The sequence below is a fragment of the Elephas maximus genome, chromosome 2, assembly GCF_024166365.1.
Source record: "Elephas maximus indicus isolate mEleMax1 chromosome 2, mEleMax1 primary haplotype, whole genome shotgun sequence".
NCBI classification, from domain to species: domain Eukaryota; kingdom Metazoa; phylum Chordata; class Mammalia; order Proboscidea; family Elephantidae; genus Elephas; species Elephas maximus.
In genome coordinates this window covers 148833532-148963775 of record NC_064820.1, presented here as the reverse complement: position 1 = coordinate 148963775, position 130244 = coordinate 148833532, and the positions used below count along the sequence as shown (strand labels likewise).

At 41.9% G+C, this 130244-nt stretch overlaps 2 protein-coding genes across 3 annotated transcripts; one reads left to right on the top strand and one right to left on the bottom strand.

The window, feature by feature from the left end:
• Window positions 1–10788: 10788 nt before the first annotated feature.
• SMIM32 (small integral membrane protein 32) lies at window positions 10789–11406 on the top strand. The gene has a single exon (XM_049873705.1). The coding sequence runs from the start codon at window positions 10799–10801 to the stop codon at window positions 11108–11110; it is 312 nt and encodes a 103-aa protein (XP_049729662.1). The 5' UTR covers window positions 10789–10798; the 3' UTR covers window positions 11111–11406.
• Window positions 11407–19773: 8367 nt separating this feature from the next.
• On the bottom strand, window positions 19774–81045 carry SMAD5 (SMAD family member 5). 2 transcript variants are annotated; one of them, XM_049873701.1, is made up of 7 exons: window positions 80924–81045; window positions 45720–46290; window positions 37515–37766; window positions 35560–35679; window positions 30862–31083; window positions 28359–28615; window positions 19776–26716 (listed from the first exon to the last, which is right to left on the bottom strand). In XM_049873701.1, the coding sequence occupies exons 2-7, from the start codon at window positions 46120–46122 to the stop codon at window positions 26573–26575; spliced, it is 1398 nt and encodes a 465-aa protein (XP_049729658.1). In that variant the 5' UTR covers window positions 46123–46290; window positions 80924–81045; the 3' UTR covers window positions 19776–26572. The 2 variants fall into 2 exon arrangements, with proteins under 2 accessions (XP_049729659.1, XP_049729658.1); XM_049873702.1 differs by lacking the exons at window positions 35560–35679; window positions 80924–81045 and having other exon boundaries at window positions 19774–26716; window positions 45720–46131.
• Between the last annotated feature and the right edge of the window lie 49199 nt (window positions 81046–130244).

Here is a 130244-nt window from a genome sequence, read left to right as displayed (position 1 = left end):
TGGTATCAAGAGGCATCAGTCCCTGGAGAAGGACATCATGCTTGGTAAAGTCCCAAGAGGAAGACCCTCAATGAGAAGGATTGACACAGTGGCTACAACAATGGGCTCAAGCATAACAACAATCATGAGAATGGTGCAGGACCAGGCAGTGTTTCATTCATAGGGTCACTATGAGTCACAACCGACTCAACAATAGCCCCTAACAACAACAACATGATGTTAATGAGGCAGGATTAGAAGCAGTTATGTTAATGAGGCAGGACTCAATCTACGGGATTAGGTTGTATCTTAATCCAGATCTCTTTTGAGATATACAAGAGAGAAGCGAGCAAAGAAGGGAAGGGCCTCATTATACCACCAAGAAGTGCCAGGAGAGCCTCATACCACCAAGAAAGCAGAGTCGGGAGCAGAGAGCATCCTTTGGACCCGGGGTCACTGTGCTGAGAAGTTCCTCGACCAGAGTAAGATTGATGACATGGACCTTCCCCCAGACCCAAAAAACAGAGAAAGCCTTCCCTTGGCATTCACACCCTGAATTCGGACTTCTAGTCTCCTGGATTATGATAGAAAAAGTTTCTCTTTGTTCAGGCCATCCACTTGTGGTATCTCTGTTACAGCAGCAGATAACTAAGGCAGGCTGGATAGTGGATTATCATATCCTTGAAACATCCTCAACACTCCCAAGCATCCTCTTGTTTTCTCTTTTGGTTCCAGCTGAGATGCTGAAAAAAATCTGCTCACTGGTGAGACCAGCACTATTTCTGGGGGAGCGTCACATTAAAGGCTTTCTCTAAGAAGGGCCAGATGACTCCAAGGAGTCACTAAGCCCACTTCTCCCTTCCCCCATACACAAACCCACATGCAGGGAGCCCTCCTTGCATAAGGGGTGGGAGAAGCCCCTTCCCCAGTGGTAGTGCAGTGCAGGTGATGTGTGTCTTCCTGGAAGAAAACTTTCATCGTGGAGCCCACCTAACTTCTGACCTGAGAGGCCAAGGGGAGGAGCAGGTCAAATTTCTATTGCCTTAGCATAAAATAGCAATGCTAATGTAGTTTCCAATTTAGGTTTTAAAATGCCACCTAAAGGACAGCTTCAGTTCTCTCACTTAAAACTTTTTTAAAAAATTATCACATTTCATCATGAATCAGACCATGGGCATATTTGTCCTTCACTCCTCGTCAAGGACTGACAGAGCAAAAAAAAGATATTCTTTTTCAGATTTTTTGGTGGTCAATATGCTACCTCTTTGGTCGAGAGGGCTCTCTCAGCCCATACCCTACAACCACAGATCCTTCTGAGCTGGGGGCCTCTGGGCACCTAATGAAGACCCACCCTGCCATTCTTCTGTGGGAGAAGAGAATGCTGCCAAATGGCAGAGGTGCAAGAAGGACCAGTAAAGAAATGAGAGCTGTCCCCTAGACAGTTCCCAAGGAGAAAGTTTTGGAGCAGAAGGTGATTGGTGGAAAGGAGAGACTTATCCAAAAATAATAGAATTGGTATCCTTATGAGTTTTATGGAGCCCTGGTGGAGTAGTGGTTAAGATCTATGGCTACTAACCAAAAGGTCGGCAGTTAGAATCCACCAAGCTGCTCCTCGGAAACATATGGGGCAGTTCTACTCCATCCTATAGGGTCACTATGAGTCAGAATCAACTCGACGGCAAAGGTGTTAGTTTTATAGGGAAGAAATCAAGTTTTTTTGTTTTTTTAAACTTTGGGAGAAAAAGAAAATGTAATTTCAAGCCCTAAAGGAATATGGCCCCAAATTTTGTAAATTTGGACTTCCCTTCTCTTTCTAGTCAGGGGTGGAAATCCTTCCCTATATTTTAAGTGAGTGGGGATGGGAGATGGGGAAACATGAAGCAAGAATGTTGTCAGATGGGTCTCTCTGCTACCTCCCGTCCCACTGACTTGGCTGGTGACCTTGAGATTTGTACCCAGGAAGCCAGCATCTGCAGAAAGCAGGACCAGGCACCAGGGACTCCATAGAGAGGGAAGACTCTTCTCTAGAGAACAGATTTGTAAGCTCAGCCTAGTCTTTGGGGAGGGAAGGGAGGTGCCTGTCCTTGCAAGGCCAGGACTAATCTCCTAAAAGGGAAGACAGGCGTCTAATTACCCGCCCAGGACCCCAGCTCAGGAGCAGAATTGGGAGGCAGAGAGCTCAAACATATACCTGCTGCAGCTCCCCAACCTGCCACAGCTCCCTACAGTCTGGCCCAAAGTGCTGACACTGGGGGCCCGCAGAGAGAAGGACGTACTGATGGACACCCCTTCCTGAAGGTCTCCAATCCTAGAGCTTCTTGCTGACTTGGACCAAGGCTTTCTGGTTGGTGCTGCCCCCAGCATAGGTGGGATTACAGGTCGACTGGGCCATTCCTTTACCTCCAGGCAGGCCTGCTCCTGAACCCTAAGAAGGTTGAGCCAACTGGCCCTTCCCAGCCCTTTCTTTGTGCAAGTTTCCTGTCCCCCCTATTCTCCACACCTCAGACATCAGGCATTCCTGACAGAGGCTGAAGCAGGAACAAGCCCTCAGCTAGTCTGTTCTTGGAACCCTCAGGCCCTTTGCAGAGGAAGGAAAGGACATCTTCCCACCATCTCAAACTTGCTGGAGCCAAGACCAGCATCTCACTTTTAAAGATCCCCAACTGTGTCCTGTTTACTGATCAGGCCCCCATTTGAGTCATAAAGGACTCTTGGTAAGAACAATATTGGGGGCTGACAATCAGGAACATTCTGGAATAACCAGCCAGACTGAAGGGAGGAACATAAGGTAAGTCCATGTGCTGGTTTCTAGAAATTCAAAGCTTTCTGCCTTAACATAACGTCAAATCCCTAGCAGCGAATGGGGGAAAAGGGGAATTCTAAATTGTTACTGCTTGCTCACAGGGTTTACTTCATATTGATCGCGATTTTCTTCTTTACCTATGTCTATATTTTCCCAGCTTTCCATAATGACCAAATATTCCTCTTATAACCAGGATAAAAATCAGGGGGAAATTATTTTTATTTTAAGAGGTCAGTAGAAAGCCATTGAAAGTTGTTGACTCAGGCAGTAACCTAAAGATAATGGTGGCTCACTCTGGCAGGAGAACATGGCCGGGATGCATGGAGGTGGCTTTACCAGGAAGCTAACGAAGCGTAAGCTTCAGGACCCCAGCTCACGTTCACATGCTCATGCATTTTTGTAGAATTTACAAAAGTAGGATATTTTAACCATAAGCATATCTGTGTGTGTGTGTGTGTGTGTGTGTGTACTTTAGGCAAAGGTTTACAGAGCAAATCAGTTTCCCATTCAGTAATTTATATACAAATTGTTCCATGACACTAGTTGCACTCCCCACAAGGTGTCAGCACTCTTCCCATTACCACCCTGAGTTCCCCATATCCATTCATCCAGTTTTCCTGCCCCTGCCTTCTCATCTTTGTTTTTGGGCTGATGTTACCCTTTTGGCCTCACGTAGATGATTGTTCTAAGGAGCACTTTCCTCACGGGTGTTATCGCTTATTTATAGGCCTGTCTATTATTCGGCTGAAAAGCGGTCTCCAGGAGTGGCTTCAGTTCCAAGTTAGAAGGGTGTCTAAGAGCCATAGTCTTGGAGGTTCCTCCGGTCTCTCTCAGACCAGTAAGTCTGGTCTTTTGAAACTACTATCCCTTCCACTACAACTTCCCCCATGCCATAGTTTTCCATACGTGCTGAAGAGGCAGCAGGCATTGTGGGGATCCAGCTGAGGAGAAGTAGAGCTGTAGATGCAATAGTTTGACTGCCAGTGGATGTAACTATGTGGCTTTCAGGTACTTATGCCTGAGGTACTGCTGGCCATCCAAATGTGGCTTCCAGTGATACTCCTGCTGCCCGCTAAGTCAGCTCACTGGCATCAAGACTCAAAGGTTCAGGGTCAGAGAGGGGACCCGATATGAAGGTGTCCTCAAACACCTGGCACCAAAGGAATGTGAGTACAGAAGGGAGATGAGGTTTGAAATATATGGAGCCAGAAGCCAATCTGCATTATTTTTCTGTATTTTAGATCTTTCAGCTTTTTAAAATGTGTGATTTATTTTGATTCTATTTCTCATTCTAAATAAATATTTACTTTAAAACCTAAGCTTGTGGTCTTATTCTCAGAAATGGCCGCTAAAATGTAAGCTTCAGGCTCCATAACACCTGGATCTACCTCTGAGGATGGACCTCAGGGGAGAAAAAAAACACAGGAAAAGACAGGGCAGGAGGCTGCTATATTCTCAGAGTCTGCCAATGAGGTTCTGGGCCTGGGCAATAGCAGTCCTTGTGCAAATACTGTTGGCACGGAAAGAGAGGTCCAGCCAGGATATGTAGCCCAGTACACATGTGGACTTACACCTCCAACCACAGAAATGAGGCATGATAGGAAGAGTGGTCTGGATGAGATCCTGAGCTCTGGCCTTAGTCCCAGACCCAGAGGCCAAAACCCAAGTAATAAGGGCATGAGTTCCACCCTTAAAGGAACCTGAATCAGAGGCACATTGTCAAAACCAGTGGTTAACAGCTGGAGACCACCTGGCTCTTGCCCTCCCTAGGAGAAAGGCCAGAAAAGGATGGTAAGCTGAGGGCAGGGGGTGGAGAAGGGGGTTTCTGAGGAGGGGTGAGTCTTGCTGGGACTTCAACCTCTGGCACCTGCCCCTTTCTCCAGGACTCAACAGGCCCTGAGCAAAGGGCTGCCAGTCCCACCCTTGGCAGAGGAAAGATTACTCTTGACCACCACGGCCAGCACTGCCACCAGCTTCATACACCCTGTCTGGCAGGGGACTCTTCTAACAGGAAACTTTTGCTCAAGACTCTCCAACAGCCTAACAGACTTTTTTACTTTGAGCCTCTTCCTACAAGTCCTGCCTTCCTCTCTCCTTTCACAGGGGTCAGACCTGCATTGTTGCTGAAGGGTCTCCCAGTCAAGTCCTGGTCCCTCACCCTTTACCCATTACAAGTGTTTCCCCCCAATAAATTTCTTGCATGTGTTTCTCAGAGGACGTGAACTCACCCAGCATCAAATTGGGTTTTTCTTCTTGCCATGATCAGAATAATTAAAAGATATAAAGAAGCAGTAACTTTCTCTCTGTGTGATTCAATGACAGTTAATGCCATATCTATGCACCACCTGGAGTCATGGCATCCCACTTGAGGTATGCACACCAGATTTCAGGAAATACAATACAAGAGAAAAACAAATTCTTCCTGGAAGAGTTATTTAGCTCCCCGACCTCACTGCCAAGTCCCAGACATTGCAATGAAGTAGTTCTCCGTCAGTGGCCCAAATGGGTTTGGGTGGAGGGGCTCTTAATTGATTGAGCATACTGCCCCCTTGCCTTGCTACCTGTCTCCATTTCTGGGACTGAAGTACTCTCCCTGACTTCCAGTCTCCCTCCAGCTGTAACTCCACAGACCAGGCACCCCTCCCCTGGAAGGTGCACGGACAGGGAACAAAGGACCCCAGCCAGGTACCATGGAGCCTAGCTACTGATCCCAAATAAACAGCACTGTTCCAAGTTCTTCTGGTTCTTTTTGGCATACGCTGGCTCTATCCCAGCTTCAACCCCCTTCCCATTTCTTGGCCATAGAGGTAGTCTGCTCCCAAGCACGCAGTGACTCCACTTATGACTCCGCTCCAACACTGCTGGTCAAGCCAAGCAGCAGGAGGAGTACAGTTTTGCCACCGTGCACACCTCTGTCCTTCCCAAAGAAGGCTAGGCTGTCTAGCCCAGGGAGTGACAATCAATCTACTAATAGTCACAGCATCCTGAAAGCCTTGTGTTGACGTGGTCCGTTTGGCTACAGGACATACAGCTAAAAGGTAGGCGAGGTCAGATGTCATTGTGACCAAAGAGAAGGATGCTGAGGCACTACCTAGTGAGTGGTGAGATTTTGTCCAAGAAATGGCACACCCAAAGTCATATTATCACCATCAGCCAACACCGATGGCACTCAGATCCAGGTTTGTACCTTTATCAGGTACTTCCCTTTCCAAATCCAGGAAGCCCATGAATCACGAGACTGACTCTCTCTATCCCACCATCTGATCCAGGCAAGAGATCCACCCACTAAAACCCACTGCCATCGAGTCAATTCCTACTCATAGTGACCCTATAGTAGAACTGCCCCATAGAGTTTCGGAGGAGCGCCTGGCGGATTCAAACTGCTGACCTCTTGGTTAGTGGCCATAACACTTAGCCACTACGCCACCAGGGTTTCCTCCCAAGAGAGCCACAGGCCCACGAAATCAGAGGACAAAGCCAGGAGATGCCCTTTCTGGAACAAGAGACGAAGCTCTCTGAGCTCTTTCCGTACAGAAAATTCTCTCCCTCACATCCCCATCCTTTCTCCAGTTCTCCCACTCCACAAACCAGACTACAACCACCTTGAAATGTTGTGGCATGACTGTTCTTGAAGCCTAAACCAACTCAAAGTTGTCTTTGAGTTGACTTCAACTCATGGCAATCCCATGTGTGTCAGAGTAGAACTGTGCTCCACAGGGTTTTCAGCGGCTTATTTTTCAGAAGTACATCCTCAGGCCTTTCTTCCAAGGTACCTCTGGATGGACTTGAACCTCCAATGTCTCAGTTAGCAGCTGAGTGCGTTAACCATCTGCACCACCAAGGGATTCCTCTTGGAGTCTACTGCTGCCTTATTCCCATTTGAAAAATGGTTTAATTTCAGAAACTGGGCTTGTCCCCCTTGCTATTTAGTTCTAAAAATGGACGTTCTAAAACGCAACCTTAAATCACCAATCACTATGGTTGCTAAAGACATTACATTTAAAAAGAAAAAAAAAAAAAAAAACCAGATGTAGTGGCAAAAAATAAGTTCTGCAATAAAAGGCTTTTTTTGGTCCGCATTCAAAGAAGCAGCAGACTAATGCTCCCCCTCCCCTTGATACACAGGTAAAACTCATTCCAGGAGCAACAAACTTCAGCCTTCCCAGAGAGTTTTTCACCCTTGATCTTCAACCCCAGCCTGTGTGTGAGGCTGAGCGGTTTAATAATAATTCCTCTAGTGCATGGGAGAAACAAAAAGCCTCAGCAAGTTCCATAGGCCACCGCAGCAGTTTATGAAATCGTGGGGCTCTAATGCTCCCAGTCTCCCAAATTACCATTAAACAGATGCCAAATGACTCTTGCGGCAGGAAAGGCACCCTCACCTCTCTCCATCTCTCCATAGATAGACCCATGGACAGGGAACTGTGTCACTCAACAACGATGTAATGGGAAAGAGGTCCCTCTCGGGTCTCAGCCTTGTGACCTCTGCCTGTCAAAGCCAACCTCCGGGCCCCTTTTTACAATCCTTTCCAAGGACTTAAATGTATGAGTACACAGAGCTCCATTAATGGAAAAGCGCTCTCACTTGTATAAAAAGCTGTGTAAACTTCATCTCCACATTTACTCAGTACCAGTCGTGTTTAACTTCCTGCCGGCGGCGTTCAGGGAACGTGATCACCGTTTGGGGGCTCTGAATATCTTTTGAAAAAAAAACAGTGCCTCCCCTCAGGCCCAGAGGACCCCTAAGAAGGACAAGGTACCTCCTCAGGCTTTTACCAAAAGGGAAGGCAGTTTAGCCACAAGATCTTTGTTCAGTTTCTCCGTAGAAAAAAGGGCTTAAGACTGAGTGGAGGAGCACAGGCTGCAGAGATTGAGGCCCAGGTGCACCATGAACCAGCTGAGTGACCCTGGCAAGTCACACCACTACTCTGGGTTCCAGTTTCTTCCTTGGGATGATAGCAGTGCCCGTGGCACAAGTTGCTGTGAGGAGAAAGGAGGTAATGCTGAAGCCCCAGCCCTGTGCTCGGCTTGTGGAAAGAGCTCCATGGATAGGGTCTTCTAGGACAGCTCTCTCATTGGAGGCACCTTACTATAGTGGTTAAGTGGTTAAGCATGGGCTCTGGAACCTGGCTACCCAGGTTCAAGTCCCAGCTCCTCCATTCACAGGCTGTGGGACCTTTCATGTGTTACTTAACTTCTGTAAAATGTAATACGATGATTAAAAGCAGCATCTGTGGAGAAGGAATGAGCAGTGCCAGGGACTTCAGGTTCAACAGTGGAGCGAAAGGGACTCTCTCCATCGACACCAAATCCTTTCCTTTGTAGGCTTCCCTCCTCCAGGCCCGTTTCCTGGGTGGGTCACAGCACGTTTCCAGAGCAGGACCAGAGATCACTGACAGTAACCTCTCATTTTACAACCCAAAGTGCTGGGACTCGCCCCAAATTCCACTTAGGACTTCCCAACTGTGCCTGAGTGGAGCTGAGAGGAGATGGAAAAGCAGGGCCATGTTGCTCCCCACACAGACCCAAAAGGGAAATTCCAAGCCAAACCCCAAACTGAGCTGTTCAAGCCTGCATTCAAGTCCCAGGGACCCAGGAAGTGAGTGACAACAGGGGCATCACCTGGATAAAACCTGCTCCATCCGAACCAGGTGCTAAACATGGCTGAAGAACCGGTAGGGGGCCTATTCTGGCTTCACATAATATCCCCTAGGAGCCTGCTGGCTGCGCATTTTCCTGTCCACAATAGGTCAGGCCTACAGAGTAAGGAACTCCCTGCCCCTCGGCTGCCCATCTCACTGTCATTGCTGCTGCTGCATCGCTGCTAAGTGGTGGCTGTCCTGTGCTAACATGGAGAAGCCCTCACCCCTCTCTGAGCCAGCTTTCCCATCTGGAAAGAAGGTGTTAGCCTAAGCAGCTGACTAGCTTAAGGGCCAGGGTCCTGTGCCCCTTAGAGCTCAGTAGGCAGCTGCTCAGAGGCTAAGGCAGAGTCTGTTTAGAGTGACTGTATAGACAGGGCAGCGCTGAGTCCTGCAGGTCCTGCCCTCTCCACCTCATGCCTGCATGTGCAGCCTCCTCCTGGCCCAGGGAGGTCCCCCATAGGCCTATCGATGGGACTAAGGAAAACACTGAAGAGGGCCTGCCTGAGCATTTTTGCCCCTCACTCAGCAGTCGCTCTGCAAAGTCAGGACTTGGAACCACAATTTCAAGTCAGACACCGAGCTCACAGAGGTGTTTCTGCTGGGCTGGGTAGGGATTTGTGGGCATGAGCTCTGGCCAAGATAAGCCTTGTATACTTTGGCTGTTCGTGTTATGTTGGAGGTCAGGTATGTGGCGTTCATTGACCAGTTCATTCAGTCAGTGCTTACCAAGCTCTCACATGCACTGCACCCTACGATGGGGAAATGAGGAAAGGAGAGAGACACAGATGTGAACCTGGCTGACCCTGTGGGGGTCTCAGATAAGTGACCAGGCCACAGAGCCAGGACTAGGGTAAGGAATGAAGAACCTATGGTGCAAAATTGAAGGAGGCACTCACTCCTGACCCTGCACTTGCAGCAGCCCGAGAGCAAGTGTTTCCTTCAAGTTTGCATTGTAGGTGTCTCACTTATCTCACCCTAGTTCTGGCCCTGCCAGGCAATGACAGTCAAGGATGGGAAGTGCTTCTTGAGGGCAAGTGCAAGGGCTGTGGGTGCCCAGAGCAGTAGTTCCTATTCTAGCCTGGGGATGTGGGTGAGGGTGAGGGAGGACTGGGGGGCTTGGAAGACTTCTCAGAGGAGGTCAGGAGTTTGGACTTCTGGAAAAAAGGACCCCCCCCCTTCAGTCCAGATGACTGCCCACCTCTGTCCTGGTCACCAAGCCTTTGTTTTGCCAGAGCTGCCAGGAGCACGTGGGGCATTGCCAGCATCATGGTCTGCTCTTGCACTCTGAGCCCAAGCAGAACAGGCTGGGAGACTACAATCCTTCCCGACTATGGCTACAGGGAGGTGGCTGTTGAAAAGCTGAAGTGTGTCGAAGAGAATGACGGACTTCGCAGCTTAGGTGGTCTCGAGTCAGTTTGCTGTCCACAACTGTCTGTTTTGCCAGTGTCTCCGTTCATAGGTCTCTAGCTCTGTCTCTCTTTTGTCAGTCTTTCTGTGACCCTTTGCTGCTCTCTCTCTTCCCCTCTCCCTCCCTCCCTCTGTCCCTGTCTCTCTCCTCCTCCCTTCCTCTCTCCCTCTGTCCGTGGGTGATGCGCGGTCGGCTGGGGACAGTCGCGGCCCTGTCTTCCCTCGCCCTCATTGGTTTACAGCAGCTCCCCCGGGGGGGCAGGGTAGGAAGACGTCGCCAGCCCCGCCCCCTCGACCCCCCCCCGCCCCCGTCCAGTACCTGATCGCACTCGGAGCAGCCTCAGAGTTCAGACTCCTTCTTAAAAGACAGGAGCTCAGCAGCCAGAGCTAGTGGCGACAGTCTTGCGGCGCACCGGGTGTCTCGACAGCGACCCGAGGCTGCAGGACTGCATGAGGCTAGGCAGTAGCTGCAGCCGTGAAGGACGCGGAGGACTCCGGGCCACCTGCCCTCGTGGACTTTGCGTCTAAGCAGGGACCCCAAGCTGCTCCCGCACTCACCAAGCACCTCTCGCAGCCGTCGCCGCAGCCCAGAGGCACCCCAAAACCTGGAGCTCACCGGTGCTGGGAATCCGAGCTGAGAGGGCGGCTGTAAAACTGCGGAAGCGGTCAGTGATTCGTACCTCGGGTGGCGACAGCTAGAAACGGGGAAAACACGAGGGACGCGAGCGGGGAGCCGTACAGCTTCGAGCCCTGGGATCCGCCGCCCCGCGGAGAAGGCAGCTGAGCGAGGGGGCAAGTGAGCAGACGCGTTGCAGGGTCTCTGCGCCTTTGGCTGACCAGAAGGCACCGACTCGCGGTGAGTTGAGCGCAGTAGACAGGAGGGGCGCGCAATGGAGGTGCCAAGCGGCGCCAGCCCGCGCAAGGCGAAGTGAGGCGGTCTGGCCGGGGTCAGCAGGACCTGTGGGCCATGTACGGCGACGTGTTCAACGCCACAGGCGGCCCGGAGGTGGCAGTAGGCGGTGTGCTGGCCCCTGGAGCCACGGTCAAGGCAGAGGGTGCTTTGCCGCTGGAGCTGGCCACGGCGCGCGGGATGCGGGACGGACCGGCCACAAAGCCCGACCTGCCTACCTACCTGCTGCTATTCTTCCTGCTGCTGCTCTCCGTGGCGCTCGTCGTCCTCTTCATCGGCTGCCAGCTGCGCCACTCGGCCTTTGCCGCGCTGCCCCACGATCGCTCGCTGCGCGAAGCCCGCGCGCCCTGGAAAACGCGGCCGGTGTAGCGGCTGACTAAGCCGGGGCCGCCAGGCGCCCTGTTCAGGTGTGAGCGGGGCAAGGCGGGCCTGACGCTGGGGGGCGCTGGCCGCCCCGACCCAAAGACCCTTCCAGACCTCAAGCGGCGCCCCGGGAGCAAATGGAAACGGAGCCGTTGGGAGGCAGCGTGGGTCCCGATTCCAGTACCCGGGGATACCAAGGCTCTGATCCCCTGGCCGAATCTTTCTTCCCCTGGACAGTGAGTCCAGCCGAGGAGGAGGACTTCCTGAAAGACGATGCGTCCGCGGGAGCGCAGAAGCTTTCCGTGCCACCTTCCGACTTTCTCACTTCGCACGCGGAAGGAGGAGGTATGGCGAGCGCACTAGTCTGGAGCTGCCAGTTTAGACTCCCTGACCCTGTAGGCCGTCTCCCCGCGGCTGCTACCTCACCTCTCACTCTGTGGCCCTGAAAACCCCATTAGGACCCGAGGGTGAACTCGGCTGGACTATGAAATGATGGTCCTCGAGCGCTGCGTCCCGCCGGGAAGTGACAGAACGCGCGTTTACAGTGCGTCCCGCCACGGTCCTAGGACCCAGTTTCCTCTGCGAGCACGGGCGGAGGGGCGGGAGAGAGCGGTGGAGGGGCGCAAGGTCGTACCTGCAGCGCCAGGGAGTCAGAGAACCTGGCCCCGTATCTCCAGGGGCCGCGTTTCTACAATAAAATCTCATTAGGCCCAGTGCTGAGAATGTTCTGGTCATTGGTTGCGCCACATCGGAAGAAGAGGTAAGGGCAGGGCGATCCTGAGCAAGCAGAGGCCGCAGCTCGACCTGCCTCCCCGCCCCCCGCCCCCCCCCCCAAATCTCCTCACCCCCGCACTGTGGTCCGGGTAGGTTTGATAATAGATTTTTCCTCCTCTTCGGCTTTTCCCCAACTGTCAAGTTCCATGCTCTGGGAAGTTTTCCTCAGGGCGGTCTCAAGGGGGAACTGCTGCCTGACCTGCTGATGACACCCCTGGTAACAGGGCTCCACTGAGACCCGCCCATCGGTCAGTTCCTTCCACCCGGGGTCCTCCCCTTTGCTCTCAGAGCCTCCCTGGAGCTGAAGACTCAGAAGAGCCAATGCTTGACCAGAAGCATCTGGTCAAGGAAGGGGCTGAGGATCTGCCTCTCAGCACTTCTCAGGTTAGGCTGAGGGCCAGATTTGGAGAACCCAGCAGGAAAGAAATGGATAAATAAACCCAAGTGGGGGAGAGGGTTTTAAAGATCCCCAAGGGGGAATAGGAAAGTTTGTGATAACCTTGAGAATTTTCAGAGTCAACCTAGTTCTAGAGTCTTCCTTTGACTGTTTAAAATAGTTTCAGAAGTCACCTGGCTTAGTGGGGCACTAGATCTTAAAGAAAAACCAAAAAAAACCAACCTGTTGAGGTTGAATCAATTCTGACTCATAGCCACCCTAGAGGACAGACAGAACTGCCCCACAGGGTTTCCAAGGAGAGGTTGGTGGATTCGAAATGCTGACCTTTTGCTTAGCAGCCAAGCTCTTAACCATCAAACCACCAGGGTTTAGACTAAAAAAGATTTTGCAGGTTATCTAGTCATTTTAAACCATGGGGTGGGGGTGGGGGGGTTGTCACTCGATCATCTCGATTAGAGACTCTCGCCCCTGGCAAAATGCAGACAGGCATGCAGTTCTGCAAACCATTTGTTGGGGTTGTCAGATGCTCTGCAACCTAAGGGCTCCAGAGGCCCGTGCTCAGTCTGGAGATGTGCCAGGGTTCCAGAGTTTCAGCGCAGGCCTCCCACCACCACCCACTTCTCAGCCACTGCCCAAGATGCCCTCCTGGCTCCTATCCCTGAAGCAGTGGAGACATGGAGTAAACAGCTTTTCACCCTGGGAGCTGGCCCTGGGCTTGATTAACCATGCCTTCCAAAGTTAACACCAGTGAGGCCCCAATGGTGCGAACTCTGAAAACTTCACGGAACATTTTAGCTTGGTCTTTGGAAATGCAGTCAAACTCCTCCCGCCGGCACAGTAACTCAGCTAACCACAATGCTCCTTGGTTACAAAGAGGGCTAGATGGGAATTAGAGTGAGGCACTATGCCCCTGACTGGCACACTACTGATGTGGAGACCCCTTCATACTTGGTCTGGGGCATGTGAGGGGTAGGAGGCACATGTAGACGGTTGTATTCATCCATCACATCTTCCGATGGCCTGATCTGAAGGCAGGTCGCAGAGCGGTCAGAAGCAGAAGCTCTGAAGTCCTGGCTCCACTCCTCCCAAGTTGTGTGACCCAGCTCAAATTAATCTATCTGAGCCTATTTCCTCATCTGTAAAATGGGAATTAGATCACCTAGTGTACAGGGTTGAATGTAAGACAATATGACCAATGTAACATGCTCATTTCTGAATTACCTGATAGCCTCAGCTTCCTCATGTGTAAAATGGAGACACAACAAGCACACTAATGTTAGCTACTACAAGCAGTCCCTGCATAATGAATGAGTTCCGTTCCTAAAACTGTCTTTAAGTTGAATTTGTACATAAGTTGGAACAGATTGTTTGTATCTAATATCAGTCAAATGTTTGTCTTAGTATACATAGTATATATAGTGTACCTTTTTATGCATAAAACACATTAAAGAAACACTTCCAGATACATTAGTCAAATGTTTTTCTTAGTAGTGTACCTTTTTATGCATAAATTGAAGAAACACTTCTAAAACATCTTTAACATAATACAGTAACAGTCATAATGTTTTGATGTGCATCCCAAAGTAGCCCTTGCTCGCTACTATGAACCACTGTACGCACCTCAAATTTTTAATATAATAGACTTTATGGTGTTGGTTCGTAACTACAGGCTGTACGTAAATCGAATCTTCGTAATCTGGGGACTGCCTGTATACCTGAGCTATAGGCTTGAGGCACCATCTGTGGGTCTCTAATAAGAGCCATGGCTGATAGAAGAAGGTACTCCACAAATAGGATGTGCTCTCACTAGGGCCCACTGTATTCTGTGACCACAAACAAATCCAAGGGCTGGTCCCTGCAGAGAAGAACACAAGTGGATGACTAGCAGAGAGGTCACGTGAAGTCTCTGAGCCAGAGCCAGCTACAGCCAAATTGATCCAGGAGGCTCTTCAGGGACCTTTAGTAAAATACTAGGCCAAGGCATCAAGGGGCTAAAGCCAAAAAGTGCTGAGACAGAGACAACTTAGCATCTCTCCGATGTCTCAACAGGGGTGCGGTAGCCTCAGCCACTTAGGCCAAAGGCTTGGCCACTTCAAATGAACACCTATTTCTGAAACAAACTCCGGGCAATTGGGTCTGCAGAGCTGGAATCTAGAAACCAGGTACAGTTAAGAGTAAACACACCAGCATTCAGCTGTCTGTCAGCACTGTGACCCTGAACGATTTTGTTCCCTTTTTGTTTTCTTGTTAGGTGCCATCGAGTTGGTTCCATCTTATAGCGAACCTATGTACAACAGAAAGGAACACTGCCTGCCCTGTATCATCCTCACAATCGTTGCTGTGTTTGAGGCCATTGTTGCAGCCACTGTATCAATCCATCTTGTTGAGGGTCTTCCTCTTTTTCGCTGACCCTTTAATTTACCAAGCATGGTGTCCTTTTCCAGGGACTGGTCCCTCCTAATAACATGTCCAAAGTACATGAGACAGTCTCGCCATCCTCGCTTCTAAGGAGCATTCTGGCTGTGCTCCTTCCAAGGCAGATTTGTCACTTGTTCTTCTGGCAGTCCAGGGTATTTTCAATATTCTTAGCTAACACCATAATTCAAAGGCATCAATTCTTTGGTTATCCTTCTTCATTGTCCAGCTTTCGCATGTGTATGAGGCAACTGAAAACACCATGGCTTAGGTCAGGTGTGCCTTAGTCCTAAAAGTGACATCTTTGCTTTTTACCACTTTAAAGAGGTCTTTCGCAGATTTTTGCAGTGCAACACGTCTTTTGATTTCTTGACTGCTACTTCCATGGGTATTGATTGTGGATCCAAGTAAAATGAAATTCTTGACAACTCCAATCTTTCTCCATGTATCATGATGTTGCTTATTGGTCTACTTGTGAGGATTTTTGTTTTCTTTACACTTAGGTGTAATCCACACTGAAGATTGTGGTCTTTGATCAGTAAGTGCTTCAAGTCCTCCTCACTTTCAGCAAGCAAGGTTGTATCATCTGCATATCACAGATTGTTAATGAGTCTTCCTTCAATCCTGAAGCCCCGTTCTTCTTTACATAGTCCAGTTTCTGGGATTTGCTCAGCGTGCGGATTGAGTGAGTATGATGAAAGGATACAACCTTGATGCACACCTTTGCTGATTTTAAACAACACAGTATCCCCTTGTTCTGTTTGAATGATTGCCTCTTGATCACAAGTATTCTGGAATTCCCATTCTTCGCAATGTTAACCTGAGCAGTGTTGGGTTGCTTCCCCTTTTAGATCCAACCCCAAATTCTCCTCTTAACAGCGGGGATGTGGCTGAGTTCATGTCTACCTTTTAATATCCAAGGTAAATGAATATTGGATGGCCATGAGGGAAGTCGGTCTGTACACACATGCCCTCCTGCCCTTTGCTAACCCATCCATCCCATGATGCCTTGCAACCATCTTTGAAAGGCTGGGCATTGGGTGCTAAAAACAGCAAGAGTCCAGTAATAGATGTTTGGGATACTCTGCCATGACCAGACAGTGGGAGCTAGAAAGAGGACTGAGGAAAAGACATTTTTGATTAGCGTGTTAAGTTGGGCAGGTGGTTGCAGATGCTAGGAACCAGGGAAAAGCAGCATAGTGTAGTGACCAAGAGCCCGAGTCCTGGAGCCAGGAGACTATCCACTGTATGCCTTGATCATGTTTCTGAATTTCTGATAGCCTCAGCTTCCTCATCTGTAAAATGGAAATAATAAGAGTACCTGCCTAATAGGACTTTCAACAGTGAAGATACTGTAGGTAAACATATGCTAAACCCTTTACCTACAGTATCTCTGCAACCACCTGCCCAGGACTGAGAACAGAACTAGCCTTGGCCTACAAGGGCCAGCATGATGTGGTCCCCACCAACCTCTCCAGTTTATCTCCTCACACTCCTCTTCTATTGCATACTCCAGTCACAGTGGTCTTTCACTTCCTAAGGTCCCTCTGCCTAAGCTGTTTGCCTCTCCTCTTTTGTCTGGCTGATGCCTTCTCATCCTTCAAGTCTCAACTTAAAGACAGAGCTAGAGATTAAGGCGAATTTGCTTGTGCTTTCTTCATCTGAACACTTCACCTTTGATTTTCCACTTTAAACTTGTATCAGATGGTGTCTTAGTTATCTAGTGCTGCTGTTAACAGTAATACCACAAGTGGATGACTTGAACAAATTTATTTTCTCATGGTTTAGAGGCTAGAAGTGTGAATTCAGGGTGTCAGCTCTAGGGGAAGTCTTTCTCTGTCAGCTCTGGAAGAAGGTCCTTGTCTCTTCTGAGCTTCTGCTCCTGGGCAAGCTTCATGTGACTTAGCACCTCTCTTCCCCCATCTCTGCTTGCTACCTTGCGCTTCATCTCTTTTACAGCTCAAGAGATTGATTCAAAATATACCCGACACTAATCCTGTTTCATTAGCAAAGACAACCCATTCCCAAATAGGATAACCACAGGCATAGAGGTTAGGATTTACAACATCTATTTTGGGGGACACAATTCAATCCATAACAGATGGAATACTGAGTGGAACTCTCCTTCTTGATCCTCCAAGTGGCCAGTTTTCTTGGAGTGGTAATCCACTAAACTGTTAGCAACTGGCATTTCCTGTCCTCATCTGTGTAACACCTTGGTTATTATTTTATCTCCTGCAGAGACTGAAGAACATGCAATTTAAGTTTGTAGCTTTAGCTATTTTTGCTTGGATTATTCCTTTTCCTGCAGGGAAGCCCAGATCTCATACGCCTTCTGAATCGCCTAAATCACTACCTTCACATCCTTTCTCTCCTCTTGGGGGATTTTGATCAAAGATTACCTTCTCAGTGAGAACTCCCCTGGCTGCTCGATTGAACATTGCACCCCCTCCACTTCCCCTAACATCCCCAGATGTTTCAAATCTTCGTTTCTTGCTGTTTCTCCTGAGCACTTGCCATTAAACACACTATATATTTTACTTACCTTGTTTTGTATCTCCATCAACCAGAATGAAGATTCCTGAGGGGAAGACTTGTTTTGTTCACTGTTTACCCTCAGCCTGACATCTAGTAGACTTCAAATATTAGTTGAACAAATGAATTAACAAATTTAACAAAATACCGCTCAGGGCCTGAAAAAAAATACAGATATTCAGAAAAACAGGAGCAGGCCATTTTTTAAAGTCCCTTTCATTCTTCTTTCCTGCTCCTTCTCTACCCTCCAAAACTGGTCAGATAAATCTAACCATGTAGAGACTGAATACACTGAACTATACCACTTCACCTTCCACGAGGACAGGAACTATGGCTCCCCTGCTACAGCTCTACTGCCTCGCATAATGCTTGATGAGCAGCAAGCACTGAGTTAAGGGTTTAGGAGAGTGACTCAATGAGGCAGTAAAAGGTAGGTTACAATTTAAGCTGTTACAACAAAGAATATCCTTCAGCCCCAAAAGTTTCCTTTTTCCATAATCCTCCATAAGTACCATAGCTGTCATCCTCATCCTTTGGCTTCCATGTCCAGGTCAAGGTGAATGCTCTAGATCCTGCCATCATATCTGCATTCTAGCCAACAGGAAGGGGAAAGGAACAAGGAGAGCATTCCTCTTTGGAGCACAACTCGGAAGTGGCACGTATCACATCTGTTTGTACCCTATTGATCATAACTTAGTCACATGACCGTATCTAGCTGAAAAGGAAGCCAGAGAACATGGTATCCAGCTGGGCATAGGTGTTCTACAAGAAGGGAAGAATGGCTATTGGCAAATCTCCAGCTGTTTATTAAACACACAATAAAAGAACCTCTTTTCATATGAAGACCAAATCTGCAGCCTTAATATTTACACATTATTAGTTTGGGTTTGCATTTCTCATCTTCACCATGACTGCCATCATTAACTTGGCCTGAACAATTCTAAGTTAACAAAAACCACATTTCACAGAATTTCATGTTAAAGAAGAGAGAATCAGGGATTGTTTACTATTAATTAAGCTTCTGAACTATGTTGGCCAAACTACGAGGTGGGCAAAATCTGTCTTAGCTCTCCAAACCCCCATGTTTTTTTCTTCCTGAGTTTCTTCTCCTGCCTCACTGACACACACTCTTCATCTCATCTTTTATCCTTAAATACAAATGCCGGTTATGTTCTGCTCTCAAAATTACTGTTTTTAGTGCCCCACCTGAGCACAATGAAAGGTCTGTCCCCCCAGCAGTTGAGGCAGGGTCTTTTGGGGTCCAGGCCAGGGCTATAAAATCAAGCTACGGGGTTCTTAACATCCCTACCTCTGAAATAAAAAGCACACCATATCAAGTTATTTTCTATTGTCAAATAGATCAAGGAAACCGTGCCCTTGGTACTTTCCCTGGGAAAATATTAAATGTCAACAGGCTAAAGCTCCAACTTGACTATTAATTTTGTAGGTTCTCTAAGCAACAATTCCAGGAACATGATAACTTTGTTGCAAAGGTTGAAAATCTCAAAAAGAAAAAACAGACGTGAGTGTTCTAATTCTCAGTTGTTTCTCTTCAGAGACATGCAAGAAAGATCTAATAGCTTAAGTGCTGAGCTAGAATACATCCAACTAAGAATTACATTATTTAAAAGTCTTTTATTAAAAACAAAAATCACACTTAGCTGCAGTATCTCAATTATTCAACAAATATTTGAGTGCTTACAATATATTAAGAACTGCTTTAGGAGTACCTCTACTCATGAAGCTCACATTCCCATAAAAGAGTCAATAAACACAGTAAAGAAGTAAAATATGTAGAATGTTGGATCATGATAAATACTATGGAGTAAATGTTCTTTTCTTTCTCCTTAATTTCCATGATCTTATTCTCCTTTCTTAAAAGTCTTGCCAGGTTAACCCCAACTGGATTTTTCTAGTTTCTTCAGGAACTTCAAATATCCTTAATAACCTTAAAATATCCAGATAGCTAGGTTTGATGTTATACATTTTGTAAAGGTCTGTTTAACAAAATAAGAGTGAAGAAAGGACAATACCCTCTTGGGTATAAAGAATTCAAGAAACGCTTTGGAACCAAACCTATTTCACTGAGAACCCGTTCCAAAGAAGAAGCTGTAACTCCATCCATAATCAGCTAATTTTTTCGTTTGTCAAAGAAAGGAAAGGACTGATATAGTGTGACTACCAGGTTAGAAAGGTACACACATAAACACTTACTGGTTAGCTACTGGGTTTTGGTTTTTAGTTTATACTGTTCCATACTGTTAAAATTCTCAGCATTTACCTCAGATAAAACGTATCATTCAAAATGAAATATGAGTGACATTTTTATAGGCTGGGGAAGGCGGCAGGAGATTAGGATGAAACATAAAGAACCTTTCAAAATTCACCCCCCCCCCCCAAACATCAAAAGCCTCCTCAGGAAACTTCTTTCGTTAGAAGTACACATATACCCACTTAATACAATATGGATAATAAGTCTTTACCCCCAGGCCTAACCCCCCTTCCCACCTCCCATCCAACATGCTTTAATAAGGTGGAGATGTTTAAGCAATCTGCCAACAAATCTTTAAATTTTCTCCATAGCCCCACTCTCCTTTTTTGGGTCGGGGGAAGTGATTTAAAAGGAAAGAACACAATTTCTTTTTTATAAGTCAGTTTATTAAGGACGGCCTTACAACAAATTCAACAAAAACACACAGTAATATTTAAAAATGTTAAATGGGAACGAAAAAAACATTTTTTAATGCTTCCTTTCAACTATATATATATATATGTTACCAGTTGCCTCTGAGTTGATTCTGACTCAGGGCGACCCCATGTGCTGCAGAATAGAACTGTGCCCCAAAGAGTTTTAAAAGCTGTGACCTTTTGGAAGCAGATTGCCAGCACTTTCTTCCAAGGTGGCTCTGGGTGGGCTCAAACCGCCCTCTCAGTTAGTAGTTGAGCGCTTAACCATTTGCACTACTCAGGGACTCCATGTATATACTACAGAGCCCTAAGTACTTTGTTGAAAGTACTGCCTCAGCCTGCCGACAGCCTTCTTATATCTGTAAAATATAAAGTGCAGCAAAGCTGCTATAATATGGAATAGCATTAGCCACTGAGTATTCTGTCTGAAAGTAAACTGAAGCAGGTATCACGACTGATCCCCTCACCACCTAAACTATTTCAGCTATAGCAATTTGAAAACTATCGGAAGTCGGAGAAAAGCGAAAAACTCTCACTCCTCACTGAAATCCTTTGCTAGGACACATACGTGTTCTTAAAGATACGCTTCTAAAACAGCCAGTAAAACTGCTACAAAATACCTTACTAAATGCCTGACTTCAAATAAAAAGGCATCTGAAGGAACTTATTTGCAGAATTGGATCCTTTTGAGGAAGTCTTTTCCTAAAGAGAATAAGAGCTTTCATATTTATTCTTTTAGAATATTTCCTTTGAGTTTTTCTACTTATTCTAGCTGGGGCACATGAATTTTCACCACCCCTTCCTAATTAGATAAGACTGTATTTCTTGTATATACAACACAGAGGGTAGTGAAAGTATGCACCATGGTGGGGATGATACAGCCAGTATGTGATTTAAGATTTAAACAAACAAACAGACATCAGAAAATAAGAAAAACAAGACTAATTCGAAAAATTAAGATAAACATTGATCTACCAAGGTCAAGCAGTATCAGGAATAATTCTGAGTCAAAGAACTAGAAGAAATTTAACAGATAACAACAAAAAATGTATGTTTTCTGTACCGCACACAATTCTTCACACTTTATTTGCATTATTTAATCTTCCCCCAACTCCTATGAAGTAGACTTTTACAGATGACAAAACTGAGGCGCTGAATGGTTAAGCGACTCCGAAGTCTAGCACTCAAGTACAGATAGCCAGCTCTCCTATTCTGCCTCCCAATCATCCAATCAAATCCTCTCAGTTATAGCTACTGAGATTCAGAGAAGGGAAACAGCTGGTTAAAATTAAAAAAAAAAAAAAACCCAGCCTCTAGGCCCAAATCACTTTTTAAAACAAAACCACACCAACTTCCTTGCAAGCAGAATGCAAAAAGACTGATCACTCTGAGCAAAACTTATTATAATGAGTGGAAAGCCATGGCACGTTCTTTTTCTGTCACCCGTGCACAAACAGGTAACACAGCAGGTCGCAGCAACCGACAATAGGGTTAAACTCCACTCAGTGGAACACGTGAAGTAAAAAAAAAAAAAAGACATGTTAAGCAGGTTTTGAGGTTTATTAAAATAAAGTATTAGCAAACAATATGCAAAAACAAAGTGTTTTAAGAGTTATGGCTTTGAAAAGCACAATATGGTAAAACCTAATATATTTTTATAGGTATTGAAAAGGTATCGGAATTGAAGCATGTTGTTAGAATTTCATTTTCTACAACATAAACAGAAGCAGAGCAAGTACAAATAAGAAGCAGACCCACAGTGCAGCCCGTGGTTTGGTCTTGACCATCTGCATACGAAATACCTTTTTAGGAGAACTTGGGCACACACATACAAACATTCAGTATTCATGATTACAAATCATATCCAATTTTAGTAAGTGAATCTCAAAATGCAACTTAAACCAACCATGTTAAAAAGAAAATCACTTGCCCAACCATTATCTTCAAGAGTTCCTACAGTTAAAAGTCATTTAATCAGAGACTTTACGAATAAATCAAAGCAGTATCATCTCCAATGGTATTAGAAAGAAAAATCTGACTCTGAAAGACTATTTTCCTTTGCAATGAACTTGGCCTCACTGGAGTTCTGTCAGTTAATACCAGCTAGTGTTAAGATTAAGATGGCACCATGCTCAAACAAATCCTTAAAGAACAATGGTTTATAATTATTTTAAGAATTTTAAATGCTGAATTATTTGAATAAGAACCACACAAACCTTTTTTCACTCTGTCATGAATGATACACGAATTCTCTTCTAGGACTGGATATTTTCAACAAAACAATTCACCACGTGTTTTACATCAATTGTTACCAGTGAATATTAAAAATGTACTCTACTAAAATTAGAGGGAAAAAAAAACTGATGTGTGAAATCCCTTGTACTAGTTTTGGTAAAACATCCAATTTCAGGGTGTCATGTTAATGGTAAGTTGTATTTTAGGAGATAACTCTCTGTAATGAACAATCCAGTATGATAAAGGCTTGCTAAATACTATCACTTCCTGTAAGAAGGACCTGCTACACTGCAATCCGGCAAACTCCAAAGAACTGTCCAAAGTTTCTGTCCAGGCGGTAGAATTCTTTGTTTATGCAGAAGAAATGCCTTGATTATAACTTTCCATACATGCATTCTTTTTGAGAAGCAAAACTCCCAAGAATCCCACCTGTACCAGTGAGGAAAATGCTGCTGCTCTGGAGGAAGGAGGCATCAAACCTAAGATTATGCCCCCCAAACTGCCTTAGTTAATATCTGAGATTACCTATAAACCACCACACTCAGGAAAACTCCCTCCCGGAAAAATCACCAAACACTTTTAAAAATCACCAGGCTATCTACTATCATAAGAACAAAATCCTTATTTAGCTGATGAGTATGAAGAGAAACACTCCTATCTGAGAAATTAAGCGAGGCTTTAACAGGGCAAAGAAGGGCTCTGACCCTCGAAAGAGTAGGTCCAGAACAGAAGTCATCACTGGAGGTTGAATACAATAATCAAAAGGTTCTTCCTTCCTAAGGAAGTACAAAAGAGATGTACTATATATTTCAAATGAAAAAGGGATACTGATTCAAAGTCCTATTAAGCAAAATATTAAAAAAAGTATAAAGAAACAGCCCTAAACGAACATGTTCTCCACTGCAGAAGTACAGCACTTTCATAGGCACTATTGAATTTTAGGGTTCTCTGCTATTGATAGGGTTTATTTATTAATAGGCACTATCGAATTTTAGTATTCTCTGCTATTGACAGGGTTTATTTGCTCATTTATTTCCTGTAAACCTTCTCTTCCAACAGAACACTATTACAAGAGAACAGTTTCCTGGAGGCACCCTCAGGTAATACATAGGGTTTTACAGTAAAACCTGCAAAAGCCGGAACCTGTGTAAGGTGGAAACCTGTCAGACAAAGAAAATCCAAATATTTTCCACCAACAGAAAGCAACAGAAAAGTGATCAGACTGTACCTTGTCAAAGGTGGAAAACTTGCATGACCCAGGAAAACAAGGCAGTCCCATCAAGTCTGGGCTCTCACAGGTTTCACTATAATGTGAGCCCCAGTTCTTAATTTGACAATAGACTTCAGAGTCGAATACTTATTATTTTACATCCTAAAAGGATGTGTTACTCTCAAATGCTAGGAAAAGTATAAAATAGCTACATCCTTTTTCTGTACTATTAAGTGTGGCTTATAGAATGCCTATCCTAGTTATTTACTCTGGATTTCACTTCAAAAACCTGGCCAATTCTATTATAGTTTTCTTATATAACAATGAAATGGAAAAAAATTATTTATGTTCTGATGCATGTATGTGGCATTTCTGATTGATGTCTTTCTTATATTTTCTCTAAGAGAAAAGGTGTTTTTAGCTTCAGTAGATCAGTAACATACCCTCTACTTTATATTCCAGAACTTTGGCCAGACAATAACAGTATTACTATGTAGAGATTTTAGTCAAATCTACCTTTCAATCTTGCTTTTTTCCAATCAACATCTTTTCTGTTGCTTTAATTCATTACTGAAATACATTATGATTCTATTTCCCTTTTTCTGTTTACCAAATGGGCTACAATTTTATTATTCTCAAATTCTGTCTTTCCAGTTGGCACATATTAATATGTTGGACATGCTATACAATGTGATTATTTTAGCGATGCCAATGTTTTCATAAATTTGACTATCAACCATTCTGGAGATTAAATAAAAACTTAAAACTTTTCTGAAATGGCTTTAGAGGCGCTTTCTTTTCATTGGGCGGCATTTTACTTAGCTTTTTATCCCACTGACACTTTTTATTTCCCATCCATGGATATATGGGGATCCTAAGGGATTACAAAAGCAACTGGATTGAAAGAAGTTTTTATTTAAAATCCAGGGGTGTGGAGTTGACAACTTTTTTGGGAAATACAACAGGCTTATACTTTTCCACGAAACATTTAATAGTAATAGCTTCAATACTCATTCATGAGACACAATTCCTTAGAGAAAACAAAAGGCCAATCACAGAAAATCTTGCTTACTCTAAAGACTGTGACCTGAATATTGACTCCAAATAGAAACGATTTTTAATTAACTCAATTGGAAACATCAATAAAGGCAATTCAACTGTTTCCACCAGTTGAAGCCCACTGAAGTTGATTACATGTATCTGCCATTCAATTTGGGTGACTTTTTCTAAATATCTGTTCCAAAGAGTTTGCCATGAAGCCTGGTGAGTAAAACAATGAAAACAGCTGTTCTATCACTAAGCAAACAATCTTCTTTCATGTGGCCAACACAACTCTGAAAGGCTGAGAATGCAGCGTCATGTTAACAGTTATGTTTACGGCTCAGTGACTGGGAGAAATTATTCCTTTTCCCCAGCAAAGGACTGTGAACTGAAACACATATGGCACTTTATCAAAAAGAATTAACCATCCATTGGCTGCACTTTGTAAAAGCAATAAATAATATCACAGAAAACAAAAGGCATCGCGTTCTCCTTTCCTCAAAAATGCACTTTTCTTCTCATAAAAAGGCAAAGTATACAGTCAAACCAAACCAAACAGAAGACTGACAGGGCTCCATATACTTTCAAAAGGCACCAAAAAATAAAGCTTCTTCTGATAAGGAAATCAGTTCATTTTCTCGAAATAATGTCTCCGTGCTCATGCCTTAACTACGTATCCATCTGACTGCTCCTCAGAAAAAGTGGTTAAGAGTCCTTTATCCAAAGCCTTTAAGCACAACTGATGAAATGGGCATTTCAGAGCTGTCATGTCTTTCAGGATTGTGTTCTGGGAGACTAGCATCCACGCTGGTACTAAAAAACTGAGGAAGACAGTGTGCATGGTAACTGAGAACTGCCTGCATTCTTTGATACATGAATGTTTTAAAATCAGCTATGCCAACAACCACCGCTGATTCACTCAAGTATCACACCAGTAGCCTCATCCTTGAGGCCCAAGTGAACAGCCTCTGAGAGCCTCGCATGGCTACAGTGCATGAGTCCTTCCAAGGGAGACTGATGACAGTAAGAGCAATGGGATTAAGCACGTTTCTCAACATTAATAACATCCATAAAATTGTGAGGAATTAAAAAGGCACCTTAAATTGGAGCTAGAGAATAAGTCTTATAATCTAGATTGAAAACAAAACTAAAGCTAGACTAAAGCTAACTTCCTACAACTGTAATCTATAAATTGCAGTGTTTGTTAATACAAAAAGGGTACCAAGGACGTAAGGACAAGCATCTAAGTCTAAGTCACTTGAGTGTGTTTCACCAAAGGTTATGCTAAAAACTGTAACCCATAAAAGTGCAAAATAAGAGCCTGATGCATATCAAAATTAGAGTTCCTGCAACATTGGCCAAAAGCAGCAAACATAGCTGAACAAGGCCGTGCATGCGCTGTCACTAGCTAGAAAGTAGTATTTATGACAGAATTTGCATAAATGACATATACTAGCGATCAGTTTTTTGTAATAATTTTTTTAAAAAAAGGAAATGTTTTATAAAAGATATACTGAGTGAAGTCACATTACACTGACAAACATTTAGATGTATTAAATGTTAATTTCATGATGTCATTTAGAAAAGTTTCATTTTGCTTTTTCTGAACACTACTTACTAGAGCAGTGCAGTGTTCCTTCAAATAAAATATTTAATAGTTTCCTTTAAGCCCCTACCATATGCTTTGCAAAACAATGAATTATACTTTTCTAAAGTTGGTGGGACAAAAAACTAATAAAATTACAGTTTCTGGAGGATCAAGAGTAGGAGGGAAGACTTACTTTTCACTGCATACCTTTTTATACTATTATAATTTTTCATCATGTGATGGATTACCTTTTCAAAAACAAAACAAAGCAAAACAAAAAAAAAAACCCTGATGGGACAATAAGGCAAAAAAGCATATTCCAGTTTAAGATCAATGCCAAACGTCTGAACTGGGGCATAATACTTACTCTGCATCTTTTACAACACTTTTGAAAGTTAATCACACGAATATGAATACAAACAAATGTAGATTCATCACAAAATACAAATGTATTGGTCACAATTATGTAGGAAAAAAATACGTTGTAATATCTGTTTTTCATGTAAGGTCACAGTATCTGTACTGAACGTTTCTCTAAAATTAAAGAAGTCCACTAATAACACAAGTGAAAAGAATACTTCTGCACTATGAAACAGAAGATATGGGGTTCAGAGGGGAGCCCATCTGAGTGAGGACTTTATCCAGCCACTGAAGAGGCCCATGAAGATGAATTTCAATCCAACACGGGGTGCTGGTAACATCCTGTCGGTGATATTCTGCTCCCCAGCCCTAGGAAAATGAACAAATATCACAGCAAATCCATCTTCAAACTGCCAACCAGTATAAATCAGTTTTACCATAACAACAAAAAACGAGTTTAATAGTAGAGGTACACAGAATGTACTTAAAGGAGACACTATCACGAAACCAATCTCAGCATTCACCTTGGAATTAAAAACACACAACACCTGTGTTATTGAAAGATATGTGTGTGTTTGTTTTTTAATAACATTTAATTCCTTTAATAGAAACTACTGGGGCCAAATAAAATCAAAAATCCAAGCCCACTGCCGTCGAGTCGATTCCAGCTCATAGCAACCCTACAGGACAGAAGAGAAATGCTCTATAGGGTTTCCTGCCAATCTTTTGGTCAGCAGTTGAACACTTAATCACTGTACCACCAGGGCTCCATGTTTCAGTATTCTTTTTGATAAATAAAATCCACAAATAGCCTCATTTAAGTTCAGGCCAAATTTTGTCCCAAAAAAGTTTTTGGTTTTTATGTTTTTCATTTTTTATTTTTGTAGCAGCAGATAAGGCATTATAGATTTGATCAATGCATGCATGTGTAATTTAATGCGGCAATCACATATCAATTACCCTTGAAGATGGAAAATTGCTGGGATGAACTGAACTGAAAAACAATTTAGCCTAAAAATCCAGACAAAGATTAAAACAGAATATTTTCATTTTTATTTGCCTGGACTTATCAAATTCTCTACTACTTATGGTAATCATAGTCCAGGAAAATTGGAAGGTTAAAGGGAAACAGAGATTAATATAAATACGCAACAGTCATGTTTTTATATAAGGGAGGGGGATGCCTTCATAGCTACTGATAACTGATGCACGCAACAGACCTAGAGCAAAGGAGCAAGAAAATAATGAACTATAGGACTGAATGTCAAAAAAATAAAGCATTTGACAGTTGTTCTTCTTTGGTTAAGTCCTTAAGGACCACGTGGGAATAGTATTTAAAAAAAAAAACTGTTGCCATTGAGTCAATTCCAACTCATAGCAACCTTACAGGGCAGAATACAACTGTCCCATAGGGTTTCTAAGGAGCGGCTGGTGATTTCGAACTGCTGACCTCTTGGTTAGCAGCTGAGCTTTTAACCACTGTGCCACCAGGGCTCAGGTTGCTTAAACATATCACTAAACTTCTTTCCCAACTTTGTTCATGAATTGTCATCTTTGGAATGCCAATAAAACCAAACCAAGAAAGTAAATGATAAATTTGAAAACGTCTTTGAACTTTGCAAATCCTTAATAACACAGCTTAGATACAAGTAATTTCAGTTCTCAAAATAATTCTGTAAGTTACTCTAATGGAATCTAATAACAATTGAAAATGTTGAGGCTAAGGAACTCAAAAAGCAATTCTAATATTAAATCCTTTCCAGTCTTTAACTGGAAATTCTTCAGCCCCATTCAGTAACAAATCAATATCAATATCACACATTTTATAATACTTGGATTATATCTCAGAACTATCATGTGGTTACTGTAAGAATTTCATTTAAAAATCTATTACATCAGGTCAAAAATAACTATCACACCTTTCATTTAGCAAAGAATCTTTTTTAGTATAACACGCAAAAATACTTATTTACATTGGCTCAAGTTAAGTTAGAGGTCACAATCCACTCACCTTGACAAAACTCATTCGAATGGTGCACATTTTGGTGAGCTCATACACTGCCTCAAACCCATGGTTGACAGACTGAGCCAGAAGCTGAGCAAATTCCTGATTGTTAAAAATTTTGAGGCTGCAGCTGCTGGGAATCTTACAGACAGTAGTAGGATGAAAGCCATGATGAAAGTTGCAGTTCCTACTCTGTACAAATATGCTGCTGTCACTGAGGCACTCCGCATATACCTCCCCGCCAACATAGTACAGATGAACACCTTAAAAAGGCAGGCATAATGAGATTCAGCTTAACAAAGCGTCACAGTGAAATCAAAGAGGTTGTATGAGGAGCAACCAAGAATACCCACTAATGCACAGAAACTCCCAAGTCTTTAGATAGAAGCTACCACTAGATGGCCTTCTGGGCCAGCTATAATCAAAAGATTAATGTCTGCACAAATGTAAAATGGTCCTCAAATAACTAAGAGACTCTTCAAGTTGGCAGCATATTAGGTTATCAGTTCTTAAGAGTTTTTTTTTTTTCCTTTTCTAACAATCATCTGTCATCCCTATGAAAGAAAGCAGCATCAAAAAAAAAAAAATTAAAAGCATCTTATCATAAGTCCTTTCAGAGGAACGTCTGATGCCATCGACTACCATAAATAAAAAGTTTTACTCTTTTTACTAATGGAGAGGAGAACAGCATTAAAAAAATCCTAAGTAACATATACAGTTTCAGGTCCCAGAAATAGTCTTCAAATGGCAGATTTATTTTACTTTCCTTAAAAAAATTTTTTTTTGGTATTTAAATGTATATATAATTTTGGTGTATATATCTAGACACACATATAATGTGAATATAGTCTCGTATTAAAAACTCAAAATACATAGCTAAAGCAGAAGTCATCTAGTATTTTCCCCAACATATGCCCCCACCTCAAATTCCTTTTTCTTCCTTAGAGTTAGCAATTATTATCAGTTTGGTGTATATCCTTTTAAACTTTTTAACATGCATTTAATTATGTATACGTGTTCCTACAGAATATTTTCATATGGTTACATATGTGGGGGAGGCTGTGTGTGTGTGTGTGTGCATTTAACATAACTGGTATCATACTCTATTAATCAGAAACACCCAACATCCTCTTTTAACTTAACAACACATCCTTGAGATTTTACTATATCCCAAAATATAGACCTACCACTATGTATGTGTCTGTATGTGTGTGTATATATATATATGTGTGTGTGTGTTGTATATAATTCTAGAATGAATATACCATAGTTTAACTGTCTCTCAACAGATACTATTACAGACGGTGCTACAAGGAACAGCCTTGTACATACACACCTCTGTACACACTTGAGTCACAGACTTGCATCAGGCTGTGACATTAAAAACTGTTTTATTTCTGAGCAAATAAAAATTACTCATGGAGGAAAAGATTCTAGAACTGGATACTTGAAAAAGAGAAAACTGATTCTAGAATTTCAGAATTCACCAAACAGCTCTCTCATTCCACTATAGTAGAGAAAAATCAATGCACAAATGTGAGGCATTTCACCTAAAAAAAAAAAAAAATCACACCATGCTGGCAATAAAGTAAAAAGAGAATGAAACCTTTGTTTTCAACTGATTTTTGGCCAGAACATTTTCCTGTATCTCTTCTAGAAGAAATCTCATTACAATTACAGCTACTTACCTCCTGTTCCTAATCTAGACTAAGACTCTCGAATCAAAGAAGCGAAACGCAGCAAGTGATAAAAATGAAACTTCCTGAGACAGTCAAGACACTCATTCTAGGATTGCTTTCTTTCCTGATCACTCAATTTGTGAGACTTTTACATTTCATTGCAATGTGAAAAGTTCTTTGGTGGTTGTGGCAACTAACCTGTGGCATGAAGTGTAAATAACACTTTCTTACCTGAATTTAAAAGGGAGGAGGGGTGGCAGTAAAGCCACTGGAGACTTACTATCATTCAAACTAGATTTCCTACCTGTAACTCTGCTCCTCCAACATTATGGAAATTCTCAGGAGCCATTCCAACCCAAAATACTCCATAAATACTATAATTTGAAACTTTTAACCCTTCCTCAGCATTTTTTCATTCCACAAATAATGTCTTTGTTGTTGCTGTATGCTGTTGATTCACTTCTGGCTCATAGCAACCCTATGGATATTTGTTGTGTATTTACTATACGCGAGGCACTGTTTTAGCTGCTGAGGATATAGTTGTAAACAAGGCAAATTCCTGCTTATACTCCAGTCAGGGAGACACTCAAAAAATAAAGAAAGTAATATGATTTCAGATCCTATCCTAAGTATTATGAAGAAAAACAAAGCAGGATAAGGAAAAGGGGAGTGATTACTTGGTTACTACCATCCTTCAACATCTACAACTCGAGGGCAGAAACCATGCCTTAAGAGTCTTTGGAAACTTCCAGTACCTTACAGATGCATGGTACATAGCAAGCACCACAAATGACTGAATTCAAATCAATGAAGGGAAATGACAGGATTACCTTTTCCAATATGTCGCCTAGTGTTTTCAATTGTTGAATTACGATTAACATTTGACAACAACCCCAAGCAGAATCTACTTTTGTTATTTGAAGGATCTGTGAATCCATCTACTAACACACTAGTAGAAGATGCATGAAAGGCTTCCCCAACACGGTTGTTTAACTCATAGTACACAATTGAACACCAATGTTTGGGCTCTTCGTAGGCAACAGGCTGAACATCTGTGAACAAACCAAACGGAGAAAAAGTTTAATGAATGATTATCAGACGATCTAGATAAAACAAGAAACGTTTTTTATTACTTCACTAAGTCTCATTGTCCCTCCTGGCTTTGGGTCTGTATCCAAAAAAAAACAAACACGAGAAACAGCCTTGAATATGAAAATTTAAAAATTACAGAAACACTAGGATAGGCAATATCACATTTCAAATTTTCTAGCAGAATCTAATCCAGGTTAAAGTTTGAGATGGCAAACCTTTGTTTTCGCAACCTGCAAGATTTAACTATACTAGTATCAATAAAATTATTCTGAACAGAAATTTGAAGTAAAAAACTAAGTGAGCAAAATCTTTGGATAAAAAGTGGTACACGTTTAAATGTTAAGTGTCAGAACTGCCTATGGAACAAGGTGTAAGCATAATATAAAATATCAGTCAAACTCTTGCTAGTGTAAAAGTCAACAATTCATAATGGACACAAAGGGTAAGAGGGGAACATAGAAGGTCTTCGTCCTGTGCTGGTAAGGTCTTTTCCCAGAGCTGAAATCAGTCAGAAAGAGTCATGGATTCTTAATTTCTTTCAAGAAAGACAAGGATTAAAAATGTCAGAGAAAAATTTAAAAGTGGTCCCACGGGCTATGTAGGCAGTACAAGAGAGCTAAATAACTTTCAAAACTCAATTCTGACCATTCAACTGCAAAGAATTCAGATGAGGAGGAAAAGAGGAAAATAAACTAATGGGGACTCATAGAGACACAGATACCCTAAGAGTTCAGATTTTAAGAAGCTTATATAAAAGATGGGACAAGGAGGAGTCCATAACCAAAGACAAAATACAAATGAGTAGCAGGGAAGTTTTAAGAATAGTGTCGGGAAGGTTAGAGCCACGAATGAATGACAGCTGTAGATTTTTCACAGACGTCCTTTAACAATAAGAGAGAGTGATTGATTAAAGGCATCCAGATTTGAAAGAAAAAGTAAAACTTTTTATTCATATACTACATGATCCTGTATGTAGAAAACCCAAAGGAATCCACTTAGACACACACACACAAAAAAACTACTACAGAACTGATAAATGAGTTCAGCAATGTCCCAGGTTATAAGATCAACTTATAAGTCAGTTGTATTTCTCTATACTAACAAAGAACCCAAAAAAAAATTAAAAACAATTCCATCAAAACCACAATGAGCTATCACCTCACTCCCATTAGAATAGCAATGATTAAAATAAAAATGAAAAGCGAAAAACTGGAACTCTCATTCATTACTGGTGGGAATGTGTAATGCGGCCATTATGGAAAACAGTTTAGCAGTTTTTCAAAAGTTGAACATAGATCTACCATATGACACAGCAATCCTAATCCTAGATATATACCCAAAAGTGAAGACAGAAACACAAACAGACACCCGCACACCAATATTCATTGCAGCACTTTTCACAACAGCCAAGAAAGATGGAAACAACTGAAATGTGTATCAACAGACGAATTAATAAACAGCTGTGAAGATAAATGAAGGTGTGAACCTTGAAAACATTATGCTGAGAAGTAACTCAGTCATAAAAGGACAAATACTGTATGACCTCACTTACATGAAATAAGCAAATATATAGAAACCAAAGATTATTCATGATTACTAGGGGTGGGAAGGAGGGGAAAAGGGGAATTTTTGTTTGGGGAGCACAAAGTTTATGTTAATGGTGGTAGAATATTTTAGAAAGGGATAATGATAATGGTGGCACAACATAAAAAATAAATTTTCATTGAATTGTAAATGTGGTAGTTGTATTGGCAAATGTTTTGGTGTATGTATTTTACTACAAAAAACAAAAACAAACAATTCCATTTACTTAGGAATAAATTTAACAAAAGAAGTCTAAGAGTTGTACGCTGAAAACAGAAGATCTAAATAAATGCAGACATTCCATGTCCGTGCACTGGAAGACTCAACATTGTTAAGACAGAAAATCTCCTCAAAATGATATAGAAATTCAGTGTGATCTCTATCAAAATCCAAGCAGGGCTTTTGTTCTGTTTTTTGCAGACACTGACAAGCTGATGCTAAAATTATACAAAAATGCAAAGGACAAAGACCAGTCAAACAATTTTGAAAAAGAAAACCAAAGGATGACTAACACTTGCTATTTTCAAAACTTCCTATAAAGCTTTGTTAATCAACACTATGAGATAATGGTATAAGAACAGACATACAGATTAATGGAACAAAACGGGTGGTCCTAAAATAAACCCTTACATTTACAGTCAACTGTATTCTAACAAAGATGCCAAGGCAATTCAATAAAGAAATTATATTCTTTTCACAAAATGGAGCTGGAAACAACTGGATATACACATGCAAAAATATTAATTTAGACCCTTATCACATACCACATACAAAAACTAACTCAAAATGAACCATAAACCAAAACCTAAGAGCTTAAGCTACAGAACTTCTAGAAAATAACATAGGAGAAAATTTTTACGACCTTTGGATAGACAAAGATTTCTTAGATGCAACACCAGAAGATCCAAAAGAAAAAAAAAGAAAAAGATAAACTGGACTTCATCAAAATTAAAAACTTTTGTGCTTCAAAGGTAACAATAAAGAAAATGAAAAGACAAGCCACAGAATTAAAGATAGGATTTACAAATCATGTATACAACAAAGGACTTGTATCAGGAATATAAAGGTCCCTAGGTGGCGCAAGGAGCACTGGTGGCACAGTGGTTAAGAGCTAGGCTGCTAATCAAAAGGTCAACGTGGGAATTCACCAGGTGCTCCCTGGAAACCCTACGGGGCGGTTCTACCCCGTCCTATAGGGTCTCCGTGAGTTGGAATCGACTCAACAGCATCGGGCTTGGTTTTTCTGGTTTTGGGGTGGCACAAGTGGTTAAGCGCTTGGCTGCTAACTGGAAGGTCAGCAGTTTGAACCAGGACTTTGAGCCAGTTAGAAATGGTTCAGTCATGGCTGATGGAAACAAGAGCAGCAGAGGCGTTGCACAGTCAACATTCTAGCATTCTGCGCGCTGTGACTTGAACAGGAAACAGGTAGCAGTGCCCCACTCAAAGATGCCGCTTTAAATGTGCGCGCCGCGGTGCCGCTGGTCGCTATCTCTGAGCAGGGCACGGCTGCTGCTTCCTACTCAGGTCAAAATCCTATGTGCAAGAGATGGTTGCTATGCAATGCATACGCTGCCCTTGTTTCCACTGGCCATGAACCAACCGTTTCAAACCCATTAGAACTCCTGGTTTGAATCCACCAGCGGCTCCAAGGGAGAAAAAAAAGTGGCAATCTGCTCCTGTAAAGATCATAGCCTATGGCACAGTTCTGCTCCGTCCTATATTGTCGCTATGAGTCGCAATCAACTCAACAGCACACAACAACAATGAATCTAAAGGCTGAAAGTTCAAATCCACCCAGCAGCTCTGTAGAAGAAAGGCCTAGTGATCTGCTTCCATTGAAATTACAGACGAGAAAATTCTACGGAGGAGTTCTACCCTCGTAACACATGGAGTTGCCATGATTGACATCAACTTATTGGCGATGGATTTGGTTTGGGTTTATCCAGAATACATAAAGAACTCTTACTACTACTAAGAAGAGAAACAACCCAGTTGTCACTGAATTGCACATGTAAAAATTGTTGAATTGGTGTATATTCTGCTGTGTATATTCTCAAAGAGAAAAATATATATATTTTTTAAAACAGACAAAGATTTAAATAGACATTTCACCAAAGAAGATACATGAACAGCTAATAAGCACATAAAAAGATGCTCGACATCATTATTCACTAGAGAAATGTAAATTAAAACCACAACGGACTAGCACTCTATACCCACTAGAAGGCTATAATCAAAAAGACAGACAACAAGTGTTAAAAGGATGTGGAGAACCTGGAAACGTCATACACTGCTGGTGAGAATGGAAAATGCTGCAGTCACTGGAAAACACTTGGCAGTTTTTCTTAAACATAAATTTACCACATGACTCTGCAATTCTATTCCTATGTCTCTACTAGAGAGAAATAAAACTGTACTTCCACACAAAGACTTGTACACAAGTGCTCATAACAACCAAAAACTGGAAAATTCATATTCCCATCAACTGGTGAAAGGATAAACAAAATGTGGTACATCTCTACAATGGGATACTATTCAGAAACAAAAAGGAACAAACTATTGACACATGCTACAACATCCATGAACCCTGAAAACATTATCTTAAGTGAAAGATGCCGTCTGCAAAAGACTAGACAATGTATGATTCTATTTATATGGAGTGTTCAGAAAAGGCAAATCTATAATGTGGTGATGGTGTAAAGCTTTATACACTTACTAAAAATCACTGAATTGTACACTTAAAATGAGAATTTTATGGTATATAAATTATCAGTAAAGCCATTTTTTCAAAGTGGCCAAGAAGTTTAAGAAAACAAAGACAGCAAAATAAATATGGTCAGTACTTCCCTTACCTCTGCTGGATATACTGGGCATAATCTGAGGGATCATATTACTGCCTGTATCCATAGGCTGAGAATTATCCTGACCCATCTGATCATCGGGTGGCATATAGGCGGGAGGAGGGGTATCAGCTAAGAGGGGAAAATGAGACAAGTGCCAAAGTAATAGTTAAAATTTTCATTTTGCTCAAAGTTATTACTCCAAAAGCATTAGGAAATCTGTAAGATTATGAGCAGAGTTCATTACTGAACATTACAGACACGAAAATGTAGGATGCCATCCTGGTACGAGGAAAAAGAGGAAAGCTAGCACATCTAATATCTACTGAAAAAGTCTGCTAACAAGCCAATATTTATTTCCAGATGCCCGGTAATCCAGGGTACTAGAATCAGTGTTGAAAGTAGAATTCAAGATTAAGAATTTTGCCTTTATTTGTTTAGAATCATATGCTTGGAGAAACTGCTGCTACTGTAAATCAATTTGAAGGACACAGAGAAGTCTCATTTGGATATATATCTACAGAGGCACTTTTAAATAATCAAGATCATCACACATTGTATACTGTTATTTAAAACTGGAAAGAAAACCACGCCCCTTCATGCCTGCCATCAACGCTAGCTGCACTTGCCTAATTCTTTCACAACCTCCAAAAATGGCTGCTGTGTACTTATTAAGGTAGTTCTCTTAGGGAACAGAATGTCAGCCAGAAAATCTTTTGAGTTCGAACACTCATTGAAAATCTTTGCAAAAGCTACAACTATATTTCTTTGCCTCAGTAACTATAACATACTGAACATAATTTGTCTTTCACCCCAAGGTTTACAGGATGTATTTTGAGACAGGGTCATAATCTGCACTGAATCTTGCTAGGACAAACTATGGAAATCAGTTTTTGAACAAATTCCCGACAGCAAGTTAAACAGGTGCTAGTTAATCCCCCTTAAAAATAAAAAAATAAAAATTAACATCAATTGATATTCTGCTGCAGTAGAGAAACCACAAAGAGTACATTTACATACGGCTGTGCCCAACAGGGAAACCCTGGTGGCACAGTGGTTAAGAGCTATGGCTGACAGTTAGCAGGGATTCAAATATTTCTTGACAGACTGCATAATGTATCTCCACACGACACACCATTACAAAATTTAGAAACTTTATATAATCTACTCATTATTAATCTTCTATCCTCTAGAAAAATCAGTTCATTACCTAATTAAAAGATATTTGAGGATCATTTTAAACTTCTGAAGTCTAAAATGACTTGAAAAGCAACATAATAAAGTTGAAAGAGCACAGACTTTAGAGTTAGACAAACGTGGGTCTGAACCCTACTTAGCTGTGTGACTTTAGGCAAGGTACTTTATACTCTCGGGGTTAATACCATCTATTTTTCCATCTGTAAAACAGGAATAATTATCTATCTCACATGGCTGTTCTGTATATTAGATTTAGTTTAATAATAGCTTTCATCACAGTATCAGTTATAAAACAGACACTCAATAAACGGCATTTAGTATTATCATTATTGTTGTTAGCTGTCGTTGGGTCAATTCTGACTCATGGCGACCTCAGGTGTGCAGAGCAGAACTGTGCCACATGGTTTTCAAGGCTATGACACTCTGGAAGCAGACTGCCAGGCCTATCTTCCAAGGTGCCTCTGAGTGGATTCAAACCATTGACGATTCTCGGCTAGTAGTTGTGAGCTTAACTATTTGTGACACTTAGTATTTTAAAAATATAAAAATATTTAAATCAAATATGGCTAGTACCATTTTTTAAATACATACACTAGTCAAATGGTATTTGGCAAAATAAAATCCAAACACTTCTGGAAATCAAACAATTAACTAAAGAATACAGAAGTATCTAGCTCTCGGCATATCACAGCTCACCCAGAGGGCCTGCAATGAGAACAACTGCTAACTCTCAGCAATGATTTTTTTGTACCAATAAAATAAATTCTTACCTGGAAGCTGAAATGGACTTCCTGGTCCAGAACTTGCAGGAGAATTGGGATATGTGCTGCTAGCGGGAGAAGGGGGATAAGGGCTGTTTGGTGACAAGGGAAAAGGAGTGTTGTTGGGCTGGTGGAAAGAATCTGGAAACGTGGCATTTTGTGGCATGTGCGGTTCATTGTGGCTCAGGTTCCTAAACTGAACCAGAAGGCTATGTTGTGGATTGAATTCATTATGACGAGGCACTAATACTGGAGGTAAGACTGAAAGACAAAAATTAAAAAGTCAGCTGTAAGGAATGACTAAAGCAAATATCCTATACACATTAACACGGTGGTGGAGGGGAGGGGGCTAGGAAGGATTCAGGTAAGACTGTTAATCTACTGAACAATTTACTTTTAAAACAGGGGCTGCTTTGTAGAACCTTGAATCTATATTTACATGATAACTAAATCAAGAACTCTCTGAGCTATTCACAATAGCGAAAAGGTAGAACTCCAGAGTTCGTCAAGAGATGAATGAATAAACAAAACGTGGTACATATGTACAAAGCAACATCAGTCAGCCACAAAGAGGAACCGAGTTCTGATACATGCTATGACATGGCTGACTCTTAGAAACATTATGCTGAGTGAAATAAGTATGCTGCAAAAAACAAGAGTGCTAGGCATGGGAAAAGGAGTAAGAGGGAGACTGAGGCTACTGAAGAAGAAAGAACAAAGGAGGATAGTCAGTTGCCCTAGGCACTGAACAAGGACGTTAAGACTAGAGAGTGAAGTTGAGCTCAGTTATGTGGATGCCCTGAAAGCCTCCACATTTCCAATTTTGAACACTTTCATCTTTTTTAGTTTGAGACATTTCACATTTTATGTTCTTCCATGAGGTTTTCCCAACCGAAAATATTAGTATCACCTAGGTAGAAGCCTTTCATTCAAAGTAGGTTTTCTAAACATGACCATAATGAAAATATATACAACGAAGCCTATATAAAGAGTTATGTTTTTAAAAGCATAAACTTTACTCTTATTCAGACTTTCACCGTCTCTAAAGACCCAAGTGATCAATCCCACTCAAATATCTAATTACCCTTCCCTATAAGACTGAAACAACTGATTCTTTAAGCTCTTGCTGTATCAATTCATCTAAGACTTTTCTATATTTGTTGATGTAATCTGACTTCCAAAAATCCCACTTTGACTCTGTTACCATTCAGCAGCAACAAAATCGGTTTGTTTTTAAGTTAACTAGGTCATAGCATGCAAAAGCTGAACAACAAATAAGGAAGATCAAAGAAGAATTGATTCCTTTAAATTATGGTGCTGGTGAAGAATATTGAATATACCATGGGCTGCCATAGGAACAAACAAATCTGTCTTGAAAGAAGTACAGCCAGAATGCTCCTTAGAAGCATGGCGAAACTTTGTCTCACATGACTTGGACATGTTATGGGCGGGGAGGGCAGGCAATCCCTGGAGAAGGATTTCATGCTTGGAAAAGTAAGGTCAGCAAAAGACCCTGAACAAGACAAACTGACAGTGGCTGCAATAATGGGCTCCAACACAGCAACGAGTGTGAGGGTGGCACAGGACCAGGCAACGTTTCCTTTTGTTATACACAGGGTCACTGTGAGTCAGATGGTTGCTACTTAAGTCTCCTACAAATCTGAAGTCCTTGGACTTCCCATTCCTTCTCTCCTGTTGGATCCCGTTTCCTGGGCCTCATCCTCTATTAGCTTCCTAAGAAAGAGAAGGATGATAAATTTTCCATGTCTTTGCATGTGTGAAAATGCCTGGTCTGTCTTCCCTCAGAATTTTGAGGTCACGACTTCATTTTCTTCTAGAAGTCAGGATTGCTATTGAGAAATTCAGTATTCTGATCCTTAGTTCTTTATATGTGTGTTCTTTTGTCTAAGAAAACTTTTACAATCTTCTTCTTATCCCGGATATACTAAAATTTCATATGTGGGTCATTGTCTATCCTTGTCCTGGTTACTCGGTTACTGCCCCTTTCAATCTTCAGTTCTGGGAGTTGTTCAAGTGGTGTTTCTTTGATAATTTTCTCTCTGCCATTTTTTTCCTTATGCTATATTTCCAGAATTTATTATTCTATTAGAATTGAGATTTAATTTGAAACTTAATTCAGGGCCAGTTAATGTTTTTTTACCTAAGCACTTTTCATGCATTAACTCATCTAATCCTGTTAACAACCCTATAATGTAGGTACTATTATACCCACTCTTCACTTATCGACATACTTAGGTTACAAAGACCAGGTCATTATATAAAAATCAGCATTACCAAAAAGTGGAGGGTAACCACATCAGGTCACAAAAGGGAGAATGACTGCATCATTACATAACTGCTAAATCACATCATTATATAACTGCCAAACTACATCATTACATAACTGCCAATTCACATCTTTACCTAACTGTCAAACCACTGAGAATCATGGCTCAGCCAAGCTGACACATAACCTTAACCATCACAGCCAGCGATACTCTCGCCTGGCACCTCAGTGTTCGTTACTACTAGATGTCACTAATATGCAAAATAGTTGGACAGCAGATTTCTTACTATTGTTGTAAATGCAAAATGTTGGATAATGAGATAGTCAATAAGTCAGTGCAGGTGTTTTCTCATTTTACATACAAGGAAACTAAGTCACAGAAAGCTTAAGTAGCTTGCCTGAGGTCAGTGGGGTAGTAAGTTGTAAAACCAGTACTCAAACCCAGAAAGTCTGGCTCCAGATTCCGTGGAGTTAACCACTAGGACGATATTGTCTACCAAACATCAAACCACCTGCATTGGCCCTCTAATTTTCTTATCTTCCTTATCGCTTCCCATCTTTTTATCTTTTTATAATACTTGCTGACTCCACCATACAAGCTGTATGATCTTGGGTGAGTTTACTTCCCTTCTAAGCCTTAGTTTCCTTAACTATAAAATGAAAATACCCTCACAGGATTGTGAAGTGTGACCATCATTTTCTAACCTATGAGGAAATAACTTAATAGGGCTAGAAAAGTGCCTAGTCCATAAGTGCTCAATAAATGATAGGTGCTATTACTGTTACTACTACCACTACCACCACTACTACTACTTCTGTCCCTTCCCTTGGGATATTTGGACTCAGGACCAAAAATAATTTCTTTCAAACAGCTCAACTAGTTAGAAGTGAAATCTGGGAGCTCTGGAGATAATAGTAGAAAAAAAAAAAAAATTCTTAAGAAAACAAACAAAAAGAGAAGCGGGGGGCAGGCAGTGACAGCAGACTAATAAGCAAGACAGAATTCTGATGGTGTCCTTCAAGTCTCTGACCCAGCTATATCCATGCCCTTCCCCTCTCAGTTTGAGTACATAACCCTTCCTTAGATTTTTTGAAGTACCCAATGCCCTTCTAATACATCTCCTTTTTCACTTAAACTAGTTCAAATTGGGATTCTGTCACTTGTAACTCCCAAGGTCTTAATACATACAGCAACGTTTCCAAAATAACCCGACCAACCTTTTCAGCCTCATTTAACACTCCCCCCAGTTGCCAGGCAAAGTATCCTATGCTCTAAACACGTCAGACTCCTGACCATTCACAAACAGATGATATAACTTAGGGCTAGTGTTATACCTTGTTTTTTGTTGTGTCTAGAAGGTCCTCCCACACTGCCACCTCATCCTTTACATATTGAAATCAGTCATTTTTTCAAGGACCTAATTAAATAACACCTCTACCATGTTGTCTTCCATGATCCTCACAATGATTTTGCCCCCTCAAGTACGTACCTCTATTATAGTACAGCTCACCTTACATTTTACTTTCTAATTGTTAAAGAGATCCTTGATAGCAGGAGCCCAATTTTACTTCTCATTTTATCCCCCTTCCCAGTAACTTCCCAAATCCTGTAGTTGTTTTACACATCAGGTGCCCAATAAATGTTCCACATAAATAAACTGCCTAATATTTTAATTAGTAAAATATGGCTTGCAAAAACACAGAATTTAGAACAAAAAAACCACAGACCTGGGCTATAATCTAGATTCTGCTATCATAAGCTATGTGATCCTGAGCAAATCTCTTCCCATTTCTGAGTCTCGGATTCCTCATCTGTGATATGACAATTTCTGCCTGCCTATTTATCTCATAGGGCTGGGTAAGGATCAAATGAGATAATAAACATGGAAGTGCTTTCCAAACTTTGAAACACTGAAAATGTCCTACTTGGTCTCATTGTTCTTTCATTCACTCATTGTTCTTTCAGTTACTATTATGCAGCAGAGCCCTTGCATTTGAAGAATTTGAGGGAGGGAATAAGAGCTATCAGTCTGAATAGCTGAAAACAAAATGAGAGAATATAACCACCTGCCCAATGTAAGGGAGTGAGGGAAGTAAAGAAAACAAGAGCTGGGCCGGGGGGTGGGGGAAGGGGTGGGGGGAATACAAGTGCTAGAATGATAAGGAAGAAAGAAGGACCAATAAGGGCCAGCAAAGTCAGAGAAATAGTTATTTTATAGAACTTACCAGATCATGAAGTTGTGTAGAAATTCAGTACTGGATAAGAATAAATTCCAGACCCAAGGAAGAATGTAAATAAATTAAGGAAGGAAAAACTATCATGTGGCAACAGGGGCTCATGCCTGATTAGGTAAGAGGTTTATTCTAGTATTGAACAAAATTAGTGTTTCTCAGTCATTTTCTCATTAACACCCTCTCTAAAGAGCCTATTTAGGTATTTTTTCCTCATTTCCGCACCCATGAAATTTTAATACGACGGTTATACCGTATCTGTTTATGTACTATATGTATATCTGTGCTTTATACATAAAATAAGGTTTTTACCCCTCAAGAACCAATTTTCATTCCCCTGGGGACAATATCATCCCCACTGAGAATGCATGAACTAAACAGATTAGAGGATGGTGGCAGATCGTACAGATGCTGATCAGCCAAAGGATTACGGACTGTCTTCTCTGCTATCAAGCATACTGTGCACACTTCTATCACAGCACTCACACCTCATTCAGAATCGTCCATTTGCTTGTCTGCCTCTCCACAGCCAACCAGGAGATCTTCAAGGTGACTCTGTACAAAGTTTGGCCTACTACAGGGTATTTAATGTCTGTTGGATGAATGGGAAACAACTAAGTCTGTAAACATTAATAAAAGCAAGCTTTCAGAAGACTCATGTGGCAGTTTTAGATACTAGGTAAACTACACGCAAAGAATCCAGTTTCTGGTCTGAGACTTCCAGTTTCCAGTCCAACATGTAAAGAGTTTGGAAATCGTCACTCCTATTGTCACAAGAGAAAAACTGAACTGAAAAATCAACAATTATTCTTAGATCCCTTGGAGAACTGAGGTCACAGGGCAAACTGCTGCCCCCAAAACTAGACGGCACACAGGCAAATACAGAGAATCACAGAATATTCAAAGCTATGGCACAATTAAGGAGCCCTGGTGGCACAGTGGTTAAAAGCTTGGCTGCTAACCAAAAGGTCGGCAGTTTGAATCCACCAGCCGCTCCTTGGAAACCCTGTGGGGCAGTTCTACTCTGTCCTGTAGGGTCGCTATGAGTCAGAATTGACTCATGGCAATGGGCTTGGTTTTTTTTTAATTTTTTTGGTTTGGTGGTGTACTTAAATGCTCAGCTGCTAACCGAAAAGTCAGCAGTTTGAACCCACCAGCCGCTCCGCAGGAAAAAGATGTGGCAGTCTGCTTCAGTAAAGACTGCAGCCTTGGAAACTACGGGGCAGGTCTACACTGTCCTATAGGGTGGCTATGAGTCAGAGTCGACTTGATGGCAACAGGTTTCTTTTTTAGGGGATGGAACAATTACAAAAGGTATAACATATGCATAACAGGAATACCAGAAGGAGAAGAAAGAGAGAAAGAACAGAAGAAATATTTGAAGTAACAATGGCTGAGAATTTTCCAAAATTAGTAACAGACACCAACCTACAGGTGCTGGAAAAAATCCAGTTATGAGCTTGTAGCAACACTTTATCTTAAAGCAATAATAATCCATTTAAGGAATAATTTATGATGGTGGTAGTGGAAGTACAACATATAGTCATGTCATTAGTCTCAAAATAAAACTACCAAGGTCCTGATAACCAACTAGATGTAGGAAATAAAGGACAGAAAATCACTAAAAAATACATTTCTTTCAGGAAATTTTGGGTCTGATTTCCAGAGTCATTTAAAAGTATCAGAGCTATTCCCCAGTCTTTTCTGTAGAATGAGTCATAGCTGAGGAAAAGAAATTAGAAAAAATACGACATTTCTACCGAGTGATTACCAGCTATACCTTGGCTCTAGGGAAAATGCTATATTCTTAAGACTTTCTTTCCAGCATGTATCAAGCTTGGGAGTTTTTCAGACTACTTCTCTATTAAATTCTCACATGTTCCTTTCCTCACCAGTGCCTTTAGGATAAAGCTCTCCTTGGACTCAATAAGAAACTGACAGTTACCTCAGATACCAACTGGTCATTTTTAAACTCTTAAACTGAACTTTCCCTGAGAGTCCAACCATCATCATTGCTACTGTTTTTGGTAATATTCACATTCAACATTATTTTCACAGTCCCCTAGTGGCAGAGTAGTTAAGAGCTGAGGCTGCTAACCAAAAGGTCAGCAGTTCAAATCTGCCAGCAGCTCCTTGGAAACCCTATGAGGCAGTTCTATTCTGTCCAATAGAGTCTCTATGAGTCAGAATCAACTCAACAGCAACAGGTTTGGTTTGGTTCATTTTTGGCCTTATCTCCAACTGAACCCCAATGTTCCAAATAGACTCTAAGATGGTCTCCATGATGCCACCTCCTGGTGTTCATGCCCTTGAATGATCCCCGCCCCCTTAAGTGTGGACACATAATCCCCTCACCCTTGAGGGTAAGACCGGTAACTTGCTTCTAACCAATACAATAAAGGTGACAAGATGTACATGATTACATTCCATAAGACTATAACATCCTTATTATGAGGAGACTCTCTTACTGGCTTTGAAGAAGCAAACTACTTTGAATGAATGCAAGCTACCTCTGAAGAGGGCCATGTGGCAAACAATTGAAGGCAGCCTCCAACCAACAACCAGCAAAAGATTTCAATGGCCCGCAAGGAACTGAATTCTGCCAACAATGACATGAGCTTGAAACAAGATCCTTCCCCAGTCAAGCCTCAGATGAGAGTCCAGCCCTGACCAGCACTTTGATTACAGCCTTGCAAAAGGCCCAGGTAAGCCTGCCTAGACTCCTGACCCACAGAAACTATGAGATAATAAACGTGTGTTGTATTAAGCTGCTAAGTTTGTGGTAATTTGTTATGCAGCAATACATAACTAATACACCCAGCTAGTATCTCAGCTTATACAATTCGTTCATTACATAAACGTGTATATATATGTATGTATGTGTATACACACATACACACACACTCTCTCTCTGAAATCCCAGGTAATACTATTCCAGGCACTGGGTATGCAGTGGTGAACAAAACAGAGGCAGTCCCTGTTCATGTAAGACAATAAACAAAATATATACATAGTATAAGAGTTAAGTTATGATTAGGATATTTGAAAAGATCCTGGGGGAGAAAGTACTCTGCGTGGTAGAAACAGCAAAAAGAAAAGCCTGGACGCAGGAGCATGGAAAGTTCAAGGAACAGAGGAAGCCAGAGGACAGATCATGGAAGGGCCTTGTGGGAATCTGTTCTAAGTGTCACAGAAAACCTTTAAAGTGTTTTGAGTAAGGACTGACATGATTTGATATATGTATTTTAAAGATCGTTCTAGTGGCTGTGTACAAACCAAATGGGGGTGGGGTAAGAAGAGAGGCCAGGAGATCAATTAGGAGACTACTTAAGGTGAAAGATGATGCTACAGAGAGTGGTGATAATTGTAGGAACAAAGTTCTTGACAAAAAGGAGTGGGACTGAGTGTATACACAGACCTTAAGCCTTACTTAAAACACATACAGGTCATCCACAGAGACAGCATAGTGTATGTATGGGTACTTAGAATGAACAATGAATTGGAATAAGCCATGTGGGTGTTGTATCACTTCCACATAAAAAGCTAAATTCAAAATCTAGTATTCCTTCTAGAATTAAAATCTTTAAGAAGAAAACACAAGGTTAATACGACCTTTAATTACTAAATCCAGTTAAATGCAAGTCAGAAAGAAAGAAGATTTATTTTTTTCCCCTTCTGAGGGGAGCAAAACCTACCTGGACTCTCCACTCTCTTATAGTGGTATGGATTGATACAGACTTCTTTTTGCTTAGATCCAAAAGGAAATTCACAAATATCCAATGGTTTTAGCTCATGATGACTCTGCAAATCAGGCCAGCGCCAAACACGACAATATATAACATGGGGCAGGCCTTTTCTGTGAGAAACCTGCAGGCGTCCATCTAAAGACCTAGGAATAGTGACACATTTGCTTGGCTGTCCTGGACTACTCAAGGCTTTCTCCAGTTCCTCCATGGCACCCTTTTTCTTTTTTAACTTTTTCACCAAAGCGTCGACTGCCTTTTCTGCCCATTTTTCCTCCTCGTCACCTTGTTTCCAGCCCAACAATCGCTTTACTGCTGGACTAGTAAAAGAAAACAAGCTGGCCATTGACGTCATTTGATATAATCTTCAGAGACCTTCCTGCAACTCAAAGTCAGTGGGTATTGAAAGAAAAGATCATATACAGCTCCTAAGCAGATGTTCCTAAGCAGACATTCCCGTTAAAAAGGAAGGAGTAACATTTATCTTCATAAGTGCCATCCACTTCTTTCACTGGTTCAAGTCCTGAAAGAGAAAGGGGAAAAAAAGGATAAGATCCCCAATTTAAACCAATCCAAGTTACATACCTTTAAATCAATATAATTGAAAAGTGTTATTTTTTAATAAGAACAGCATTACAAAGTAGAATGAAAAAACACAAATACGCAAGAAATTTTTTCTATTATAAGTTTCCAAATGAAAGTTCTGTGACTGCTAACTTCCCTCTTCGTAACTTTAACAAATAATTCACTGTCAATGCCAAACGATAACCAAAAGCAAAAACAGGTTGCTCCACCTCCTATGTATCATCCAAAAAACAGCCTCTAGACTTTATTTCCGTGGTCAGGCCACTAAGCCCTAAAACGGCCTTCTAGACTTGATTCTCAAGTCCTTTTTCTTCACTGAAATTCACATGACCCTTAAAGCCAGTCTTGAATGTGATATGTTCTGATGTGAACAGAAACCTTAAGAAAAAAATCTAGTTCTTCCTTAAGGTCATTACTCTTAAAAATGTTTTGCAAACTTATAAGGTTTGAGCAAAAAACATAACATTCAAGTCACATTATTAGATGCAAATTGTATTAAGGGTTTTTGTAAGATAAAATGCTCCAAACCCTCAAACAAATCGTAATACATAGAAATCCCAGAAAAATGGGAAGTATCTAATTTAAAAACTAAGAATACCAAATAGATTTAAAAAGAATAAAATCATAGTTTAATCCAAAAAAGGATGACTTATAATTTTATAATCTCTATTGGTTTCTGTGATATTTTAAACATGCTTTTTTATACTAAATGTGTTGGAAATTGAGGTTACTGCCTGCATCGCACATATTAATTTACATTAAATAAATTTACTTCCTTCATATGCAGTGTTACAATTATTTGGAACATAATATTCATTTACTAACGGAAAAACAAACACAGACCAAAGTGCCAAAATGAACCTGCTCTAGGCACTCTGCGCTGTGAAGGAGCTCTGGTGATGGTAAGTGGAAGTGATATGCAGTGGCGCTGCAGTGATAAGCGTGGATACTAGACAGTCAACTATAGACAATGGGCAGCTAGTGAAACGGCAGGAGTAATGTCTGGAAAAAGGGTGTCAGTAGCAAAGATGTTTCTTTTCTTGTGCCTAAAATTGACAAATAATACTGCAGCTCTGCCTCTGACAAATTCTAGCATCAAGACCATTCCAGATTAGGGTGTATCTTCCCAGAAAAGAACAGACATGCTCAGTTAAAACTCAGGTAAACATAAAGTAAAATAAAACTGAGTTAAATTCAACAAATAATTCTGATTGCATGTTATGTGCCATGTACTCTGAATGGTTATGAGGCTTGAAAAAAAAAAACAAAACAAAACTCATTGCCAAATAGGTTTCATCTCAGAGTCAACCGATACATCCATTCAACCATATACTTACTGAGAGTCTACTAAGTGCCGGGCATTGTTCTGGGTGCTGATCAAATAGTCATGGCTATGGAGACTGCTATGCTGGCACCATGGGGCATGGGATGGGGTACAGGGAAGTGAATGTATGTATATTTCTTGTGTGTGAAGAGGCCTTGTGCCTTAACTTCCCCAACCCCATGGAGGATTTTTGCCAAGCAAATAAAACTGGCTGTATTAAACTAGAAAGATATAACTAGAGAATAAAGGCAGATTATTTACTAACAAGTCACAGAAAATTAAGTGTTATGTGACAAACAAAATGGAAGAAGGGCTGATCTCAGTTGTAGCTTCATAAAGGAGGTGGGATAAAATCTATCTGGGGCAGAAAGAAAAGGGGTATTTTGGTTGTCTGATACAAGAAGGGAAATTCCAAAGGCAAAAGGACACATACAGAAAACTATGGGGGCCCTGGCTGACTGAGATCTTATTCAGGAATACTGGAATAAAAGAGAGGCTAAAATGTGTGTGTGTGTGTGTGTGTGAAGAATGTGTGCATGCAATGGAGAAATATGTTTGGAGGGAGGGTAGGGGGCGGGGGAGAAACATGAAGGCCAGAATTCAGAATACGGACTTCATTCTAAATGTAGCAATGAGTACAGAAACAATTTAACTGTAACCAACAGGGCTTAAATATAAGAATTCTATGCAGCCATTAAAAAGAGTAAGTGGATGCTGTATCTCTGTGCATGGTGCTTGACCTCTGTTTCCTCATCTGTAAAATGGGAATACTGGGTTGTCATATATAAATGTTTATATATATCAAATATATTACTAGAATACATAGAAAAGTATACAGTAAAGAGTATACTGTTGTTGTTGTTAGGTGCCATCAAGTTGGTTCCGACTCATAGCAACGCAACGTACAACAGAATGAAACACTGCCTGGTCCTGTACCATTATCATAATCATTGTTAGACTTGAGCCCATTGTTGCAGCCACTGTATCAATCCATGTCATTGAGGGTCTTCTTCTTTTTCACTGACTCTCTACTTTACCAAGTATGATATCCTTCTCCAGGAACTGGTCCCTCCTGGTGAGACAAACTCTTGTCATACTTGCTTCTAAGCAGCATTCTGACTGTACTTCTTTCAAGACAGATTTGTTCATTCTTTCAGCAGTCCATGGTATATTCAGTATTCTTTGCCGAACAGCACAACTCAAATTCTTCTTTGGTTAGGCAGTGGGGACAAGATGGTGGAGTAGTCAGGCCTTTCCAATGATATCTCTTACAACAAAGGCCCAAAAAACAAACGAAGCTATAATATATAACACAACCTAGGAGCCCTGAACATCAAAGGCAAAGTTAGGAAATCAGACTGAGCGACAGGGGGAAGGAGAGATGGTTCAGAAGCGGCAAGGAGTTTCCGGACCTGACTCAGCGGGAACCAGCACCCCTCAGGCACGATCCCCTGGCACGACCCCAGTGCGGCTGCCGGTAGCGTTTGGGATGCAGTTTCCCCGGCGATAGACAGTGAGCCGCACAGTCTAATCACGCCTCCAGAATCAGAGAAGAACAGCTCTCGACCAAAGGTAAGTACTTGCTTCTAATTTACTACACTCCCAGTCCCCAAGCTGGCTTTAGTGCCTGGGTCTGAGATAGGTCCTGCTGCACACCTGAGCCATTCTCCCGGCCTTGGAGAAGGAATAAATTAACAATTGGGGAAAAAGATAATCTGCCAGCTCCTAAAGCTGGGAACTCACGGTAGAAGTGGTTCCGGTCCAGGCACAAACAGTCCATGGACTTTGCCTTTCACCCCTGCATGTACCTGTGTGGGCCCATACTGCAACAGTGTATGTGCCTGATAGTTGACTTCAACTGTTTCAGCTGTGCGGTGGAGTGATGGGGTGGGGTGGGGGGGTGACAATTGACACCCTCTGCCTATTAAACAGGGTCCTCACCTACTCACATCAGGGGCCTGAGGACTGGTGGCTCCACCCATGCCACCTAGCCACCTGCGACAAGGGTCCAAGGATAAGTGCTGCATCCCAGTCCTTACAACCAAAAGCACTGGGTGCCCACGGTCCGGCTACAGAACCCACCCACCTGTGTGCTCTAGGGAACTGGGACGCGCGTTCCTCATACTCAGGGGTCAGTTGTCAGCCTGTCTTGCTCAGAGCGTGACGCCCTGCTGCAATCAGATACCTACGCCTATACCAGTCACCCGCGCCCCTCTAAGACTGTACAACAGAAACTGCACCACACACTTGGTGACCGACTGATTACCTGGACACCTGACTTGAACCATACAACAAAAGTGAATTGACTCCTAGGCTCATATACCTGGTAACAGCTCTAGCCATCTGGTGACAGGACGTTAGAGCTTCAGAGGCACAAATTATCAAGCTAGCTCACTCAAGCAGCCTATTTGGGCATATCAAAACAAAACAAAGCAAGAAGCTAGAATACAGTAAGCAAACATAAAATAAATTAATACCATAACATAGATGGCTCGGAGACAACAGTCAGTATCAAATTCTTCTTTGGTCTTCCTTATTCACTATTCACCTTTCATATGTATATGAGGAAACTGAAAATATCATCACTTGGGTCAGGCGCACCTCAGTACTCAAAGTGACATCTTTGCTTTTCAACACCCAAAAGAGGTCTTTTGCAGCAGATCTGCCCAATGCAATGGGACATCTGATTTCCTGACTGCTGCTTCCATGAGCATTGATTGTGGATTGAAGTAAAATGAAAACCTGTAAAACTTCAGTCTTCTCTCCGTTTATCATGATGCTGCTTATTGGTCCAGCTGTGAGGATTTTTGTTTATGTTGAAGTGTAATCCATACTGAAGGCTGTAGTGTTTGATCTTCATCAGTAAGTGTTTCAAGTCCTCTTTACTTTCAGCAAGCAAGGTTGTGTCATCTACATAATGCAGGTTGTGAATGAATCTCCCTCCAATCCTGATGCCCCATTCTTCTTCATATAGTCTAGCTTCTTGGATTATTTGCTCAGCATACAGAGTACAGGGAAAATGCTTAATAAATATTAACATTAATCTATTATTGCTGTCAACATTATTAACTACTAGCCATTTTATGTAGCAACATGAAAAAGGAAAAGGTTATTTCCATATATAAATATAGAGAACAAGGACTAGATGGCTACATAGTAAATTATTAATTGCAGTTATCCTACGTCTGGGGAGCTGGGGCAGTTGAGGAGGGTTCTGCATGCTTTGTTCTATATACTTCTGTATTGTTTCAATCTTTTGATAAAGGGAATGTATTAACACATTTCTCGCATGATGTGAAAATAAAAATAGTAGATAATCGCAAAACAAATAATGCTGAGTAAAATGAAGTTGAGAGCTGACATAAAATGCAGGCAAAACTTATCTATGCTGTTAGAAATCAGGATGGTGGTTATCCTCTGAAGGGAGGGGTGGCGGTAATAACTAGAAGGGAGGTTGAGTACATTTCTGCTGTCCAGATAATGTTCTGCTTCTCGACAGGAGTGAAGGTTACATAAGAGAGTTCAGTTTATAAAAATTCGCCTGGCCAGATACTTATAGCGTATGTACTTTTCTGTATAGTTTTCAAACTTTTCTTATTGTATAAAAAGTGTATGTGGTCAGTTCTCCTTCTACTCTTCTCCCTAACATCAGCTCCCCTACTTACGGGTAATCACTGTGATATTTGTCTCTTATCTCCTTCCAGAGAAATTTTACACATATACAAGCAAATACCGAAAAGGTCAACATTTTACCTTTTTTTTTTTTTAACATAAAAAGAAAAGCAGCAAGGTAGAGAAAACTGTATAAACAATGTATCTTCAAGATCTTTCCATATCAATACAGAAAGATCTACCACATTCTTTTCTACACTATACAGAATTCTATATAGAATTCTATTCTGTAAATCATGTCATTCCACTGCTCAAAATCATCTGGTAGCTTTCCATCACACTCAAAATCCAAACTTCTTTATATCTCACAAAACCTGTTTTACGTGCCCTTTGCATCCCCTCCAAACTCATTTCTTCCCACTATCCCTCTAGCTAACATGGCACTTCATCACATTTAACTTCCTTCCACTTCTCAATGACTCCAAGGTCATCTCTACCTCAAATCCTTTGCCCCTGAAATTCTCCTTCCAGATTTTAACACAGCCCACTCTCTCAAATTAATCCAGTTGCTCAAAATGTCACCTCCTTAATCTCTCTTACTAAAATATCACCTCCTGATCACTTTATCTAAAATAGTATACATCTCATTCCCACGCCATTCCCTACCCCCCGACTCTATTCAATCTTCTTTCACAGCATTTATACTTACCTGACATTATATTATCGTTTTTATTTACTATACGCCTTCTCTACTGAAATGTCAAATTCCGTTAAAGCAAGGAGACTGTCTTCCCTGTCTACCACCAATTATCCCTTGGACTTAGTGCCTATTTATTAAATAAATAAATGAGTGAGTGAATGAATGAACCAGAAAAGCAATTTCCAAATATGCACAAACTTTTATAAGGGCATCTATACAAAATTTACAATAAAAAAAGTTATTGAGGGCTATGAACAGATACAGTAACAGCATTAACATATGTATGGAAATAATACATGCTAATCTCATGATCCAACTGTCTGTCAGTTTGTCTTATTGTGGTGGCTTGTGTGTTGCTGTGATGCTGGAAGCTATGCCACCAGTATTTCAAATACCAGCAAGGTTACCCATGGTGGACAGGTTCAGTGGAGCTTCCAGACTAAGACAGATGAGGCAGAAAGGCCTTGTGATCTAATTCTAAAAGTTAGCCAATAAAAACCTACGGATCACAACAGAAAACTGTCCAACTTGCTTGCTTTGGACATGTCATCAGGAGGGATCAATTGCTAGAGAACGACATCATGTTTGGTGAGGTACAAGGCCAATGAGGGCATGGAAGATCCTCGGTGAGAGAGACAGATTAGCACAATAACCACAGGACAGACTCGAACTTGCTGGTAATTTTAAGGATGACACAGGGCTGACTGGGCATGTTCTGTTGTACCTAAAGTCACCATGAGTTGGGGCTGACTAAACCGCTGATAACAATCTCAGGATACTGAATACTGGTTACTCTGATGAGGAAAGAAAGAAAGGATGAGAAAAGGAAATCAAGAAAACAATACCATTTATAATAGCCCCCAAAATGATAAAATACCTAGATATGAACCTAACCAGGAACACAAAAGACTTACACAATGAGAATTATAAAAAATTACTATAGGAGATTAAAAGAGACCTACATAAATGGAAGGACATTCCATGATCATTGACATGAAGACTTAATATAGTAAAAATGTCAGTACTAACCAAAGTGATCTACAGATACAACACAATCCCAACACAAATCCCACCAACTTTTTTCAGCAGTTCAAATCCACCAGCCACTCCTTGGAAACCCCAAAGGGCAGTCTATTCTGTCCTATAGAATCGCTATGAGTCAGAATCGACTTGATGCCAACAGTTTTGGTTTGGTTTGGCAATACAGTAAGGCTGAATGGACCCCATGGTGGTAGGGGCCAAGTGACAGGACTCAATTGACAAAGACGAGGTGGACGTGGTTACCGCAATGGACCCACCCACTGCCGTCGAGTAGATTCCGACTCATAGCGACCCTATAGGACAGAGCAGAACTGCCCGATAAAGTTTCCAAGGAGCACCCAGGGGACTCGAACTGCCGACCTGTTGATTAGCAGCCGCAGCATTTAACCACTACGCCACCACAATGGGCACCAGAGTCAAAATAGTAATCAAAATAGTCTGACTTATATGGACTTAATTGTGTTGGCTATTTAGTCATGGTGTTCCTAGGAAATCTACTAAATACTTACTTGATCTATACTAGCGGAAGAATTCTAGGTCAAGTGAATGGCAGTCTAACTGCAGGATAGAGAATCTCAGCCCGTCAATCAATTCCCATACTGAAGCCAGTTTACAGACCCACAACCCCTCGAATGAAGGGGAGGCTCCGTCCCCTTGAGGAAGGACCCCACTACACTGGCAAAAATTTATACTGTAAATCTTTCTTCCAGCCTCCCCTAAGGGGCTCTACAGCCATTTATGAGTGACTGTTTATTATGAAAAATGAAATAATCAATTATTTGGGGGGATTACTGGATACAGGCTATGAACTGACACTAATTCCAGGAGACCCAAAATGTCACTGTGGCCCATCAATCTGAGTGGGAGCGTGTGGAGGCCAGGTTACTAATGGAGTCTTAGCTCATGTTTGGTTTACAGTGGGTCCAATGGGTTCCTGAACCCATCCTGTAGTGATTTCCCAAATTCCAGAATTCATAATTGGAATAGATATGCTCAGCAACTGGAAGAACCCCCACACTGAATCCCTGACAAATGGATTATATAGGAAAAGTCAAGTGGAAGCCATTAATACCGCCCCTACCTAGGAAATAGTAAACCAAAGGCAACATTATATTCCTGGAGGGAATTCCTAAAAGAGATCACTGCCACCATCAAGGACTTGAAGGATGCAGCGGTGGTGATTCCCATTCAAGTCGCCTATCTGGCCTGTGCAAAAAACAGATGGATCCTGGAAAATGACAGTGGATTATCAAAAACTTAGCCAAGTGGTGACTCCAATTGCAGCTGCTGTTTTCAGATGTAGTTTCATTGCTTGAGCAAATTAAAAGATCAGCTGGTACCTGGTATAGAGCCCTGGTGGCACAGTGCTTAAGCGCTGTAGCTGTTAACCAAAGGGCAGCAGTTCAAATCCACCAGCTGCTCCTTGGAAACCCTATGGAGCAGTTCTACTCCGTGCTATAGGGCTGCTATGCGTTGGAATCAACTTGACGGCAAAGGGTATGTTTTGGTCGGGTACCTGGTATACAGTTATTGATCTAGCTAATGCCTTTTTCCCCATACCTGTTTTGAAGAACCACCAGAAGCAGTGTGCCTTCAGTCGGCGAAGTCAGTAATAACCTTCACTGTCCTGCCTCAGTGGTATACAAACTTCCCAGCCCTATGTCATAATTTAGTCTGCAGGGACCTTGATCACTTTCCCCTTCCACGAGACACCACACTGGTCCATTACATTGATGACATTATTATGCTGACTGGACCTAATAAGGAAAAAGTGTCAATGACTCTGGACTTATTGGTAAAATATTTGCATGCTAGAGGGTGGGAAATTAATTTGACAAAAATTCAGGCACCTTCCACCTCAGTGGAATTTCTAGGGGTCCAGTGGTGTGGGGAATGCCAAGATAGTCCTTCTAAAGTGAAGTATAAGTTATTGCATCTGGCCCCTCCCACAACTAAAAAGAAGGCACAACACCTGGTGGGCCTCTATGGATTTTGGAGGCAACATATCCCTTATCCCTCATTTGAGTGTACTACTCAGACCTATCTATCAAGTGACTTGAAAAGCTGCTAGTTTTCAGTGGGGCCCAGAACAAGAGAAAGCTCTGCAACAAGTTCAGGCTGTTATGCAAGCAGCTCTGCCACTTGGGCCATATAATCGGCTGATACAATGGTGCTTGAAGTGTCCATGGCAGATAGAGATGCTGTCTGGAGTCTTTGGCAGGCCCCTATTGATGAATCATAGCACGGATTCTTAGGATTCTGGAGCAAAGCCCTGCCATTCTCTGCAAATAACTACTCTCCTGTTGAGAAACAGCTTTTGGCTTGTAACTAGGCCTTCGTAGAGACTGAGCGCTTAACCATGGGACATCAAGTCACCACATGGCCTCAGCTGCCTATCATGAACTGGGTGCTGTCTGAACCAAAGAGTCATAAAGTTGGACGTGCACAGCAGCACTCCATCATTAAATGGAAGTGTTGTACAGGAGATCTAGCCAGAGCAGGTCCTGAAGGCACAAGTAAGTTGCATGAGAAGTGGCCCAAAAGTCCATGGTCTTCACTCCTGTCACATTATCTACCCTCTCCCAGTCCACACCCATGGCCTCAAGGGGAAACTCCATACAATCAGTTCACTGAGAAAGAGAAAACTCTTGCCTGGTTTACAGACAGTTCTGCACAGTATGCAGGCACCACTCAAAAGTCGGCAGCGCCGCAGCCCCTTTCTGGGAACTCTCTAAAGGACAGTGGTAAAGGGAGATCTTCCCAATGGGCAAGACTCTGAACAGTGCACCTGGATGTTCACTTTGCTTGGAAGGAGAAATGGCAAATGTGTGATTATATACTGATTCATGAGCTGTGGCCAATGGTATGGGTAGATGGTCAGGGACTTGAAGAAACATAATTGGAAAACTGGTGACAAGGAGGTATGGAGAAGAGCTCAACAAAGGGTGACCTCAGCAGACAAGGATTTTAACAATCAAGTGGACGGGATAACATGTTCTGTGGAAACCAGTCAGCCTCTTCCCATAGCCACTCCCATCATTGCCCAAAAGGCTCATGAACAAAGTGGCCATGGTGGCATAGATGGAGGTCATGTATAGGCTCAGCAATATGGACTTCCACTCACCAAGGCCAACTTGGCTACAGTCACTGCTGAGTGCTCAATCTGCCAGTAGCAGAAACCAACACTTAGTCCCTGATACAGCACCATTCCTCGAGGTGATCATCCAGCAACCCAGTGACAGGTTGATTACACTGGACCGCTTCCATCAGGAAAGGGCAGTGTTTTGTCCTTACTGGAACAGACACTTACTCTAAATACGGATTTGCCTTCCCTGCACACAATGCTTCTGCCAAAACTACCAACCATGGATTTACAGAATGCCTTATCCACCATCATGGTATCCCGCACAGTATCGCCTTGCATCAAGGGACACACTTCACAGCAAATTAGGTGTGGCAAAGGGCCCATGCTCATAGAATTCACCGGTCTTATCATGCTCCCCATCATCTGGAAACAGCTGGTCTGACAGTCACAATTTATGTTGTTGAAAAAAAGTTACTTGCAGTGAAGAAGCTGTTGGTGTTGCAAAATTCTGTCAAATAATCTCCAGTGTCACTTCTATCACCAATGCCATATTTTCCAAATACTGATCCTTCTTTGTTTTCAACTTTTGCATCCCAATCACCAACAGTTATCAATGCAACTCGATTGCATGTTTGATCAATTTCAGACTGCAGAAGTTGGTAAAAATCTCCAATTTCTTCATCTTTGGCACTAATGGTTGATGCGTAAATTTGATTAATAGTAGTATTAATTGATCTTCCTTGTAGGCATATGGATACTATCCTATCACTGACAGCATCGCTTTTTCAGGATAGATCTTGAAATGTTCTTTTTGATGATGTAGGCAACAGCATCCTCTTCAATCTGTCATTCCTGGCATAGAAGACCATATGACTGTCCAATTTAAAATGGCCAATACCAGTCCACTTCAGCTCACTAATGCCTAGAATATCAATCTTTACGTGTTTCATTTCATTTTTGATGACTTCCAGTTTTCCTAGATTCATACGATTATAAATGAAGGTTTGCAGCTGTTTCTTCTCATTTTGAGTCATGCCACATCAGCAAATGAATGTTCTGAAAGCTCTACTCCATCCACATCATTAAGGTCGACTCTACTTTGAGGGGGCAGCTCTTCTTCAGTCGGACTTTGAGTGCCTTCCAACTTGAGGGGCTATCTTGAGGCACTATACCAGACAATGTTCCGCTGCTATTTATAACATTTTCACTGGCCACTTTCTTGAGAAGTAGACGGCCAGTTCCTTCTTTCTAGTCTGTCTTAGACTAGAAGCTCCGCTGAAACCTATCCATCATGGGTAACCCTACTGGTAACTGAAACACCGGTGGCATACTTCTGGTATCACAGCAACACGCAAACCACCACAGCACAACAAACTGACAGATGAGCGGTAGAAGAGAAGAATAAATATACAGAGACCAATGTTCACTGTTACCAGGGAGGGGTGGGGTGGTGGGGGAAAATCACTCTAGGTCATAGATACTTGCTATTTTTAGTGATGGGAAAAGCAGCACCAAATGTGGGTATAGTGAGCACAGCTTTACCAAAGTAAATGTTGTTGCTGAGAAGTGCACAAGAGAAAAGGATGCCTGTACTAAAGAATTTGACATATATCATTTGGCAGTAACTCTAAAAAAGACCAAAAAGAGTGTATGGTCACATATGCATGTATATTGGCAAAAAGGTATACAAGTAGGTACAGGTGTATATACATATGTATGCAAAGACAGAAGTATCTGTATGTGTAAGTACAGATATGTGTGTGTAGGCACACATATCCATAGAAGACAACTACAGGTACTCCTCAGACATAACCAAACACCTTGCAAGATTTTTGTAGGTTTGAAGGCTTAGGGCCTTAGTCTCATGGGACAACTTAGTCAACTGGTTAATACAGTTCACAAAATTCATGTTCTGCATCCTAGTGAACTGAGTAGCATCTGGGATATTAAAGGCTTGTAAGCAGTCATCTAAGATACAACTACTGATTTCTATTCATAAGGAGCAAAAAAGTAGGAAGGAAACCAAAGTTTCAGAGAAGAAACAAGTCTACAAGGCTAACAGCTTACATGAGCCACAGCCTCAGCTACCCTGAGATCGGAAGAACTGGATGGTGCCTAGCTACTGCTACTGACCGTTCTGACGGGGGTCACAATAGGTGGTTCCAAACAGAATGGGAGAGAAATGAAGAGCAAAACTCGAATTCTTTAGAAAAAAAAAAAAAGGCCAAGAATAACTGGACTGGTTGAGACCAGAGAACTCCCTGAGACTGCAGCCCTGAGATACTCTTTAAATGCTGAACTGAAACTATCCCCAGAGATCACCTTTTAGAAAAACAACAGAGTCGCACCCAAAACAAAGGCTACTATCCATAAGTATGACACTCTACTAAAAGACTATCTATATGGGACCAAAAAGTCAACATTTACTCTAAAACACAGATGAAAAGATATGGGGGCAGGGAAACTAGAGTACTGGAAGTGGAACAACCAGAACACAAAGAGAATGCTGACACATTAAGAAAAATATAACTAATGTCACCGAACAATCTGTACAGAAATTATCAAATGGGAGGAACCGAATTTACCATGTAAACTTTCACCAAAACCACAATAAAATACTACTAACTAAAAAAAGTATGAAAACGGGATAGAAAAAGCTTTAACTATGTTTCCTTTAAAATTAAATTTCAAGCAAATATTGCAAATCATCTGTGATGGTACATAGATATGTTATTTTCTCTACTTTTTTGTGTGCTTAAATATTTCATAACAAAATATTCACTATTTTTAGTTTTTAAAGAATAGAATAGAAATAGAAGATCAGATTCTGCCATTTACTAAGTATATGATCTTGACCAGGTATTACTCTTCCTAAGCCTATTAACATTTCTGTAAAATAGGAACCATGGTTCCCAAGTCACTAAAATGTTGAAGTAATAAAACAAAACAATGTATACATATGTTTTACAAACTGCATAGTGCAGTTCAAACATGAGTTCCTATCATTAGTATTTAGACAGAAGAAGAGTCAAGACTTAAGAGGCTGACTGGCCCAATATAACTTTACCCACCACTGTACCTCTATATGCGGCCCCGGTGGCACAGTGGTTAAGAGCTCAGCTGCTAACCAAAAGGTGAGCAGTTTGAATCTACCAGTCGCTCCCTGGAAACCCTATGGGGCAGTTCTACTCTGTCCTATAGGGTCACTGTGAGTCAGAATTAACTCAACTGCAAAGGGTTTGGTGTTCTGGTTTGTACCTCTACACACACCTTCCAGCCCAAATCTCTCCATCTCTGCCCACCTATGGAGACAAAGATTTGGCAGTCTGCTCCCATAAAGATTTAGAGCCTTGGAAACCCTATGGGGCAGTTCTACCCTGTCCTATAGGGTTGCTATGAGCCAGAATTGACAATGGATCGGAATAGCAATGGGTTTGGTTTATACTGTAAACCCAGGTGACTCAGATAATTTCATTAAGAGAATTAAGGATACTCTTGGAAGGTAGCTTTGTCAGTAGAAATGATGGTAAGCTCCATCGGAGAAAGGTTATGACTAGAGATATAGGCTTAGCAAAGTAAAGATGAAAAATATTTATTATCATACATTAGCAAGCAGCCATCTAAGATGCATCAACTGGTCTCAACCCACCTGGAACAAAGGAGAATGAAGAACACCAAAGACACAAGGTAATTATGAGCCCAAGAGGCAGAAAGGGCCACACAGAGCAGAGACTACATTAGCCTGAGACCAGAAGAACTAGATGGTGCCCGGCTACAACCAATGACTGTCCTGACAGGGAATGCAACAGAGAACCCCTGAGGGAGCAGGAGAGCAGTGCAATGTAGACTCCAAATTCTTGTTAAAAAAAAAAAAAAAACAGACTTAATGGTCTGATCGAGACTAGAATGACCACGGAGGTCATGGTCCCCAGGCCTTCTGTTAGCCCAAGACAGGAACCATTCCCAAAGCCAACTCTTCAGACAGGGATTGGACTGGACTATGGGACAGACGATGATACTGGTGAAGAATGAGCTTTTTGGATCAAGTAGACACATGAGACTATGGGGGTCAGAAGCTGGCCAAATGGGCATGAAAAGAGAGAGTGGAGGGAAGGAGTATGCTGTCTCATTAACAGGAAAGCAATTAGTATACAACAAGGTGTTAATAAATTTTTGTATGAGAGTCTGACTTGATTTGTAAACTTTCACTTAAAGCACAATAAAAATTTAAAACATATATAACAATTAAAAATGGTATCAAGGATTAAAAAAATTTTTTATTATTTTGCACAAAGAGCTGGAACAATAAGAACAGGTTCTTAACAGAGTAAAAGAGCAGCAAGTAAATACTCGAACCTTTACTGTTAAGAAAGAGGCACAAAAGATTAAACATAAGAGACAGTTTAAAGAGAATGAGAACAAAAAAGGCCAGCAACTTTGGTAAATGGAGATGTCATTAAACTTCAAGAGTTGGCTTCAGAAAGAACAATGGGTGTCAGATTCCAAAAACTTTAAGGCTAGGTACTAGTAATCTTAAAACTAGCACTGGGAGAGAAGTAGAGACAAATCCTGCACTCAAGACTTTAAATATAGAATGATTAAAATTTTTAAGCACATTTGATGGAATTCTTCCTAAAAATGTCTTGTGTACTTTACAAACTGCATAAATGGCATGTGCAAGTTATCCAAGTATTCATTAGCTAAGTCTCCACTTAAGTTATAAAAGTAAGCAAAATTCTTCATAAAAATTCACTGCTGAATAGGCAAAAGACCTCAACAGGAACTTCACAAAAGAGGGTGTCAAAATGGCCATCAGATGGGAAAACAGGGTCAACATCATTAGTGGCCAATGCAAATCATGCAAAATAACACCACAATGAGATACCACTCCATTACCTAGCAGAATGGCTAAAATTTTTAAAAGGACAAAGTATTAATGAGAATACAGACAACTGGAATTTTCATATATGGCTGATACCAAAAACCAAACCCACTGCCGTAGATCAGATTCCAACTCTTAGCGACCCAACAGGACAGAGCAGAACTGGCCCACAGGGTTTCCATGGAGTGACTGGTGGATTTGAACTCCCAACCTTTTCACTGCGTAGCTCACTGCAGCGCTTAACCACTGAGCCACCAGGCCTCCACATTGCTGATGGGAATGTAAATTAGCACAATTACTTTGGAAAATTGCTTGATAATTATCTACTAAGCTAAACACAGATCCCTATGGCACAGCACCCTATTCCTGGTTATATATCCAACAGAAATGAGTGCTGTGTCCAAGAGACATGTGTTCACTGCAACTTCATTAGTAATAACTCCAAATAACCATCAACATTAGAGTGGGTAAACAAATCATGATAAAACACTCATACAATGGAACATTTCATAGTAAATGAAAACGAACAAAATTACTAATATACGCAATTTGGATGACTCTCACAAACATAAAATTGAGAGGAAAACAAGTCAGATACAAAAGATTACACATTATATAACTGCACATACATGGCATTCAAAAACAGGCAAAAATATCTGAAAAGGTCTAATCTCTAAAATCTATAGGAAAATCCAACACCTCTACAATGAAAAGACAAATAATTGAATTAAAAATGGGCAAAGGATATGTACAGACATTTCACCAAAGAAGACATTCAGACAGCTAACAGACACATGAGGAGATGGTCTCGATCACTAGCCATTATAGAAATGTAAATCAAAACCACAGAGAGACACCATCTCATCCCAACATTACTGGCACAAATCAAAAAAACTGAAAACAAATGTTGGAGAGGCTGCGGGGAGCTTGGAACTGTTACGCACTGCTGGTGGAAATGCAAAATGGTACAACCATTTTGGAAAACCATACGGCGCTTCCTTAAAAAGCTAGAAACGGAAGTACCATACGATCCAGCAATCCCAATCCTAGGAATATATCCTAGAGAAATAAAAGCTGTCACATAAGTAGACGTATGTACATCCTGTTCAATGCAGCGTTATTTACAACAGCAAAATGACGGAAACAACCAAAGAGCCCCTCACCAGATGAACTGATAAACTATTGTACATACACACAATCGAATACTGCCCAACTATAAAGAACATGATAAATCTGTGAAACATCTTACAACATGGATGAATCTAATCTGGAGGGCATTATGCAGAGTGAAATAAGTCAATCACAAAAGGACAAATACTATATGAGACCACTATTATAAAAACACATGGAAATGTTTCCACACAGGAAGAAACAATCTTTGATGGTTAAAAGGGAAGGGAGAGGTGGGGATGGAAAACCACTAACTAGATAGAACTAGACGGTAGGTAAGTGGTAACTTTGGTGAAGGGAAAAACAGTATACAACAATGGGGAAGACAGCATAACTTGACACACATAAACTTCCTGAGGGACCCAGCTACTGGGCTGAGGGCTGGGAACCCTGGTCTCGGGGGGGCATCCAGCTCAATTTGCCTAACGGTCTATAAAGAAAATGTTCTACATCCGACTGTGGTTGATATGCATCTGGAGTCTTAAAAAGCCTGCAAGCAGCCATCTAAGATACATCTACTGGCCCCAACCCTGCTGGAGCAAAGGAGAATGAAGACAACCAAAGACACAGTGAAAGATTAGTCCAAAGAACTAATGGACCACAGCTACCACAACTACCACAACCTCCACGAGATTGAGCTCAGAACAACTAGATGGTGCCTGATCACCATCACCAACTGCTCTGGGAGGGATCACAACAGAGGGTCCCAGACAGAGTGGGAGAAAAATGTAGAACAAAATTCAAATTCACACACACAAACCCACAAAAACAACCAGGTTTGCTGGTCTGACAGAGACTGGAGAAACCCTGAGAGTATGGCCCCCAGACACCCTATTAACTCAGTACTGAAGTTGCTCCTGAGGTTCACCCTTCAGCCAAAGATTAGACAGGTCTATAGGGCCAAAAATAATACATGCGAGGAACGTGCTTCGTAGTTCAATCATGTATACGAGACTAATGGGCACACCAGCCCAAAAACAAAGATGAGACGTCAAGAAGGGACTGGAAAACTGCAGAATTTCATCAAGTTTATAAAAACTATAGCAATGTAGGATCTGGGATTTGATTTTATACTACTCACAAGCTAATAAATTAATCTGTTACTGTCTGGTGGATGCACCTGGCAGAGGACATTGGGTCAGAAACAATGGACTCTTTATTACTCACAGCACAGCGAAAAACATAAACATCAGCATATCTGTGGTTCCCTTTGCCCCCAAAACCCACAGGGCTGTCACAGTATGGCCCAGATAGATGGTACTCATACAGTGAGTTTCCATCACTGAGGAACACTTGAGTTTGGGGAATCTACCACTTTAATAGCAATAAGTTAGCAAACTTACTCTGTATGTGGAACAGGGGGAGGGGAAGGGGTGGTAGAGAAGATGTTACCTGATCTCTCAAGGTTATGTATGGGATGCATAAACAACCATTAGAAATGACCTAGGTAAAAGAACAGCCAGGACCTCGGAGTCTTGACACAGTCAGCAAGACATGTAGGAGCACAAGAGGTCCAAAAGGGGCCGTCTTTCCCAACAAACATAATACTGAAAACTGAAGATAGAAACTGAAATAGAATATAACACAATTAGATTATCAAACGAGAATAATCTGATAATCAAAGATTAACAGAGGTCCTTGGGAAAAACTGATACATATTTTTATCAATATTTTTGCAAAAAAAAAAAAAAAGCACCTCTTAATGTTAGTATAACACAATTGTTAAACATGAAGAATGTAATGTGTAGGACAAAGAACTTGGTTTGGCCTTGTCTCTGGTTTCTTAAAAATAACCAGTGGAATTTGCCAAGGGTACCTGCGATGCCTTTATGGGCAACTGTAGTGGGAGCCTCAAAGACCACACTTAGGATTAACTTCAGGAAGGGAGGCAGGGCGTGATGCAATTAATCATACATGTTCATTCATTAATTCGAACAATCATACATATGCAATGAGGAGGCCCTGGTCCTTGAGCCAATAAAGGCCTTGAAAGCAGAAATTCTTTGGAGCTTCCAGATTAATGATGCATGTGAGAAGACCACGTGTCTCTAGGGACCTGGCTTCTCTAAGAACTGGAACCTCCAGTGGAGACCCCTCCTGACCTCACCTGAGCATCAATTCAAGCATATATCCTTTTCATGTTTGTACCCTTTCTCTGCTGAATTAGAGATGGCTCTTTTCTAGGAGTTGGTGAGTCGTTGCAACAAACTATCAGATCTAAGGGAGCACGGGGGCCTGCTGGTCATGAGTGGAAGAGTCACGTGAACTCCCCAACTTGCAGCTGACACCCACTGACCCAGCCCCCAGTGAGGGAAAGGACTATATGGTGCAGTTGGTGTCTGGAAATGTCCAGGGAAAGAAAGCTGCAATTTCCCCAGACTAGTCTGATACCATAAATTGGTGTCAATAAAAGTGGGATCCAATGCAAAGACTCCCAACTCAGGAAAGCATGAGGTTTTGAAGAAGAAAAGACATACGGGTAAGGGATTCTGGATGGTTACTTTGGTCAATGTTATCTACGAATAAATGTAAGCTGCTTTCTATAAATAATAAATGGTTTTCATTTGCCAATACTTAGTAAGCGTCCCAGGTGTGTGGCTTGATCAGATAAGACCAACACAGTACCCATGGAAGGGTTGATGTCACTGGGTAGAATCTTCACCCCCGGAGTCTACAGCTGCTTGGAATTTTGAGATAACCCCCGTGTGTAATATATTATGCTATTAAACTATTTGGCAAGAAAAATTAAGCCTTTTCTATTCACACTTCATTCTTTGCTTATTATAAAAATTAAAGCACAGATAAAATTACAGCCTAAACGTTTTCCCAAAATCTCAGTTTTACAACTTTAAGATGAAGTTGTAATCAGACCTTTTTATGACACCATTTAGCATGAAATGTTGGCCTGCATTTTAAGTGAAGGGAGGATGGCAAGACTTTGTCTTACACACTTTGGACATGTTATCAGGAGGGACCAGTCCCTAGAGAAGGACATCATGCCTGGTAAAGTAGGCGGTCAGCAAAAAAAGAAGACCCTCAACAAGATGGACTGACACAGTGGCTGCAATAATGGGCTCAAACATAGCAAAAATTCTGAGGACAGCAAAGGACCCTACAATGTTTCGTTCTGTTGCACATAGGGGTCGCTATGAGTTGGAACCAACTCCAAGGCACCCAATGACAGCATTTTAAATGGGCTTTTTCCTGGACCAATTATCATTAGTTCATGAAAACTTAAATATAGCATGAGCATTTCTTGAGGACTCAGTTATGATGAACCTCTCTGTGTGCTGTGCTGGAAACCTTCTAAAGAAAGCATGGAACATGGCCTGCATTGTTACTTTTGAAGAAAAAAAAAACGGCATGAATGGCCTTGGAAAATTACGTTAGGTAGATTTTTGGACACTTGACTTTCTGATAAAAATAGAGCTATTTCAAGGATTTCAACAACTTTTCTACAAAATCAATGGCTAACACAATGGAGTAATATGGTTCCTTTGATAATGATAACAACAATAATAAAACCACTAACATTTATTGAACACTATGTCGAGCGCTGTTAAGAACCTCACATTTGTTGTTGTTAGGTGCCATTAAGTAGATTTCAACTCAGAACAACCATATGAAGTAAATTCCTAATTGCCTCAATTTACAGATGATAAAACAGGTGGTGGCAAAGTAAATGTAACTTGCTTAGTTACAGATAAGAAGAAACAGTCAGGAGCCAAACTCTAGCAGCGCAGCTCCAGAACTCACAATTCTAATCACTGTAAGTCACTGCCTCCTAGAGCCAAGAAATTTCCTTCTCTTAAAGAGCTTCTCTATTGTTCCCCATTTCCCTTTGATTTATCTAAACCATTCTAATTGTTATATATTACACAGCTTAAAAGAACAAGGATAAGCCAGTTCAATGTGCTTAATTTTGAGTTGATCTTTTATACCACTTAATACAACTTTCTTATCAACTTTAACCCACTCTTCTCTCATTCAGCTAAAATCAGTCAGTAGAAATGAAAGGACTATCTATATGTTTACTACTCTTGTATAAAAACTTATGTTTATTATGGCTGCTTAAAACAAAGCCTTTCATTACGACATTTTTGACACACCACTAGAACATAATTATCTCATAAATTAGGAGAGTTACTGTACTACTCTGTGTAAAAAATTTTTTTCTAATTATAAAATATGCTTACCTACAATCAGTCGCTCCATCCGAATGGGATAAATATTAACATCTGGTATGCTTATTTTTTGTGTGTGTTTTACGTGTGTGTGTGTGTGTGTGTAGTCTCCCAACCCTTGCCCATGATTGAGGGTGTATCATGATACTACTTTACTTCGTATTCTGCATTTTTCATTTAACACCATAAGCACTGGACATACACACACAAACGAATTCAATGCTTTAAATGAACCAACTGCGGTGCAATGAATTACTTAATACAGCCCTTCCTGCCTTAAGTCTTTGTGTCTCCCACACAATGACTGGGTGGGACTATGCAAATAAGGTCCCTGTGGCCCACAAAGAGGATTGGACAGCTTGCTAATAATACATATAAGGTGTACGGAACACCATGGGCATGGGACCATGCAAATAATGTATACGGAACAGTAACAAGGGGATTGGTCAGTTTTGCCATCCCGCTAGGCTTAGAAGAGAGCTAATCCTGGAGCAGAGGGGGGCGTCACTACCACCAACAAAGAAGAGCCAGGAGCAGAGTGCATCCTTTGGACCCGGGGTCCCTGTGCTGCACAAGACGGGGCAGAGAACCAGCTATCACCAGAACAAGCAGACTGGCAGGAGATGATGTGGTGGGCTTCTCTGCACACAGAGCAAAAAAGCTGAATACCTGCAGGCAGGAGGCTTACTTGGCAGAGTGAGGAGCCTCTGGGTACTTATCAGTGAAGCTAAAGAGCTCTGTAGCGCTTGCCTGAGCAGGGCAGAGGCTGGGCCGGCCCAAGAGGCCTGAGGGCCAACAGACCAAGGGCCAGGGAGAGGCTTGCTTGTGGGCACGGCCAAGAAGCTGACCAAGAACTGTATTCTCAGGCGTTCCTTATCCTGAATTGTAACCGATTACTTCCCTAAAAAATTTTTTTTTAAAGTCAAGGCCATAGAGTCAATTCCAACTCAAAGAGACCCCATAAGACAGAGGAGAACTGCTCCAGAGGGTTTCCAAGGAGCGGCTGGTGGATTCAAACTGCCAACCTTTTGGTTAGCAGCTGAACTGTTAATCACTACACCACCAGGGCTCAATAAACCCCATAATTGTGTTATCTGTGAGTTTTGTGTGGCTATTGCAATGAATTAACGAACCCGGCAGAGAAGTTAAATGCCATGGAAGGGACAGCTGGTGTCAGGATTGGTTTAAAAAAAAAAGGTTGGAGAGAGGAGGTATACCTGACATCTGCTTCACAGGAATCAGCTTTGGGCTCATGCTAATAGTGATTCTCTCTTACCCCTTCTGAAGTTAGAGGAGATGAGCCACCTCCACCATGCCATTTTTGCACCAACCATATTCACTTATCCATTTCTTTACTATTTTAACATTTAGGTTTCTAAACTAATTAAATCTCTAACAAAAATGAAACCTTTATAGTAAGATTAAAGCTTCTCTGTAGGACCCAAACGATGGACCAATTTTCTCCTATAATCTTTTCTGTGGACTACATCATATTCAGAAATAACATCTTAGTCCACAAGTTGAAATAAAAATATCAGAGTGCTTGGGATACAACAATAGATTTGTTTTACTATCCTCACATAAGTCTTTGGTATGGAAAAGTCTTGTTACGTACACAAAAAATAAGATACTTTCTCTGATTTACATGTATCAGGATATGTTGTATGAGCCATCTTCAGTGGTAGGATTCTTGCCTCCACGTGGGAGGATCCAGGTTCAATTTCCAGCCAATGTACTCATGTGCAGCCACCACCCATCTGTCAGTGTAAGCTTTCGTGTTGCTATGATACTGGACAGGTCTCAGTAGCGCTTCCAGGCTAAGACAGAATAGGAAAAAAGGTCTGCTGATCTACTCCTGAAAAATAAGTCAATGAATACTCTATGGATCACAACAGTCCAATCTGCAACTGATCATAGGTATGGCACAGAACTAAGCAGCATTTTGTTTCATTGTGCATGGAGTCCTCCTGAGTTCAGAGACTGACTTGACAGCAGCTAATAACAACAATATAAAACATAAGTGAATCTTTAACACTTTTGAAAGTATGATTAGGTTTTCCAGTGGCCAAAATATTTAATTTTATCAGTATCTTACTGAAAAGTTAGTTCATGCCTCTTTTGCCTTCCACTAAGACAAGTTTAGAAACATTAAGAACACCATCTTTAATTCAATCAGTTGTTTACCTAACAGCCTACAGTATTCTTCTATAATATCACTAAATTTTTCCCAGTAACAGTGAAAATTCCTAATCCAACCCAGAACATTCCACCCTTTGAAACCCAAAAATTCTTGTCCTTCCCACATGCAAAACACATTCGCCTCATCACATTGTACCAAAAGTCTTAAATCAACTCCAAGTCCAAAATCTCATCTTCTGAAGCATCCAAATCAAATATGGGTGAGACTTTAGGCATACTGCACCCGGGGGCAAAATACCTCTACATCTGTGAACCTGTGAAATCTAGAATAGAAGTTATCTGCTTTCAAAGTACGATGGTAGAATAGGCACAAGACAGACATTTCCATTATAGATGGAAGACACTGGAAGGAAAGAAGGGGTAAGCAGCACCAAGCATGTCCAAAATCCAGCAGAACAAATTACATTAGCTCACAAGGCTTGAAAATAATCCTCTGTTCTCCATGAGACCAACTGGGTGATGGCCCCACCATCCAGGCTTTGGATGTTGGCCACACCCTCTAGATTCTAGGTGGAGAACCCTCAGCCCTGAGCTTCAGCTCCACCTTCCAGGCCTACTGGGCTGGCAACTCTGCTCCCTTGGCTTTGGGCAACCTCATTCTCCTAGTCCATCTGAGTGGCAAGCCCAGCCCCCGGGTCCTGGCAGGCCCCATTCTACTGCCCCTTGGGCACAGCAGCCCTACGCCCTCAGCTTTGCACGGCAGCCTCATCCCTCTGGCACACCTGAATGGCAGCCCCATACTCCAGAACCAAGCTAGTGAAGGCCTCTTTGAAACCAAGGAGGCTGTCGCCCCACCCTTTGAAACCGAGAAGACCCTGCTTCCATGCTCCTTCCAATAGTTCTGCTTATCTCCGAGCTACTCCAGGGATGGTCCTTTACTTTTCTTGGAGGACAACATTTGTAGCTCTTCTGTCCTGTTTCCTGCCTTTAGAATTCTAAGAGAAAGACAATGTTCTTTTCCTATCAGTCCAAGCTGATGGGTTTTCTACTGTTTCCCATTCCCAAACGGGATTACAATCACAGGCATAGAGGTTAGGATTTACAACATATATTTTGGGGGAACATAAGTCAATCCTAACAATATTAACATATGTATTGTAAAATAAAAGGACCAGATTTGAAGGCTAATGAACTTGAATTCAAATTCTGGATCTAAATCTCCATTTTTCCTATTTTTGTATAATAAATACTATGGTCCTAAAAGGCTCTGAGAATTAAATAAGATAAAAGCTTAACTCAGCAATCCCACTCCTTGGAATATGTCCTAGAGAAATAAGAGCCTTTACATGAACAGATGTATGCACACCCATGTTCACTGCAGCACTGTTTACAATAGCAAAAAGATGGCAGCAACCAAGGTGCCCATCATTGGATGAATGGGTAAATTATGGTATATTCACACAGTGGAATACTATGCATTGATAAAGAACAATGATGAATCCATGAAACATTTCATAACATGGAGGAATCTGGAAGGCATTATGCTGAGTGAAATTAGTCAGTTGGAAAAGGACAAATATTGTATGAGACCACTACTGTAAGAACTCCAAAAACAGTTTAAACAGAGTAGAAAATATTCTTTGCTGGTAACAAGAGCAGGGAGCGAGAGGGGTTTTCACTAATTAGACAGCAGATAAGAACTATTTTAGGTGAAGGGAAAGACAACACACAATACAGGAGAGAGATCAGCACAATTAGACTAAACCAACAGCAAAGAAGTTTCCTGAATAAACTGAACGCTTCGAAGGCCAGCATAGCAGGGGCACGGGTTTGGGGACCACGGTTTCAGGAGACATATAAGTCAATTGGCATAATAAAATCTATTTAGAAAACATTCTGCATCCCACTTTGGAGAGTGGCGTCTGGGGTCTTAAACACTAGCAAGCAGCCATCTAAGATGCATCAATTAGTCTCAACATACCTGGAACAAATGAGAATGAAGAACACCAAGGACAGAAGGTAATTAAGAGCCCAAGAGACAGAAGGGGCCACATAAACCAAAGACTACATCAGCCTGAGACCAGAAGAACTAGATGGTGCCTGGCTATAACCGATGACTGCCCTGACAGAGAACACAACAGAGAACCCCCGAGGGAGCAAGAGAGCAGTGGGATGCAGACCCCAAATTCTCGTAAAAAGACCATTAAGACTAGAAAGACCCCAGAGGTCATGGACCCCAGACCTTCTGTTAGCCCAAGACAGAAGCCATTCCCAAAGCCAACTCTTCAGACGGGGACTGGACTGGGCTATGGGATGGAAAATGATACTGGTGAGGAGTGAGCTTCTTGGATCAAGTGGACACATAAGACTATGTGAGCAGCTCCTGTCTGGAGAGGAGATGAGAGGGTGGAGGGGGTCAGGAACTGGCTGAGTTGACACGAAAATAGGGAGTGGAGGGAAGGAGTGTGCTGTCTCACTAGAGGGAGAGCAGCTGGGAGTGTATATGCTTTTGTATGAGAGATGGACTTGGTTTATAAACTTTCACTTAAAGCTCAATTTAAAAAAAAAAAAAAAAATTACTAGAAAAGAAAAAAAAGCCTAAATCAGTGCCTGGCATAGTGAACTGTAGTTATTACCATTGTAATAAGCATGAAAAATTTTCACATCAGGCTGAGAGTTTTGAATATATAGCTGGCCTACTATACTACAGGGTCGGTATGAGAATCAACTCAACAGCACACAACTATATTTCAACAAAATTTACAAAGCCATCAATCGTTACAGGCACCCTTATTTTATGGACCCTGAAAGAGGAAAAGGCTGCAAATTAAACTATGATACAATGCTTTTATCACTTAAAATTTTCTTCACAATATAGTCCTCTCTAACATCAATACAGTTGGTCTGAGGAGTTTTTCAATACTGCTCCAGGATTTTCTTTAAACTCTGACACTCATCCTATAAGACTTGACACTGGGTGCTTGCTTTTGCAAACAAGAACCAAGAAGAGATTTTTAAACAGCAATTATTCAACACTGGAAGTTACAATAAGGCACACATCACATGTCCAAAGTGACAATAATGTAACAACAAAGGCCAAGTTATGTATGTGTAAAGACAGCTATATCAAAACCACCACCTGGCTAAAAGCAATACTAAGACACCATTGATTGTAAGATGTATCCCAATTTTAGAGCTGTCAAGAAGTTTTTTTTTTAATGAACATCTTAAATGGCAGCTTTTTTTCCTCCTCTCCCAAAGTCTTTTCTGATGTTTCCCATCACTTCTCACCAGTATCTATTGCTCCCCCTCTTTTGTTCTCATTACTTTGTCTCTTCTTTTTCTATTCCTAATAGCTTTTCCCACATTACTTAGTGTTGATTTGGGGAAAGCCTGGCTACTGCATAATGATATATAAATTAACTATTAAGAATGAACTTTCCTTCTGTCTCCAAAAGGACTCAGTTAGCACAGAATGTGTAATCTGCATCTTTGGTACTTTCAGGTGGTGAGTTCAAGGGCTTGCTTATCTCTGAGTTCCCTTCTGAGCTGAAGGGAAGATGCATTTGACAGCCCAGATAGATGCCTCTGCCATCCCAAAGCTATCCTGAAGCATCACTGGGAAAACACTGAAGAAACAAACACATCCATATATTGCCAATTAAAACAATAAAGAGACCCTAACCTAATGTGGTTACAAGAATAACAATATCAATGTTAGAACTGCTTTGGAAAAGAAGTAATTGGTTTGGCTGGGACACAGTAAGCTTAAGGTGAAATGCTGACAGAAACACCTACCGGGCAAAGATATAGGACTGAAGCTTTGATGAAGCTTGAAACATAAACCTTAAAAGAATCAGCACAGTGATAACACATACTTCAAGGCAACACTGTTTAAAAACTGAAAATGTAGAAATACTCTGAAAGTCCATCAGTAGGGGAATCAGTTAAATAAACTATGGTATATCCATGCCATAAATAATCTGGGGCAGCTACAAAGGACATAGAAAAATCTATACTAAGTAAAATTTCTTAAAACAAGTAATTAAAAAAAAGTAAGTTACAGAACAACACATAAACCTAATCCTATCAATGCCAAGAGCTGTATCTAAAAATATTCTTCCAAAATATTAACTGTGGGTATCAATAGATAGTAGATGGGAATTTTTATTTTTGTGTTATTAGAATTCTCTTTAAGAAGCAAATACAACTAAAATAACTCTATTCTAAACAAAACTATGTAAGTCTACAAAGCACTTGGTTGCCAACCCAAAGACTGGCAGTTTGAACCCACCAGCTACTCTAAGGGAGAAAGATGTGGCAGTCGGCTTCTGTAATTTGGAAACCCTACCGGGCAGTTTTACTCTGTCTATAGAATTTCTCTAAGTCGGAATCGACTTGACAGCAACAGAATTGGTTTTCATTTTTTTTTTGAAAGGGCTTATGGGGTCATGAGGTCTTAGAACCAGAAGCTCTCAGTCCCTTACAGATACAACGTAAGAGGAAACAGGACTTTCATCCCACTCCCACCTCCCATAGCTCTGAAGAAAAGGCAAGTCTAGTTTTAAAGGTATTACTGGTCATTTATAGAATTCTTCAGGTTTCTAGTTTATAATTATTTTCTCAAAAGGCATTTATGAAATACAGCACTTGGAGCAATTTGAAAACTTGCAAACATGTTGATTTCAAGGTTACTAGCCTGACAATAACAGCATGTTATTTTTTTTAAAAGGTGATATATTTAGTTCTTAAGAAAACTAAAAAATCCTTAGGATTTGAGGAACTTAAATTGTAAAATTTCCTTTGCAGTAAATCAATGTAAAAAGCTATTTCAAAAGTCATTATTTATAAAGGTTAGAGCCTCATTCCAACAGCATAATCAGGGATAAGAGACAAATTCTGTTTTCTTTTTTACTCTTACTGATGCCATACTAAGCCAACTTTTAGAAAAATAAGTGTCGTAACAAGTCTTGTTATAATAATGCTAGTGAGCTAACCGATAACTTGAAGACAAAAAAAAACTAAACTGAACAATGCCCAAGGCATCTTTCTGGCTTAAAAACCATAGATCTAAATTAAAAACCATAGATCTAACTTAAAAACCATAGATCACCCCCAAATCTAAATAATTCCATTAGCAAACACACAGGACAATCTGTTAGGTGAGTCAGTCAATTCTCATCAACATTACAGTATGACTGAATATAATTAAATTTGAGGAATCAAACACTTTCAGACATAAATCTATTTGAGAGGACCATAAACGGAACAAAAAAGAATTATCCCAATATGACTGAAAAATGGGGAAAAGCAAAAACATGATGACTACTTAAGAAGGAATTAATTGTACTAGTGACAGACAAAAAGTGGACGGCTTAGCAAGTATGCAAAAGAAGCTAGCTCAGACATACTTCCCTCCCCACACACAAACACATGCATGCAAAAGCTACATGTAAGTGAATAAAAGCCTTAAGTATAAGGCGTAGGTAACACCATATTACCACAAATTTTGGGAGTACCTACCATAAGATCCAAATAGGAATATAATGTAACGACCTATGATCCACAGTCCAGTTGACATGAAAGCACAAGAACAAGGAAAACCACGTTATCACTAAGTCAAATGAGGCAGGGGAGAGTGGCAGGGGAAAATCAGCTAATTTGAATGTGAAGCAGAGAAAAAGGTACCTCCACACTGTCAAGGCCAAAAGGGAAGGACTGTGAATGTAAAGCTACTAAGGAGTCAGGCTGCTAGTAGCAATCCTATGTGTAGTGTAGAGTCCTGTCTAAGCAGAAAGACATGTTCAAAGAAGCATTTGAAGGAAAAAATAAAAATGGCAGTGGCACGTGACCAAGAAAAAGACTAGGGGAGCACAGCACATGGTAGATGGAAAACAAGGTAGTAATCCAATTATGCAACCACCCGTCTGTCATTCTGTCATACTGTGGGGCTTGCTTGTTGCTATGATGCTGGAAGTCATCCCACCAGTATTTTAAATACCAGCAAGGTCACCATGGTTAAGGCTTCGAACTGGTTTCACCCCAGATATACTAAGTCAGAATCTACAGTTTAACAAGATCCCCAGGTGATTCTTATGCATAATAAATTTTGAGAATCACTGCTCAACTAGTGGAGTCCTGGTGGTGCAGTGGTTAACAGCTCAGCTGCTAACCAAAAGGTCAGCTGTTCGAATCCACCAGCCGCTCCATGGAAACCCTATGCGGCAGCTCTACTCTGTCCTATAGGGTCGCTATGAGTTGGAATCGACTTGATAGCAATGGATTTGGTTTTGGTTTGGCTCTTCCGGTGGTTCTCAGAATTGGTCCTTAACCAGCAGCATTAGCATAATCGTCATCCGGAACTTGTTAGAAACACAAATTCTCAGTCAGGGTTCAAATCAGATTTCAGTAAAAGGGGGAGAAAGAAGGGTTCAATCAATCATGTTAAGATTAGCCAATGGTTGATCTTCTATTCTTCTCCTTCACCTCCTCTTTATAAGCTTCATAATAACTAGCCTTCTTCAAGCCATTTGCTGTTTTTTTGGAATCAGAATGGTCTCCCCATGTGTATATAGAATAACTGCTCAGAATAAACCTTATGTTTCAATTTTTCCGAGTTTTAATTATCTTTAACAAAGTGTAACTTTTTTGGAGTTGGTGGTGTAAAGCTTTAAAATTCTCTTACCCTTGTGGTTCTAGAATCAATGGTAGCCACCAACTTTCAGCAGGAATTGACCACCTACCACCACTGTCAAACCAACCATAGATTCAAGTATAAAATTACTACTACAAAACACGTAAGGCTCATCCATGATTGCAGGCAAAGAACAGAGACAGAAACCGAAAGCACGATTACCCAACAAGCTCTCCTAGACTCAGAAATCCCATGCTTTTTGGGAACACTTTCAAGGAAGAGGGGTTACAACTACATGGGCATCAAAATCATTTTCCTAGAAATACTCAAACCACCACACTTCCCAATTGTGGCTCACAATTTCCAAAGACAACGAAAGTTCTCAGAGTGGATTTCAAAGCCCTTCAGAAGCTGAACTCATGATCCCTGACACTTCTCACAGCATAATCTTGTCTATTCCCTTTTTGTGCCCACACAAGTCTCTACTTTTTTATCTCCCACATCCAGATTTTTGTTTCCCACTTTTTAATCATGCTTTAAACCTCACCTGCTCCTCTAAGTCCTCTAATTAAGCAGAGCCTCATCTAGATGTACCACTCACCCCCACAGAGCCTGCAAGATTCTCTACATTGCTACCAGATGTGTTTGAAGATGCTTGTACAGGCTTGTAAGCACAGGAATAGACACAGAGCTGATCAACCTTATAGTGCTTTCCTTTATATCAAATCATCACTGTACAACATATCTCTGGGACACAAACAGCTAGCCTGGGTACACAACATATATTTCAATATTGTATGAAGATTTTCTGCAGATACCTCATGTGTACCCCAGAGTCCAAGTCCCCTACTTAGAAGAAAAGGGAGTAAACATGGCTCAGGGTAACTTTTCTGCTTTAGTCACCATTCATCTAATTTGCAGTTTCAACTCCAAAGAGTGGGAAATGGTCAGAAAGATGTAAATAAGGGGGAAGAAAACAAAAGCTGGCTTTGAAATATTTCTGCAGTACCCCCTCTTCCCGGGAACACACAAACCAGAATAACTAGATCTCTCTTATTATACAGCCTACCAGAATGGATACAAGACAGATCCTAACACATCATGAAAACAAAACTGAACAAAACAAAACTTGCCTTGAAAGCACCAGCCACATTCTGAGATCATAGTTAAATTTGAAAAGTGTAAGCCTCCTCCCAAGTCTCCAGTTGCTATGCTCAAAAAAAAGGTAGGAAGGGTCCACTAGGTTTTTTCCTTATTATTTTCAGTAATAACAAAACAACATATATAAAAACCGTAAGCAATAACCCAATTAATATCTTGCCACCACAAAAGATCAAACCATTTTCAAATTTCGAGTATCGGTTTGTAAATTACATATATGTGTATGTATGTGTGTCTGTATATATATATAAAAACAGGCTGAGACTCATGTACTAAAGGATTCAAGAGCAAAACCAGTTTACAAAATGTACTGTAATATACAGCTTCCAAAAATTAATTACAAATAGTATTGCACACACAAAACTACCTAGTAAAAGAACTTTCTTCCAAAACATTACCTCAACCAAGTTAGAATACAGTAAAAGCAAAAAGTCACTGAAGCCACCTCTCTCCTAGAATAGTTGCCCAAGACAAAAAATATCAAAATTAAATAAAGAGCCCAGACTGGCTCATTATTTATGAAAAACTTAATAATCTTAAAATTACTTCATCTTTTCAAAGTCGTGAAACAATAAAAACTGTTAGAATACAAAGGTGACCTAGTACACTGGGAAATTAGCTGGTTGTAACAGTAATCTTTAGTTTTTAACAATTCTCCAAAAAAGTTTTAAATCTTTACCTTCCATTTAGTAAATACACCTCTCAGTTCGAAAGTTCTAGTTAGAGCTAAAGGGTGTGCGACAGTAGAAATGAACTGGATAATCCAGCATTGAAAATTCCAATTACTATTATTCTATTTCAGAAACAGAAAAACAAGGTGTGAAGACATGCACCAGTTCCTGGGTCATTCATCATCTTCTTGCATGGAAAAGCACCCTATCTGCACACACCAGCCTCTCTGGGTCCTATTCTTTCGAATCCACCAAGGTGCTCCTTGGAAACTCTAAGGGGCAGTTCTACTCTGTCCTATAGGGTCACTATGAGTCCACATAGACTCGAGGGCACTGGGTTTGGGTTTTTTTGTTTGTTTGTTTTGTTTTTATTCGTCCCTTCTACAGAATATCCAGAGTACTGGAGATAAGAATCACTCCTCAAGCTGCTAATGTCCTTTATAAATGGGATTCTTCCACATGCCTTTGACTTTATGAGTAGACTGGAAACCCCTAGGAGTACATTTGAGAAAAAAAAAAATTCTGCCGCCTTCTTTGTGCTTAGTACAAAGCACAAAAAGACAAGGGAACACAGACCCTCAAGAAGTAAAGGGACCATGGAAGACTGATAAACAAGGGGAATAAAGACAGCTATGTCCTAAAATGCACCTGAGTCAGCTCTGAAATTTACCCCAAATGTGTGGCTCATTGCCTAAACCAACACATACATCTGTTAATGATAAACACTGATATGTCATAAACAAAAAAATTTTCTTAATTCAAAGAATCTACAAACTACTGGTAACATTAGAATTTACATAAAACATAATCAAAGAATATGTGTGAAATTATTTTTAATGGCAATTCGATTTAAGTTACTACAAAAGGAATAACTGGTATCGTACCGTCTAGTCTTCAAAACACCAAGAAGTTAGCATCTTTGATTTGACCAAGTTACAAATCTGTTCTCGGTAGAGACAGACAACACATTGCCTCTGCTGAATCAAAAGGACAAAAAAGATCATCACTGCAAATCACATTTGCACTCATGATGAAAACAGGAAACACGCCATGCGTGTGCGTGTGTGTGTCCACTGCCGTCAAGTCAATTCCAACTCATAGCAACCCTATAGGACAGAGTAGAACTGCCCCGTAGGGTTTCCAAGGCCATACTCTTTAAGGAAGCTGACTACCACATCTTTCTCCTGCAGAGTGGCTGGTGGGTTCGAACTGCCAACCTTCTGGTTAGCAGCTGAGCTCTAAATCACTGCACCATCAGGGCTCCTTAATCAAAGAATATGTGTGAAATATTTTTTAATGACATTTCAATTCAAGTCACTATTTATTTCACTGTCTAGTCTTCAAAACACCAAGAAGCTAGTATCTTGATTTTACCAAGTTACAAATCTGTTTTCCGTAGACAGAGAAAACACATTGTCTCTGTTTAAAGCAAAGGACAAAAAAGATCATCACTGCAAATCATAATGTTTGGGTTCATGATGAAAACAGGAAACAGACAGGCTGCCCAGGTATAATTATGGTTGTAGTCTAATGTGCATTCAGGTTCAGCCAAGAATTAAAACCCAGGGAAGAGGGTAGGCAGAATTTACTTGCCTCTTACCTTGCTACAGAATTCAACTTTTAATAATACTCCCAGCAACATGTTACATAACCAGCAGTAAACAACAATCTGATTCAAGCCTCATTAGTAACAACATTCTGCCACTGTCTCCCACTGAAATTAATAGCTGACTTTGCCAGAGGGGGAAAAACGCAACACATCTCAATCCACCCATTTCCAGGGCGCCTACCACAGGGAGCCAGACAAGCAGACACCACTACCAGATCTGCACAGAATCTACAAAAAAAATTTTTTTTTTCCAGTTTGCTGCTCTCTTCCTCCTTTTAACAAGACCATATCATATAGATGCATTCAGGCCCTAAGAAGAAAGTTGAGAAGGTTCATTTAACTTTTACTGCCTATTTCAGCTATATCCGAAAAGAACGGAAGCATAAAATGAACAGGTATTTGTAATACAGACATACAGGTAAAGCTTATGCAATAAGAACAGCAGCTGGGTGAAAAGGAAAGGCGCGCTGACTGAGGGAGCAGCGATGTAGAGGAAAGGAAAGGAGACTGAGACAACATCTTGTAAACAATCAAACAAAAATTAATTTTTAATAATCTAAACAAAGTATCTACAATATGCATGAGGGTTAAATTTTGTTAAATTGTCTCTTCTGACTTGTTTTGTATTTTTATGAGCTCAGGGTTCCCCTTAGAGGAAAAAAAAATACCTGAGATGAAGCTAAAGAATATAAAAGTAATTTGCTACAGCTCCTCAAATAACTCCTTACTTGCTGAATTTGGAACACACTAATTTCACAATGATATTCGGATCAATAAATGTGAAACGGTCATGTTGAGCCTAGGTATTGTTTTCCCCACAACAGACACTGCCACAGTGCCATCTAAGCAGAAATTTTAAACTATTTGGAATGCTACTATTGGGACTAAGGTTTTCAACCTCTCTGATTTCAAATTAAAATTAAAAATTAAATTCACTCTTGGCAATTCAGGTACTCTAGCTTAAAGAAATTCAGGTACTCTAATTAAAAAAAAAAAAAAAAACAGTTAACACCCTCTCCTCTCAACTCTGGTGAGGCTAAAGCACAACCTCCACCTACCCAGTCTTTGTTGCTAGATAAGAATACTTTTAGTAGTGCCAGGCAACAGGCATGATGTGACAAATCCAAGCAGACTTCAAAACTTTTTCCAAAGAAAGATAAGGTAAACAAGATATACTTAGCACCACACCCATTTAAACGCACAAGTAGCCAGGAATGCTCCCCGCGGCTCCCCCGCCCCCCCGCCCCCGACCTCCAGCTGGTCAGGAAACAACGTCTCTACAATCAAGATAGAGATCTGGCCCAGGGTGTTCAGGCGTTCCTCACCTCCAGGCTGGCCTACAGCACCATTCTCCAATGCTATCAAAACCAGAATTGGAACATTTTGTTAGGAACCGGGCAAACATCCAAATACCCCGACTATCCTCGCCCCAGCTCTTTTTGCAACCCAAATCTGCTCTGGCTACTGAGCATGCTCTGATTTAAGACAGGCGCCACATGGGAGGTTTCAAAGCTTAGGCTCCAAACTCACTGTAACAACAGCAGCTGAAAGGGAAGAGGGGGAAAAAGTGGGGGGAGGGAGAAGCCGTGGATATGAATCTGAGTACTGATATTGAAGTGAAGGACCCGGGTAAGGGTTGAAAATGGTGAAGGAAAAAACACATTGCTTTAGCATTCTTGCAGCAATGGAGAAGTTTACACCAAGTAGAAGAAATCTTTGCAATAGTGAAAACTGAAATGGCAAGTGGCAGAAACCAGGTCTAACTACCAGCTGAGTGCAGTAGCAGGTCACAACTGCCCAGAGTGTAATTCCCACCGATAAGCGTGGATCCTTATCTTTGAAACACAAAGCGACGGCAGCACAGATTCATCAAGCCATTGGACAGCTTTGCTGTGTTGCAGACCAAGCCGCTTGGCCGAGCACGTCAATCCTATCAGGGATGTGTACTGAGGGTGGTGCTTAGATGCGGTAGGAGAACAAACCGCTCTACCGGACAGACGCGGGGCCGAGGGCACCCCCCGAGGGCGCCCCGAGCGCTTCCCTCCACGGTCCGGCGGTAACTGCGGGACTGGGACTAGGGCCAATCTCGGCCCCACCTCAGGACATCCTCGGCCGCAGGCGAGGCTCCCACAGTCGGTCGGGCCGCGCCATCCCCACCCGCCGAGACCCCGGCAGGCCGAGACTCGGCCTACCCCCCTCCCCCGCCCCTCAGGCCCCAGGTCGTTTCCGCTCCGCCCGCGGCCGAACGCCCCCGCCTCCGCCCGAGTCCGGCTGCTAGGGCCTGAAGGCGAGCCGCACCCGGGCAAAGCCTGCAGGTCCTAGTCCCACACGCCCACCATGAGACCCCTCAATCACTCACGGGTCGGCTGCGCGCACTCGCCCGGTGCCGTGGCTGCGCTTCCCCGCAGTGCAACTTTATTAGCAGCTCGGCGGCGGGACACGCGCACGGCGCCCGCTCGCCCAGGACCCGGATGAGGGAGGGAGGTAGGGAGACTGGGAGGACGCCCGCTGGGGTCGGCGCATGCGCGCAAGGCACGGAGTGACCGCTGCCGGACGGAGGGAACGTCCGCCTTCCTAGGCGGCTGAAGGAAGCCTCGGGTCTTGGCTTACTGCCTGCGTCCGGGCTTCCGATCAGCCACAGGCTTCTCGCGGCAGTTGCCTGGCCTTGGAATGAAAGTCGGCTAGCTCCCACCCCTACAATAGCCACCAGTAGCCTCCACTTACCAAATTAACCCAAACTATAATAATTGTCCTTGATACGGACAATTAAAGATGCTCTCCTTTTTTTTTTTTTTTTTTCTCCGTAGTACTTGAAGTGTAAAGACATCTTCGAATATGGCTTTACAATTTTTATAGATTTGTAACATGAGCGAAGTGAGTCCTCTTTCTCGGTAAAAGTACGTTTAAACGAGCTCCGGAATATCTTCCTACCCCTCCCACGTGGAAATCTTGGAGCCGATACTATCCCCACGCCCTTGGCGGGTGTTTGGAAATGAAGGGAGTTCCCGGAGCAAGGCTGTCCCTGCACTGGGGGCCCACTTCCAGTAGTTCAACACAACCCCTCCACCTCCTGGGGGAAGGGCGACCCGGTAGGGCCTGAGCCCCTGGACAGGTGTGGCCTGAGGAGCAGAGAGGCCGTTCGTTGGCTAAATCTGGTCACCCATGGGCTAATAACCTTCCACTGCATCTCCCGGGTCAAGAGCCTGACTTTTTTCTAGAAACTGGAGGTCCTTCTCAGAGCTTTTTCCCTCCAAATTCCCAAAACTGTCCCAGCCAAGTCTGCATTTCCCAGGAGATGACAGTGATACCACCTACCCACTGCCATTGAGTCCATTCCGACTCATAGCAACCCTATAGTTCTATGTTCCATGTTTCTCTGTGAAAGAAAGATGTGCTGTCGGCTTCCGTAAAGATTACAGCCTTGGAACCCTACGGGCCAGTTCTATTCTGTCATACAGGGCGGCTGTGAGTCGAAATCCACTCCATGGCACGCAACAAAATAATTTGTTTTTATTTTAAAAGTTCAGTACTAGTTTTCTGACATTCCACTACAGGTTTCCTTTTTAAATCAATTTAGGTAAACAAAAAAAATTTTTTTCGAAGTCATTTTTGAATATTTTCTTTCTCACTATCCATCGAGAAATTCTATTAGCTCTGCCATCAGAGTATATCGCAAATCTGATTATCTCTCACCACTCCATTTGCAGCCTCTGTACCTTTAGCCGAGATCAACTCTCACCTGACATACAAATGGGGCAGAAGCTATTTTGCTCCAGGATCCTGCCGCTGATTCCATGAGGAAGGGGGCTCAGTGAAAGGCGCAGAAGTCTCTGCATTATGGGGGTGGCCATCTCAAATGCCTGATGAGGGAGTGAAGTGGGCCAGGGTGGGGAACCAGATGATACCTGCTCCAATCAAGGGGGCCAGCTGCTTCTCCACTCCAGCCAGCTGTCACTATGGGAAATGTGGGAATAACGGCACATCTTCTCATTTTTCCAGAAGAGCTGGAAATCTGGATTTTTATGCAAAAATCTGTTTTATATGTTTAACAACTCTCTCTTTCCTTTTTTCTCTCTTTTTTTGGAAGCCAACCCTGTGCAAGCCAAACAAAACAAACCCACAGTCCTTATTTAGCCTGCTGGCCATCAGTTTGCAATCTCAGGTCTACATCTTAAACTTCTTTACTACGTCATAAACCTTATGTAAGTGAAGTCCGTGTTCTTTAACTCTTTGTCACACTCACTGATTATTTGTTGTTAATTCAGATGTTTCCAGCCGTTGGAAGGCACATATTTCTGGAGCCTGCGTGGGTTTACAACTCCCAGAAGTGCCTATAACTCTGCTTTGGAGGATGCCTTTTTTCAGAACTGATGTTTGCAGAATGTTTTGTTGAACATTATAGAATATAACAATTTGGTTTAAATATTTTGTACACTAGAGCCACTCCTCTCTTCAAACAGCCAGTAAAATCCTTCCCCAAATAAACTGTTGACTGTCTTAAAAAAAAAAACTAAGTCACTGCAAATACGAGGAATAATTTGCAATTATAGAATTCCTTTTAATAATCACATTTAGAATCTTAAAGCCAATAATTTTTCTTCCTGAACTTTGTGTGTAGATAATGATCAAATCCTGGTGGCGTAGTGGTAAGTGCTACATCTGCTAACCAAAAGGTAAAAGGTAGGCAGTTCAAATCCACCAGGCGCTCCTTGGAAACTCTATGGAGCAGTTCTACTCTGTCCTATAGGGTCGCTATGAGTCGGAATAGACTAGAACTAGACGGCAGTGGGTTGGGTTAATGAATACATCAGCCAGGGACTCCAACCTCTCCTAGTTGCTAGTGGGCTCAGCATAGGCCTTAATGCGGAAGAGATGATAACATTGTGGGGGAAACAAAGACTTTAGCAGCCTTGCAAAGGACTGAGAAATTGCCCAGACTGCAAAGGGTATAGAAAATCAGAGTGATCACTAAATATCTTTATAGTAGAAATGATTATCAAACAGCAAACAAATAGGCCTGCCAAAGCCATAGGAATGGAGTAAGGAAGTCCCTATTTTTGGCAATCAAATTGGATCTAAGTACAGAATGACCTGAACAGATAGATACAGTCAGCAGGGCATCAAAACAGTCAAACTGATTTCTCAGGTTAGTGTTCTCATGACCAAAATCAAATAAAAGCAGCTTCATTTTACTTTACTTGTACATAAATCTATTTCTGGATAATTAAGACCAGTGGCTCTTAACCATTGTGCTCCCCAGGGAACAACTGACAATGTCTGAATACGTTCTTGGTTGTCATAACTGGAAAGGCAGTGCTACTGGCATCTAGAGGGTAGAGGACGGGGATGCTGCTAAACATCCTACAATGCACAGGACAGCCCCCACAGCAAAGAATTATCTAGCCCAAAATGTCAATAGTGCTGAGGGTAAAAAACCCTGTTTAAAGCCCAAAATAGTTTTTCTTTAATCTGGTTGATGTTCTCCCCCACCCCCATATTTGTTTAAATTTAATATAGAGAATCAGCCTAAATGTTTAGCCCGTGACCTACTTCCTCCTTGAGTTTTCCAGATCCCAGAAGGAGGCAATTTTCAGGGAAGTTAGGACCATGTATGGAATGTGGAAAATGAGAATAATTAGCTCAGTCTTTTCCCATTTTTTGAGTTCTTGGGTGGTGCAAACAGTAACCATTTGGCTACTAATTGAAAGGTTGGCGATTCGAACTCACCTAGAGATGCCTCAGAAGAAAGGCCTAGCGATTTGCTTCTGAAAAGTCACACCTTGAAAACCCTATGGAGTGTGGTTCTGCTCTCCACACATGGGGTCGCTGTGAGTTGGAATCAATGACAACTGGTTTGGTTTTGTTTGTTTTCCGTATTTTTTAAGTTTGATTTTTAAATGTAGGATAATTAAGGCAAATTGTTTTTTATTTGAATATCCTTAATAAATATCTCAATTTTACACTTCTCTGTAGCTCTTAACATTCTCCCTAAGTAACTAGTGTGTACCCAGTAGAATTGGAAGAATGTGAGGATGTCTGGAGAAGTCACCCAGCCTACGGTATCAGTAAATGACATCACAGAGACCCATAAAGAGTCCTGGTAACTGCCTCAAAGATTTTTTACCTCCTCAGATGGTCATGGCAATCGGACATCAGAGGAAAAATGCCTAAAGGTATGTGACTCCTCCAGACATTGTCCTCGGAAATAATAAAGCCGCCTTTCCAAGTTCTGAGAATTCTGTGTATATTTTTCAATTGGCAGACTGCCCCCCCATACTTAATATTGGAAACAGTGCAGCAACAAGAGCTAAACTAGGACGAGTTCCGAGAAGAGTGAAGTTCTGAAGAAATGATGTACAAAGACACAGCCCCCAATCTAGAGAGAAAAAAATCATATTACCATTTCAAAACAACCTTCACGTCAGTCTTTCACAGAGTAAGTCGAGGCTCTGTGCCAATCAGAGAATACACTTAAGTGATTTTACCCAATATCTGAAAGGATTTTTTTTTTCCCAGTAAAACTTGAGTGTTCTGATGGGAAATGCTTCCTTAATAGTACACAGACAGTTTATTTTCACAACTTAGAAATTGAGGATCTTAATGTGTTGAAAAAAGAAAAGAAAAAGAATGACAGCTGCTTCCACTTGAAGCACAGGATTTTGGAGGCCACAGACTCTGTGAGGATTCAGGGATGGATAGCAGAGTATCCGTGAGCCCCCTGGAATTAATATGCTCGTTTTTGTATATGTACTGATGCGGAAACTCTCTGCAGAAAGAGTCCCCAGCTTTCATCAGATTCTCAAAAGGTTCCCTGACCTCCAAATGCTTGCAGATGCTTAAAGCAGTGGTTACTTTATACCTGGTGTAAATTTAATGTGTCCATTTTAAGTTTTCTTTTCTTAGGAGCCCCGGTGGTGCAGTGGTTAAAACACTCGTCTGCTAGCCAAAAGGTCAGCCTTTTGAACCTGCCAGCTGCTCCACAGGAGAAGGATGTGGCAGTCTGCTTCCGTAAAGATTTACAGCCTTGGGAACACTTTGGGGCAGTTCTATTCTGTACCATAGGATCACTGTAAGTCGGAATTGACTAGACGGCAATGGGTGTTTTTTGTTTGTTTCTTTCTTTCTTTTTGGTTTGGTTTCTTTTCTTCTCCTTTTCAGAGCAACGTAAGTATGAGGCTCATCCCTAGGGAAGTTGCCTGATGCAGAGTGTAGGAACTTGGCTTCTCGGTCTCCAGCCATCTGCTACATTAAAGAAGGCCTCCTATGGCTGGAATCCAAAACACAAAATTAAAAGGGTTGCTTGCACCCAGAATCATAAAACAAAGAGGCTTTCTAAAGCAGGGCTTGGAGTGAACACTCGTTTCTCCCTGACCTAAACAGCATCTGTTCCTCCTAACGGCAAACACACCCCAAGTTAACTCAACTGACCTCCACAGTTCTACATTCTCAATTTTCATCTTCAGAGACATAGTCTCAGATGAGCCAAACCACATGTGCACCCTACCACAAATCCTGAATAGCAGGTGAAAATTTGAAAGTGTTGCGGAATTGGAGCGAGGGGAATGAGACAAAAATCTGACTCGCTCTAGAATGCCCTTTAACTGCGTGAAAACTTAGTTAACAAAAACTCTAAACCACACTCAATACAAGGAAGGTCAGCCTAACTGGACTGGACTAAAAGCAAAGAGGTTTCCGGGATAAAATGAAAGCTTCAAAGGTCAGCGGAGCAGGGGCTGGGGTCTGGGGAACATGGTTTGAGGGGACTTCTAAGTCAACGGGCAAAATAATTCTATTATGAAAACATTCTGCATCCCACTTTGAATTGTGGCGCCTAGGGTCCTAAAAGCCAACAAGCGGCCATCTAAGATACATCAATTGGTCTCAACCCACCTGGAGCAAAGGCAAAGGAAGAACACCAAGGTCACACGACAACTAAGAACCCAAGAGACAGAAAGGGCCACATGAACCAGAGACCTACATTATCGGGAGACCAGAAGAACTAGTTGGTGCCCAGCCACAATCGATGTCTGCCCTCACAGGGAGCACAACAGACAACTCCTGAGGGAGCAGGAGACAATGGGATACAGACCCCAAATTCTCATAAAAAGACCATACCTAATGGTATGACTGCGACTAGAGGAATCCCAGAGACAATGCTCCCCAGAACTTCTGATGGCACAGGACAGGAACCATCCCCGAAGACAACTCATCAGGCATGAAAAGGACTGGTCAGCGGCGGGGAGAGAGATGCTGATGAAGAGTGAGCTAATTAAATCAGATGGACACTGGAGAGTGTGTTGGCAACTCTTGACTGGAGGGGGGATGGGAAGATAGAGAGAGAGGGAAGATGGCAAAATTGGCACGAAACGAGAGACTGAAAGGGCTGACTCAATAGGGGGAGAGCAAGTGGGAAAAGGGAGTAAGATGTATGTAAACCTACGTGTGACAGACTGATTGGAATGGTAAATGTTCACTTGAAGCTTAATAAAAATTAATTAAAAAAAAAAAACTCTAAACCAGACTTTCTGGGTTTGAACAGACTCTCTCACTTAGAACCTGTGTGAACTTGAGCAAATTCTTAGCCAATCTGTGCCTCAGTCTTCTCATCTGTAAAATGGGTATAGCAGTATGTTTTAGTTTCTTAATGCTACTGTAACATTGCTAAAGCCACAGGTGGGTGGCTTTAACAGACATTTATTTTCTCACAGTTTAGGAGGCTAAAAGTCCATATTCAGGGTGCCGGCTCTAAGGGCATGTTTATCTGTTGTTTGGGAAAATCTTTGTCTCACGTTCTCTAGCATTCTTCTCTGTGTTCCTTGGAGATCTCCATGTGGCATCTATTTTTCCCCCATTTGTACTCACTTGCTTCTGTGCCTAATCTGCTGTTTTCGTAGTTAGATTTTAGACACACCCACCCTTGTGGTGTAGTGGCGTAGTGGTTAAGAGTTCGGCTGCTAACCAACAGGTCGGCAGTTCAAATCCACCAGGCTCTCTTTGGAAACCCTATGGGGCAGCTCAACTCTGTCCTATAGGGTCATATGAGTCAGAATCGACTGGACAGTAATGGGTATGGCTTGGTTTTGGTCTACACTGATGTAGCCTCATTAGCATAACAAAGAAAACTCTATTCCCAAACTGATTACATCAACAGGTATCTATAAAAAAAAAACAAAACCTGTTGCTGTTGAGTCAGTTCTGACTCATAGTGACCCTACAGGTATAGGGGTTAGCATTCACAACACATATTTTGGGGTGACACCATTCAATCCATAACACAGTAGTATTGCTATGAGGATTAAATGAATAGAGACTAGCAAGGCACTTAGAACAGTGCCTGGCACATAGTAAGTGCTGTAGGAGTGTTTGTTTTAAAAACATGTGTTTTCTCCTGATACACCAGCAACTTGTAAAATATACTTAGCGAATTCATTTATTTACTCAAAACAGGTTTTCATTTTATGGAACCATGGACCCTCTTCTCTTCTTACACTAACAGGTGATCTCATTCACTCCCAAGCCTCTGGTATGGTCTGCTGCAGACAATTCCCGAATTTGTTTCCAAGTTGGGCTTTGTTAATGAGCAACAACGACGACAACAACAACAACAACAAAAAGCCAATTACCGCATAACCAATTTCAATTCATGGGAACCCCATGTGTCTCAGAGCAGAACTGTGTTCCATAGGATTTTCGATGGCTGTAATCTTTTGGAAGTAAATTTCCAGGGCTTTCTTCTAAGGCGCCTTTGGGTGGATTCAAACCACCAGTCTGTCCATTAGTAGACAAGTGTCTAACCAGTTGTGCCACCGGGGGATTCCTTGCTAATGCACATCTGACCCTTAAATTGAAATACCCTCTTAACATCTTTACTGGACTGCAGCCATTATTGTTTTTGTTTGCCTCCCATACTTTCCAACCCCCTTTATTCTCCCTTCTTTGTGGTACCATTCCCTTCTGATGTTAACCACAATATTCAGACAGCCCACCCCAGAGATGGGCACATGACCCAGGAGGGTTCATCACAGCCCCAGCCATCTAGGCCACTGTGATTGGTTTATATACAGATGGGTGTATGACCCAAGGAAAATAATATGAATCATCTGTTGGATAGATATATGCATGTTGAGAGAGAAAAGTCCTTCTTGTTGTCATTGCTAAATTGAGGAGGGCAACTTAGACTGCCAGTGGCCATCTTGCCCTCAAGTGGAGGGAGTTTGCTGGAAATGAAGCCAAAAGAGAGAAGCAGAGCCCTGACAAAATCTTTTGAGCTCCTGGATCCAGCTCTGTCTAAAGCTCTAAAGATCCTCCTTACACCTCCCAATTACATTAGCCAGTATATTCTGCTCTTGTTTAAACTACTTAAACTTCTACCACTTTGCAATATCTTTTCTTGGAAGTCTCACTGTCTTTATCAGGTCAAAATTTGAACTCCTGATCTTTGTCACTTCTACTCCAACCTGTTTCTGCTCCAGTCTTCCCCATATCAGTAAATGACAGCTCCATCTACATAGTTGCTCAGCCATATTTGGTGGTCAGCTGTGGTAGACTGGATCAGTTTCTAATTCTTTACCCCTTCCCTGCTGTAAAACTATACATCTATAGCCTTTGCCATGGGACTTTGCAGTACCTTCCACTATAGAAGGTGGGACATACTTCCTTTCTCCTTTGAGGTTGAGTTTAGCCATGTCGACTTTGACATTCCACTATAGAAGGTGGGGTATACTTCCCTGCTCCTTTGAGGTTAAGTTTAGCCATGTCAACTTTGGCCAATAGATATGACATGAACATAGTCTTTAAATGCCCTTGATAGCTTAGCTTGGTGTTCTGTGGTTTGCCATCCACCATTAGAAGAATAGACCCCAGGTAGCCATTGGTTTAAGGAGGATAAAGATACACATAGAGCAGAGCCGATCCCAACCCACAGCCTGCAGCCTGAAGTACAGCTACCCAAGCTGATCCAAAGACCCATGAGTGAGAAAAATTAATGTTTGTTGTTATGCATCACTGAGATTATGGTGGTGTTCTTGCACAGTAATAGCCAACTAAAACATTCTTCATTTACCCCTACCTCTCACCCTCATTTGTTTATTCATTTATTAATTACCTCATTCAACAATCTGACAATGGAAAATCTATGATGTATCAAGCATGCTTGGCACACCAGAGATAAGCTATTAAATAAAACAGACAAAACTTGCAGCTCTAATAAACAGGCAGTTATATATATATATATATATATATATATATATATATATATATATATATATATATGAAATCAAGTAAAATATAGATGTCACACTGTAATAAGTACCTTGTAGAAGTTCTACAGGATTGCTAAGAGCTGGAATTGACCCAAGGGCACACAACAACAACAGAAAAACAAAACCAAGAATGGGGATAGTGGAAATGAGGAGTGATGGATACTGTTTTAACAGACTGCTGTTGTTGCTAATTGCTGTCAAGTTGATTCCAACTCATGGTGACCCCAAGTGGACCCCATGAGAGTTACCCTTCTATTTCCAATCCAGCATCAAGTCTTATCAATTCTACCTTCAAACCATATCTCAAAACTATCCACTTCTCTCCATTTCTGCTAACTACAGATATTATCATTTCTCACCTGGACTGTCTTGGGCTTCAGTTTAGCCTCACTCCAAACCTTTTACCACTTGATAGCTATTACATGTTGAAAATGTAAATAAGATTATGGTCACTCTTGCCTTAAAGCTTTTCAAGGTCTTCTCATCACACTTAGGATAAAATTCAAACTTCTCACCATGCCCTCTAAGGCCCTGCCTGAGTGATATGGCCCCTGTCATCACCAACATCATTGCATATGCCTTGCTCACACTGGGTTTCTTGCTGCCCCTTGAATATCGCAAGCTTTTCTCCAACTTAAGGTCTTTGTACATGTGATTCTCTCTGCTTGTTCTCTCTCTAGTTAACTCCTGATATGTTTTGCCTACCACTCTGCTCCTGTCTCACTCCTCATCAGTCTCCAGTCTCAGCTTAAATGTCATTTTCTTTCAAAGATCTCCCTTGACCACTCCCACTCCACCTCTCTCTCTACCCCATCTAGCTTGGGTCCCTTCATTATACTCTTATAAGCATCCAGTTCTTTCCCTTTTGGGACTTTCTTCTCACATGTCACAACTTGACGAAGTCTATAGTCCCCACTGGAATTAAGCTCTTCTTCACAGCTGAATCCTTGACACTTAGAACAGGGCCTAGAGTGTTGTAGACTCTCAAAAAAGAGTCACTGAATTCTCTGCTTTGATTTTGGTTTCATGCTTTTCTACTAGTTAAATTCATTTTAAGGAGCTCTGGTGGTGCAATAGTTAAGTGATCGGCTACTAACCGGTCAACGTTTTGAACACACCCAGCAACTCTGTGGGAGAAAAAGACTTGGCGATCTGTTTCTGTAAAGATTACAACCTAGAAAACCCTATGGGGCAGTTCTATTCTGTCACACTGGGTTGATAGGAGTCAAAATCAGCTTGACGATAAACAACACCAACAACTTCATTTTGTTTTCCTTTTTTTTCCAAATCTCTTAATGAGATTTTAGCATGTAATATGGTGTCATTCTCCTCACCTCCCAAGCAGAAACTCAATCCTTAGATTTCAGATTGACTCATTTACTCATTCATTCAACCTACAAATATTTATGAAGTACCTATAGTATGCCAGGTACTGTGTCAGGCACTGGGAACACAAAGGTAACTTTCCCCTGCCCTTGTGAAACTCACAGTCTAGTGGGGGTGTTTGATTTTCTTTCGTCATCGAGATCCTTGAATGCTTAATGGAAGCGGCAGAAATTAGAAACTAAAATCTGTCATTTAAAAGTTGTAAGCTCAAGTATCCTCAGTGGTAGAAACTCTTCTCACCTATGAGGAGTCCCTTCCTTTGCTTTGTAAAAAGTTTCCAAATGTAATGGAATGTTCAATCACAAAAATGTAGACAAAGACCCTTTTCTTCTCTTTTAATTGTGGTATATATATATTGGACACAACATCTGCTATTTCAACATTTTTATATGTACAATCCAACATCATTAATTGCATTTATCCTGTTGTTCAACCATTGCCACTGTTTCCAAATTTTTTCATCACCCTCAACAGAAGCTCAGTGTCCCCTAAGCAATGAGTCCCCTACCCCCATCCCTCCCTTCCTACCCCTGGTAACCACTAAGTAGCTTTGGTCTCTATGCATTTGCCTATTTTAAGTATTTCATAAGAAGCCCTGGTGGTGCAGTGGGTAAGCACTTGGCTGCTAACCAAAAGGTGGGTACTTTGAACCCACCAGCCACTCCGCAGGAGAAAGATGTGGCAGTCTGCTTCCATAAAGATTTATAACTTTGGAATCCCTATGGGGCAGCACTACTCTGCCCTATAGGGTGACTGTGAGTCAGAATCGACTTGATGACAATGGCTTAGTTATTTCGTGTAAGTGGAATCATACGATATTTATCCTTTTGTGACTGACTTATAGTACTCAGCATAATGTTTTCAATATTTTACTACATAATGTTATAGTATGTGCCAACACTGTATTTCTCTTTATGGCTGAGTAATATTCTATTGCGTGTATATACCACACTTTGGTTATCCATTCATCCGTTGAGGGACATTTCCACCTTTTGGCTACTGGGTCATGTGGGAATTCTATGTTTAACTTTTTGATGAACCATCAGATTGTTTTCTACAGTAGTTTTGTCATTTTAGATTCTCACCAGCTATAGATGAGGATTCCAGTTTCTCCACAACCTCACCAACATCTGTTGTTTTCTATTTTTGTTTTTTAGTCATAGTCATCTTGGTGGGTATCAAGTGGTATCTCATTGTGGTTGTGATTTGCATTTCCCTAATGACTAACGCCACCACTCATCTGTCAGTTTGTCTATCGCGTGATGGCTTGCATGTTGCTGTGATGCTGGAGCTATGCCATCAGTCAAATACCAGCAGGGTCATCCATGGTGGACAGGGTTCAGCAGAGCTTCTAGACTGAGACAGACTAGGAAGAAGGGCCTGACAATCTGCTTCTAAAAAAACTGCTCAGTGAAAATAGCAGTGGAATATTGTCTGATACGATGCTGGAAGATGAGCCCGTCAGGTTGGAAGGCACTCAAAATACATCTAGGGAAAAGATGCTTCCTCAAAGTAGACCCAACCTTAACGACACAGATGGAGTACAGCTTTCGGGACCTTCATTTGCTGACATGGTACGACTTAAAATGAGAAGAAATAGCTACAAACCTCCATTAATAATCACAATGTGGAACGTACAAAGCATGAATCTAGGAAAATTGGAAGTTGTCCAAAATGAAATGGAACTCTTGGAGACTGATATCCTAGGTATTAGTGAGCTGAAACTGACTGGTATTGACCATTTTGAACAGCACAATCACATGGTCTGGGAATGACAAATCGAAGAGGGACAGTGTCACATTCATTGTCACGAAGAACATTTCAAGATCTATCCTGAAGTACAATGCTGTCAGTGATAGGATAATATCCATATGCCTACAAGGAAGACCAGTTAATATGACTATTATTCAAATTTACACACCAACCACTAATGCCAAAGAAGAAGAAATTGAAGAATTTTATCAACTTCTGCAGTCTGAAATTGATCAAACATGCAATCAAGATGTGTTGATAGTTACGGATGATTAGAAAGTGAAAGTTGGAATCAAAGAAGAAGGACGGGTAGTTGGAAAATACGGCCTTGGTGATAGAAATGACACTGGAGATCACATGACAGAATTTTAAAACACCAAGAGAGCCAATGTATGACCTTGAGTATATCTCACTTGAATTTAGAGAATGGATTTAAGGCATTGAACATTAATAACTGAAGACCAGAGAAGTTGTGGGATGATACCAAGGACATCATACATGAAGAAAGCGTAAGTTCATAAAAAAGATAGGAGAGAGGGAAAAGACCAAAACTGGATGTGAGAAGGCACTTTGAAACTTGCTCTTGAATATAGAACCACTAAAACAAATGTTTTTTAAAAAAAATAAATAAATGGAAGAAATGATGAAGTATTACAATGAAATTTGCAAAGACCTGAAGTTAGAAAAACAAAAGGGAAGAAAGAACATGCTCGGCATTTCTCAAGCTGAATAACTGAAGAAAAATTCAAGCGTGGAGTTGCAATGCTGAAGGATTCTAGTGTTGAACAATGCAGGAAGCATGAGAAGAAGATGCGAGGAATATACAGGGTCACTGTACCAAAAAGAATCGGTTTACCTTCAAAATTTCAGTACGTAGGATATGATCAAGAACCAATGGTACTGAAGAAAGAAGCTCAAGCTGAACTGCAGACACTGGCGAAAAACAAGACTCCAGGAATTGGTGGAATATCAATTGAGATGTTTCAACAAACCAATTCAATGCTGAAGCACTCACTCTTCCATGCCAAGGAATTTGGAAAAGAGCTACCTGGCCAACCAACTGGAAGAGATCCATATAATGCTCATTGCAAAGAAAGGTGATCCAGCAGAATGTGAATGTTATTGAACAATATCACTAATATTACATGCAAATAAAATTTTGCTGAAGATAATTGAAAAATGGTTGCAGCAAAACTTTCACTTAAAGCATAATAAAAATTATTTAAAAAAATGGTTGCAGCAAAACTTTCACTTAAAGCATAATAAAAATTATTAAAAAAAAAAAATGGTTGCAGCAGTACATTAACAGGGAACTGCCAGAAATTCAAGCTGGATTCAGAAGAGGTCATGAGATGAGGGATATCATTGCTGATGTCAGATGGAGCCTGGGTGAAAGCACAGAATACCAGAAAGATGTTTTCCTGTGTTTTATTGACTATGCTAAGGCATTTGACTGTGTGGATCATAACAAACTATGGATAACATTTTGAAGAGTAGGGATTCCAGAACACTTAATGGTGTTCGTGAGGAACCTGTACATAGATCAAGAGGCAGTTGTTCAAACAGAACAAGGGGATACTGCACTGTTTAAAGTCAGGAAAGGTGTGCGTCAGGGTTGTATCCTTTCACCATACTTATTCAATCTGTATGCTTGAACAGTCAGAGAAGCTGGACTGTATGAAGAAGAATGGGACTTCAGGACTGAAGGCTCATTGACAACCTACAATATACAGCTGACACAACCTTGCTTGCTGAAAGTAAAGAGGACTTGAAGCACTTACTAATGAAAATCAAAGACTATAGCCTTCAGTATGGACTGCATCTCAATGTAAAGAAACAAAAATCCTGACAACTGGACCAATAAGCAACATCACGATAAATGGAGAAAAATATTGAAGTTGTTAAGGATTTTACTTTACTTGGATCCACAATCAATGCCCATGGAAGCAGCAGTCAGGAAATCAAAAGACGTGTTGCACTGAGTAAATCTGCTGCAAAAGGCCTCTTTAAAGTGTTGAAAAACAAAGATGTCACTTTGATGACTAAGGTGCACCTGACCCAAGACCTGGTATTTCCCATCTCCTCATATGTGTATGAAAGCTCGACAATGAATAAGAAGACCAAAGAATTGATGCCTTTGAATTATGTTGGCAAAAAATATTGAATATACCACGGACTGCTAGGAGAACGAACATACCTGTCTTGGAAGAAGTGCAGCCAGAACACTCCTTAGCAGTGAGGATAGCGAGACTTCGTTTCACGTACTTTGGACATTTTATGAAGAGGGACCAGTCCCTGGAGGAGGACTTCATGCTTGGTAAAGAAGAGGTCATGGAAAAAGAGACAGACCTTCAGCGAGATGGATTGACACAGTGGCTGCAGCAATGGGCTCAAACACAGCCACAATTGTGAGGACGGTGCAGGACTGGGCCGTGTTCTGTTCTGTTGCATGTAAGGCTGCCATGAGCCAGAATTGACTTGATGGCACCTAACAACAATAGCAACAACAAATCACTAATGCTGCTGAGCATCTTTTTATGTACTTGTTGGCTATTTGTATTTCTTCTTTGGTGGCATATCTAGTCAAGGCTTTTGCCCATTTTTTTATTGGGTTGTTTGTAGTTTTGAAAAACAAAGAACCTTTTCTGAAATTGAGCTTTTAGCACTAAAGAGTTAAACTATATGGCATGATAATTTAAAAGGTTGTTTCAGGCAGAGTTGCATCCCTATGGACAGTATGTCCTGAACTGTCTTACTGCTAAGTATGGGTTTTTGAAAATAGACTTATCGTTTTAATAAAAATGATGCATGTGTATTGGAAAAATTCCAGTTATATAGAAAAGAGCCCAAAAAGAGTAAAAATGACTTGAAATCCATGACTTGAAATCCCATGAATTATAGATAATCATGGTTAATAAGTTGATGTAGCATCTTGTCAGAAATCTCTCTACGTGTGTATGCTTATAATAATAGCCGATGTTGATTACAGCTAATTTATTTTACGGTAAGGATAGAGCAAGGTGCTTTATATGTGTTATTAAATGCCACAGTAACCTTACAGTGTACTTACTGTTACTGACATTATCATCCTCCTTTTTATAAATGAAGAAACTAACGCAGAGTTATTAAGAAACTAGCTGTTGTGAAGGTACATATTTCTATAGTCTGTGTGGGTTTACAACTCCCAGAAGTACCTATAACCCTGCTTTGGAGAATGTCTTTTTTAAGAATTGGTGTTTGCAAAATGGTTTGCTGATTATTGTAGGATATAACAGAATTTGGTTGAAATATTTTATACCTAGACCCATTCCTCACTTCCTGCAGAAAGTAAAACCTGCATTCTCTGCCTTCTACCACCCAGTCCCTTCCAACCTCTCCCACCATCACCCTATACTGCCTGCCTTTCCCCTGACATTAAACTGGACTCTTTGCCATTCCCATTGCATACCTTTGCTTTCCCAGTAACCTCTATATATCATGTGCCTTCCTGCAGCTGGTCCTCTCTTTCCTTCCCAGGCCTATTTAGAGTCCTCCTCCTCTTTCATGAGGCCTGCCTGGTCCGCAAGGATCTTTTCTTGATGCTTGGCATTCTGGGAGGTGCCTAAGAAGGAAAGGAGATATGCAACATAGAGATAATGAGAGGTGAGGGGTTTCACAGCCATTTTACAGATAAGGAAATGGAGGCTCAGATGGTCAATGGTGGAAGTAGAATTCAAATCCAGGTTAATCTGACTCCCAAACTCCTGTCTTACCCTCTACAGGATGTTGTCTGCTCTCTTGACACACTCTCATTGAGACCTAGAAACAATCTAAACTTTTGCAACTCAACAAAATGGTTCTTGTGAATCCTACAATGAATGCCAGCGAATGGCAATACTCTGTGAATTGAGCTGGGATAACAATAGATTACTAAGTAAAAAGCAAATAAATGTGTCAACGTGCATGGTTGCAATTTCTAGCCAGAATTGGTGTCATTTGGTGATGGTGAAGTCACACAGAGCAAGTAGGCCATAAAACTTCATATTTATTCTAACAGCCAGGTAAGAGCCCTGAGCAAGCTAAAAAGGCCCAGAGTGAATGGCGTTACTGTTCCAACATGTTTATCTTGAAGTGTAGTGAAACCTATTAACTCTATTTGTATAATGACTAATGCCTCTGTGGATGTATCATTTATAGTATGGTGGCATTACTAATGTGCCACATTAAAGGTGATTTGAACTGATGAATCAAATCAGTTAAGCTCCTCTAAGTCAACTGTGGCTACCCAAGTCGTGCCTTGAAATGTTTCCATTGCAAAGAGGAGCCATACTAAGCAGTCCAGGGGTGTTGATCTCATCTGTGTTGCTTCCATAAACTTGTTTTTGTAAGAGCACTATCACACTGTATACTGAAAACCAGAGTTCAAATATTTTAAAAACAAGGTAAGAAGTCAACAAAGTTTCCTGCCCTGAATGTGTCATGGATGAAATAGTAGGAGCCCCCTGCCAAGTCATTCTGCCAGAAATGAGAATTTGTGTGGTGTCTAAGCTCCAATGTGGTCCTGGCTATGATGTCTCTGAGGTCAGAGCAAAAGCCATCTGGGGATTGCTTCTGGTTTCCATGACCATAGAAAAGGCCTTAATTTCTCATATAAACTATTTATTTTACTTGCTTATAATTGATTGCTGGATGAGTTCCTATTATATGGCAGTCACTATATTGGTAAGGAAATTATCCCATGTATTCCTTATTTATTCATGAAAAATAAGGATATTCAGAAATAAGGATATCAGTGGAAAAGAACACCCACCTCTCTCCTTGAACTTCCCTCCCTGTCTTTTTCTTTAGTCAGATCTCTATTCTGATCTATAACTTCATGATGGAAACCTCTTTCCAGATTCATTTATTCACTCAGCAAACATTTATTGGGAGCTTGCTATGCGCCAGGCCCTAGGTTATACATTGGGAATGCACTAGAGAGCAAAAACAGGCAGGGCCCTGTACACATGCAATGCAATCAAGTCAGGGAGATGGATTTGATGGCTCCATCTCATTGCACTGGCCTCCTAAGAGATCCCATCCAGCCTGCCTAACTTACATGATTTCAAGACATCTCCTTTATTAAAAATTAAATAAAACTTTGTATTAAAAAAAATTTTTTTTTTGGTGAAAGTCCACTCAGCCAAAGATCCACCATTTTAACAATTTCTGCATGTACAACTCAACAACACTGATCACACCCCTCAAGCCATGCCCCGCTCTTGCCATCCTCTTCCAAATCATTCCAATGCCACCATCTTAAACTACTGCCCCCCAAGTTTCCCATTCAACCCTCCGAGTTGCTGCTGTCAATCTGATCTCACACAGATAATTCTTTAAAAGAGTAAAATGCTCAAAGCAGATGTACTTTACTAAATAGGCTAATTTTTACTTCAAAGAAGACTTCAGGGATAGTTTTGGTTTAAGGTTTAAAGTTTAAAGATGATCTCAGGGTAATAGTTTCAGAGATTCATCTAGCCTCAATGGCTCCAGAAAGTCCAGACTCCATTGAGGATTTGAAACCCTGTTCCACATTTCCCCCCTTTTGTTCAGAATTCTTCTATAAGCTTTTGATCAAAATATTCAGTAATGGTAGCAGGACACCATCCAGCTTCCTGGTCTCATGGCAAACTTCCTTTATTCTTTTGAGCGACATTGGTTGAGCTGAACTTTTTTAAATTGCAATTTGTTTTCCTCACTCTACTCATCTCATCACACACTTGGAATTCATTTTTGGGGTCTATAACCTGTCTTGGAAAACCTGGTGGCCTAGTGGTTAAGTGCTACAGCTGCTAACCAAAAGGTCAGCAGTTTGAATCCACCAGGCGCTGCTTGGAAACTCTATGGGGCAGTTCTACTCTGTCCTATAGGGTCATTGTGAGTCGGAATTGACTGGACAGCAATGGGTTTGGTTTTTTGTTTTTTAATAACCCATCATGAAAATAGCTATGCTCATGCCTTGCTCACTTTTGTTGTTTTTGAATCATCAATATAACCACAAGCAAACTGGAATAACTATAGCACCTAGACACCCAAGCACCCACACCTCATTGACTACTGAAGAATTTAGCACCTTGGGTGTTGGTGATTAACACTGACTCACGAATAGGCCATGTCTTAATCTAGCTGTGATATTTCACCTTAAGGACCCCAAAAGTTCTGCGACTACTAGGATATGATGAACAATTTCATTAACAGGCAAATGTCCTACAGCTAAGTGAATATATCAGGAAAACAGGTGCTAGACACAGGCTAGTGTGCTGAATGGTTTCTAGCCACTACCTCTAAAGATTCTTAATAGCTCCAAGGAGGAAACAGATGCCTCTTTTTTTTTTCTCTATGATACACAAAGACGATGAAAACAGAGAGAAACCCGTTCCTCATCCTCACATTTGGATTGTTCTGACTTGTAAAAATTGAAAGGAAGGGTGTGCATGAGTTACCAGTGGAAAAGGAGGCATATTGCAAAGATATTTGGGGATACGCGGTAGCAAGGAATGTGGTTTCTTCAGCCGTAAAGTCACTCTGGACTCAGGGCTGTCAAAGCTGGGTTGCCCAGCAGACTTCCAGAACAATAACTCAGGGCCTGGTTGGGAATACAGCCAAAGCTAGTGCAACTCTTCTTTTTTTCACTTTTCCAGAACTCCTGGTAGTTAAACTTCCCAAGAGAAACATCCAAGCATGCCAAGCACGCCACCACCCAAAGTGGAGCACCCTTATTAGGTAGAATTTCATGCCAAGTATTGGCTTCTTTCATGTTGAATCAATTTGCCATTAGGCATGGGCATCAGTCATCATCTAGGCAATAGTGGCCATGGCTACAGGGCTGCTTTCGCTCAAACCACATGGCACAAGCTGAAACCACTTATCCAAGAATGAAGTGACTCAGGTCACTTTCCTTACAAGGTGGCTGTGGGATCGTCAGACACGCTTGGCTTCCTGGACTCCACTGCTTCCAGCCTGGCACAGACAGTGAAGGCCAGGGAATCTGCTTGGTATGGGTAACTTTCCCCATGCAAAGGAATCCACTGAGTCATTTACCCATCTGTCATGGATTGAATTATGTCCCCCTCAAAAATGTGTGTATCAACTTGGTTAGGCCATGATTCCCAGTATTCTGTGGTTGTCCTCTATTTTGTGATCGTAATTTTATGTTAAAGAAGATTAGGGTGGTATTGTAACATCACCCTTACCCAGGTCTCATCTCTGGGGTATGGCCTGCACCACCTTTTAACTCTCAAGAGATAAAAGGAAAGGGAAGAAAGCAGAGAGTTGGGGACATCATACCACTAAGAAAGCATCGCCAGGAGCAGAGCCAGTCCTTTGGACCCGGGGTCCTGCGCCTGAGAAGCTCCTGACCATGGGATGACTGAGGACAAGGACCTTCTTCCAGAGCTGACACAGAGAGAAAGCCTTCCCTTGGAGCTGATGCCTAAAATTTGGACTTTTAGCCTACTTTACCGTGAGGAAATAAATTTCTTTTTGTTAAAGCCATCCACTTGTGGTATTTCTGTTATGGCAGGACTAGATGACTAAGATACCATCCAAACACTCATCGTGCTTTTACTGATAGCCTACCACATGGCAGGCTTTGTGGCAGATGCCAGATACAATGATCTGCTAAAACAGACCTAGTCCCTTCCACACGAATTGTGTAATTTGGTAGGAGTGATAGGTATTAGTCAAATAACCACACTATAAAAAAAAACATGGCCAATGAGAGCATAGAGCCAGAGACAGGGTGGGCTGCTCTGACAAAGAGGTGCTTGAGATGGATCTAAAGGGATAAGCAGGAGTTGGTTAAGTGGGGGCAAAGTCTGGGTTGGTATGAGGGTGGGGGAAGCCTTCTAGGCAGAGGGAACAGAGTATGCAAAGACCCCTGTGATGGACAGGACAGGGGGCATGGTGGTGACAATGAAAAACTGAAGGAAAACCAATGTGTTTGGGACAGAGAAAGCAAAGGGAATGGTTCAGGAAAGGTGGGCAGGGATGGGACAGTCACGGGCTTTGTAGACCAGGCTAGTGTTTTGACGTTATCATGACGTGCACATCACACGTCAGAGCTGTTCACCCCATACTTCTGGGCCTCAAGCAAGGTGCCCCCATGGTGAGAATGAAGCCTGGAGGTGTCAGAGAAGAGATGGCAGTACAGAGATAGGAAGATAGGGATTGTAATCTACTAATGTCAGTCCTCGTCTACATCCACAAGGAGGGAGAAGGATCAACATCAGCACAAAGCTAATTCCTACGAGATGAGTGTTAGACATATACCTCCACTTTCCAATGTTTTCACCATTTCTGATACCAGCCATTCCCTCCATGGCACTCTCTACTTCTCTGCTAGGTTTGATAATTCTTTGCAATGGTCACACAGAACTCACAGACCATACTAACAACTACGTGGCTTATTAGGAAAGTAACAGGCTACAACTTGAGATCAGGATCAACTTGGAAGTAACACGATACAACTCAAGAAACAGGATACGGTTCGTCAGTCAGTCCAGCTTCCAACCAAGGCAACCCTCAGCTTCTTCTTGGCTGTGCCCACCACCAGGCCTTCTCTAGGCCTCTGCCTTTTTGGGACAAGTGTTACTGCTCTTTAGCTCCACTGAAAGGCACCTGGAGGCATCCTGCTCTGCCAGCAAGCCTCCAGCCCGAAGGTGCTCAGCTCTCTTGCTCAATGGGCTGGCAAGCCAACCGTAGCTGTCTGCTAATCCCATGGTTCTTGTCACACAAACTATTTGTTGCTGTTTCTCTGCTGCTGGGCTCTGCTGTGTTTGCCACTGCTTCTTGCCATCGTCAGCGTCACAGCTCTCTTTCTTTCTCCTGTATTTAGGAGTTTCTCAGCACAGGGACCCCTGTTCCAAAGGACAAACTCGGCGCCAGGCTCTTCTTGATGATAGTGAGGTCCCTCTCAATCTCTGTACGATTAACCCTTATGTAAGTCTAAAACAAACAAACAAAAAACCCATTGCTGTTGCTATCGAGTTGATTCCATCTCATAGCTATCCTGCAGGATTTTTCAATGTCAATTTCAAGGCATGGCCCTTCTACCAGAACCACGAACTGACCAATGCCCTCAGTAGAATAAAGTCACTCCATTTGCATAGTCCCTGGCAACTCACACAAGGTTACTTAGTCTTATTGGGTGGTTTTACACACCCTATTTGCATAGTATACTAATCAGTCCTTTGCAAGATTGTGGCCCAGCCAATCATTTTAACAGAATTATAAACCCAAGGCCAGAAAGGCCGTATGTAAGAGAAACCTATTGCACTGCAGGGATACTAAAGGACAAGCTCTTCTTTAGCACTAAGGAGCACCATCACTATCTTCCCTGGACATCTGTCCAAGGCCAGCCCAGAAACACTCTGCCACCACACGCCCATCTCAGCCAGTACTGCCCGGGGCTTACACAGCTTTCCTGCAGTGTGATGGTACAACAACTGTAGGGACCAGGGTGCCATTGCACTTGAGTACTGTTGGTGGGAAAGTCAAGGGTGAAATGGAATGCCAGAGGGACTGGGAAGGCCCCACAGAAGGACTGAAACCCACACGCTACTTTCACTCTTCCAAGAGATATTAAATGTCAGTCCCTCAGGTGACCCTACCATGATCTCTGGATGACAATACATCCTGCAGCACCTGTGGTAAGATTCATGGCACCTGGAATTATTTATGTAGTTGGGTAGAGATGTGTCTGTCCATTCTCTGCTGTATCCACAGGGCCATGGTGTCTGGCACATAATGGCGTACGGCAGGTCCACTGTAGATGTTTACTAATTGAATTATATTGCAAAAATATATACTGGCAGTTTTGTTTTTTCTTCTTACATTGAGGGAAAAAATCTAGAAGGAACACCCCAAATTAACAGGGAAAAAATCCCATTTCTTATCCTCCAAGTAGGGGTAGGGCCAGTTCATTATAAATATGTAAAATGGATAGAGACATGGGACTAAACCAGGGACCCTGCAGACTTTGCTTTAATTTACTTATAAGACACTGACTTCTGTTTTGTTTTGTTTTGTTTTTATTGCAGAGAATGTGTTTACTTTGTCGGAATCAGTGCCCCAGCAAAGGTTGGAACCCAGACAAATTTTTAGTGTGGAGGCAGATCTCTAGGCCCTTCTGTATGCATGTGTGTGTGTGTGTTCTCTCCTTTCTAGTGACCTAGGAAGGCTCTGGACCTGAATGGCTGGTCAAGAGGCAACAGATTTGGTCCAAGTCCATAGGGTGAATTATGCAGACTCTTTCTGAAAGCACTGGAAACAGCCCTTTGCTCACCTCTGGAGCTGGGGGAAAATTTTTGCTGTGAAGCCCAATCTTAAATGCCAGTAGAGAGAAAGGGCACCTATTTAATGAAGCTGCCCCCTGCCCCCCTGCCCCAAAAGAAAGAAGAGAGAGAGAGAGAAATGTGCTCATTCACCTTCCCTTTCCCTGAGCCAGGACCTAGGGACTTAGTTTCCCTTGCTTCTCTGGTGCAGGGAAGGGACATTCAGGCACCCTGCCCTGCCCATTAGCTTCCAGCTTACCTGGGAGCCCAGGGCTCTCCTCCCGGCCCTTTGCAGGGTGGACCCTGCTCCTGTAGCAGAATTTTGTATGTTTTTGCACATGTGCATTTTTCTGGTGATAGGACCCTTCACCCTTTCAAAGGGCCTATGATACCCAAGTAGCTAAGAACTTCTTTACCTTAAGCAAATTCTCTACATTATATTTTATTGTCCAGAATCCTAGCTGACCATGGCCTCACTTCTGTTGAATCATCTCAGTACCCCACAAGTAACATGGCTTTTTGAGAGCTGGCATACAGTGGCCTGCTAAACCCCTGAATGGAGGTGGCAGACTGGGCAACTTCCTGGGGGGGTTAGAGGCTGGCTCCCCCTGGGAGAATATTTGTCCCCTTTGTAGAATAATTCACAGCTAGGCACTTTCTATCTCTAGGCCAAGCGTCCTGCATTGTTTGGCTTTTCAAGTCAAACAGCTCTAAGATTCTAGTACCAAGAGAGCATCTTCATATGAACAGGCACTTCTCCAAAGAAGATATTCAGGCGACTAACACATACATAAGGAAATGCTCACAATCGTTAGCCATTAGAGAAATGCAAATCAAAACTACAATGTGATACCATCTCACCCCAACAAGGCTAGCATTAATCCAAAAACACAAAATAATAAACGTTGGAGAGGTTGTGGAGAGATTGGAACACTTACACACTGCTGGAGGGAATGTAAAATGGTATGACCACTTTGGAAATCAATTTGGTGCTTCCTTAAAAAGCTAGAAATAGAACTACCACACAATCCAGCAATCCTACTCCTTGGAATATATCCTAGAGAAATAAGAGTCATCACACGAATAGATATATGCACACCCATGTTCACTGCAGCACTGTTCACAATAGCAAAAAGATGGAAACAACCTAGGTGCCCATCAACAGATGAATGGATAAACATATTAAGGTATATTCACACAATGGAATACTATGAAGTGATAAAGAACAATGATGAGTCCGTGAAACATCTCACAACTTGGATGAATCTGGAAGGCATTATGCTGAGTGAAATTAATCAGTTGCAAAAGGACAAATATTGTATGAGATCCTGTTATAAGAACTCAAAAAAAGGTTTAAACACAGAAGAAAACATTCTTTGATGGTTACAAGGGTGGGGAGGGAGAGAGAGCGGTGTTCACTAACTAGATAAAACCAAAACCAAACCCACTGCCGTCGAGTCAATTCCGACTTGTAGCGACCCTACAGGACAGAGTAGAACTGTCCCATAGAGTTTCCAAGGAGCACCTGGCAGATTTGAACTGCCAAGCTTTTGGTTAGCAGCCATAGCACTTAACCACTACGCCACCAGGGTTTCTACTAACTAGATAGTAGACAAGAATTATCTTAGGTGAAGGGAAGGACAACACATGATATAGGGGAAGTCAGCACAACTGGACTAAACCAAAAGCTAAGAAGTTTCCTGTACAACCAAACACTTCAAGGGACAGAGTAGCGGGGCTGGAGCCTGGAGAACATGGTTTTGGGGAACATCTAGATCAATTGGCATAACAAAGTTTATTAAGAAAATATTCTGCATCCCACTTTGGTGAGTGGTGTCTGGGGTCTTAAAAGCTTGGAACTGGCCATCTAAGATTCATCAATCGGTCCCAATCCACCTGGAGCAAAGGAGAATGAAGAACACCAAAGACACAAGGAAAAATATTAGCCCAAGAGACAAAAGGGCCACATAAACCGGAGACTTCATCAGCCTGAGGCCAGAACTAGATGGTGCCTGGCTACCACCAATGACCACCCTGACAGGGAACACAAAAGAGAGTCCCTGATGAAGCAGGAGAAAAGTGGGGTGCAGAACTCAAATTCACATAAAAAGACCAGGCTTAACGGTCTGACTGAGACTAGAGGAACCCCACAGCAGAAGACATGGACCCTGAACTCTCTGTTAACCCAGAACTAAAACCCTACCCGAAGCCAACCCTTCAGACAAAGATTAGAGTGGACTATGAAACATAAAATAATACTCGTGAAGAGTACACTTCTTAGTTCAAGTAGATAAAAAATACACTAGACTAAATGGGCAGCCCCTGTCCAGAGCCAGGATGAGAAGGCAGAAAGGGATAGGAGCTGGTTCAATGGACACAGGAAACCTGGGATGGAAAGGAGGAGTGCGCTGTCACATTGTAGGGATTGCAACTAGGGTCACATAACAATATGTGTATAAATTTTTGTGTGAGAAACTAACTTGAGCTGTAAACTTTCACCTAAAACACAATTAAAAAAAAAAAAGAAAGGAAGAAAGCATGTTCAGATACTCACAGAACCTTTCCTTGACCCTGGTGCACTTTAGATCTTGGCCTGACAAGAAGATTGGCTACCAAGGAGGACTTAAGACTCAGAGAGAAAAGGGGGAGGGCCTGGAGTGGGCAATCTGTAGCTCCTCTTCCAGGCCCCAGGGGTCTTCACAAAGTCCTTTCCACTATCATCCCTATTTACTCTTAGCTGCCAACCTTCAGGAGCTGGGTCAGAGGGGACTTTGAGTTTGATCCAGGAGAAAGGGAAAAAAAAGTGCTGAGGTGAAGCATCAGGCCAGGAAGGAGAACTGTGTGAGGTGGCTGAGGACTTGGGATTCCTGAGGTGAGTGTGAGGAAGAATCAGTTTGCACATCTTGCAAAGAGGAAGCTAGAAGTTGGTATTCAGAAAGTGGTGTTCAGAATTAACAAGGGGGAAAAGAGTGGGGATCTGTAAGGGTGAGAGACAGGATTGGGAGGGTGTTATGGATTGAACTATGTGTCCCATAACATGGGTTGTAAATCCTAACCTCTGTGCCTATGGTTATAACCCCATTTCGGAATGGGTTGTTATGTTAATGAGGTAGGATTAATGTAGGATGTATTTTGAGTCAATCTCTTTGGAGATATAAAAGAGATTAAATAAGAAAGCTAGCAAGCAGAGATGGGAGAAAAGAGATGCCAAGCTACATGAAGATCACCCAGGAGCAGAAGCTCAGAAGAGACAAGACCCTTCCTCCAGAGCTGACAGACAGAGAAAGCCTTCCCCTAGAGCCAGCACCCTGAATTCAGAATTCTAGCCTCTTTAACTGTGAGAGAATAAATTTCTGTTTGTTAAAGCCATCTGCTTGTGGTATTTCTGTTACAGCAGCACTAGATAATTAAAACAGAGGGCTCACAGGCTGGGTTACCTGGCAGAGAGAAATCTCCAGGCTTCCAGTCAGAAGCTCTTTGGGAAGAAGGAAGTCTGAGCCTGTGGCAGTGGCCCGGTTTTCCTGAGGAAGGAAGAAGACCCAGGAGCCTGGACAGGATCAAGTGTGTGGTATTGACCCAGACAGTCTGGCATTTTAGATTCCTGTCTAGTAAAAATGACAAAGATTAACTAGACAATCAAGTGTGTATTTTATCATGTTCGTTTCAGATCTGCTTCATTTTAATTTCCAGTTGGTTCTGAATTATCAAGACTTGGGTCACTTTAGCTATCAGTTTTTTTCCCGGCAAAGTATTGGATAATCAGTAAAGAAAGGGACCCTGCCCTGTGAGGAATCCTTTAGTGTCCAAAAGTTCACCCTCCATCAAGGAAATGGCTCACACGGTTGTAGACGCTAGAAACTCTGAAGTCTGTGGGTCAAGCTGGAGGTTTCTCCTGACTCATGTAGTTGCAGGGACTGGCAAATCCAAGATCAGACTCTGGAGTTTGATGAATCCCAAGACTGGCAGGCAAGCTGCTAGCTCGAGTCCCAAGAACCAGAGGTCAGATGAACAGAAGCCACCTGCAGGATGCAGAGTGAGCAAAAGCCCTAGAGCCTTGCCAAAAAGTCCAACTATATTGGACACAGGCCACGCCCCCAAGGTAACTCCCTTTCAATTGACTGGCTACTCATAGCAGAGTCCATCATGGAGGTAATCACATTACATCAAATCTCATCATGGAAGTCATTACATCATTATATGATTGCCAAACTACATCATAATTGCCAAACCACGAAGAATCATGGCCGAGCCAAGTTAACACACAACCTGAACAATCACAGCTAGGCTATAATTCTTGCTGGTTTGGCAGACACTGTGTATCACCTTCCATCTTGTGATCTGATATGAGCAGCCAATCAGTTGGAAGAGGAGTTTCCTTGGAGGTGTGGCCTGAATCCATGATATAAATGAACGTTCTGGCAAAGCTCGCTCTCGTTCTGATTCTGCAATCTTCTCGGTGTCTGTCCCCGGTCTCTGAGACATAAGCCAGCAGGGGCCTCCAGCCTGTTGCCTGACCTACACATTTTGGGTTGGTCCTCCCCTACAACCACATGAGCCAGCAGAAGTCTTCAGCCAGCTGTCTGACCCACAGATTTGGGACTTGCCAGCCCCCACAATTGTATTAGCCATTTCCTCACAATTCCATGAGCCATTTGCTTGAAGTAAATCTCTCTGTATGTATCTATATATGTATCACTGGTTTTGCTCCTCTAGAGAACTCAGAATAAGACACTCTGCAACTCCCTCACCTTTGTCAACTTCACTACTCATCTTTCAGATATCAGTATCGCTTCCTTAAGAAAGCCTTTCCTGACCTGTCAGTCTAGAGTGATTCCTTCGTGCTAGGTTCTCACAGAACTTTTTACTTTTTTTAGAGCACATATCTCCTCTTGCTATTATATATTCAGTATGGTGATTGTAAGGAGCCCTGGTGGTACAGCGGTTAAGCACCTGGCTGCTAATCAAAAGTTCTGTGGTTCGTACCCACCAGCTGCCCCGGGGAAGAAAGATATGGCAGTCTGCTTCTGTAAAGATTATGGCTTTGGAAACCCAGTGGGGCAGTTCTACTCTGTCCTATAGGGTCGCTACGGGTCAGAATCTACTTGATGGCAATGGATTTGGTTTTTTGGTTTACGGTGATTGTTTGATTGAAGGTTGTCTCCCTCACTAGACATGAGGTCAGATATGTTTGTTGATGTTCACCAGTGTATTCCTGGAATCTATCACTGGCCTTAGTCCACAGTAGGTACTCAAGAAATATATATTGAATATATTAATGAATGAGGGCATCTGACAACTATTTATCTATTCATGCATTTACCTGACAAAAATCTTGACTATCTACTGTGACAGGCACTGGGCTAGGGCCTCTATATTCTGTTATGAACAAAACAGACAAGGTCTGTGTCTTCAAGGAGTTTACAATCTAGTGAGGAAAAGATATAGGCCTTCTTCAAAGAAGTAACATTTAAGATGATACCCAAAGAGTAGGGGTTAGCCAGGCCAAGAAAGAAAGGAAAAACATTCCAGGAAAACCCACTACCTTCGAGTGGATTCTGACTCATAGCAACCCTATAGGACAGAGTAGAACTGCCCCTTAGAGTTTCCAAAGAGCGCCTGGTGGATTCAAACAGCTGACCTCTTGGTTAGCAGCCATGGCACTTAACCACTACCCCACCAGGGTTTCCTTCCAGGAACCCCTATCACCACAGGACTCTAGAGCTTTATAGGTGTGCTTGACTCGATGGCACTGGATGGGTGGTTTTCATTGGAGGGCAGTGAGGAAAGGGAAAAAGAACTTAGATTCTAGTCCTGGTTCTAGCTCATGGTGGCGGAGACTGAGAAGACCTTTAAAAGTCCTCTGGCCTCAATGAGCTATGATTATGGGCAAAATCCCTGGCTGATAGAAGACAGCAAGATCCCAAGGACTATGCTCCCAAGCAGTGCCACCCCAACCCCTGCTAAGCCATACTATGTCGTTGTTGTTAGGTGCCATGGAGTTGGTTCTTACTCATAGCGACCCTATGTACAACAGAACAAAATGCTGCCCGGGCCTGCACCACCCTCACAATTGTTGTGCTTGAGCCCATTGTTGCAGCCACTGTGTCAATCCATGTCATTGAGGGTCTTCCTCTTTTTCGCTGACCCTCTACCAAGCATGATATCCTTCTCCAGGTACTGGCCTCTCCTGATAGCATGTCTGTTATGGATTAAATTGTTTCTCCCCCAAAATGTGTGTAACTTGGTTAGGCCATGATTCCAGCATTATGTGATTTTTTACCATTTTGTCATCTGATATGATTTTCCTATGTGTTGTAAATCCTATATCTATGATGTTAATGAGGTAGGATTAAAGGCAGTTACGTTAATGAGGCAGGACTCAATGTACAAGATTAGTCTTTTGAGTCTCCAAAGTCTTTTGAGATAGAAAGGAGATAATCAAGCAGAGACGTGGGGACCTCATACCACCAAGAAAGGAGCACTGGAAGCATAGATCGTCCTTTGGAAACGGGGTCCCTGCTCTAAGAAGCTCCTAGACCAAGGGAAGATTGATGACAAGGACCTTCCCCTAGAGCCAACAGAAAGAGAAATCCTTCCCCTGCAGCTGGCACCCTGGATTCAGACTTCTAGCCTCCTAGGTTGTGAGAGAATAAATTTCTCTTTGTTAAAGCCATCCACTTGTGGTATTTGTTATATCAACACTAGATAACTAAGACAATGTATTGAAAGTATGTAAGATGAAGTCTCGAAGTCCTTGCTTCTAAGGAGCATTCTGGCTGTACTTCTTCCAAGACAGATTTGTTTGTTCTTCTGGCAGTCTATGGTGTATTCAATATTCTTTGCCAATACCATAATTCAAAGGCATCAATTCTCCTTCCGTCTTCCTTATTCGTTTTCCAGCTTTGGCACGCGTATGAGGTGACTGAAAATACTACAGATCGGGTCAAGCACACCTTAGTTCTCAAAGTGACATCTTTTCAACACTTAAAAGAGGTCTTTTGCAACAGATTTGCCCAACGCAATGCATCTTTTGATTTCTTGACTGCTGCTTCCATGGCTGTTGATTGTAGATCCAAGTCAACCGAAATCCTTGACAACTTCAATCTTTTCTCCGTTTATCATAATGTTGCTTATTGGTCCAGTTGTGAGGATTTTTGTTTTCTTTATGCTGAGGTATAATCCACACTGAAGGCTATGGTCTTTGATCTTCCTCAGTTAAGTGCTTCAAGTCTTCTTCACTTTCAGCAAGCAAGGTTGTGTCATCTGCATATTATAGGTTGTTAATGAATCTTCCTCCCGTCCTGATAAAGCGTTTATCTTCATATAGTCCAACGTCTCAGATCATTTGCTCAGCATACAGATTGAATAGATACGGTGAAAGGATTCAACCCTGTTGCATACCTTTCCTGACTTTAAACCACGAAGTATCCCGTTGTTCTATTCGAACTACTGCCTCTTGGTCTATGTACAGGTCCCTCATGAGCACAAGTGTTTTAGAATCTCCATTCTTTGCAGTGTTATCCATACTATACCAGGGGGATTTCCCTACCTGTTTGGTTCACAAAAGCAGCTGCTGCTGGCTCCTGGGCTGTAAGTTAAATATTACAATCTCTTTGGCCCCTGGCCCCTGAAAGAACATTCTCCTTTGGCTGGGGCTCCAGTGAAGCTCTGAGCAGTGCAGCCTTCACTCAAATGGTCTGGTCCACGCAGGAGTTCTGAACACATGAACGCATTTCTTCACCTCAATCTGCCTCCCATCAGTGGATGACGATCTTATCCACCACCTGGCCAGGCAGCCTTCACTGCTTGACAACTTGCTGATGAGCCCAGACGCTTTCTCCAAACTGTTTTCATAGGGTTATAATTTGAGTTGCCACCTAAGCTCTAAGCCAGGGAAAAACAGCTTGAGGGAAAGCAGCAGCTTAGGATAAATGGGAATCCAGAGCCTTCTGTCTTGTGGCTGTGAGATGGGCAGATGAAATACTAATTTTAACAATACAAACTCATGCAAATTTTGAGAGTGCTTACTCTGTGCCAGAGGAACCCTGGTGGCACAATGTTTAAGTGCTTGGCTGCTAAGTGAAAGGTTGGCAGTTTGAACCCACCCAGAAGCTCTGCAGAAGAAATACCTGGTGATATGCTTCCGTAAAGATTACAGCCAAGAAAATTCTATGGGGAAGCTCTACTCTGTCACGTGCGGTTGCTATGAGTCAGAATCAATTCAATGGCACCCAACAAGAACAACTACTCTGTGTCTAGGTGGTACAAACTGTTAACATGGTTGGCTGCTACCTGAAAGATTGGCAGTTCGAGTCCATCCAGAGGTGCCATAGAAGAAAAGCTTGGCTGGTGATCCACTTCCAAAAAATCAGCCAATGAAAACCTTATGGAGCTCTCCTGGTTGCATCTTCGCTGGACTGGCGCTGCCCCTGGAGGGCCTGACTGGCCCGGCGCAGAACCGGGCGCCAGCAAGGTGGCCGCGGTTGCTGTAACTGCTAGAGTAAGAAATTATCGAGGGTGGAGCCAAGATGGCGGACTAGGCAGACGCTACCTCGGATCCCTCTTACAACAAAGACACGGAAAAACAAGTGAATCGATCACATACATAACAATCAACGAACCCTGAACAACAAACACAGATTTAGAGACGGAGAACGAACTAATACGGGGAAGCAGCGATTGTTTCCAGAGCCTGGAGCCAGCGTACCAGTCCGGTACGGCACAAGCACAGAGAGCGGCTCCACCCCCCTGAACTAACCCCGGGAGGGGGACCAGCCGGTTCCACGGGCGGCGTGGGACGCAGCCGGTAGGAGAAGTCCCCGGGAGGCAGTGACTGGTCTTGGAGCAGAAAGAGCAGCGTCCGAGCCGGGGAACCGTCCCGCAGGGATTTGGACTGGACGCAGTGGATTTTCTGGAAAAACTAGTTTCCCAGTGATGGCTCGGAGACAACAATCCATATCAAACCACTTAAAGAAGCAGACCATGACAGCTTCTCCAACCCCCCAAACAAAAGAATCAAAATCTTTCCCAAATGAAGATACAATCTTGGAATTATCAGATACAGAATATAAAAAACTAATTTACAGAATGCTTAATGATATCACAAATGAAATTAGGATAACTGCAGAAAAAGCCAAGGAACACACTGATAAAACTGTTGAAGAACTCAAAAAGATTATTCAAGAACATAGTGGAAAAATTAATAAGTTGCAAGAATCCATAGAGAGACAACATGTAGAAATCCAAAAGATTAACAATAAAATAACAGAATTAGACAACACACTAGGAAGTCAGAGGAGCAGACTCGAGCAATTAGAATGCAGACTGGGACATCTGGAGGACCAGGGAATCAACACCAACATAGCTGAAAAAAAATCAGATAAAAGAATTTAAAAAAATGAAGAAACCCTAAGAATTATGTGGGACTCTATCAAGAAGGATAACCTGCGGGTGATTGGAGTCCCAGAACAGGGAGGGGGGACAGAAAACACAGAGAAAATAGTTAAAGAACTCCTGACAGAAAACTTCCCTGACATCATGAAAGACGAAAGGATATCTATCCAAGATGCTCATCGAACCCCATTTAAGATTGATCCAAAAAGAAAAACACCAAGACATATTATCATCAAACTCACCAAAACCAAAGATAAACAGAAAATTTTAAAAGCAGCCAGGGAGAAAAGAAAGGTTTCCTTCAAGGGAGAATCAGTAAGAATATGTTCTGACTACTCAGCAGAAACCATGCAGGCAAGAAGGGAATGGGACGACATATACAGAACACTGAAGGAGAAAAACTGCCAGCCAAGGATCATATATCCAGCAAAACTCTCTCTGAAATATGAAGGCGAAATTAAGATATTTACAGACAAACACAAGTTTAGAGAATTTGCAAAAACCAAACCAAAGCTACAAGAAATACTAAAGGATATTGTTTGGTCAGAGAACCAATAATATCATATATCAGCACAACACAAGGTCACAAAACAGAACGTCCTGATATAACTCAAATAGGGAAATCACAAAAACAAATTAAGATTAATTAAAAAAAAAAATACACGTAACAGGGAATCATGGAAGTCAATAGGTAAAAGATCACAATAATCAAAAAGAGGGACTAAATACAGGAGGCATTGAACTGCCATATGGAGAGTGATACAAGGCGATATAGAACAATACAAGTTAGGTTTTTACTTAGAAAAATAGGGGTAAATAATAAGGTAACCACAAAAAGGTATAACAACTCTATAACTCAAGAAAAAAACCAAGAAAAACGTAACGACTCAACTAACATAAAGTCAAGCACTATGAAAATGAGGATCTCACAATTTACTAAGAAAAGCGCCTCAGCACAAAAAAGTATGTGGAAAAATGAAATTGTCAACAACACACATAAAAAGGCATCAAAATGACAGCACTAAAAACTTATTTATCTATAATTACCCTGAATGTAAATGGACTAAATGCACCAATAAAGAGACAGAGAGTCACAGACTGGATAAAGAAACACGATCCATCTATATGCTGCCTACAAGAGACACACCTTAGACTTAGAGACACAAACAAACTAAAACTCAAAGGATGGAAAAAAGTATATCAAGCAAACAATAAGCAAAAAAGAAGAGGAGTAGCAATATTAATTTCTGACAAAATAGACTTTAGACTTAAATCCACCACAAAGGATAAAGAAGGACACTATATAATGATAAAAGGGACAATTGATCAGGAAGACATAACCATATTAAATATTTACCCACCCAATGACAGGGCTGCAAGATACATAAATCAAATTTTAACAGAATTGAAAAGCGAGATAGATACCTCCACAATTATAGTAGGAGACTTCAACACACCACTTTCGGAGAAGGACAGAACATCCAGTAAGAAGCTCAACAGAGACACGGAAGATCTAATTACAACAATCAACCAACTTGACCTCATTGACTTATACAGAACTCTCCACCCAACTGCTGCAAAGTATACTTTTTTTTCTAGCGCACATGGAACATTCTCTAGAATAGACCACATATTAGGTCATAAAGCAAACCTTTGCAGAATCCAAAACATCGAAATATTACAAAGCATCTTCTCAGACCACAAGGTGATAAAACTAGAGATCAATAACAGAAAAACGAGGGAAAAGAAATCAAATACTTGGAAAATGAACAACACCCTTCTGAAAAAAGACTGGGTTATAGAAGACATTAAGGAGGGAATAAGGAAATTCATAGAAAGCAACGAGAATGAAAATACTTCCTATCAAAACCTCTGGGACACAGCAAAAGCAGTGCTCAGAGGTCAATTTATATCGATAAATGCACACATACAAAAAGAAGAAAGAGCCAAAAGCAGAGAACTGTCCCTACAACTTGAACAAATAGAAAGTGAGCAACAAAAGAATCCATCAGGCACCAGAAGAAAACAAATAATAAAAATTAGAGCTGAACTAAATGAATTAGAGAACAGAAAAACAATTGAAAGAATTAACAAAGCCAAAAGCTGGTTCTTTGAAAAAATTAACAAAATCGATACACCATTGGCTAGACTGACTAAAGAAAAACAGGAAAGGAAACAAATAACCCGAATAAGAAATGAGAAGGACCACATCACAACAGAACCAAATGAAATTAAAAGAATCATTTCAGATTATTATGAAAAATTGTACTCTAACAAATTTGAAAACCTAGAAGAAATGGATGAATTCCCGGAAAAACACTACCTACCTAAACTAACACATTCAGAAGTAGAACAACTAAATAGACCCATAACAAAAAAAGAGATTGAAACGGTAATCAAAAAACTCCCAACAAAAAAAAGCCCTGGCCCGGACGGCTTCACTGCAGAGTTCTACCAATCTTTCAGAGAAGAGTTAACACCACTACTACTAAAGGTATTCCAAAGCATAGAAAATGACGGAATACTACCCAACTCATTCTATGAAGCCACCATCTCCCTGATACCAAAACCAGGTAAAGACATTACAAAAAAAGAAAATTATAGACCTATATCCCTCATGAACATTGATGCAAAAATCCTCAACAAAATTCTAGCCAATAGAATCCAACAACACATCAAAAAAATAATTCACCCTGATCAAGTGGGATTTATACCAGGTATGCAAGGCTGGTTTAATATCAGAAAAACCATTAATGTAATCCATCACATAAATAAAACAAAAGACAAAAACCACATGATCTTATCAATTGATGCAGAAAAGGCATTTGACAAAGTCCAACACCCATTTAGGATAAAAACTCTTACCAAAATAGGAATTGAAGGAAAATTCCTCAACATAATAAAGGGCATCTATGCAAAGCCAACAGCCAATATCACTCTAAATGGAGAGAACCTGAAAGCATTTCCCTTGAGAACGGGAACCAGACAAGGATGCCCTTTATCACCGCTCTTATTCAACATCGTGTTGGAAGTCTTAGCCAGGGCAATTAGGCTAGACAAAGAAATAAAAGGTATCCGGATTGGCAAGGAAGAAGTAAAGTTATCACTATTTGCAGATGACATGATTATATACACAGAAAACCCTAAGGAATCCTCCAGAAAACTACTGAAACTAATAGAAGAGTTTGGCAGAGTCTCAGGTTATAAAATAAACATACAAAAATCACTCGGATTCCTCTACATCAACAAAAAGAACACCGAAGAGGAAATAACCAAATCAATACCATTCACAGTAGCCCCCAAGAAGATAAGATACTTAGGAATAAATCTTACCAAGGATGTAAAAGACCTATACAAAGAAAACTACAAAGCTCTACTACAATAAATTCAAAAGGACATACTTAAGTGGAAAAACTTACCCTGCTCATGGATAGGAAGACTTAACATAGTAAAAATGTCTATTCTACCAAAAGCCATCTATACATTTAATGCACTTCCGATCCAAATTCCAGTATCATATTTTAAGGGGATAGAAAAACAAATCACCAATTTCATATGGAAGGGAAAGAAGCCCCGGATAAGCAAAGCACTACTGAAAAAGAAGAAGAAAGTGGGAGGCCTCACCTTACCTGACTTCAGAACCTATTATACAGCCACAGTAGTCAAAACAGCCTGGTATTGGTACAACAACAGACACATAGACCAATGGAACAGAATTGAGAACCCAGACATAGATCCATCCACGTATGGGCAGCTGATATTTGACAAAGGACCAGTGTCAATTAACTGGGGAAAAGATAGCCTTTTTAACAAATGGTGCTGGCATAACTGGATATTACTTTGCAAAAAAATGAAACAGGACCCATACCTTACACCATGCACAAAAACTAACTCCAAGTGGATCAAAGACCTAAACATAAAGACTAAAACGATAAAGATCATGGAAGAAAAAATTGGGACAACCCTAGGAGCCCTAATACAAGGTATAAACAGAATACAAAACATTACCAAAAATGATGAAGAGAAACCCGATAACTGGGAGCTCCTAAAAATCAAACACCTATGCTCATCTAAAGACTTCTCCAAAAGAGTAAAAAGACCACCTACAGACTGGGAAAGAATTTTCAGCTATGACATCTCCGACCAGCGCCTGATCTCTAAAATCTACATGATTCTGTCAAAACTCAACCACAAAAAGACAAACAACCCAATCAAGAAGTGGGCAAAGGATATGAACACACATTTCACTAAAGAAGATATTCAGGCAGCTAACAGATACATGAGAAAATGCTCTTGATCATTAGCCATTAGAGAAATGCAAATTAAAACTACGATGAGATTCCATCTCACACCAGCAAGGCTGGCATTAATCCAAAAAACACAAAATAATAAATGTTGGAGAGGCTGCGGAGAGATTGGAACTCTCATACACTGCTGGTGGGAATGTAAAATGGTACAACCACTTTGGAAATCTATCTGGCGTTATCTTAAACAGTTAGAAATAGAACTACCATACAACCCAGAAATCCCACTCCTAGGAATATACCCTAGAGATACAAGAGCCTTCATACAAACTGATACATGCACACCCATGTTTATTGCAGCTCTGTTTACAATAGCAAAAAGTTGGAAGCAACCAAGGTGTCCATCAACGGATGAATGGGTAAATAAATTGTGGTATATTCACACAATGGAATACTACGCATCGATAAAGAACAGTGACGAATCTCTGAAACATTTCATAACATGGAGAAACCTGGAAGGCATTATGCTGAGCGAAATGAGTCAGAGGCAAAAGGACAAATATTGTATAAGACCACTATTATAAGATCTTGAGAAATAGTAAACCTGAGAAGAACACATACTTTTGTGGTTACGAGGCGGGGAGGGAGGGAGGGTGCGAGAGGGTTTTTTATTGATTAATCAGTAGATAAGAACTGCTTTAGGTGAAGGGAAAGACAACACTCAATACATGGAAGGTCAGCACAATTGGACTGGACCAAAAGCAAAGAAGTTTCTGGGATAAAATGAATGCTTCAAAGGTCAGCGGAGCAAGGGCGGGGTCTGGGGAACATGGTTTGCTGGGACTTCTAAGTCAACTGGCAAAATAATTCTATTATGAAATCATTCTGCATCCCACTTTGAAATGTGGCGTCTGGGGTCTTAAATGCTAACAAGCGGCCATCTAAGATGCATCAATTGGTCTCAACCCACCTGGAGCAAAGGAAAATGAAGAACACCAAGGCCACACGACAACTAAGAGCCCAAGAGACAGAAAGGGCCACATGAACCAGAGACCTACATCATCCTGAGACCAGAAGAACTAGTTGGTGCCCGGCCACAATCGATGACTGCCCTGACAGGGAGCACAGTAGAGGACCCCTGAGGGAGCAGGAGATCAGTGGGATACAGACCCCAAATTCTCATAAAAAGACCAAACTTAATGGTCTGACTGAGACTGGAGGAATCCCGGCGGCCATGCTCCCCAGACCTTCAGTTGACACAGGACAGGAACCATCCCCGAAGACAACTCATCAGAAATGAAAGGGACTGGTCAGCGGGTGGGAGAGAGACGCTGATGAAGAGTGAGCTAATTATATCAGGTGGACACTTGAGATTGTGTTGGCAACTCTTGTCTGGAGGGGGGATGGGAGGATAGAGAGAGAGGGAAGCCGGCAAAATTGTCAAGAAAGGAGAGACTGAAAGGGCTGACTCAAGAGGGGGAGAGCAAGTGGGAGTAGGGAGTGAGATGTATGTAAACTTATATATGACAGACTGATTGGATTTGTAAACGTTCACTTGAAGCTTAATAAAAGTTATTAAAAAAAAAAAACCTTATGGAGCACATTCTTCTCTGACACACGCGGGGTCGCCACGAGTGGGAACTGACTTGACAGCAACTGGTTTTTAGTCTGTGCCGGGCCCTGAGCTATCCACTGTACCATGCAGCATCTCACTTAATCTTCATAGCCAGCTTCTGAGTGAAAAACTGAGGTTGAGAGCAGTGTGAAGTCATGTGCCCAAGGTCACACTTTTAGTGACAGAGCCAACTCTGTCTGAGTCCAAAGCCAAGGACTTGGTTAAACTCCCTATGCTGCTGTCTCCTGAAGACTGCCCAAGTCTGAATTTTTCTTAAATAATTAATTTTATTGTTGAGAGTATTTGTAGCAGAACATACACCAATTCAACAGTTTCTACATGTACACTTCAGTGACATTGATTACATTCTTCGAGTTGTGCAACCATCCTCACCCTCCTTTTCTGAGTTCTGTGCCATTAGCATAAACTCACTACCCTCTAAGTTTCCTATCTAATTTCTCAAGTTGCTGTTGTCAGTTCAGATCTAAATTTTTTTAAAGCATAGTTCATCAGTAAGATTGAGTAGTTGTGTCTGAACTTCAGACAGATTTGAGTAACTCTGAAGATCACAGAGCATTCAAGTTCCCAGATGGTGGGACGGTCAACTCAGATTTCTAAAAAAGGCAGAGAATTTTGAGAGTCCAAGCAGACAGCCTGAGAGGCAAGTTTCCGCTGCTCTGCAGCAGGATGTGAGAGGGGTGAAGAAGACGAGGAGCTTCGATTTCCTTCTTTTCTTCTTCCTTTTTCTCCTCTGCTCAAAAAATACCCTCCACTGAGCATCCTGTGCCCAAGCGCTGCTCGGTGCTCGGGGTATAGCCATCAAGGAGCAGATGTGGTCCTTGTTCTCATGAAGCTCTCATTCTAACACAATGTGAGAAGGAAGCTGCACTCCCAACTTGATCTTAGTCACCCTCCAATAAGCCTGGCCAATGGTCATCAGCTCTCTGCTTACATACATCCTGTGTAAGGGAGCTCACTGGTGCAGGAAATGGCTCATTCCTTTCTTCACACAGTGTTTTAGAAAGATAATTCCTCACAGTGAGTAAAAAATTTTCCCTCTTGCCTGTAACTCACACTCACTATTAACAGGGACACGTGTGCTCTGGAAATACACAGAATGGGTCTCATGTCTTTTTCCATGGTGTCTTCATCTGGGTTCTCTAAAGGAGCAAAACCAGTGACCTGTATATAAATACATATAGACAGGAATTACTTCAAGGAAATGGCTTCTGCAACTGTGGGGACTGGCAAGTCCCAAATTCATGGGTCAGGCAGCAGGCTGAAGACCTCTGCTGGTTCACATGTTTGCAGGGGCTGATGAACCCCAAGTCTGCAGGTTAGGTGGCAGGCTAGAGGCCTCTGCTGGCTCACAGGATCGCAGGGGCTGGCGAATGCAAAATCCGCAGGTCAGATGGCAGTCCATCCAGAGGCTTCCACAAGCTTACTTCTGTCCCAAGAACCGGAGGTTAGGTGAAGAGAAGAATGCAGGGTCGAGAGAGTGAGCTCAGCTACAAAATGGAAGGTAATTGTATTATGCCAAACCACTGAGAATCATAGCATAGCCAAGTTAACACATTAACCATTACACGTGGGGTGACCTTTTAAATATTCAAGAGTGGTTCACATGACTCCCCTAAATCTTCTCAGAAAGCCTTAGGTGAGAGTTCTGGTCCTTTCCTCAGAGGCAGCATTAAAATAGCTGAGGATCTCAGAAGAGGCAGGAGTAAGAGGATGAAAGACTTCCTGACCCCTACCACCCTTTCAATAAGTTCAGTTGATTTTACTGAATTAAGGGAGGTACATATTCTGTTCCTCAAACTCAGCAAGCTATAGTTCTGGAGTATTGGTGATGCCTTGCTGGGTAAGAGGACTCTGTCTGGCCCCCTTAGCGGTGAGAACCAGCAGAACCTGAGGAACTATGAACAGAGCCTGCCCCAGCCATCTTGTTCCCAGAACTAAAGGTCTCTCAGTATGTGGTCAGATTTTCCTTGTCCAGCTCACCCTTAACCAAAAGTTTAAAAATTAGAGGGTCATAAGGGGAACACAAAGGATTTTCTGCTGCCACTGAGAAGAAGGGGAAAAGGGAAGGCCTGCCGGGCAGAGTTCCCAGCTTGGTTGATGGATTAGGGCCCTAAGAATCCCCTCCTTCCCTGCTGGCACAGACCCAAATCTGCTCCCAAGAGGGATGGGGGTGGGCACACTCTGACCACAGCCTCTCTGCACCCCAGCTCCATGGGAAGAAAAAGAGGGGGGTTACTCCTGCATCCAGTTGACTCTTCAGAGCGCAGAGTTCTCTCACCAATGAGCAACTCAGAACGCCTAGGTAGTATAATAGACCTTTGATCGGCTAGTGCCCCAGGTCCCAGGCAAAGCTTGGCCACTGCCTACCAAAAAAAAAAGATCCCACAAAAGAGCTTAAATAACCACCCTTTTGAATCCTTAAAACTCTGTCCTCAAACCCAGCTGTATCCCCCTGAAGGAAGGATGCAATGCTATATAACCTCAGCCCTTCAAATTTATTTACCCTCAAGTTTGTGTATGTGTGTTTCCTTAATCATCCTTACTCATTTTTTTCATTCAAAATTAATATATCCTCATCATGAAGAATTCAAACATAGAAATAAATAACGTAGGAAGTTCAAGCCTCCTGTATTCGCACATTCCTCCCCCACCAAGATAACAACTATTAATAGTTCTATGTATATTCATCCAGACTTTGTTGCTAAGCACACACTAACAAAAAAGGATACCATTACATTTAATAATTCACAGCCTATTTTTTTCCATGTAATACACATTTGGAACCTTTTCATGTCATTGTAATCTATATAAACAGCTCCTATAAAATGGATTTTGCATTCTCTCATTTTTTTGCTACAACACACATGGTGAAATGAGCATCCCGGGACCTTTGGCATTTGGATGCCACTTAGGTGGTTTCTGATTCTTCTCTTTACTAGCGGGCTTGTCCCTATACCTCTGTGCCTTTGTGTGCATGTTTCTGTGGGACACATTTCTTGAAGTGGAACTGCTCGATTAAAGGGTAAGTGCATTGTTAGTTTTGACAAATACTGCCAAATTGTGCTCCAAAAAGTTGTGCCAATTTTCACTCCTCCTGGCAGTGTGTGAATCACTCAGTTGTGCTTTAGTGTTGCCTCTGGCTTTTACTGAAGGACGTGCTGAGACACAGCCACATGGACTCTGTTCTGCACTTGCTGTGGGATTTATGCTCAGCACAGTGTGGTCGACATCACTCAGCACCTGCCACAACATCCCACTTGAGGCTGTGTATGAATAATGAGATGATCTAAGGAAACTTCAGCTTTCTGAGAAGCTCTGAGAGACAGATAGAGGCAGGAGAGAGGTGGGCAGGTAGGTTGCTGGGGAGACACCCTGTATGAAGCATCCTTTCATTTAGTCAAGGAGAGCGTTTCATTTTTCTTAGTGGATGTTCCACGTCCCCCCTCCAACACACACACATGCACACACAATCACATTTCCCACAGGTTTCATTGCCCAGGACTCCATCAGTTGTCCAGGTAAATGGTCCCAGGCTTATTAAAGACTCAATTAAACCTCTCTTGGCTCATGGATGGACGTGCCTGCAATGAGCTCGTTGTTCAGCGTGATTGCTATGTCCTGGGAAGAAATGGCCTCTAGATAGGTTAGATCTCAGCTACGTTGTGAATCACTTTGTCTTCAAAATGCTGCACTGCTCTGTCTACTCAGCCTGTCCCCTCTGTATGCAATGCAGGACAGCTATGCACAGCTGAGTTTTTGATCTGTGGCCCAAAAATGATTAGAAAGAGAAGCAAAGTACAAGCCCAAGTTGGGGGTCTCACCATAAGCTTGGATTATTCACTGCAAATAATAACCCATCACAAATAATAGTTAACATTTATTCAGCTCTTACCATACACCAAGCACCATACCAAATACTTCGTATATACAAATTTTATTTTCTTTTCAGTCTTATAAGGTATGAATTATTAGTATTTCCATTTTATAGTGGAGGAAACTGAGGCCCAGCAACTTGCCCATGGTCACACAGCTAGCGACTGGAGAAGTGATGAGTCTAACCAGGCAGTCTGATCCCAGAGTTCACTCCATTGAGCATTCCTATTTGTACACTACATCTCTTATTTTACACCACATCCCAAATACATCATCTCATTTGATCCTCAAACAGAACAATACTAGGAGTCTGAGAGGAAAGGTGCCAATGTACTCATTTAACAGGTGAAGCCTGGAGGAGTGGTGGAGCTGGAATGAAAAGCAGATCCCTTGACTTTGGCATGGCACCCCAGTTGAGCGTCTGTTTTGGATATCTGTCTGTAGGTCTGAGCTATTTCCTCATAGCACAGGGTTTTCTTGGGGCTCGAAGCACTGGGGCAGTTGGACACCTAGGTGGCTCCCAGCCAGCTGACAGGATCTGTGGACAAGCTGGGTATCTGTCCGTGGCCTGGGCAAGCATTTTCAGAAGCCATTGACATCCTGGTTGGCTAGAAAGCCCGACTCTCATCCACCGCCTGGCTCTGGCCTGCTGCCCCAGCAATTGAGCTGCCTGCCCGTGGTTTATGAGTGTCAGCTGCTTTTTCTCATTGCCACTTTCAATTAACTCATTGTTCTGAGCCCAACGCTAACAGACCCTCCCCCCTCGGGACTCATTTATGTTAAGGTTGGGGCCCAGGTTTTCCTCTTTTCCTGGTTTTTTTAAGAAGGAAAAAAATCTAGGTTTTCTGAAGTGAAAACTTAGAAACATCAGGCATAGAATCCCTGGTTGTTGGCCTGGGACAGACGGGACATATGTTTCTCACAGTGACCCTGCCAGCGTGAGGTGCTTTTCTCACCACCTAGACAAACTGAACACATCCTTCAAGGCTCAGACCCGTCTTTCTTCGAGGAGGCAGTCAAGGCTGCAGGACAAAGATGCAAGCGAGGGGACAAAGTGCTGTGGGGCTTGCCAAATGAAAGAGGCACCCTCCTTTTCTCCTGGGACCTGTCGCCTAAGAGACACATTTGTAGTTTCCCATTACAGAAGGAAGAGACTGGGAAGAGAACTAAAGATTATTAAACATCCCCTACATGCTAACCCTCATATCACATAATCCCCGGGGCAACTAAATGAGATAAGAGCTATTATCCCCATTTTACAGGTGAGAAACTGAGGCACAGAAAGGGGAAGTGGATTACGCTATAGGCAATGAAGGGCCAAAGTCACGTTTGTAAGAATGGTGGAACGGGGATTCAAACTGTAAAGACAGACTTAACTGGAGAAAGCCAGGGGTGGGGACACAGGACTTTGTGCAGTTGATGATAATTCCTTAAAATCCCATTATAAAGCCTCCTGTGATGACTCACCTGTTTTTCTTTTTTTGGAGACTATACATAGCAGCACATATACCAACTTCACAGTTTCTACATTTACAATTCAGTGATACAGATGACATTCTTCAGGTTGGAACCACCTGCTTCTCATGCATTTCTCTGGGAAACAATTGCCCTTTATTACCTGTACAGTAATCCAAAAGTGCTGACTTAGAAGCCAGGGTCCTTCCTGGGTATGTTTTCTCTTACGTTAAAAAAAAAAAGTCTTCAGCTTTTCCCCCTCTTGGTGGTTATTGGATAGCCCCCTCTGCTGCTCCTGCTATTCCTAGCCAGGAGCTGTAGATCAGAGTGACCCCCTAAGAGGGAGGCCTGGCCTGCTGTCCCAGGGCAGAAGGACAGGAGGCAGAGTAGGCAGGCCACACCCAGACCTGTGACTGCTATCCTTCTCTTCCAGAAACTTCTCGGGGGAGGTATAAGCAGAGCCAGAAGTGTGAGCCCAAGAACCAGGACTCCCAACTCTGCCATTATCCAAGGGACCTGGGGTAGGTTCTTCCTACCCGGGGCCTAAGTTTCTCCACCTGAAAAGTGAAGGGACTAAATGAGCCGCTTTCTAAGGTCCCTCCCAGTTCCCAAATCCCCTGATTTGTGTCAAAGAAGAGCTGGTCTCTCATTATTCCTGAAGCTGGGACAGCTGCCTTACCTATCATTTTTTTCACACCCAAGTACTTTGATGGTAATGGAATTTGTGTTAATTTTCCATCCCATGTTATTTTAAGTCGTGAATTTATCTAATTATCTTCCGTTTTTGATCCCTGTCAAGGCCACCCATTCTTCACTGGATGGGAGTTTTGCTATAGACCAAATGAATCTAAGAGCTGAGCCTTCCCCACCTCCCCATCCCACCCCCTCCAACATCCACCAACAAGAGACTTACTGAATAAAAAAAAAAAAAATAGGACATAGAAATACTAGGCAAGTTTGTAGCAGTTTGCAAGCTACCTTTTATTTCTCCTCTGGAGGGTGTTCATGTGGATAACCTAAAGGAGATGGAGCGTGAAGAAGCTGAAAGATCTGTTGAAGAGGAAAGGCCGGAAGTTTACAGGGAAAATGGCTAATCCTTGCCAGTGGGGTGAAAAAGTCGGACATCTGGTTGCTCATTGTGTTTTTCCTGCTGAAATTCAGGGCAAAAGGTCTCCTCCAAGTTTGGGTCTGGGAGGGAAGAGAAGAAAGGGAGCGGGAGGGTAGATATGAGACAGGAATCCTGCATCCGGGGGAGGAGGAAGAGGCAGGCAGAGACAACGGTTCCTATACTTTAAGCTCAAATCTTCCAAGAGTGGGATAGAGATTTGGCAAAATATTCAAAGCAATCCAGCCTGGGGAGTGAGCAGTGTCTGAGAGGCCCTTACAGGTTTGCACTTGGCTCTACTTCATGTTTTCTGGAGGAGTGGCAAGGCTGTGATCCAAAGTCCTGCCAGATAACAGAAGCTGAGAGTCAACCTGGAATTCTTCATTAACAGTGCAAATTAGTGAGAAGGAAAACAAACAGATACCCGGATGCTTTGTTGTGCCCCTACTACAATAACCTCTTTATTTTCAACAGCACTTTGTGCTTTGTACTTTTACAAAGGACAGTGTCCTACATCTGATTCCCACCCTGTTAAGGGATAGGATGGGCAAGACTGGGATAGTAACCCCTATTTTCAAAGAACAAACAGACTCAGAAAAGGGAAATAATTGGACCTACATCTAAGAGCCTCATTAGGCCTTGATTAGGCCTCTGGGCCCAGACCTGTCCCCACTAATATCTCATGTCTCCATAGCCATGAAGAGGACTAAGCTCTATATGTGGGACCCTGTAGTTTTCTGTCCAAAATGCTACTTCTGGGCTGCATAGAATAGAACCAATTCTTTGAAATGAAGATTCCCAAAGCATTTGGGAGTGGTTGCTGGTCCAATGAATATTTGTGTCACAACCAACTAACCCAACTTTAAATTCAGTTTTTCTTAAAATGAACTTCAATTAATAGTTCTTATTTTGTATTAAAGGAGTCTTGGTGGTGCAACAGTTAAGCACTCAGCTACTAACAGAAAGGTTGGCAGTTTAAACCCGACCAGCGGCTTTGCTGGAGAAAAGACTTGGCAATCTGCTGCCCTAAAGATTACACCTAGAAAACCCTTTGAGGCAGATCTAGTCTGTCACGTTACGTCCCTATGAGTCAAAAATCAATCCGATGCTGCCTAATAACAACAGCCACAACATTTTATTAGAGGTCCACTAGTGGCTCGGTGGTAGAATTCTTGGCCCCTGGGTTTGATTCCTGGCTGGTGAATGCACCCCACGCCCAGCCACTACCCATCTGTCGGTGACGGCTTCTGCGTTGCTATGATGCTCAACACGTTTCAGCGGAGCTTCCCAACTAAGACGGGCTAGGAAGAAAGGCCTGATGATCTACTTTCTAAAATCAGCCAATGAAAACCCTGTGGATCACAGCGGTCCGATCTGCAGCCAATCACGGGGATGATGCAGAGCTGGGCAGCATTTTGTTCTGTCGTGCGTGGGTGGTCATGAGTCCTGGGCCGACCCCGCAGTGCCTAACAACATTTTATGTTAACAATTTTTGCACCAATACTAGGCAATTATTTCAACTTTTCTATAAACCCGTTGCTGTTGAGTGGATTCCAACTCATAGCGACCCTATAGGACAGAGTAGAACTGCCCATTTTCATAATACAGTATCAGGAAAAAAAAGGTTTTATTTTATGTTTAAAGCTTCAAAAAAAGTGATGAGTTGGCCTTTTTTCCTTTTCTCCTTCCATTCATCATTCCACAAATGTTTACCGAACACTGTGCCTGGTGCTGGAGTTACAGCAGTGACCCAAACAAGCAGGAACTTTAACTACATGATAGGGATGAATGACAATAAGTCACACGCTGCATGATGTCTATTTTGGCAATGTCCAACAGCATATACGTCTGTGCTTCCACAGGTTATAACAGAGTCCAGAAATCCTTGTTATAACCTAACAATAAGGAGAATGCAATGTAACAGATGTAAGCGGACGTGACGAATGCAACAGCTCCCAGCATGTGTGTGTCTCATGTCTCTCGTATATAGAACGATTGTGCTGCTAGAGGTATATAACCTATGTTGTTGTTATGTGCTGCCGAATGGATTCCCACTCATAGCGACCCTATAATACGTACACATATAATACATACATAACCTACTTAAAAATAAAATGTTTACCATACAACAGTGTATGCTTCGATTTGTAGGCAGCAGCATCCAATCTTGTGTATCGTGCATCTCTTGAGTGTTGTAGTGTTATCTCTCTGTTTAATTTTCTCTCGAAAATATTTCCGTGAAGTGCATCGTAGCTCCCAAATGCTGGAAAACCAGTGCTAGTGTTAGCAGCAGAAGAGGCATAAGAGAAGTATCGGTTTGAAAGTGAAACAAAATATTATTAAGCAACACGAACGTGGAAAATCAGTGAATGCTATTGCCTGTGATTTAGGCATATTCACACAACGTCCAAATCACATAACGTCCTATTTCACAGAACATATGATGGACGCTAAGTGATGCATGACTGTACACAAAAAAACATGTTTGAGAATGTAATGATGTCTTCCTAAGTGCCTAGAAGAAGAAAAAGTGTGCTGAAGTGAAGAAGAATTAATAGAAGGACATACTTTGGTGGGGGGTAGAGATAGGGAGGAAGCAAGGAGGTGAGGAACAAGAGCAAAGTGAGCAAGGCCTTGAGACAGGGAAGAGTATGACGTGTCCTGGGAACTCAAGAAGAAAACCAGTGTGGCCTTCGACCCTGGGAAGAAGAGACTGGTTCTCCAGGGGGGTGCCTTACCAAGAAGCGCACTCAGCAACACGGTTTGGAGTATTTTTTCACTGTGAACCTCAGTTTTCTCCTCTGTAAAACAGGAAGAATTCTACCAGACTCCCTGGGACTTTGTGAGAATGATCAGGTTCCAGAGTGGCAAAATGAAAATTCTAAACTAGAATATGCAAACGTGACTTAATCATTAAGATATCTGGTTTACTTCATTGTAATTTCTTCCTGGTCCTTCCTCAGTGATGGTCGAAACACTCCGCTTTGGGTTTCTTCCACCACCGAAGATTAAATGACCTGTAAACAAATACTGAGAGGCTGCACCTTAAAAGGATGCTGCAGAACCTTGGTCCTGTGTACCACTTCTCCCTCTGATATATTACCCTGCAAGTGGTCCAGTACTAATGGTTCAAATGATTTACAAGGCTGGCCTTTGTGTGTAGGAAAAAACATTTTTTTGTTCTCTTTTCTCATATTACTCCCTGACTCCATATTTGGGAGATATTCGGTAAACTTAGAAGACAAATTGAGATAAGATGCAGGCCAAAGTGTTTTATCAACTGTAAAGCAGTGTTTCACAACCTTATCCCATCCAGGTGCCTCTTTCTCCTTTGATGTACCACTCCTCCTTAAAGAATCACAGTTATCTTGGGGTGGTTGGCATTACAAATGTATGAATACTTTTTTATTTTCTATGAATTAAGTTATATTTTATGTCATGTTTTATAATTAACAAAAGCCTTCGAGGATGCTTATTTGAAGTCCCAACAACCCTGGGAGATAAGCAGCCTATTTTGTCATATCACCCTTTTTGATTGTCTTCAGAGCACTTATCAGTAGTACTGTTGGATACTAACCCTTGAGTGTATTTTGTTATCACCGCTTTTCTGACTTGAGGCGAGCTGTCTGTCGTACTCACTGCTATGTACACAACACCTAGCAGTACGCCTGGTTCATAGGAAGCGATCCGTAACTGGGAGTCTGGGGGCATTGGTGCTTCGGTGGTAGAATTTTCACCTGCCATGCAAGGGACCTGGAGTCAATTCCAGGCCAATGCACCTCCTGTGCAGCCACCACTGGTCTGTCAGTGGAGGCTTGTATGTTGCTATGATGCTCAACAGGTTTCAGCAGAGCTTCCAGACTAAGACAGACCTGGAGGGAAGCCTTGGTGATCTGCTTCCAAAAATTCAGTTAATGACAACCTTATGGCTCATAATGGTCTGACCTCCAACCAATCACGTGGATGGCACAGCACTGGGCAGTGTTTTGTTTCATTGTGCCTGGGGTTGCTGTAAGTAAGAGGCCAATTCCATGGCAGCTAGCAATAGCAACAACTATGAGTTTAACGAAATAATTAATGAATCTCATTTTAAAAATGGGGCAACTGAGGCTTAGCAAGGTTAAGTGAATTTTCCAGGTTCATACAGGTATTAAGTGGGAGGAGCAGGACTAAAAACCAGATCTTTAGATTTCTCATCTAGGACTCTTTCTAGGATGTTGTTGTTAGGTGCCATTGAGTCAATTCTGACTCATAGTGATCCAATGTGACAGAGTAGAACTGCCCCACAGGGTTTACTAGGCTGAAATCTTTATGGGAGCAAATCACCAGGTCTTTTCTCTCACAGAGATGCTTGTGGGTTTGAACCATCAACCTTTTGGTTAGCAGCTGAGCATTAAACATTGCGTCACCAGGCCTCCTTTCTAAGATACCACCCCTCTTTCTCATAAGCTCAGAAATATTTGAAATATCTGTAATGGCTATCCTGATAGCCTACTCTTAAAATCAGCTTGATCTTTTGTTTTCCAAACAGAGGAGATTTGAAACTGTAGCTGAGGTGGAAAGGGGCAGGAGGCAGGCCATGGGCTGGCATTACGGTAGAGGCAGAAAGACTGAGAAGTGGGCCCTGAGTTTGTAGAGATTGGCTGGCTGGGGCCATGGAGCTTAAAGGCAAACTGCTTCCAGCCCCGTCCTAGCTCTAGATGAGGGCATCCCTGCATCAGAGCACTGATGGAACGTTCAGGAAAATCCAAAGTCAGGAAGGGCATGCCACAAACTGTTAAGAGTGGATACCTGGAGAATAGGAGGGCACTGGGTGGACTTTCAATTTCTGCTTTATATACTCCTGCATTGTTTATGCTTACACAATGAGGTATATTAAGCATAACAAAAGCTCTGCAAAAGTAAAAGCGTTCACTATATTTAATATGTCCTATAAAAAAAAGAAAAAAAATTTTTTTTAATTTAATAAGCCTGGAAAATATGCACTTTAGCTTAGAATATTTCCGTTAAAAACAATTAAGGTATAAAGAAAATCATTAAGATGGAAAAAAAAAGATCCATTTTGCTGGCAGGTTGAGTGGCCTCTCTCAAATAATTATGCTTAACACGTATTGGAAACATAACACTCCAGGCTCTAGGCTAAGCACTTTTTTTATTTATCTCATGTAACTCTCGAGACAGCCCTGTGAAGCAGTTCCTTTTATTACTCCATTTTTATGGGAGAGTTGGGCTCAAAAGGTTAAGAAACTTGCCCATAAGCACATAGGAAAGTAATAGAGTTGG

Bases quoted from the DNA above. Each gene is read 5' to 3' on its own strand.
- SMIM32 (XM_049873705.1), top strand. From the start codon at position 10,799: ATGTACGGCGACGTGTTCAACGCCACAGGCGGCCCGGAGGTGGCAGTA.
- SMAD5 (XM_049873701.1), bottom strand. From the start codon at position 46,122: ATGACGTCAATGGCCAGCTTGTTTTCTTTTACTAGTCCAGCAGTAAAG. The intron at 35,680-37,514 runs GTAAGAATTTAT...TTCCCCTCTTAG, and splicing joins AAGTCCATTTCAGCTTCCAG to CTGATACCCCTCCTCCCGCC. The intron at 26,717-28,358 runs GTGAGTGGATTG...TCATTTTCCTAG, and splicing joins TTCGAATGAGTTTTGTCAAG to GGCTGGGGAGCAGAATATCA.